The sequence below is a fragment of the Sus scrofa genome, chromosome 13, assembly GCF_054392235.1.
Source record: "Sus scrofa isolate SSC_HxYL_T2T_F1_AM1 chromosome 13, Sscrofa_HxYL_maternal_Yorkshire_Landrace_v2.0, whole genome shotgun sequence".
NCBI classification, from domain to species: Eukaryota; Metazoa; Chordata; class Mammalia; order Artiodactyla; family Suidae; genus Sus; species Sus scrofa.
In genome coordinates, this window is record NC_139395.1 from 146,146,618 (window position 1) to 146,290,796 (window position 144,179).

Sequence of the window (144,179 nt, forward strand, 5' to 3'; positions counted from 1 at the left end):
GAAAAGCCACTGAAATCCAGTCAGCCTTTGGTGTAACCAGATCCAGTCAAAACCCATTAAATGCTGAACTGACTCAAATTATTATTTTTTTTAGGGCCGCACCTGCCACATATGGAAGCTCCCAGGGCTAAGGTTCAAATCAGAGCTGTAGCCACTGGCTTACACCACAGCTCACAGCCATGCTGGATCTATAACCCACTGAGAGAGGCCAGGGTTCGAACCTGCATCCTCATGGATACTAGTCAGATTCACTTCCACTGAGCCACAACGGGAACTCCTGAAATGATCTTCTATGGCATGCAGTCCTAAACTACAGGGAAAGCTGCCACCTCCGTCAGGTATTGTGGGAGGTCTGTCTTTCCGCTCAGATCAAGGGAAGCAATTCCAGAGACTGGAACAGTTACCCTGCTGACCCGTTGGCTATGCACAGTCACAGCAAGTGAAAGGGCCTGCGCCCATCCAAGGCCAGGAGCCAGCGTGACAGAGGCCTGGAAAGAGGTACTGTGGGATAATCAGGGTAACACTTTGAGACAAATTCTGTTGAAGCTGCTTTAGCCTATTTCTCCAGAAGACCTCCAATGAGAATTACCTCCAAGTTTTATTCTTTGAAGAGAGGACATTCCGATGGCGCCAGAAGGGAACTCTGGGCCCGGAAGTTGGAGTAGAGGAACATTGAGTTCATCTGCTGAACAAATTGATGAGGTATTGAGAAGTACTTTGAGCACTTAAGTTGAAAACCCCACTATTAATAAGTCCCTAGTCTTGGAGTTTCCATAGTGACTCAGTGGAAACGAATCTGACTAGTAACCATGAAGTTGCAGGTTCAATCCCTGGCCTCACTCAGAGGGTTAAGGATCTGGCGTTCCCATGAGCTGTGGTGTAGGTCACAGATGAGGCTCGGATCCTGCCTTGCTGTGGCTGTGGTATAGGCCAGCAGGTGTAGCTCCAATCAATATGACCCCTCGCCTGGGAGTGGCCCTAAAAAGCAAAAAAAAAAAAAAAGGGGGGGGGGCCCTAGTCTTATATTTCACCATTTCCTTCAGACCACTTGATATTGAAAATTTGGCTCTACACTCTGACTGATGGGTTTCCATGTAATAGTCACCGATATGATGTGACATGTGGAAAGTTGTATGATTTTCTTGAAACTTCGAAGTTTAAAAAAAAAAAAGGAAATGGAGGTAGTATGAAGCAGGGAAATAAATCGAGAGGCAGTAATTTGTGCAACTAAAAAGCAAACAAACGTATGAAGACACACATGCAAATGTTATACCATTGATTTAAGTCTTTATTTTGAACAGCTTCCCTCAAAAAAATTTCATAAGGTATTTACAGTGCTGAATATACAATTCTGAGTTTATGCCTTTTTGACATCAGGGTACCATTCTTGAGCAGCAATACAGTTTTAAAAATATAAAGATGCAGTATCATTTCTGATATAAAGTTACTTTAAAAAAATCCAAAGTCTTAGGGAATTCACAAATCATAACAGGAAGTCACTATTTTATTAATTTAATGTGCACATAATTACCAAATCTTAATACATTAAAAATGTGTAAATGCCCACAGACTGTACAAAAAATTAATATTCTGTTAAAAGTTCCCAACCACCTCCCACCATAAATATACAAAAATCTATTTTCAGATATGTCAAAACTGCATGCATGAAATCTTAGAATGTTTTCTACAGCTTGAATTTTGCTCTTCTCTGGATACTGGCTCCATAGCCTTTGGGGGAACAGAGTACATTACATAAATGCCAATATAGGTGACCATGCCTTTGGAACTGTGCAGTATTTTCATAAACATGGGAGACAAAATAAATAGTAAAAACTGCAACAGTTTTGTTTAAATATAAGTACAATTTGGAAAGCTGTCGAATGTAAGGATTATAAAACTAATATAAAAAGTATTTATTTTGTTGTTGGCTTAGCCATTTTTATTCAAGCATTATTTGCAGCATTGCTTTACAGCAGTTGGTGCTAGAAGATACAAAACATATAGTTACCACTATTTATATTTTAGGGAGGAAAAAAAAACAACTTTAAACAACCCTGAGGGAGACACACATTAAAAATCTTGTTATTTCTTTAAAAAGTTAAAAAGTTACATATTATTTAACAATTAATTACTTTCCTGGACATTCCTGTCCTTTATAAGTATGTGCATAAATAAAATTTAAATAAGCAATATTTATTAATCTTAATACATCAAAATAATATATGTACAGATTTTAAAATTTAGGTCTGTATACACTCAAATAATTTAATGTGAAATTCAGGATCAAAATGACTACGTGATGGCGACCTACAGAGAGGACTCCGTCTCTCCATGGCACTGCGGAGACCCCCACCTGGATTCACAGACAGTCTTCAAACCACACTCTGGAAGCCATCTATTATCACTTGAACGACTCACTGTGTCTAAACCTACCTAAAAACCTCATTCCTTTGAAAATATGGACAGATGTGATATAAAACCCTTATAAAATCTAAATGTTAAAAAAGGGGGGAGGGTGTCAAAAATAGAGCTCTTTACGATCACGCTCCTAAAGATGTTAAATACAATCTGATACTTGGAGTTTTAAGCTGCTACTTAGCAATTGCTTTAATTATATGCTTCAGTATTTAAGTCAAAGAAGAAAGTTTACAGTTCTGGGAGATCACCGAAGACAAACACACTGGAAATTAATGGAAATTATAAAATTATAAAATGATTGTGAGAATAACTATAGAAAACAGTGCTAATTCACAGCTCAAGAGGTCTAAGATGCATAGCTTCATAGAATCATTCGTGGAACAACTGTTCTTATCATCTAGTGTGTATTAATACAGTATCATACTTTTTGATGGAAAACTTCAATTATATTTGTGTAAAAAATCATCAGTGGCCATAGCAATAACAGTGATCCTGAGTGTAACTTACATTTCTCTGCAGTTACCAAACATCATCAGGTCTCTGCAGCATAAAAAATGAGAACCACATGGTTCTACAGTTCTGGGTAACATTTGATCAATTTGGTAAATATACATCAGGAAAATAATGATCAGCTAGAAGTGGAAAGCACAAGCATGCTACTGATTAAGGAAGAACACAGGATAGTATCACAGAGTTTTAGTAGTTTAGTGCCCATTTTACAGCAATACCAGTTTTCTTGCTTATGAGAATTTTGGGCTTTGCCAAACGGCTGTATCTTACCTATAAAAGCATTTTTAAGTTATCTTAATTTTGTTTAGAATTTAAATGTTAACCAGGCAAAACTGAAAGGTAAAAAATATTTTTCACATTTCTTTTGATCAATGAATGTCTATTTTCTAACTTTATTTCAATTTTTTTCCTCCCAGAAATTTCCACAGCCAAATATGCTTATCTAATCCAAAACAGGTAAGCTCTGACCTCTGGCGCCACCTAATGGTATAAAACAAACTTCACCAAGTTCATTTTTGCTTTGAAAAAGAGCACTCATTTCAAAACCACTCATTTTTTTAAGCCTTATTGTTGATAGGACAGACATACATCAAACCTTTAAAATTTCAGGAGTAAAATTATAACTCAAATAAATTAAAAAAAAAAAACCAAGACAAAATCCTATAATCCTATGTCTTTACATAATTAAAGACACAGAAGAAAATAAAGACATTTAAAATAATATAAAACCTGAAAGTAACAGGTATGAAAAGATATTAGAAGGACAGATCCACATCTACTGCCAAAAGATATAAGCTTTTTTCCTACTGAAAAGGTCCTACAACATTTAACTAAAGCAAATTATACTAATGACACCAGACATAGCATTAGATCCATTTAATAGCTTTGAGGGACATCTCTTGAAGGCAGTGAAGCACCTTGCTGTTTAGAAAAATAAAACCCAGGCAGTTGTACAGAAAATATAAAATCATAAATGGAAATTACCTGAGTTGTATAAGCAACACCATAAAACTCACTCCTAACCCTAGGCTATCAAAGGGAACTGGTTTATGTATACAGTTTTCTTTGGGAGAAATACTGAAATCAAATGAATACAGGTTTTCTACCTATTTTCACTGGAGGCTAACTTACACCCATTTTATCTCTCAATCACAAATTTAGGGGCTGTATATAAGTGATGACCTTTTCTAATAAAGAGGCTGTGAAAATAAATTTAAAGGCATAAACTAAGTCTTTAGAAACTAATGTCTAAAAACCTTCCAAATACCAAATTTCTTCTGTACCCTGTAGAGTGTCACTGAGGGTGATGATGAAGAAAATTGTGGAAATATAAAGAATATTTAGTTACTGAATGAAGGTATAGGATCTTAGAGATTATTAATTTCACTGACAGGCCAATCTCTTTTTGTTTGTTTTGTTAAAACAAAAACAAAAACAAAAACAAAAACAAAAACCCCAAAACAAAAACCTCTCAAGTCAGCCCCTGTATCAGAAGGGACATAAATTTAAAGGGTGCCATTCCAACACACAGGATCAGATAAAGTCTTACATTTACACTTCCTTCAATACTGCTACTGGAATACCACTGAGACCAAATTCACTGCTACGTTATGGTGATGATCTGACATGATCCATTCCCCTTTACTAAAGCTTTAGCTTCTGTTGTTGTTTGAGGTTTTGGTGGCCATTCCGGATCAACCAAGAGCTCCTGAGCCAGATACATGTACTTGGCTTTTGGCATCCTCTTTCTACAGTTCAGGGCCCAAGACAAGCAGCATTTTCCCCACCAATCCACGGACTCCTAAGAAAATAAGGAAAAAGAACACCACATGTTAGATTAAGAGCTGCTGTTTATAACAGGTTTGTTAAAGCACAGTTCACTACCACAGAAAAATAAGAGGAAAGGACTTCTTGAGCATGGAAAACAAAACAAAACAAAACAAAACACATTTTGGAAGAAGTCAGCTTTCAATTATTTAGGAACATTTTTTAACAGATTATCAAATTATCCATGTACTTTACTTCATTTTACTTAGTTCTATGCACTGATCTCCTCTTGTATACAGATGCATTCTAAAAAATCACTTGTATATCTGCAGTCAGTGATTCTATAACAAACATAAAACATCTTAATGTATTAATAGTAACTTCAAACTATTCAGAAAGAGAAAACATTTTTAACATTTAATATGAAAACTTTCACATTCTATCCCAAGCTATGTTTTGGTACTATTGCTTCTAGTGACTTAACCACCTGATCTTTTTTGGAAGAAAATGGTATAAAAACACCACTGTTACTGTTTTTTGTTTTGTTTGTTTGTTGTCTTTTTAGGGCCACACCTGCAGCATATGGAGATTCCCAGGCTAGGGGTCAAATCAGAGCTACAGCCGCTGGCCTCTGCCACAGCCATAGCAATCCTAGACCCAAGCTTTGTCTGCGACCTACACCACAGCTCACGGCAACGCCAGATCCTTAACCCACTGAGCGAGGCCAGGGAGGGAACCCACCACCTCATGGTTCCTAGTCGGATTCATTTCTGCTGCACCATGATGGGAACTCCCCACTGTTACTGCTAATATCACCTTTCAAAACATTATGTAAATACTGTTAGGTCAAAATCAGAACTTAGATCATGTTTAATGTCAATCACTTCTTTTAAAACCATATTCTCATTAAATACAAAAAACAATTTTATTTTATAATGATGGTTTCCCCTTGGTGCTCCACAGCTGAGAGAGGTACACAGAAAGGTAAAATGCAAGTACTATTTCTTAGTATTATTTCATTATAAAAAGCTCTGTGTCACGGAAATCTTTCTGATCAATCCCGAAGTTTTTAATGAATCTGATCTTAGATACAGAGTACTTGGAGAATGAGAAAGCAGAGTTCCTGCTTATTGTACAAAAATGTAAATTCAGTAATAGGCTCTCAGAATTCGTCTTGACTGAAATTGGAAATAAATGAAATAAAACTAAATAACTATACTGAGCCTGGAATTATATTCACCTCTGAAGAATAGTCATTTCTTTATTTTGGCTGTTGCGTTTCCAAAGCAAAATTTAAATCCCAGGTTGTTTTGTTTTGCCATCAACAACATATAACCCAGGCTACAACCAGGTCCAATCTCAACCAAGGAAAAGCTGACCCTTGAACACAGGTAGAACTGTGCAGGTCCACTTACATGTGGATTTTTTTTTAAGTAGTAAATACTATAGTACTATATAGTCCATGACTGGTTGAATCTGCAGACATAGGGGAATCCTGGAGGGCCCATAAATTATACAAATTATAGCAGACTTTTGACTACGGGGAAAGGTCAGAGACCCTAACCCTGGCATTGTTCAAGGAAGCAAAATGGAAGCATAAAATAAGTGAGACAGGCCTTCTAGTGTTAATACTCAAAATATCTTCTTGATCAAGACAGGCAAACTTGCCGTAACATGGATCCTGAAACACAGGTTTCCAAATTGGCCAATTGAGAAGAGCAAAAATGCTTTAAAATGAAAACTCTCTATAAATTTTTCGTACCCTGACTTGGTAGGTCTCACATTGAGATGACCACCAGGAACCTAGTACTCTCTCCGTCAAACCTGGGGGTGGGAAGTGGCAGAGCCCTGAGCAGTGATGAATAATAAATAACGAGGTGCTTTTAAAGGCCCTCTAGTTTACTTTGTCAACAAAACACAGTAAGCTGCACCATTACCAAGAATTGGAAGGCAAAAACGGTGGTTGTCACAAGCAGGCTACGTGAGATTAGAAGTGGGCGAGTGGGTGGGTGGAGTAGAGATTCTAAAGATTATTAACCTAGTAGCCTCTTTTACGGTCATAGCTAAAAAGAGTTATTACCATCATCTTAAAGGAGGTCCACAAGAAAACATTTAGCATCAGGATACAGAAGAAGACTAGACACAGGGACTCTGGGTGATTCAAATAACAAATAATTCCTTTCTAGTAAAGGCACATACATGACCAACCTTAATATTTAATTTGAGGTGATGGTTTACTACTTGGATCTATCTTTTCCCCAAGGTGTTTACCTTCTTCAGTCTAAGAATTGCTGTTCCTAAATCAATCTGAAAGCTGTCACTTTGTATTTTACAGCAATTAGCATTAAAGGATTACAGAAAAGGGCTAATGGTGAATGCTGACTTAAAAAAAAAGGCAGAACCATATAGGCTTTGTCCAGATGATCCTGCTGAAGGCAATGCATGCAGTACACACACACACACACACACACACACACACACACACACACACACACACACACACACACACAGAGTTAAATCCATCATTTCGTACCTGTGGAAAGTGGAGGCAAGCAATAAAATTAAAACTAATTCCACTGCAAACAAAATCACAGTTGAATAGTATTCTTTTTACATTAATGTACATGTTTTAAAAAAAATCCTCACACCCATATTAAAAGCAATATACACCTGTTATAATTTTAAAAATAAATTAAGTCACAAGGAACACCAAGGATTCCCCCCCCACACTGTAATTAGACTTCTATTTTCTTCTTATCCCTTCCCTCCCCCCAAATAACATATACAAAAAAATACTATATGCAAGCACAGGTCTTTTAGTTTACAAATTCAAGCATCTCACACATATCCTCAAACGCAATATAATTCACTGGTAGAAAAAATAAAAGATGCTATAGGCATGCAAGAATGAGGACCAAATCAAGAGAAACAAGATGGTGGCTAGTGGAGAAAGGCATGCACTGTACAAGGAGCGGGAAGACATGGGCATCATGGGGCTGCGCATGACCACCCAGGCCTCCCCAGACACGTAGGCTATGTCCCCGAAGCAGGAGAACGCAGGAGCTATAGCAATCAGATCTTGGGATTTGCTCCTGAAAGGAAAAGTTAAACAATCAAGTCTCTCCCTCAGAGATGGGCTGAAAAAGGCTACCACAGTCCAGAAGAAAAACCACAAAGAACCTTCAAAAAGATCTACGGCTAAAATTCTCCTGCTGCTTAGACTGAGTCCAAGCTCTTCATCCCAGAACCCCAATGCCAGCTTACTCCTAGCAGTGTCCTTTAGGAAATGTTTTCATGGGTAATACGGAAGATATAAAGCCATGCTTATGGGAAAAATGTGATGATGCTACTATGGTTTTCATAAAAGTCTTCCATACCAATCCTGAATATAAAACAAAAACAATCAGAATTAGCATTCTATCTAAATAAGCTCGAATAATAGCTGAAGTGGCCTAAAGACTGCAGCCAACGTCTGGATTTTTCCCCCCATAGGAAAACATAACCAGGCCAAATTCTCAGGCATTATCAAAATTCATGATGGTATGACTCCAGTTCCGCATCTACCACTACGCACAGTTTACCAGACACAAGATAGGCACAGACACTTCTTCCCAAGAGATATGCAACACAGATCTTCCCAAACAGGTAAAGCTTTGTCGAAAACCACAGGTGATGGGGCCCTCCACTGAAGATTCTCACTCAGTAGGGCAAGGGTGGAGTTCCAGGCATTTCTGATATATATCCCTGATGAAGTTCCCTTGTGGTGCAGTGGGTTAAGGATCCAGTGCTGCCACCGCAGCTGTGGCACAGGCTGCAACTGTGGAACAGGTTTGAACCCTGGCTTGGGAATCTTCACCTGCTGCAGGTACAGCCGCCACCCCCCACCAAAAAAAAAAAAAAAAAAAAAAAAAAAAAAATTCACTGCTATCTCAAAAATCTTTTCTTTTTTAAATCAGAGAAGTTAGGGCTGCTAGAGATCATTATAGGAAAAAAACTACTTAGCTACATTAAAGTTTGGTGGGTTTTTTGTTTGTTTGTTTGTTTAGGACTGCACTCAGGGCATATGGAGGTTCCCAGGCTAGGGGTTGAATCAGAGCTACAGCTGCCAGCCTACACCGCAGCCAGAGCAATGCAGGATCCGAGCCACATCTTCAACCTACACCAAAGCTCATGGCAACACCGGATCCTTAACCCACTGAACGAGGCCTGGGAACAAACCCGAAACCTCATGGTTCCTAGTCGGATTCGTTTCCGCTGCGCCACAATGGGAACTCCATCAAAGTCTTAACTTGATTATTTACAAATGGTTTATTTAATGTTTTCAATGTGATTCAATGGACATTTACTGAGGCCACTGAGCATCAATAAGAAAAACAATCACTATGGGAAATAAATTATTATTATGTAAGAATCTTATACCTAAATTAGTTAGCTGCATGACTATTCAGTGTGCCAAATAAACGTAATATCTAAAATGTCTACTATTTGATAAAATGACACCTAAAAGTTTATTTGGTCTTTAAATAAAAGACGGAGGTTTTTTGTTAAAGGAATATTATGGTCCTGGTTCCAGATACAACTGAATTTGAATCCCACTTCTAATACTGTTTCCCCGTCTGTGAAGACAGGGATATATTTAGTCTCTCTCCTAATCATAATTAGAGAGAGTTTATACAAAATGGCTCAGTGTCTACCATAAAAATTAAGCACTGAAAACAGCAGCTATTGTTCGTTTCTATTTTGTCACTTGATTGTTACATTAGTTTGCATCTCCATGGTGCCACAGTGTAAAACAGTGTAGCACAATGGGAAAAAACACTCTTCCTGAAAACAGAAACCCTGGCCTCAGCTCCTAGTTCTGCCATTCATTAACTGCGTAACCATGGCAGAGCAACTAACTGAATGCTGTTTCTTTATGTATAAAATGAAGTTAGAAACACCTTAAGACTGGAAGGATCCTGGAGGTCTTGTGTAGGTACTTTACAGATGACCCGACAGTCTGGATGTGGTTACTAGAGATCTCTAGGTGAGGTTCTTGATGTCCCAATTGGACAGTGCAAGACCTAGAGCGTAGTCCAGAGTCTCTAGTTTTGAAGCTTCCAACCCCACTCGATGGTCTCCGGGTCTATACGGTAAGGAAGGAACAGAAGAAACATGGCTGTTCTTCCCCCGACATTAATAGAGAAGGTCAGGTGTTGCGGGCTGAGAAGGCCTCACAGGATTCTTGGCAGAAAAGAGTACAGAACGAGCAGGTATGAAATGAGAGTTTGTGCTGAGGGAAAACTGTGGCAGCCACAGAACTGTGCCAGGCCTAGGTTGTGGCAGGTCACTCTCATCTTTACTTTTTCACTTTATGGCAGGGTTTTTCAACCTCAGCACCTCTGACAGCTGGGTCTAGAAAAGTCTTTGTCCTGGGTACTGCTGTAGGGTGTCTATTTAGCAGCACCTCTGGGCTCCACCCATCACAGGCCAGTAGCAGCACCACCACCTCAACTGACAACTAAAAATGTCTCCAGGGAGTTCCTGTCGTGGCGCACCGGAAACAAATCCAACCAGGACCCATGAGGTTGTGCGTTCGATCCCTGGTCTTGTTCAGTGGGTTAAAGATCCAGCGTTGCCATGAGCTGTGGTGTAGGTCACAGCTGAGGCTTGGATCCTAAGTTGCTGTGGCTGCGGTGGAGGCCGGCAGCTATAGAGCTCCGACTGGACCCCTAGCCTGGGAACCTCCATGTGCTCTAAGTGTGGCCCTATTAAAAAAAAAAAAAAAAAAAAAAAAAGGGCTCCAAATGTCAGGGGCAAGATGATCCCTTGTTGAGAACTACAGCCTTCAGTAATATGAGTAAGTGATCGGCTCTTGAAGGGTCACAAATATGAACAGTGAGCACACAGTACACATGGAAGTGTCAGAAGATGAAAGCATAGCATTCGTTACTAAGAGATTATAAGATCACTCTCTCTCTAAAGCAAATTATTTTAAAAAAAAATGCTTTCTTAAATCATGACCATAGAAACTGAAGGCTAAAAGTCCTGTCCACTCAATGATGCTCAGGACCAGGAAGTGCACGGGGTCTGCTGCAGCCTCCCTGCTCTAGACCACTCTCACCTCCACCCTCTCCGCTGAACACTTCAGAAGTACAGCCTCACGTGAGAGCACGACCTCACATGAGAGACACAAACTCTAACACAATGAGGACAGATTTTTGTTCACACATTTTGAGAAAATGGACATAGCAAATGAGAGAATTTTCTGCCATTTAATTTTGGTTGAAAAAGGAGGAGGGCTTTTTCAAATTTTTTTTTTTTTTTTTTTGCAGCATATAGAGGTTAGGGGTCAAATTGGAGCTACAGCTGCTGACCTACACCACAGCCATAGCAATGCAGGATCTAAGTTGCATCTGTGACCTACACCACAGCTCATGGCATCACTGGATCCCTGATCCATTGAGTGAGGCCAGGGATCAAACCCACATCCTCATGGATACTAGTCGGATTTGTTTCTGTCGCACCAGAGCAGGAACCCCTCAAATGTTTTAAAAGAGCTTTGTAATACCCACTTCTGACTAAATCAGGGTATAACTCCTCTTCAGAACCTGCCCTTTCCTGTTTAGGTCAATAGTTGGAGATCTCACTGGAAAAGCTGAAAACTCAGCTTTTCTTTGGCCAAGGTCTTGCCAACACAAACATTCTCCATGAGGACTGATGATATGAGCCAAGGTTAACCCTCTGAAGTAACGCAGTGAGGCGACCAAGAGGGGAAAAAAAGACAGAGGAGATGAGCTCAAGGACTTGAACCCCTAACACAAGTCTGGTCACACTTACTCCTGGGGACAACTGGGCATTACACTGCAGATTCAAGACTCAACACATCATTACCCCACTGTCCCTGCTCATCATCAGGGATGAGAAAAAGAAAAGGGGCTCCACAGGACCTCTCAGAAAGTGATCCTGAGCTACTACACTGGGCATCCAGCCTAATGAATCACCAAAGTAAAGCTCAGGACACAGCTACTCGGGTAGAAGACTAAAAATTAGTGAGTGACCCACACACCAGGGAATCCTTTTGAATTCTGCGAGCTTCCTTGTGGCTCCAGATGAGTGAAAAGTTTAGAACACGTGCGTGTAAAGCGTGCTACCCACTTACAGATAGCGAAGGGCAAAATAATGAGGATTCTCCAGCCTCAAAAAGCTGGCTCAGAGCTGCGATTCAATAGTACTGGTTTTAAGAAATAAGACTAATCTATATTTTCTCTATCAAGTATTTCAATATCCTAAATTCATCTGTTTCTCTTTTCTTTTTACCACACAAAAAGTCAAAAGTCCTAAACCATGGATTTGTATAAAGATGAACACTATCTCTCTGAAACATTTTCTGAATGACCAGAGATGTATGCTGAGGGAAATCAAAGAACACCCCAAATTAAGGCACAGTAACATGACAAGAAATCAGAAATAATTCCTTAGAATTCTGACCTTTGCACTCTGACCCATAAAGAAACAATTCCCTATTCATAACTTTTATTTATGTGAATCTCATTTAGCTTCTAATAAGACACATTAAAACCAGAAACATAAAATTTAGGGCAAACGGAAATGGAAAAATTAACTCTTACCACTAAGGACAAGACCTTCACACACACAGAAGGTAAGGATTGGAATGGAAAAGAGACTTATGAAATTTCTGAAGTCCTGAAAAGCCTGTAACAAATGTTTGCCATGAATTTTCTAGGACTCCTTACAAAAAAAAAAAAAAAATGAAATGCCAGGCAAAGAGGAAAAGGTTAAGCAGCACACAACAGAATACCACCCTACACAATGCAGAGCACACAACTAACAGCCTAGATATATGTGAAAAAGTGAGAGGAAGGGCTGATTTCCAACCTGTGGCGGCTGTGTGGTGGTGAAGCGATATTCTCCTTGTTTGTCTCGATTGAACACAACTTTCCAAAGGACCATGTCAAGGAAGAAGTTCTGAGAGATATTCCAGTGAGTTAAGAATTAAAAATGACTATGTCATTCTTTATTAATGCACACATTTAAACAGGCTCACACAATACTCAATCATTAGAGAAAACATGACCTGGTTTCATACAGAGAATTTCAGTTTAATATCACAAAAAGGATAAAGAATAACAACAGGACTTTTGTAACAAATATAAATCATCATAAAGTTCTTGACAAAATAGGGCCTCTAAATTTTCTACAAAGAATAGCTTTTACATGAATCCTCGAGTCTTTCCCATATCTATATAAATATAATTTCATCAAAGCCCAATACAAGTAATTCTTATTTTATCTTAAATAACATTTGAGTGAAAAGATGAACATAAACTACTATAGAAAAAGGAAAGCTTTAAAAATACAATATCTTGGATACACTTTCGAGTGTCCATAAAACAGCACAAATACATTAAACTAGGTAACTGAAAAAAATCAATACCATCATAACCATGCTGCCTACTATAGCCCCAATTTAAATACCAAGTCAGTCTGTTAAAACGATAACAATTATGTTTATAATTTCCAAGTCTAGAACATTACCTCTAAAGTCCACATATTTCCCCACAAATTACCTAATGTTAATTCAAAAAAAGTCTACCCTAAGAAACCTTTAAACTTAAAACTCACAACTATATCTCCTTCTTCATTTGATATATTGCTACTGTGGGAGTAAATTCTAATAGTAGCTCTGAGAACAGACCAAATTTTATTAATAAGCAGCAAGTGAGAATTTACGGTCTCCTTTTAGAGAAGCTGACCTTAGGGCACCCCTAACAGAAGAACTATACAGTAGACAATGGGTCAAAAAGTATGGAAGGCCTGGTCCCTAGAGGTGAAACTTAAACACCAAAGACGCCCCAGCAATCAGTGCCGAGAGTACATTCACAATGGTCACTTTTTCTACTTTCAAGAAACTCTCTTATGAATATTTACATACTTCATGGAGAGAGACCTCTCCCTCTTGTCCCTTTAATGGGAGATTTTGCTGTATATCACAGGACTTGGGTGGTACTCTGACTTCAAGGCCACCGGTTTACCAGTTTGTGGGTCACCTGAGCATCCATCTTCTCTCCTTTCTATTAATTACTAATTTCTGATTTCTAACGGCTTATTTTCTCCCATCTCTATGAGTGCAGCTAGGTCCTATCTCTTAATATGACTATCATCAGTTCATGGAAAAGGTCAGAAAGAAGGCTAAATGACTTTAACTACAGTGAAACAAACTCTTTGTAGGCTTCCATAATGTTACCTATCCTCTTCCCCTACTACCATTAAATCACGAAGAACCACAAAGCAGGGCAGCCATTTGATTATGTGACGTACTTACCTCTACCACGATCGAAACAAAGGCATTGACAAGAACAATGACGAGCATAGTTAAACGCCACTCATACGGTATACACACTATCTGTAAGACAGAAATTAAATTAATGTAGTAGGTAGTTGATATTAGAGCATTATATCATAATTTCCAATGTAGGAGTCCCTATTATATACCAAACACTTTCACATATACTATCTACTTGATCCTCGACAATACCACGAAGTAGACATTATATTCACTTTGCAGATGATAAATGCAAAAATAAAGTAACTCAAGGTTTAAAAAACACATTAAAGTGGCTGAGCTTAGAGATAAATCCTATCCAGACTCAAAATCCCAGCTATCATGAATTTCTAACAAGTTCCTATTTTAAAAATAAAAGTTTAGAGTTCTTTGGTGATGCAGTGGGTTAAAGAGTCACAGGTTCAATTCCTGGCCAGGAACTTCCACATGTTGCAGATGTGGCCATTTAAAAAAAAAAAAAAGTACTGTTCTTGAGCAATGAGGTAGATACTGATCTAATAATGAAGCATTCATCCCTTTAGTCAACAAACATTTACTGACTACCTAAGATACTGTGCTAAGTGCTAAGGAGTGACAGGATACATTCTAACACATTTTAGAAAGATACTTCTGACTCAGCAAGAAGGATGTGAGGGGTGAGGACTGCTACAGCGATCCCGGCAGGAGACAGTAGGGCCATAATGAGGAATATATATTTCGTCTCTATCCCTGGTTCCCAACACAGAACTTTTTAATTTTATGAGTGGTGGGGATGATAGCTATCTTACATAGTGCTTCTAAATCCCCTGGAATTTTCTGGGTGTCAGAAGTGTCTTCATTCTTTTTCTTTTCTTTTTTTTTTTTTCGCTATTTCTTTGGGCCACTCCCGTGGCATATGGAGGTTCCCAGGCTAGGGGTCAAATTGGAGCTGTAGCCACCGGCCTACGCCAGAGCCACAGCAACGCGGGATCCGAGCCGCGTCTGCAACCTACACCACAGCTCACAGCAACGCCGGATCGTTAACCCACTGAGCAAGGGCAGGGACGGAACCCGCAACCTCATGGTTCCTAGTCGGATTCGTTAACCACTGCGCCACGACGGGAACTCCAGAAGTGTCTTCATTCTAATAAGGCTACTCTTGGTGGGTTCCTGGTGGGGGCTGGTCACCAGAAAGACTAAGCCTCCAGGGAGAACAGAGAGGCTAAAGATTGAATTAACAATTGATCAGGCCTAAATGATGAAACCTCCATTTAGAAAATCCCTAAACTACAGGGTTTGAGAGCTTCTGCATTGGTCAACACGTTCAGGGGCTGGGAGGCTGGGACATCCCAACTCCAAAGGACAGCAGCTCCTGTGCTTGGGACCCTTCCAGACCCGGGCTTATGCACCTCTTCACTCGGCTATATCCTGTACCATTACTATATTCTTTTTTTAAAAAAAAAAACATTATTTTCTCAGTTTAATTTAATTTTTATATTGAAGTATAGTTGACTTGCAATGTTGTATTAGTCTCAGGTGTTACAGCAAAGTGATTCAGTTACACATATACATATATCCATTCTTTTTCAGATTCTTTTCCCATATAGGTTATTACAGACTATTTAACTTACAAAGGTGCATGCACCCCTATGCTCAAAGCAGCACTACTTACAATAGCCAGGACATGGAAGCAACCTAAATGTCAACAGACAGATGAATGGATAAAGAAAATGTGGTGTATACAATGGAATATTACTGAGCCATTAAAAAGAATGAAATAGGAGTTCCCGCCATGGCTCAGTGGTTAACAAATTCGACTAGGAACCATAAGGTTGTGGGTTCAATCCCTGGCCTTGCTCAGTGGGTTAAGGATCCAGTGTTGCCGTGAGCTGTGGGGTAGGTCGCAGACTCGGCTCGGATCCCTCGTTGCTGTGGCTCTGGCATAGGCTGGTGGCTACAGCTCCAATTTGACCCCTAGCCTGGGAACCTCCATATGCCATGGGAGCAGCCCTAGAAAAGGCAAAAAGACATTTAAAAAAAAAAAGAATGAAATAAGGTCATTTGCAGCAACATGGATGGACCTAGAGATTATCATATTAAGTAAAGTAAGTTAGACAGAAAAATATAAATATCATATGATATTACTTATATGTGGAATCTAAAAACATGATACAAATGAACTTATTTAGAAATCAGAAAAAGACTCACAGACTTCAAAAACAAACTTATGGTTACCCAAAGGGAAAAGTGGGGGAGGGCAGGATAGATTAGGAGTGTGGGATTAACATATGCACATGACTATATACGAAATAGACCTACCAACAAGGACCTATTATATTCTTTATAATAAACCAATAAACAGAAGTGTTTCCCTGAGTTCTGTGAGCTGCGATAGCAAATTACCAAACCTGAGAAGAGGGTAATAGGAACCCTGATACACAGCTGGTTGGTCAGTCAGAAGTACAGGTAATAACCTGGGACTTGCAACTGATATCTGGAGTGGGGGCACTATTGTGGGATAGAGCCCTGAACTTGTACGGTCTGTGCTAGCTCCAGGTAACTCGTATTAAAACTGAACTGTAAGATACTCAGTTGGGGTCCAGAGGGTTGGAGAAGTGGTTGGTGTGGAATAACCACCATACATGCGGTGTCAGAAGTGTTTTGAATAAGAAATCATGGTTTCCTTGTAGACAGCAGATGAGATTATAGAGTAATGAGAGAAACAGGAATTCAGAATAAGAAAACTGAGACAATCAAGGAACACACTGGCCATGGAAGGAGAAGGAAGACAGCAAAGTAGACACATACACTTCTGCCTTGGATAAATGGTACTGCCAAGAAACAGAGCTGAAGCAGGGCTGAGGGAGAACTGGGCTTAGTCTTTAAAATGCTGAATGAGAGAACTGACAGATGAACCACACATATAATGTTTAGTATATCAGTGGATACTCAGGTTAAAGCTCAAGTGTGAGACTAGGGTCAGCAAATAAAGTCTGGAGTTTTCGACACACAGATGGCAATTACCAGTGAAGCCGTGATGAAGGATGAGGTCACCCCAATGTATAGAGTAAGATAACGGATGAAAGCACAAATGTGTGGGGAGTTCCCATTGTGGCTCAGTAGGTTAAGAACCTGACTAGTATCCATGAAGATGAGGATTCATCAGTGGGTTAAGGATCTGGGGTTGTCATGAGCTGTGGCGTAGGTCATGGATGCAGCTCATATCTCGCGCTGCCGTGGTTATAGTGAGGGCCTGCAACTGTAGTTCCCATTCGACCCCATATGCTGCAGGTGTGGCCTAAAAAGACAAAAGACGAAAACAAAAAAACACAAATATGTGCAACACTAGCATTTAAGAAACAGGCAGAGAGTTTGGAACCACAGTGGAAAAGGAGAAAGAAGAGTCACAGAAGTAGGAAAAGACCAGAAGAGAGTAACGCATCATTAAATTCCAGGGGCAAATGTCTCAAGAATGATGGCATGGCTAATTTGTCAAATACTGCTGAGGGGACAAGACTGAAAACAAACAAAGAAAAACATTAAGGATACAAGTCCACTGGACTTAACAAGCAGCCTGTTAACTGCCTTGGCAAGGACAGATTTTCAGGAGCCTGACATGGCTAGAAGCCAGACTAGTTGATGAATGTGTGGGATGTGAGCTGAATGTAGCATTCTTTCAAAAAAAAAAATAATCTGGCTGTGAAAGCAGAAGACGTGTGGTGAGAAAGAAATATAAACATGTTTTGTTCTGTTTGATTCTTTTGCTTAAAGTGCTTATCTAAATCCCTCCATGAAGCGTGTGGGAAAACAGATGCTTAGACACTGCTGGTAAGACTATAAAGTCAAAGTTCAACAACGAAGTATTTATAAAAATTCAAATTCTAAATATCCTTTGACCAAGCAATTCTACTTCTGCACATTAACCTCTTAAATATGCATCTGTCCTTCTAAATGAAGTGAGCAAGAATTTGCAATATAGCATTGTTTATAATAGCAAACCAGTGCAAACTACCTAAATATCTATTAAAAGAGATCAGTTAAAATTTGGAAAAAATTGATGAAATGGAATGCTCATTCCATAAAGCTCATATACGACTGATACCCAAACCTATCAATAACATACCGGAAAACTTAGTCTGAGCTCACTCATGCAACTGGAGGCAAAAATCCTAAACAAAATCATAGCAAACCAAATCCAGGAATTATAAAAAAGAAATCAAAGAAACACTGTAAATTAACTATATTTTAATTAAAAAAAATTTTTTTAAAAAGAACGCATCATGACCAGATTGGATTTATTGTAGGAGTGCAGTGTTAGTTCAACATTTGAATATCAGGTTAACTGTAATTTACCACATTCTCCAGGGAGAACTTCTATGTAATCATTTCGACAGCTGTAGAAAAAGCACTAGCTAAAATCAGGCATCTATTTATGTTAACAACATCATAGAAGTTAAGTGTCCTCAACTCCACAGAGCATGTACACCAGAAACCTACGGCCCACAACAGGTCCAGGGATGAACTACGAGGAGCGCTCCCTACAGAGTCAGGGACAAGACAAGCGCAGCACTACCACACAACCTGCATTCACGGGGTTAACAGACACGAAAAACACATAGAAGGCATGAGGACTGAAAGGTCAGAAACAAAAAAATCATCACTATTTACAGGTAATAACTGTCTGAAACAAAATCCTAGCAAATCTAAAAGTTATAAGAATAAAGTTTTGACAAGGTTGCTGGAAATAAGATGAATATCCAAAACAGCTGCTCTATTTACACCAGCATAAGAGAATTAGAAAATGTGATTTTAAACAGACGCTTATCAGAGGAACAAAACCCATAATCCTACAGTTATAAATCTAACAAAAACTTGTATAAAAACCTTTAGGAAAAAAAAAAAAAAAAAAAAAAAAAACCTTTAGGGAGAGAACTGTCAGACTTTACTGAAAGATATTTTGAAGAAATAGATCCCCTTCAATTTTTGATAAATCCAGTGTAATTCTAATAAAAACTCCAAGAGGGCTTTTCCTGGCACTTGACAAGCGAAACTTAAAAAGTATACAGAGGAGGATAAGCTTAGGGAACAGTCAAGAAGATCATGATGAATAACAGTATGGGGGGGATGGGGGCCTATCTAACCATATGTCAAAATTACTTATAAAATCACAGAAATTTGGACAATGTGGTACTGACACAGAGAATGAGAACTAGAGAAGAAAATGTAGACCCCTCACCAGATTGACATATACACACACACACACACACACACACACTTTATATATATATATATGTATGTATATATATATATATATATGTATATATATATAAAATGTGTGTGTGTACATGTGTGTGTGTGTGTATTCACACTGAAAACCGATAGAGGACAAAGGTATCACTGAAGATCAGTGGGAAAGGATGGCTATTCAATAAGTAATGCTCAAAAGGGTATTCGTAAGGAAAACAAATCTGATCACCATCTCAAAGGCTGTATATATAAAATTCTTCCAGGTGCATTAAAGACTATGAAAGAGAAATCGCTTTATAAATTTGAGATAGACAAGGCTGCCAAGCCAAGATATAAAAGTATAGGACATAAAGAAAAAAAATTAAGCTCAACTACTGTAAAATTGTAAATTTGATTTTTAAAAAGATATAAACAAAGCAAAATGACAAGCCACAAACTGGAAGATAGTTATCACATATATCACCAAATACATTAGAAACTCCTAAAAATAAATGACAATATCCTAATAGAAAAAACTGGGCAAAAGGCACAAATAGCCAATTCATGGAGGAAATAAAAATGGCTAATAAACATATGAAAAATGCTTCATCCCACTGGCAATTTAAAATTAATATAATTTGCAAATTAAAACCATCATGAAATGACATTTTACACCCACCAGACAAACTTTGGCAATGATGTGGGACAAAAGATCACGCACCACTGATGGAAGTACAAATTGGTACTATCACTTTGGAAAACAAGTAGAACCTAAGAAAGCTAAAGGGGACATGCTCAACATTATACTAGAATATACCAGAAGACCCCTTTGCCCAAGTGGTATACCAAGAGAGGGTAGGTGGTACTAGAAGGAGTATTTTACCAGTGATGCTGCCAGAATTCCCACGAACGTTATATTTAATAGTAAACGGATGTTCCACGGGCTTTACTGCTGTTTTTGAAGTCTCAGCACTGCACCACCCTCTCATTGCTTCTACCTGGGATGAACTCTTTGTTACTACTCACTCCCTTACATTAAGAGACATGTATAATAATGTCACATCAGCACCATTAATCCAGGAAAAAGACTATAAATAACACACAGTTATTTGCCAATGGAGAACAATGAATCGTGGTATATTCCTACCATGAAAATGAAATGCATGGATCAACACAGTAAAGCTGGTGGGAAAAAGCAAGTCACAGAAAAAATAGAGATCGCAAGATACCATTTTCATAAAGTGCAAAGGTAAGCAGAACTACCTTTTAAGACTTTATACGTATAAGCTAAGTGTATAGTGAAAAGCAAGACAATGAGGCAGTGTTTCCTTCAGGGAGTCTGAAGAAAGGTGCATGATAGTGTCCTGCTGGTATGAGTAATGCTACCTTTTTAAAAGTTGGATGACAGACTCGTGGGTGTAATTTTACTACTGTTATGTTCAACAACTTATATATGTGTGCATTTTTTTCTATAAAACAAGTATTTCATCTTTCATAAAGTTTTTAATGAAAACAAGAATAAAGAACTCGATGGACAGGAGTTCCCGTTGTGGCTCAGTGGTTAACAAATCCAACTAGGAACCATGAGGTTGCGGGTCTGATCCCTGGCCTTGCTCAGTGGGTTATGGATCCGGCATTGCCGTGAGCTGTGGTGTAGGTTGCAGACGCAGCTTGGATCCCGTGTTGCTGTGGCTCTGGTATAGGCCAGCAGCTACAGCTCTGATTCAACCCCTAGCCTGGGAACCTCCATATGCTGATGGAGCAGCCCAAGAAATGGCAAAAAGACACACACACACACAAAAGAGAGAACTCAATGGACAGCAAGGACGAGGCAGCAAGTGCAGACTACTCAAGAAGCGGGTTGATGTGGGACTGATCAAATAACAAAATCAAAACCTTTTATTTTTAAAGACCAAGGGACATTTAATTTGTTTGTAGACAAAGGGAAATGGAACTAGAAGCAAAGACTGAAGAAACAGGAAAGAAAAATACAGGTAAAGTCACTAAAAGCTGCTGTTTTAATTATGTTCCTTATTCTTTTGGGGATCTTTGGGTTAACAGAACTGCATCCTTAAAAATCAGGAAAGACACCCTGAAAAAAACAACCACAGTTTAGTCTCTTTCCTCAGTAATGTAAGGACAGTGGAGGGGGACAGATCTTAAGTCCTAGCAATCATCCAGAAGTCTCATCTGCCTGTGTGCACTTCATGGAATACTGATGTGTCATTTTTCATGACTGCTGTCTTTACCACCGCTATTCCAGAGCCTATCGCTCCTCAGACATCAGCAATAACTGACATGCTTTAAGCCTTACCTGAAGAACCCGGTCAATGGAGGCAACTGGATGCAACATGATGAATAATATGAAAACATACAAAATAATCACAGACACAACAAACAAATCTGAAAAAGAAAGGAAAACAATTAAATTAGGGAGTTCCTTCAAACCCAACGGCATATATAAAGATTATAATAACAATTGGTATCCTGTCAATCCTAAATTTGGTTTTGAACACTTCTATTTAGGTTCATCAAGTATATAAAATGTGTGGTCTATGATATTTCCTAGAGTATAGCGCATCATGCAGGACTCATTTATGTAATGTGAAAATAATCAGCATTTTAAAAAATGAGATAGACCTTTATGGACATTTACTTACACTTCTCACAGATAGCTACTTTATAAGACAAGCCAAAATATAATACACAAACAGGAGGCTAGATTGTGTACAGCCAAATGAGATTAGCTTTCAAAACAAGTATACAATGACAATTACTGCTGACTGTAAAAATGCTGAATAGTATGCATTCTCAGTATTAGATATGTTATAATCCTAAACAGAGACATTCTATGTTGAATATAAGTATATTTCTGAGTCCCACTTTTTCATTAATTTCCTCTGTGAAAACATTTCCACAGAAAATGCCAGCTAAATCCCAGAAACTGAGCTGATCTACTATTTTTAAACGTGGGCTAATCCTGTGGCTGGCTGTGGTAGTTAGGAACAGTAAATTCTATCCATTAGCACTTTGCATCAGTTTCCTAACGCAAAAATAAAACCCCCTGCTCATGGTCATTTTGTTACCTGTGTACATACATGCATTCACATCATGTATACAAACACATCCTTATATAATGAACCATGAGCAAGGCTCAGGAATAGTCTCAATTATATTGACACTGTCCCCCCCCCCCCAACTTCTCCCCCTTTTTTCTTTGGTCTGGATATTTATTTCTAAGTTCCTATTTGAGATCAGCTTCAAACCCAAACTTTACTATGACTACATATAACCAAAACTTCATCAAGAAGCCATCAGACTGAGTAAAGAAGTTTAATACAGGAGTTCCCGTCGTGGCGCAGTGGTTAACGAATCCGACTAGGAACCATGAGGTTGCGGGTTCGATCCCTGCCCTTGCTCAGTGGGTTAACGATCTGGCGTTGCTGTGAGCTGTGGTGTAGGTCGCAGACGCAGCTCGGATCCTGCGTTGCTGTGGCTCTGGCGTAGGCTGGCAGCTATAGCTCCGATTCGACCCCTAGCCTGGGAACCTCCATATGCTGTGAGAGAAGCCCAAGAAATAGCAAAAAGACAAAAAAAAAAAAAAGAAGTTTAATACATTATTTACAGACTATAAATGAGTGGTCTCAATATTTTTAAATGTGAAAGTCATTTGTAAATATGAAATTTGTTAACATGTCAGTTCAAAACTACAGGCCAAGAGTTATTATTCTATAGAAACAATACTGTGTTTTATATATATGTGTGTATTTATTGTTTATATATATTTGTTCTAGCAACTTAGACTGAAAGTTACGCTAACACTCTTGCAGAAAGTGGGGAAATATTTTTACTATGAGCCACTGACCAAAGGGATGAAAAATTTGGAAACCACTTAGATGAAAAAGGAATTTTTTCCTAAATTTTTATTTTTTTCAAACAGTCTACTAAATTGCAAATAGGAAATACAACATTCTATCCAATAAATGCAGCAACAAAAATAACACTTGTTATCCATCCATTCAAATATTTATATACTCAGTTAAAGAAAATGTGTTTGGAAAGTGCTAGTTGGAAGTAGAGAACACAACACATGTACACAAAGACAAAAACAGGAAAAAAGGGAAAAGAATAAACCTAAAAAGAAAAAAAAAGTCAGAATGAAAATGCCAAAGAGACATAGAGACAGAAAAGGTTTTGTTTCAATAAAGGAATAGCCCATGTTGAATGTTTTTTAAATGCTCCTAAATTTTTACAACAATAAGCAAAAATAGATCTACAATCTCGCCCTGACATACTGCCAGAAAAAAAAAAAAAAACACTTTCTCAATCTCAGAAACTTCTTAACTACCTCATCAGTATTTCTCAAATTTTTATCTTTCTTCTATAACCATCCTCTTTGATTACACCTTTAAAAATCTGCCAAGATTTCCATTTGAAGAAGAAAATAATTAAATCTTTCTTTTGTTTAGCCAGGGGAGAAAAAGAGGCACTAGTCAAAGGAATTTGATAGGGGAGTTGGATAGCTAACAGATTTATATAACCACCAAAATGGAAAGACCAAATAAGGATTTCAACCAAGAGTGGAAAAAAAATCAGGTATTTGTTGTGAGGGGTGAGTTTCCAGCAGCCTACACTCTCAGCTCCTGCATTCTCCTGGCATAGTCAGTGCTTCCTTAGCATCCTACTGAAATACAAGTAATACTCTTCACCAAAGACAGATATCAAAACAAATTCTGTATTGGTAGTGATTGCTGGTGGAGGGAGCTCAAGTTAAAAGATTTAGATTCTGTTTCAGATGCTGCCACAAAGATGTGGGAGCATCAGCAAGTCATTCAAATTATTTTAACTCTAAAATGGGGATAGGATGAGGATCCTGTAGGAAAGAGTAAACTTAAGTTATTAAGTATGTTCCAGCTATGGCATCACAGAATTGCTGTTAATGATACAAGTTCCTTTTGATGGAATAAGGCATTAAAGTAAGGTACCATAAAGCATTTCCTTCACAGTAAGAGACTCAAAAATAAAAACTAACACAGAGTGGAGTTCCCGTCATGGTACAGTGGTTAACGAATCTGACTAGGAACCATGAGGTTCGATCCCTGGCCTTGCTCAGTGGGTTAAGGATCTGGCATTGCTGTGAACTTTGGTGTCGGTCGCAGACACCACTAGGATCCCGAGTTGCTGTGGCTCTTGCATAGGCGGGTAGCTACAGCTCTGATAAGACCTCTAGCCTGGGAACCTCCATATGCAGCGGGAGTGGCCCTAGAAAAGGCAAAAAGGCAAAAAGGCAAAAAGGCAAAAAAAAAAAAAAAAATCATCTCAAGATAGAGTGACTACATTACACTGTCTAGATATCAAGAACAGCAACTGGCAGGTCCCTGCAAAAATCTATTATCTGTTTACAGTGCAGGAGAAAAGAGCTAATGTCAACCTTAACCTTTCCTCCACTCTTTTCCATCTGTATTCATATGCTACACTGTATATCACCTTATACAGCAATATTTTGTCATTTCTTACTTTCTTCTCCACTTTTCTTTCTTTACTCATCAGTACCAACTACATTCCAACTTCAGTGACAGACGGAGACAGACAAGATGTGAAAATTGGAAAAACATGTACATGTTGACTTTCTCGCTCCTACTGCATTTTCCAGGAGGCCTGTTTTATGATGGCATGCACTTAGGTATCCACTGACAGACACGCACAAGCTGCTTATAATAAGGACAAAGGCTTTGTGGCTATATTTCTGCTAAAATATAACTTTTAACACATGTTCTGAAATTAAATAAGAATATGAAATATTTTAAGCCTTTAATTTTTAAGAAGTTTTCCAAAATAACAAAAGATGCATTTAAAAAAGCAGGCAATTAATAATCTTTTTTTTTTTTTTTTTTCTTTTTGCCTTTTCTAAGGCCTCTCCTGTGGCACATGGAGGTTCCCAGGCTAGGGGTCTAATCAGAGCTGGTGCTGCCAGCCTACGCCAGAGCCACAGCAACACCAGATCTGAGCCGTGCCTGCAACCTACACCACAGCTCACGGCACTGCTGGATCCTTAACCCACTGAGTGAGGCCAGGGATCAAACCTGCAACCTCATGGTTCCCAGTCGGATTCATCAACCACTGAGCCACAAAGGGAACTCCCTCCTTGAAGTTTTAAAATACTAAGTTAAAAATAAAATGTGTATTAACCTGATAATAAGGTAACTTAAGTTATGAAGTCCTCTTAAAAGTAGAGTGATAAGCCTTCTATGCAAGGCTTTTTGCCCCACAACATGGTTTGAACATGATTCTCAGTAATATAGTTTCCATTTGTTAGATAAAAAAAGAAATATCAGTTCTAGGAGTCCCTTGGTAGCTCAGCAGGTTAAGGATCTGGGATTGTCGCCACTATAGCACAGGTTGGATCCCTGGCCCAGGAGCTTCCACATGCCATGGGCATGGCCAAAAAAAAAAAAAAGATAAAAAGAAAAAAAGAAATACATATCAGTTATTTTTAAAGTAAAAACAGGAGTTTCTGTTATGGCTCAGAGGTAACGGACCTGACTAGTATCCATGAGGATGCAAATTCGATCTCTGCCCTGCTCATTGGATTAAGGATCCAGCACTGCCGCAAGCTACAATGTAGGTGGCAGATGCAGCTCAGATCTGGAGTTGCTGTGCCTATGGCATAGGCCAGTTGGTAGCTGCAGTTCCAACTGACCCCTAGTCTGGGAACTTCCATATGTTACTTACGTGGCCCAGCCCTAAAACAAAAAAAAAAACAACCAACTAAAAACAGATTTCAATTATTATTGGTACTTACAGTATTTTTGTTTGTTTGTTTTCTTTTTTGGCCAAACCTGTAGCATATGGAAGTTCCTGGGCCACGGATCAAATCCAAGCCACAGCTGTGACCTACACTGCATCCTTAATCCACTGAGCCACAGCAGGAACTCCCTGGTACTTAGTTTTGAACCGTCTTACCTGTTCAAAGTATAAAGTAAAAATCCTGCCCTACAAACCAGAGGGTAAAAGTTAAGCTAAATAAGATACTGTATAAATATGCTTTTGCAAACTCTAGCATGAGATAGAGATACGAGCAGTTATCACTCCTATGCTACATCCAAATCTGTGACCTGACATTCCGCCAATTACCACACAGGAATTTCTTTACAACAAAAGAATAACAACTGGAGTTGCCATTGTGGCTCAGTGTAACAAATCTGACTAGGAACCATGAGTATGCAGGTTTGATCCCTGGCCTTGCTCAGTGGGTTAAGGATCCAATGTTTCCTAGAGCCATGGTGTAGGTCGCAGATGAGGCTCGGATCCTGTGTTGCTATTGCTGTGGCTGTGGCATAGGCCGGCAGCTTCAGCTCTGATTCCACCCCTAGCCTGGGAACTTCCACGTGCTGCAGGCACGGCCTAAAAAAACAAAAACAAAATAAAAAATAAAAAGAATAACTGCTATTCACCAGAATACTGCAACTCTCAGGATCCATATGAAAAAAAAGCAGTTAAGTTGTTCCCTATATTAATTAGCATAGTCTCAACTTTTAAAACCAGCATTTTACATATAGAATGATTTTTTTCCAAAAACTCTAATTGTGTCAGTCAGAATGCTATCTCCTCTCTGCCACAGGCAGACCAGCTCACATAGGCACAAGCCTCCATTCTATTGGTCCTTTCTACAGTGGATGCAAAGGTAATAGAAATGAAGAATTCCAAGTGAATGCTTGCTGGAACAGCGCCAAAAATGAGAAAAGACAAGCTGGTGCTGGTGCAGACCATCCAGAAGGTATGATACCCACTGTTCCCACTGAGAAACCTTGCTTCCTGCTTCTAATTCGAACTCTTTTTGCAATGGGCTGAAAAAAATACAAGCTGGAGCCAGAAGTAATAGGATGTAAAAACCAGGAATGTTCAGAACTGCTGGCTTTAATTTAAAACTTAGGGTGGCAGCTACCATGAGAATAAAACACAATATACATCTAAATCACTAGGTTCATTCTATTTGTAAAGATCTATTTTACTTTGAAAGGACAGTTTTAACTCTATTCTTACATTATGTTTATAGTACGGAAGCAGGATGGAGATCATAACAAATGCCAAACTTACAATTCTTGTAGCAAGGCTGCCTGAAGGGTTTTCCTTTTGAAAAGGCAATTGCCACTATGAGGTACTGAAAACTGGAGATAAAAAACACTGTGGTATTTTCATAATTTTGAATGTTATGTTTATCAAGGTCAGTTTCATTGTACAAAGATGAAGAATTCCAATATAGGCTTCTTGTTGTATCACAGACACTAAAATACACAGAAAAAATTTGTATTAGCGAACACACTATCCTCCAAAGGAAACCAATTTTACTTTCTGTCATATTCCAATCAGTTACAAAGTCAGAAGTAAGAAACTACACTAATTAATTAGCCCTCTCACTGTGAATAAACCCATCCCCCACTTTTTTAAACCTAGGGAGTAATTATTAGCATAATAAAGGTAAACAGACCTGCATTTACCTATATGTATAATTAATTGAAATAATGTTATCATAATTTGTGAACTGGAAAACACTCTGTTCATAAACATACAGAAGATGCACTTAATACTTTTTCTTAAACTTTTTTCTGGTTTTAAAATATTCCCCAAACTGGGGGAGGAAAAGTTAGAAACACAAATCTTCTGGATTTAGGAAAGACCCTCCCCCCCAGTGATTAATTTCAACTTTCTCATTTTACAGAGAAGGAAAACAAGGCCCAGGAAAGAAAAGCTTAGCAGCAAATGAAGAAAATGGGGGAGCTTCCATTGTGGTGCAACTACAAATCCAACTAGTATCCATGAGGATACAGGTTTGATCCTGGCCTTGTTCAGTGGGTTGGGGAGATGGGCATTGCTGTGAGCTATGGTGTAGGTCGCAGACATGGCTCAGATCCCACATTGCTGTGGCTATGGTGTAGGCTGGTGGCTGTAGCTCCAATTCCACCCCAGCCTGGGAATTTCGATATGCTATAGCCCTAAAAAGCAAAAAAAAAAAAAAAAAGGAAAGAAAGACATTGGTCCAATGTCCCCATCTTGGTTGTGATTACTGGGACCTTGCTAGACCACATTCCTACAGATAAAGACAAATATATAGACCAAATTTAAGGGCTTAATGAAGCTGCATGCAATTTTTACATAAATTTTAAACTTATTTTTATATGCATATATATTACACATTTTTAAAAATGGATTGACCAACTTACTCTGACTGTGGACGCCACTTTTTATACCAAATCTGCTGCCTGACCCAAAAAAACCCCAAAGATTGAAATCCAATGCAGATGATGATCTGAGACAAAACGGAGAAGAGAAGGGCCCCAGATATAAGACCTGAAGGTGGTCTTTGTGCCACAAGTTCCTTCCAGGCAGGATTTAAACTCACTACATTGAGAAGAAAGAGAGGAAAAGTTTGTATCTAAATTGTCAGTACAAAATACATAATCAGATTCATTTAGGAACTAAAAAAACCTGTTTTTGGTCTATCAAATCTTTAATATGAAAAATGTCCAAAAACCAAGCCAGATACCATACATATTTTAAGTAATCTGTAAAAAAGTAAACAAGTTAAGCTTTTTCAAAAATGTCTTGGGAGTACTTTTTATTTACATTAGTCCATTGACATTCAAAGGAAACACTAGTTCTAGTAAAAAGAATACTAAATACAAGCATATGTCATCATCACTCATATGTTTAAGAGTTTATTTATCTCTGAATCTGTAATTGCAAAGCTACTGTGAAAACCATATATTTCTTCCTCTTGAGAAGACAATAACAAAGGCTTGAAGCTATAGAAACATAATAGTAACATAAAAAAGGCCTCTGATGGCTCATTAAGATCATTTCCACCAAGTTTCTCCACTGTAAAGTTTCTATTTTTCTCCTAGTAAAAGCTACTGAGACTATAAAAATCCTGTTCCTTATCAACTTTCATTCACTAGTTTTAGCATTCACTAAGGGCTGTCAACCTCAGTGCTTTTCAATCAACATGATTTTTGCCCCCAGAGAACATCTGGCAAAGTCTGGAGATATCTTTGGTTGTCACAAATGGGGGAATGTTATTGGCATCTAGTGGGTAGTGGCCAGATACATGTAAGCAACCTATACCACACAGAGCAGCCCCCCACAATAGAGAACTAGCCGGGCTAAAATGGCCAAAATCTTTCCAGGCATGGTATAAGCCAATCATTCTTCTATATTCTTAGTTAGCTTAGTTTACTGTAAGGAAGAGCTCTCCTTTCTCTCCCAATCATTTACTTATTTCCAGTATGGACTTATAAAATTTTATTTAAATAGGTCCTATCTCATTACCACCATTATTTACTTTGATGTTACTATCACCAATACTGAAACAAACGAATGTTTTGTCTCCTTATATGCCATACTCAGGAGGACACAGCATCACTTCTTTGATATTCCTGCCAAGAGTGCATACCGAGTCTAATGAGAATATAGCAAACAAACCCGTAATATTGGACTATGTTCTCTCATAAATAGCAACGTCAAGAAGCCCCAAAAAAGGCTGACGTACTATTATTCTGGATTAAAGATGGCTGAAGAGATGTGATCACTAAATGAAATTTGTAAGCCTGTACTAGATCCTAGGCTAGAGGGCTGGGGGCATGGGGGCGGGGGAACAGGCATGAGGGACATTATTGGGACACATGACAAAATTTAAATATGAGTATGGATTAGGTAACATTGTGTCAATGTTAAACTTCTCAATCTTTATAACAGTGTTTAGCTGTGTAAGAGAATGACTTTATTTGGGGCAATATATATTCAAACATTCAGAGGCAAAGGGACATGAGAATTTGAATTTACCCTCAAATATTTCGTTAAAAAAATGGAGAAAGAATACAAAGGGGGAGGGCAAACTGTAAACAATGAGTAATAAAAGAACATTTAGGAATTCTCCTTGTGGCTCAGTGGAAATGAACCCAACTAGTATCCATGAGGATGTGGGTTCGATCCCTGGCTCTGTTCAGTGGGTTAAGGATCTGGTGTTGCTGCAGCTGTGGTGTACGCCGGCAGTTGCAGCTCCAATTCGAACCCTAGCCTGAGACCTTCCATATACTGCCCCTGCACCCTTAAAAAAAAAAAAAAAGAACATTTATAGAGAAAAGGGAGAGAGATGCCCTGTGTTACAATTGCTCTTGAAAATTTACCAAAGTTAAAAAGCCACACTAGAAAATTTCATATGCTTTAAGACCAACAACAAAGCAAAATACTCACTTGTAAATACCACTACCAAAATGATTGCCAGATCAATGAAGAGAAACTGGAAGTCTCCTAGGTTACTTAAGATCTACAGAAGGAATGTTTAAAAAATAGTTTTTAGGAACTATTTTTATAGCACCACTTTTATACCATTTCCCCTGGTTTTATTGGATTTTTCCTCTCTGGTTTTATCCCCCCTCTCCCCCAACAATGACAACTTCAAAATGACACTTGGACCTGCTTTAAAATGGAATATATTTGCCTTTAAATTAATGAAATATAACATGTTTTCAAGATTCAATTTAACATATTAGTATAAAAATTCAGTCAACAAAAACCTTTTAAAAGTTTTTTAGCAAAAAGAAAACACAAACTCACAATATTCAACATTATTGAAAATTAGTATCTTGAAGCTTCCTTAATATCTACCACTATCCCTCCTAAAACTTTCCACAAATGGTAAAAAAGGGGATAGTTGTACAAAGATTCCTTGTGATGTCACCAATTTTCATGTAGAGAAAAATCTAAAGTGAGATCACTTCAACTACAAAATCCATGGAGTACCTAGGGATACCCCCTATTGACACTTTTTCTCCAAATGCATAAAGTCCTAAAACTACAAATGAAGTATCTTTTCCTCATTCTGGCTTTTCCTTATAAATAGTATAGCAAAGTTAACTGTGATTCTAAAATATGCCACAGCTTGATATTTTGAAGAGTTCTAAAAAAGATGTCCAATTTATGCTAAAGGCAAAAAGACAAACAAACAAAAGCAATCATCTTTTATTCACAAGGCTGAAGTCACAGTTACCGGCCTTAAGGAAAAAACTATTCCAGATTAATAAGATTTTTAATTTGCTACCTGAAATGCAATTAAACTACAGGAAAATTTATAAAGGTTAGTTATTTAAGTTCCACAATTAATAGATGCATTAAAAATGAACTGTATATGCTCAATATCTTAATTCAAAGGTCAGCACTAAGTACCATCTCTGTAAGCAATGTTATACTCACAGAATACAGTAGAGTAACACTGAAGTACTGTATAATGCTGTACAAAGCCATAAATTTAAACACACAGAAGGAAGTCATTAAAGCAGCACGGCCTTCCCTGTGAAAACAAATGTTGGCATGTGAACAGAAGCATTCTAAATGCCTCCTCCAAACCACAATTACATCTTGACAGAGGAACATCAACATTCAACAGTTATAACAAAGCACTTTTCTACCAAAAGAACTAAAGTCAAGGCAGAACTGCAAGAAATGAGGAGCAGCAATCAATCTGTTGCTAAGGAGTTACACATCAAACATGCTAACATATCATTAAAACAAATTCATGTTACTTTCTAAAACCTGTGTTCTCTATTATTAGAGCAAGCCACAAAGAGATGGGAAATTTTTCAATGTATACTACCTGATGAGGTTTGGCACACAGGAAATACTAGGAGTTTTGGAGGTAAAGGGAGATGCCACCGAAGCCTCGAGCTCTGATAAGGAAATGCCTCCATGTGCCCTCTTCAGAGCCTAATGGTTTGAAGAAAAATGGCTTGAGTTTTGTGCATGTGACTTGGGCCAGAGAAAGAATTATAAATCACAAAATCTATACTTACACCACAATCATTTGCACCATCACCGCACATCCCAACAAAGTAACTACGAAACAAAAATTAAGATTATGATGTATTTCTTAAAATACACAACTAAAATTTAACTTAAGATTTCTCCAGTACAGTATTATGAAAAGCTAACAGACCAAGATTCCTCCACGAGAACTAATGAATCTTTTCATTACAATGACCACAGGCATGGTGCTTTGCAAACAGAACCAGCCCACAAGTCAAATGACCTGGGTCATTAATGCAAATCAGGTTACCATTCTGGCTTCTCAATTTCCTAATCTTTACAGCAAAGGACTTGGGCCTGCATAGTCTTTAGTAAACTTACTCTTAGGGCAATCTGCAAAGATTTCTCCCTTAAAAACTTGAAACAGAATTATTTACTAAAACTATATCATCACTTCTATCAAGCTGAGTAGTAAATGAACATGGATATCACTTAGAAAAGGAATGGTGGATGTTATACTTTAGCTAAATGAGCAGGTGAGCTTCTTTTAAAGAGGCACTTATCTGCCTTACAGATGACAAATTCATAGACATGAAATATTAGTTACGTTTCTGGTTTTGAAAACAAAACCACAATTCATAAAAATTAAAAAGCAAAACCCAAAACCTACATACTTACTCTACATTTTGCAAAGCTTCTATTAACTGCGTCTTCTGATCAGGAGCCATACGAGCAAACACAGTGCCATGCAGCATCAACTGGAAAAAAATACGAATTTCTTTAAAATACCATGCACGATTTATTCATGTGAACACATACATAAACCCAATCACTAACCTTAGGAACAAGATCTTGAAAATGCTCCAGTATCACTGAAAATGATTTTCCATTCATTGCAAAGTGATAACGAGTCACCTGAAGATCCTCTAAATTATCATGGACCAATTTAATTGGAATAGCCTATGTATAAGACATTCAGAACAATAACACTTAGGCAGCCCAAACAGGTAACACAATTCTATTTTAAATATATTTGATCCAAAACTAAATCCTTTCATTTGATATTTTACACAAGGCACTGAATATTTAACATTTAGTGAAAACAAAAGAAAATTCAACTTTAAGGTAACCTTTCCACGTTGTTTATTTAAAAAATAAAACTTAAGGAAGGCTAAATATCAGCTTCAATTTGAAATCAAATATTGAGCGGAATATTATGAACTACTGCATTATTTACCACTACTTTTAAAATTGGATAGATATTTTGAGATTCTTACACTTTAAAACTGTGCTTCTCAACTTTGGCTAAATATCAAAATGTAAACACTGAGATACCTGCCTCTGCCCCTAGTCCAAGTGAATCAGAATCTCTGAGGACACTTCTATGTGGAATCTAAAATATGGCACAAATGAACTTATGTACAAAATGAAGAGACTCACAGACAGAGAACAGACCTGTGGTTGCTGAGGGGGGAGGGGGGAGGGAGTGGAATGGACTGAGAGCTTGGGGTTAGTAAATGTAAACTATTTAGAAAGGAAAAGCAATGAGGCTCTACTGTATAGCACAGGGAACTAGATCCAGTCTCTTGAGATAGACCACAATGGAAGATAATAACATAAGAAAGGGACTGGGTCACTTTTCTATAGAGCAGTAATTGGCACAACACTATTTACCAACTAAATTAATTAAAACAAAATTAAAACTAAAAAAACAAAAAATCTCTGAGGAGATGGCCCAGGGTTCTGTTTTTGCTAACTTTTTTTGTTTTGTTTTACTGTGTTTTAATGCCACACTTTTTTTCAGAGTAAATGAAAACAAGCTTCAAAGAAGAAAATTCTTGACATTACCTCCGAGTCAATTGCTGATGAATCAGTACTTTGTGTTAGGGTATCTGCATAATGCCAATTTATCTTAGCAACTTTCCCATCCTTTGGAGGTAATGCTTCAGCAATAATAACTTTATCCTGAGGTAGTATCATTCCACAGTCTCTGGCCACAGAGATAGCAGTCAACATGTTGTCACCTAATTTTTAAAACATTAATACATTAAAATGGAAAAATGAATGTATTAAACAGTAAGTACTTACTGAGACTCTACTACAGTCCCCATGAATGGACTGGGCAAAACAAAGATATTATCCTTACTCTTGGAGTTTAAAAATAATGAACTCAGGACATACAAATCAAAGGAAGCCTCAAATAATTCAAGCACACAAATGCTAAATAGTCAGAACACTCTCACCAATAATTTTTTTTTGTCACCCACAATTTTTTTTTTTTTTTTTAAACCATTTCTTGGGCCGCTCCCATGGCATATGGAGGTTCCCAGGCTAGGGGTCTAATCGGAGTTGTAGCTGCCAGCCTACGCCAGAGCCACAGCAATGCGGGATTCGAGCCGCGTCTGCAACCTACACCACAGCTCATAGCAACGCCGGATCCTTAACCCACTGAGCAAGGCCAGGGATTGAACCTGCAACCTCATGGTTCCTAGTCAGATTCGTTAACTACTGAGCCACGACAGGAACTCCTGTAACCCACAATTTTTAAAGCCAAATACATTCTCAGTCTTTTTGAGTCAAGCACTCAACGCCTGGCATAGTGCTACATGAAGAGCAGGTGCTCCATAAACACTGCTGAAAAAACCTAGGGTTGATTGGTAATCTGTACAAGAATAGGAGAGTAAAATCACAGAGAAACATGAATTACAAAGCAAGGTTATACAAAACAAAAAGATAAGCAAAGTAATAAGAATACAGTCTTTACAAGATACAAAGAGAAGCAAGACAGACAACTCAGTCATGAGAGGAAAGACCTGAAGGCACATTGTAATGACAAAAACGAGAAAGAAAAATAATCAATGCACAGGAGAGGCAGGCAAAGGTCTGGGGAGCCCCCTGCTACCCAAACCGAAGGGCACTACTCTCTTCCCCCAATTCGCACACACTACTTCCAATCGTGTCTTTCTGTGACCTGACAGACCCTTCTGGGACACAGTGCCATACTGTGCCATGGCAGGAAAACAGGGACAAGAGATACAGATAGAAAGTGCTACGAAGCAAGATCATTAGAACCAAGAAGTGCTGGGATGCTATTAATTTGGTTACTTGAACTATCTGGTAATAAGTATGGTATTAAATGGATCTCAAAGTCTAAAACATAAAAATGTAGACAGACCTTTTCCATAAGTCTTACTGAACACACAGATGCTATAGTGAATATCTTAAATCTGACTGCTAAGAAAAAAAAACCCTAAGAGCTGCCACAATTTCATACAGTTAAGAAATGGAAATTATCTAATATTATCAACAGTATGATAACATTAGGAGAATCATTTAGATATAGTAAAGAGACAAAGCAGAAAAATGGATCTCTTCACTCTTACACATTCAAGCAAATGTATATTTAAAAATATAATTCTAACAAATATTAATCATTTTCCATGTATCTGGCATAGTTCTAGAAATTATAGATGATCCCCAAATAAGTAAAGCATATTCTTAACCCTCAAGAATCAAATTCTAGTAGAAAAAACAAGTATCTACAAATAACTAACACTAAGCCAAGTAAAATAACTGCTGTAAGAAATACATGATTGAGAGTTCCCATTGTGGCACAGTAGAAACAAGTCTGACTAGGAACCATGAGGTTGTGGGTTAGATCCCTGACCTCAATCAGTGGGATATGGATCCGGTCTTGCCGTTGTGAGCTGTGGTGTAGGTCACAGACGTGGTTCAGATCACGAGTTGCCATGGCTGTGGCGTAGGCTGGCGGCTATAGCTTCGATTCGGGCCCTGGCCTGGGAACCTCCATATGTTGCGGGTGTGGCCCTAAAAAGACAAAAGACAAAAAAAAAAAAAAGAAAAAAGAAATATATGATTTAAAAGAGATTTTCTTAAAGGAACAGTTAAATATTTGTAGTATGCCCTTCACTATTTTATTATACTTGTAAACAGATCTGCTAGGCCTCCAGCGTGCATTACAAAGCTGTTCTCTAACTTGGAAAAGTACTCTGAGCTGAAATAGGGCAATGGAGGATGGAGGATGGAAGTACTATGTAATAAATTTAGTTACTTGAGTTACAGGATAAGTATGGTATTAGATGGACTTATATAGAAATAAGTACGCTTTTATAATCAACTGATCATTCCTCATAACTTGAATTCTAAGAGTTACACTCAATTTCTTCTGTACCCTTTTTGAGGTCTAACCTGTGACCATTACAGTGCGAATGTTGGCTTTATGCAAATCTTCAAGTACTGCAGGGGTTTCTCGCTTTAATTTGTTCTGCATTATAATTAATCCCATAAAATCCATGTTGTTCTCAATGGCATCTCTGCAGAAACAGAAATTTTAATGTAATGGTTTAGTCAAGAGAACAGGTATTTGTTCATTTTATGTTGATTAGGCAATTTAAAATAGCCATAAATTACAAATTAAAACATTTTATATGCCAAATAAACCATAAACCTATGTATAAGTTCATGAGTTCAATCTCAAAAAATTTAAATCTGAAAAAATAATTCCCAGGAAATACATATTAAAATTAGCTTTTACTCTTTGAAATACAGGAATATAAGGATTGTTTGGAAATGTTTATCTTCGTAAGACACGAAGCACTCCTAGTACTAAGTAATATTCATCTTGTATCCTACCTACAAAATGAATGAGCGTATCTATTCTTTACTGTCCCCCATACAACATAATTTAAAAGAAAAAACTGTACCTCAGGCACATATGAAACAGTTATACTGGATTCATTAAGTCTTTGAGGACTTTTATAAAACTCTTGATCAAATTCTTGATCCTGGAAGTGTGATACAAAATCTACTAGCAGTCTGACAATGCAAGCTACTCAGGACCCAGAGGTGGATCTTTCAGACTACTGATATGCAATATTTAGCAAGATGCTGTTCCTTCAAATAGTTGAATATCTACCATGCACCAAGTGCTACACTAGTCACTGGGAGCACAACGAAGAAAAGGTATGATTTGTTTTCAAGACCCTTTTGTGGGGAAACAGACATGCAAGCAAAGAGATGACACAAAATATGATATGCTTCAACACTACATTGGAGTTCATATACACTACATTGGAGTTCAGACTGTTCATATAAAACAGTCTGTTCAGTGATAGTTGTGTTCTTAAGAAATCTAAAGCTATCAAAATTATATAACAGAAATATTTTTTCAATGGAAAAAGGAGGGGGCTTGAGGTTAAGGACCAAAATTTCTTTTTTTTTTTTTTTTTTGCTATTTCTTGGGCCGCTCCCGCGGCATATGGAGATTCCCAGGCTAGGGGTCGAATCAGAGCTGTAGCTGCCGGCCTACGCCAGAGCCACAGCAACGCAGGATCCGAGCCGCGTCTGCAACCTACACCACAGCTCAGGGCAACGCCGGATCATTAACCCACTGAGCAAGGGCAGGGACCGAACCCGCAACCTCATGGTTCCTAGTCGGATTCATTAACCACTGCGCCACCACGACGGGAACTCCCAAAATTTCTTATTTGCAAAATCCAAGTGGTTTTTCTCTACACAAAATTCAACAATAAAGGTGCCTGAAGTAAACAGCAATGAAACCCAAACGTCTTTGAAATTATATAATTTATATAATGGGTTGTGAAGATATAAAGAATAATTGGGAAACTTAATACAAATGACACTGCTGGGGTAACAGGAGAGAGAATCCCTGAAACCTGAAAATGCATTTCAAAGCATAAAGCTGTACCAATGTCAAACTACAGCGTCAAAGCTCTCTAAGGGTTTTCCTGTGAGGTCCTGGTTTCTGGCTGCAGCGGGTTTCCTAACTCTCCTCGCAATGATGCAGGTCATGGAAACCTGGCCTTCTGGTTAATGAATAGTACAATATTCAATTCAAGACATAAAGGTTCAAACTCTAAGAGAAATGCCAAAACCTGTTCCTACAGGGAGAACAGAAACACAGAGAAGGTCTTGGTTCAAAGAGGATGAAGAAGGGGAGCAGAAAGAGAGACAAGAGTTGATAGGGAGGGGTGGGTATTCTGGGCAAATGGAACAGCCTGTCCAAGGCATGGAAGGATGACTGAATGACAGGCTCAAGCACCGAAGGCAATTCAATTCTTAGCCTTTTTTTTTTTTTGAGGTGGAGGCAGAGCGGGGAGGATGATAAAAATTTGAAGCTGTAGAAAAAGAAGACCATAATGTACCCTCCACAGAAATTAGTATATAATGTTCTACTTGTGAGGCTCCCAATCACACACATGCACCAGATCATTTGGTTGCTGCTATTTTTTTTCCTCTAATATTCCTGCTTAGACCAAATACTCTTTTAAACAGGCAGAATTCCTAAAGCAGTTTTTCCTTTTAGTTATTGGCCATCCACTCCACTCCTTTAGTTCTCATCCAGAAAAATGGGATTGTACTATTAACACTGTCCTACCCTTTTCACTTAACGTCCCTGGAAAAATTAACACAAGTATTAATGGTTCATGATTTAACCACTATCAATTAATGTTATTTACATTATTTAAACATGAACCTTATGCACACAGAAATATTCCTTTAGGCTGGATTCCCAGAACTGCATTTGCTGGGTCAAAGTGTATAAGCAACTGAAAATTTTGATAGGTACTAAGCATTTTCTTTATGAATTTACAATAGTGAGTAGCAGTATGTTAAAATTTTCTTCACTAACCCTTGATATCAATATTTTCAATTCTGTAAACCTTAAGAAAGAAGTGAGTCTTGTCTGGTTTAATTCTGTAGTTACCTAAGAACTTAAGCGTCTTATCACTTTTATGTGTTCAGGGGCCATTCATGTCTTTTTCTGAAAATTGTGTCTGCATCATTTACCTTTTTTTTAGAAAAAAAAATTAAGTATGTATTTCATTGTTTTTCTCCTGGTTCATATCCTTGACTGTGACTCCTCCAGGAGGTGATGGGGAGCCATTTACAAGAATCCAGGGGGAAGGCTGAGATTAGATCTGAATGTTAAAGAGCTCTCTCTAGACTAGTGTGCTACATAGTTTAGATACAGGAAAGACTACAGAAGAACTAAGTTCCTGAATTACAGACAATGGCAGTGGAACTGTAAGAAAAAAAAGTCTATTTAATAGGCAAAACTAGCAGGGCAGCCAATGAATCTTTCTTGCTGCTTACAAAACACTAGGTACACCATGAAACATTCCTAAACAAAAATGTTATCTTCAAAGGGTTAGTCTATATCAGTCAAAGAGTAAAAGTGGCAATCCTTGAATGTGAAACCCATAGCTACACATGAAAATAAATGTGATGTTGAAAATGGCCATTTGAACTTTGAGGGTGGGAGTATATTTACTGTGACTCATGATACTCTGACCAAATTAGTACCTGGGTTTCAAACACTGAGCAAAACAAGATGGTTGACTCCTGAACAACACAAAAGTTTGAACTGTGTGGATCCAGTTATACATGGATTTTCTCCAGTAAATACTAGAGTACCCTATGCTCCATGACTGAATCCATGACAGATCCTGGAGCCAATCCCCTACAGATACTGAGGAATAACTGTACACTGGGTAAAATACATTTCTGTAGAACTATGTTTACCAAAAACAAAATTATGTTCCTAAAATATGCCTGACACATAGCAAGCACTCGATAAATATTTAACAAATAAATTAAAAGTTGTTCCAGAGAGTTGGACTTTTATCTCAATCACCTAAAGCAAACACTGTCTTATGGTATATATTTGCATACATTCAATAAATATTTAATAAGTAAAAATTATAAATTTTTATACATGACATATATAAACATATATGATGGCTTATTGGAAAAACTGTTCATCGACCTTACCTGCTAATATTCTGTACTTTATGCCATGTCAGTTTCGACTCCAATTTTCTGTGGGCAAGAGCAATCACACGGAAACCCTGTTTGGTGTAATCTTCTAAAACTTTTTCGAAATCAACAGGAACTTTTAAAAAGGAAAAAATAAAAGTCACTGTTAGAATTGTGACCACATGCTTACACAAGTGCCAGAATATCACTTAAAGCCTAGCTGCTTCCTTACCTGTTTCAGGTTTACAAAGACTGGCAACAGCCTCCGGTGCCCCTTTCATGTAAGCATCCATCTTCCTGTCCCCCAGCACCCTCGCAACCACGCTCATTCGTTGCAAAGCTGAAGAAAATGGGAACTGGCGAACAATGCCAATCTCATAAACAGCCTACATTGATTCCAAAAGAGGCACAAAGCATTTATTACTTTTAAAGAATTAAAACAGATATACTTTCATATCTACTATATCTCAATTAAAACAATTTAAAAAAAAGGATACACTTAAATAACAAGTAAACATTCTTCACTTACCGGAAGTTCAAACAGCTCCTAAAAATAAAAAAAAGAAAGAAAGAAAGAAATAGTAAGATTAAGTCCATTAACACACTCAGTCCAATTCAAAAAAAAATTTTCAACTATGGGGAGTTCCCGTCATGGCACAGTGGTTAACGAATCTGACTAGGAACCATGAGGTTGCGGGTTCGGTCCCTGTCCTTGCTCAGTGGGTTAATGATCCGGCGTTGCCGTGAGCTGTGGTGTAGGTTGCAGACGTGGCTCAGATCCCGAGTTGCTGTGGCTCTGGCGTAGGCCAGTGGCTACAGCTCCGATTCGACCCCTAGCCTGGGAACCTCCATATGCCATGGGTGCGGCCCTAGAAAAGACAAAAAAAAAAAAAGTCAAGACTGCTTCTCTACCACCTCTCATTTCTAAAAAATATATTCTTGAGTATTTGAAAACATTCTGCCATCCTGGAAATATTCACATAGTTAAGTTCTAAAATAAACTAAGTGGAACACATTTTAAAATAAATATAAAAATAAAATCTTTAACATATTTTTTAAATTAAATCCTAGGAATACAGATGTATTCCTTAAAAGGCTTAATCATCATGTATCTAAATCGCAAAGCACTAAGCTGCTCAATAAATAGGTGAAAGGTAACAGGATTGAGAATTAAATCTCAATGTTTTACAAAGAATGTCTGGTGCAGTTTCTGACAAATGTAATAAAAATATTCATGTCTACATTAGACTTAAATAAAGGATATGTGATTTCACCTTCTAGCCATATTTCAAAATGAGGACAAAATGTGAGCACAACAGTATTTTCTAGCTTAGAGCAATTCCTTACCATTTCTTGGTTTCCTGCAGGTGTAGATTCAGGAAGCAGCTGTTTTGGAGGACGAACCACAGTGGGCATAATTCGATTATGAAGTGCTGTTTCCTCTTCAGTTGCTTCCTCCAGAATCTGAAAGGAAAACATTGAACGCACTGATTCATAAAATTTCATTCACTGGTTCCATTTTAAAATGAAACATTATGGCTATCTTCAGGGAAGTTTAAAAAAAAAAAGTGTCCAAGGAATCAATGAGCATTACCAGATCACTAACTTAAGTGAAACAAAATATAAACGAAGCTAGTTAAAGTTTTAGCAACCCACAGAAGAGGGGAGGCAGAGGTCAGACGTTAAGAAATAGAGAAAAACTTCTCTAATTCTGCTCCTATACCCAGTTAGGTTCAGAAATTAGTTCTGTTAAAATACAGAAGGTTCTTACAGTTTCAAAAATTGTCAGTCTACCATCCAGGAATTTATTTTTGCTAACAGAAGAGGATTCAAAAATATATAGAGCTCAGATATGGTTAGCAGAACCACTGAGTCAAGAGCACACTGAGATATGAGTTTAGTCTTCAAGTTTGAACACTTCTAATCAAGTTACTACTACCCTAACCCCTTGAAATTTAATTAAAAAAATTTTGGGGTGAAAATACCCAGTCAAAAACTTGTATTAAATACACGAACACGAAAAACAATAAACTAATTTGACTCTATAAGGGAAGGAATCATCAATGCGAAAATGGTAAGGACGAGAGCTGTGTCCAAATAGTTTTACACAATTCTTAGGAAACATTTTAACATCTCTGAAAGTCAGGTACATCTTATGTCAAATGACATTAGTGCTCAGTTATGTGAAAACATTTCATGGATACTCTGTGGTAAGATCAAGCATCATAGCAGGTATCTCAGTCAAAAAAAGCATGCTATGGGAGTTCCCGTCGTGGCACAGTGGTTAACGAATCCGACTAGGAACCATGAGGTTGCGGGTTCTATCCCTGGCCTTGCTCAGTGGGTTAACAATCCGGCGTTGCCGTGAGCTGTGGTGTAGGTCGCAGACGCGGCTCGGATCCCGCGTTGCTGTGGCTCTGGCGTAGGCTGGCGGCTACAGCTCCAATTAGACCCCTAGACTGGGAACCTCCCATATGCCGCAAGAGCGGCCCAAGAAATGGCAAAAAGACAAAAAAAAAAAAAAAAAAAAAGAAAGAAAAGAAAAAAAGCATGCAATTATACAAACTTAATTACCTACTTTTTAAAAAATCCACATATAGATCAATAAATCTAGAATCTCTGATCAATTCAGTTGGAGAAAAGCTTTAGAGAATATCAGAGATGAATCAGCTTTACTTTTACTCTTTATAAATTAAGTGGGCTTCCTCTGGGGAATTAAATTTGATGAGTCTTTAGTGCAGGCTTTCAGAAGATGACAAAGTACTTCTTCACTTATCTCCCTCCCTTTCAAAATATTAACAAAACAGGAAAAAGAAATAACCCTGTAAAAGTAAACAGAAAGCAAAGCAGAGAGAGGAGACAAAGGCAAACATATTGATGGACTTAGCCATGAAGGAAACAGTATCCCAGAATAAACACAAAAGGACATACAGGAGAGGTGGGAACATTTCTTATCAGCCAGAATAGCTGAGCAAAGCAAAAAGACAAAACAGAAACACAGGAGTAATGCTCTAGAGATACAGACTACCTACCTGAGAGGAGGGAGGGCTGCTAATACGAGGGGCCGCACTCCATAGAACAGTCCTGCTATTGCAAGCACTGTGAGAACAGGCGGGAAAGCAACCTAAAGACTCCTTCTGCTCCCCTGAAACTGAAGAATGCCTGCTGCTGGGGCCCCTCTCTCCACACACAACAGGCTCCCCTAGTCAGCCCTCCCACTCAGGGAAGATACTTCTCAGGAAAACAGACCAACATACATATGGGCAAGGATAAAAACCTTGCTGCACCTACCCAGATTTATCAAATCAGACCTTCGTTCTTTAAAACAAAACACAAAACACCTGACCCAGAGAAGATATGTAATTCAGAAGCAAGAAGAGAATTTTAAAGACAAACTGTTATCACACCTATAAAAGAAATAGATGCTGGATGCTGTAAAATGACAACAACCAGAACATAAGCAAGCTCTCAGAAATTTAAATTATCAATGTTGTTAACAGAAACCCGTGTGTGTGTGTGTGTGTGTGTGTGTGTGTGTGTGTGTGTGTGTGTGTGTGTGTGTAAGAGACAGAGAGAGAGGACACAGGAAGCAAAAGACAGGGACAAAAAACCCTGAAGGCACATAACTATTTCTTACTTTTTACCTACGGCCAATGACTTGTGCCACTGAGATCATCTTACTGACTCAGGCCTACTGCACCAAGACAATGATGTCTGCTTCTCCGGTAAACACAAAGCAGGGGCCTGAGCAGGTCATCCTCTAGTAAAGGGCATTTGAATGAAGTCGATCTAACTAACAAAACAGACTTTTTGTACAGTTATAATGTATCTTTAGAAATCACACAGTTCTTTTCATGGTACAAGAAAGACTACCACCAAAACCACTTGAAGAAACAATGCTTCTGCAAGTTAATTTTCATTATTTTCCTAAAATTACTTATAGCTCAAAATACTGAACTTACCCATCCAATGGCTTCAAACATTTTCAAATCAAGTGGATCACCAGAGAGCACTCCTTCAATTTTTGTAAGTGAATGACAAGTAGCCATACAAGCAACAAACTGAGACTTTACCAACATCTCATTGCAAACCTTTTCTTCTGGCAAAAGAAAACTACAGAGAAAATGTACTGAATTAGATTCATAAATTCCAAGACTGAAGATAATATCATAACAGGACTCTTCAGGTTTTATTATTTTAAAAAGTAAAACTAAAAAATATATATATAGTGTGTATGTATATATATATATATATGCACGAATTCATTTTCACTATAGATTTTAACATTCAAAAACATTTTCTTCCACGAAAATTACATGTGACTAAAATACAGTATTATCTTAAGATTCTAAACAACCAGACAATACAGTACAGAAAATACTACACACTAAACAATAATTAAAACTCCTGCCTATGGACATATGGCAGATTAGAACACATAAAAACTCTCTGGAAAAACATCAAATGAATGTGTTTAATACATTACCTTTCAAATACAAACCTGGGCTCACAGGAAAGAAAGGGAAAATATCTAGTGCCAGAAACAGAGGAAAAGGGAAACTAGATGGATGTGACCTTAAGCAGATGCTGTGACCACCTGGGGGAGAAGGAAGGAGGGAAGGGAGCCATCTCGGTACCCTTAAGGACCTGGGTTTTAACAACCACACAGGAAGAAGAAACAAAGTCCTGGCCACATACAAAGTGGGGAGTTGGAACTGAGAGAATCTTTTCATTCAAGACGGTCAGTGCTCTTGAAGAACTACACCCTTAGAAAAGACTTAACCCACAGACCCAAAGGCATAACTAAGAATAAGTTGATCTCCTTTTCTTCCCCCCAAAGTTCAATAGTGAACAGCTTATATTTAGTATGCATTAGGCACTATTCTAAGAGCTTCATTTGATTCATTTCATCCCTATATCACAGGAAGATGTTTTATTATCCCATTTCGTAGATGAGGAAACTGAAGCAGAGTGGTTAAGTGACTTGTCCAGGTTACACAGCATTTAAGTGGTAGAACAAGGATTTAAACACAGGTCTAATTTTAGGGCCTAAACTCTAAACCATTACACTACTCAGGATGGGGTTTGAGCTTGAATACATACTACTGCCTAGTCCAGAAATCCCAAGTTATGAAAGTAACATTAAAGCTTGTCTGGCACCACTGAGAGTAAAGTCAAAACTTTTGGCCAAGTAAAGTCAACACTCTAGAGAGGAGCTCCCACAACAGAGCCGCAAATAGTTTCACAGAACAATCCTGCTAAGGATGAGTCCATCATTTAACTACAAACCAGGAAACAATTCTCATGAGTCAACAGACACAACAAAGACAGAATTAGAATCCCATAAAACTGAGATAATAGAATGACAATCTGAAAGAATGCAAAGATGGCATTTTTAAATTACAGACTTAGAAAAAGAACAAGACACCATGGCGGGGACAGGGGGAGAGGCAGATTTGGAAAGAACTAAACGAAATTTCTTGTCCAGGATGGTTAGGATTCCCAGATGGAGAGAAAACAAAGAATTGGGAAAAAGCCATAATGGAACAGAAAGAAGCTAAAAATTTTCCAGAATTTATGAAAAGCATGAATCCTTAGTAGCACAAAGCAAAATGTGCCCTGCACAAATAAACAAAAAGATCATGGTGAAATTGCAGAAATCAAGCACATACAAAGAAGTTGTTTTTGCTTTTGTTTGGCCACACCCACAGCACCTGGGCCAGGGATCAAACCTGGGCCACAGCAGTGACCCAAGCTGCTGCAATAACACCCACTGCACCACAAGAGAACTCCAATTAGTATTTTTTTAAATAATGAAGGAGAAGAGAAATTACCAAAGAAGATTAGGACTTCTTAACAGCAAAAAACAAAAGGAGTCAGGAGAAATGGAGTAACATCTTCACTGTGCTAAGAGAACACAGCTGTCAACCTAGGAATCTATACAGTTACACCGTGATTCAAAGGGGATAATGAAACAAAGAATACTAATGAATGTAGTTATAGAAGAAGGCAATTTAATCCAGAGGGATGGAACACAAGAAGCAATGATCAGCAAAGATATTCATAAACTTAGGTAAATCTTACCAAGTAGACTATATAAAACCAAAATCATAATCATGTTATGCAACAAATACACATAAAGATAGTAACACAACTTCAGAATGATATTATTGAGATAGGTTAAGACTAGCAATATCTGTCATGTTTTAATTCTTTTATAAGATATCTAAAGTAAATAAGGCAAAATGTCAATTGTTTAATCTCAGGGATGGGTACGCAGCTGTTTGTTATATTAATTTCTGCATGTTTGAATGTTTCACATAATAAATAGGAAGGGAGGGGAAAGTAAAAGTAGTCCAAAGTCCATGGGTTTTGGGAGGAGTTCTAAACCAATAAAGAAAACCATTAGACTCCAAATGTGAACATGGATAATTTAAGGCCAAGTAGTAAAATATTAGAATGTAGAAATTTGAGAAAATGAGAGAAATATGAGAAAATGTGTATGGAGATCGGGGTGAAGGATGGTGGAAATAATTTCCAAATATATCTGAAATCGCAATAAATGTGAATACAACAGCATAAAAGAGTGAAGAGTAAAAAGATGGAAAAAAGATATGAGGCACATATTAGGCAAGAGCAAACTGATGTATAACTATATAAATATTAAGTGAAACATAATTTAAGGCAAGATGTATGATTAGGGATAAATAAGGTCACAATGTGACATACTATTTATCAAGATGTGACAACTCTAACAGTACATGCACCAAACAACAGCCTCTCAAACTATATAAGCCAAAATTCCAGACTTTTTTCTCAAAAAATGACATTAACACAGCCACAGCATTAAAATTTCTCAGCATCAAAAGACAACAAAAACAAAGTAAATAGATGAGACAGAGACTGGTGAAATATTTTTGCAATACATACTACTACTGACAAAGATTACAATCTAGAAAACACAAAGGACTTCTAACAAATAAGATGAGAACTAACAACACAATAAAAAAAATGAGGATGTCAACTGACCAAACACAGGAGAATGCTACATGGCCCTCCTTCTAAAAATGTGAAAATACACTCAGCTTTATAAGTAATAAAGAAACTGGGAGGAAACCACAGTGAGGTACCATTTCAGATCTATCCATTTGTGAAAACTGGAAGTCTGACAATACCAAGTTTGGAAAGGATGTGCAGCCAGAGAATGTCTTAGCTACTAAGGAAGAGAGCAAGAAGTCAGCATCATCACCTAGACCCAGTAGGCAGTGCCTACCAGAGCAGTGGCCAAGCAAGTGCTGTAGGGCCAGCACTGACACTTTGAAGAAGCTAGTTTACCAAAACTCAACCACATGCTCACAGAACCCGTGCACCTCAGCAATGTAACTGTAGCACTCTTTGTGAAAAAAAGAAGAAAAAACGTACTGTCCCTTAGCTGAAGAACAAATATGATTTAACCACATAATGGCATACAATAGTTGACACTACTGAATTGGATCTATACATATCAACATGGATAAATCTTGAAAACATGTTAAGAGGCAAAAAGGCAGCAGAAACACATATAGTATATATCAGTTGTGTATATTTATTTATAGATGGATTCTGTTTATAGGTGGATATAAATGAAGTAAAAAATATAAAAACATGCAAAGATAGTAACACAGCTTCAGAATGATATTATTGAGATAGGTTAAGACTAGCAATATCTATCATGTTTTAATTCTTTTATAAGATATCTAAAGTAAATAAGGCAAAATGTCAATTGCTTAATCTCAGGGATGGGTACGCAGCTGTTTGTTATATTAATTTCTGCATGTTTGAATGTTTCACATAATGAAATATTTATTAGAGGAGTTCACACTGTGGCTCACTGGTAACAAAACCAGTGATGCAGGTTCAATCCCTGGCCTTACTCACTGGGTTAAGGATCCCACATGGCCATGCCAACTGTGGTGTAGGTTGAAGGGGCAACTTGGATCTGGCATTGCTGTGGTTGTGGCATAGGCCAGCAGCTGCAGCTCCAATTTGACCCTAGCCTGGGAACTTCCATATGCTGCAATGTGGCCCTAAAAAGCAAAAAATAAATGAAGAAATAAAATATTTATTAAAAAGTTAACTAAGAGGAGTTCCCGTCATGGCACAGTGGAAACGCAGCCGACTAGGAACCATGAGGTTGTGGGTTTGATCCTTGGCTTCGCTCAGTGGGTTAAGGATCCTGCATCGCTGTGAGCAGTGTCGTAGGTTGCAGACGTGGCTAGGGTCCTGCGCGTTGCTGTGGCTCTGGCGTAGGCTGGCAGCAACAGCTCCGATTGGACCCCTAGCCTGGGAACCTCCATATGTTGCGGGTGCAGCCTTAAAAAGACAAAAAAAAAAAAAAATTTTTTAATGTTAAAAAATTAATAAATGATCAAGTCTAGCTAATAATTACCGTGTATTTTCCACTCGTTGAATCCCCCAAAGATCTAAACCATCTTCAGTAAGAGTTCCAGTCTATAAGAAAAAAAAGGCACATATTTACAAAGCATGGCTAATGCTTCCAAAACCAAAAATCATAAAAAGCTATGCTACGTCTATACAGTGGAGTGCTGTACAGTTGTAAAAGGGGGTAAAGGGATGAGTAAGATCTCAGTGTACTGATAGAGAATAACTTCCAGGACAAAAAAGTAAGGAAAAGGGTGCAGAACACTCCTCACAGTATGGTTCCTCTACATGTATTTTTACTACTACTACACAAGGCATAATTGTGGATATAAATGGTCAGTTGACTGCAGAACTGGGCAAATAAGCAACATCTAAGATATTAAAAATAGAAAAAAAATGAACTTCCTGTCGTGGCTCAGCAGAAACAAATCTGAGTAGTATCCATGAGGACGCAGGTTCAATCCCTGGCCTCGTTCAGTGGTTTAAGGATCCAGTGTTACTGTGAGCTGTAGTGTAGGTCACAGATTCAGCTTGGATCTGGTGTTGCTGTGGCTGTGGTGCAGGCCTGTGGCTATAGCTCTGATTTTGACCCCTATCCTGGGACCCTCCATATGCTGCGGATGCGGCCCTAGAAAAGACAAAAGACAAAAAAAAAAAAAAAAAAAAAGAACGAGAAAAAATATATAAAAATGATGCAAGTGCCAAATAGGTTTAAAAGAGGAAAATTGGAGGAACATTTACAGATGTGTGCAGGAGTTCCCGTCGTGGCACATCAGAAACAAATCTGACTAGGAACCATGAGGTTGCATGTTCCATCCCTAGCCTCGTTCAGTGGGTTAAGAATTCGGCGTTGCTGTGACCTGTGGTGTAGGTCGCAGACGCAGCTCAGATCTGATGTTGCTGTGGCTGTGGTGTAGACCGGCAGCTGCAGCTCCTATTAGACCCCTAGCCTGGGAACCTCCATATACTGCAGGTATGGCCCTAAAAAGCAAAAAAAAAAAAAAAAAAAAAAAAAAAAAAAAAGATGTGTGCAAAGTAGTTGATAAAGAATACAGAAACCATTAATCTAAATACTTTAAAGCTACACCATGCCCTTTGAGAATGATAAAACTGAACCAACCTTGTCAAAGCAAACAAGATTCAGCTGTCCACAGATGTTTATCCTTTGGGGACTGATACAGAAAATACCAACTGCCTTCAGTCTTCTCTGGGCATACACAATGCCAGCAGTCATTGCAGCAGGAAGTGCAGGTGGCACAGTAATTGTGATGATATCAAGGGACTCGATAATGATCACCCCAACCTGTTCCTACAGTTGACAAAAAAAAAAAATGTCAGACCCCCAATATTAAATATTTACTAATCTAACATGGGTATTTCTTTACTGAAAAATCTATAAACCATTTTCAATTTTATATATAATAAGTGTGTGTGTGTGTGTGTGTGTGTGTGTGTGTGTGTGTATGTGGTTAATAAGCACACATCTTATAACCACTTATAATTTTTTTCCCTTTAGAGATTCTGCAAAGTAAAAAACTCAGTGAACTGTCAGTGGATTGTGGAATAAGCGCTATTTTTAAAGCAAATTCTTACTTCAATAGCCCCATATACTTCATACACCACACTTCAAAGCTCAACATTTGTCAGACTCTTATTAGTATTATTGACTCTTAGTATATGCTAATCTCTACAAGGGATAGAAAAAAGAAATTTGACAAGGTCCCTTAGAAATATCTTCAATTCAGTAATCACAAATAATTTCAATGCTGTATATACCAGAGGTGGAAAAAAGAAAAAATAAAGCCTCTGTCTGATGAGTAAGTGATCTCCCCTCCCTTTTTTTAAGCTGCAAGAAAGCAAGTAAAAGACCATCTAAACTGGAGCCAATTAACCTTCTGCTATGATGGTAATGTTCTCTAAATGTACTTTCTGATATAAAAGCTACAAGTCTCATATGGCTTTTTTTTTAAGTTAAATATAAATTAAATTAAAATTCTAAGTCTTGCCACATTTCAAATCCTCAGTAGCCACACGTGATAATTAAGAATCAAACTATTAAGGGTTCCACATACGTACTTGACTTAAAATGCTATTGACAATAGTGTAGATGAAGCCAATGCCAGCCACTGCCACAAGACACAGTAGAAATAAGTAGGCATCTCTGTAGAGTTTAAAATCAGTTGGTTTGGGATACAATATGGAGCGGACAAGCTGTCCTTTGGAAGTACTGAATCCTTTGGGGGAAAAAAAAAAAGGTTAAGAAGAAAATGACTAAACAATATTTTTGTAAGAAAATGAGAATCATCTCCCAAAAGAGAATCTCTTTTGAAACATTCAACAGGCGTCATATACGCTAAACTATGCAAGAAAAGATTAAATGTTTTTTACCTGTTCTAACTACTACAGCTTTGACGAGTTCTCCAGTATAGAAACGAGTTTGAATAACAGTTGTCCCACAAAACAAAGTGTGTCGTTTATGTGTTTCTGGACTATATAATTCACCTCCCATTCCTTTTATGCCCACTGAAGGATTTGGCAAATTAGTCTTTGTCACTGGAACACTTTCTCCTTTGGGAAAAAAAAATCATAAATTAAAGCACAGAAATCAGTATCAAATACACGAATCTTGAGTTGTCAAATATCCTAAATGTTCTACTGCTGACAAGTTATTAAGAGTTCTCACATGTGAATAATGTAGTTTAATCAACTAACTTTTTGTCTACCAATTTCCTTACCCAGAAATACCACATCTTGTCTTCCACAATAATTGATGAAAGTGAGTGACTCAAAGGTAGTCATTTGGAAATAACAGCATAAAGTTTCAAATAAGATGAGAGCTGCTGCCATCATCATAGTACCTATTCTGGTACCCCTAAGAACTAAGCGGGGAAGCACTCAGCAACCCCAAGTACACAAGACAGCTGAAGACCTACTCCTAACCCCACCAACGAGCAGGAAGAGAACAGGCATCTAAACAAGGAAAAGCAGTAAGGTCATTTTCCCCAACAGTAACAAACAGCCAAATTCCTTTTAACATCAAAATGTTATCACTTCTTGCATCAAAGGTGGTGGGTGTGTGGGGATGTGTATGTGTACGGGTATATTTTAAAACAGACTCTCAATAGTTCAAAAACATATTTTTAAAAAGCAAACAAAAAACAAACAAACCGGAGTTCCCTTGTGGATCCGGCATTGTCACTGCAATGTCTTGGGTTGCTGCTGTGGCTCAAGTTCAGTCCCTGGCCTGGGAATTTCTGCATGCCATAGGGCAGTGACAAAAAAAAAAAAAAAAAGAGAGAGAGAGAGAGAGAGAGAGAGTATTAGATAGGAATCACTTTCTTGCCAGACTGACTACAATTAAAAAAAAAAAAAAAGTCTATGATAAAAAGATATAAAGCTCTACCTCCAGATTGTGAATTTCCAAAGGGAAGTTATTTTAAAGTCTATTCCTCCCCAATCTAAGAAAAATATCAGAGTTCTGGTCATGGCTCAGTGGTTAACGAACATGACTAGGAACCATGAGGTTACGGGTTTGATCCCTGGCCTCGCTCAGTGGGTTAAGGATCCAGCATTGCTATGAGCTGTGGTGTAGGTTGCAGATGTGGCTTGGCCCCTGAGTTGCTGTGGCTGTGGTGTAGGCCAGCAGCTATAGCTCCAATTCGACTCCTAGCCTGGGAATCTCCATATGCTGCGAGTGCAGCCCCTCCAAAAAACAAAAGACAAAAAACAAAAAATAAATCTTTATTCCCACTTTCTGTCCATCAAAGTGAGAGGTAAATATGCTGAATTCCCTGTGGGCAAAGGAATTCTTCCCTCTTCCCTTACATAAAGCATTTCCTCATGTCAAAAGAATGGACAGGCGTTCCCACTGTGGCTCAGTGGGTTAAGAACCCAACACAGTGTCTGTGAGGATGCGGGTTTGATCTCTGGCCTCACTCTGTGGGTTAAGGATCCGATGTTGATATAAGCTGGAGCGCAGGTCACAGATGCAGCCTGGACCTGGTGTTGCCATGGCTGTGGTGAAGCCCGATTCGAACCCTAGCCCAGGAACTTTCATATGCCACAAGTGAGGCCCTAAAGAGAAGAGGAAAAAAAAGAGTGGACAGAAGCAGGCCAAGAGATGTAGTGAACACTAGCAATGTGCTTCAGTATCATAGTTGGGTATAATGCAGAATTTGGTTCCCTCAGAACAAAACAAAACAAAAAAAGACTTCAATATCTATCACATTCATGAGTAAAGAATACAAACGACATAGTTAATCTGGACACAGCTTAATCAGTAACTATTTAATCCTAATGTCATTATCAACAACCTATCTGGTTCTTATTCATTTAAGTTAGTTTACCTGTTAACATGCTTTCATTTACAATGCAAGTCCCACTAATAAGCACTGCATCACAAGGCATGACTATCCCATTTAATGGAATGACCATGACGTCTCCTGGCACAAGGTCTGTAGAAAAGATCTCTTCTATTTCTGGATTTAAAGAAAGAAAAAGAAAAGCCTGAGAAATATATCCTTTAACTTGGAATAAAAATATAGCAAACAAAAAAACCTATCCAAAGGTCACCTGATCTCCATAAGATGTTAAAAATATAATGGAGTTAAAGAGGAAAATCCTAATAGATGACGCATTTTGATAAATAGATTATTATTCCTTGAGCTAACAAAGCATGGTATTTAAATGTTTCAGCCAGTTTGTTCCTGAATAGGAAATCAACTGCTCACAGTTGATGCCAAGTCCCCCCCAACCTAACAGGTGGGTGGCCTTCAACATTCATTACAACGGTGGATGGTCAATCTTAGCTATCAGCCCTATGAGTAAACAGTGAGTCCATACAGGAGACCTCCTGCAACAGGTTAAAAAAACTCAGATTTCCATAATCCCTTGGAAACAGATAAAAACATTGAAATATTAGCATTTTTTCTTTTTTTTTTTTTTTTTGGTCTTTTTGCCTTTTCTAGGGCTGCTCCTGGGGCATATGGAGGTTCCCAGGCTAGGGGTCGAATTGGAGCTGTTGCTGCTGGCCACACCACAGCCACAACAACGTGGGATCCGAGCCTCGTCTGCAACCTACACCACAGCTCACGGCAACGTGGGATCCTTAACCCACTGAGCGAGGCCAGGGACTGAACCTGCAACCTCATGGTTCCTAGCTGGATTCGTTAACCACTGAACCACAATGGGAATGCCATCACTTTCTTAATAGTATTCTTTTTTCTCATTGCTACCATTTATAATCACAATGTCTCATTGTCTTCTCAATACTCCTAAAATAATCCCAGAATATTTTAAATTTTTTAAAATTTATAAATTAAACTTTGTACTGCTAGTTCATTATTTCCTTAGAAATTTACATATTATATTAAAGTTAGTTAAACACTTCTTTAAAGATCTTCCCAAGTAAAAGGTGGCCTTATATTAGTCTTTGTCTCTCTCATTCTGCCCCCGCCTAGCAAGTGACCAAAAAGCACAAGAAAGGAAGCAACCTGATGGACCAAACTGGGTTTACCCTTGGATGTAGTATATACTGAGCCAAGAGAGTGAAGACTGACTGACTTGCTTTGACCTAAATCAGAGTGGCTACTGTCTCCAAGGCCCATGCTGCTGGGCTGCCTCCCCTTTATTACCTTACCTCTTTACTATTTCTCCAAACTAACAGGTCCAAAACATTATTCTTCCCTAAAATCCTGCAGTGCTCCCTATTTAATTAATTGACATCAACATCCATCCCCACAACCTGAGCATTCTATCACTTTGCACCCAGTGAGTCATCAAATCTTGACCCACGCCTGAATTTAAGTGTCTTGTAAATCCATCTCACTACTCTCCAGCTCCACGACCCTCCCCCTGATCCATGTCATGCCTTCAACATTACTCCCTTCTACATCAGTTCAAACACAGCAACCAGAATCATTTTTTTCAAATAGGCAAATATGATCATATCACTCTCCTGCTTCAAACTCTTCAATGGCTTTCCACTGCCTTTGTGGGAGAGTCCAAATTCCTTAATAGACCATTAAAGGCTGCCTACCTTCTAGCTGCTGCATCTGCCACACTGAATTTCTTTCAGTTACTACAATGACCAAACTCTAATATCTGGGCCTTTGGGCACTTAAAACCTTCTTCTCTCCATCTCTCACCCCCGCTTCACACCTCCTCACCTGCCTTTTATCTGGCTAATTCAACCACTCAAAACTTCTTGTACAGGGCGTTCCCGTTGTGGCATAGCGGAAACGAATCCAACTAGGAACCATGAGGTTGCAGGTTCAATCCCTGGCCTCACTCAAGCGTTACTGTGAGCTGTGGTGTAGGTCGAAGATGAGGCTCGGATCTTGAGATGGTGTAGCTGTGCCATAGGCTGGCAGCTGTAGTTCCGATTCGACCCCTAGCCTGGAACCTCCATATGCCACAGGTGTGGCCCGAAAAAGCAAAAAAATAAAAAAATAAAATAAACTTCTTGTACAAAGACGCCATCTCTAACACCTACAGTAAATGAATTTTCTCTAAAATCTAAGTTCCCTGACCTCTTGCTATCATAGTATTTATCACACTTAATTATTTCTCTTTTATCACCTCTTTCCAACTAGACTGGAGTTCAGTGATGGCAAGGACTGCCCATCTTGGTTAACTCCTGCATCCCAAGAGCCTAGTATAGTATCTGTCACGTTATAGATAAATACAGATCCACATAAATGAATGTATTTGATAAGAAACATGCGTACAAATCCAAACACCTATTTTTATTTCTTATGGTAATGGGTGTGTATGTATAGTAACACTGGGCTTGCTTCACACGTTAGTGCTCAGTGGACATCTTTTTTAATTTATTTTTCCAAGAGTAATCTGAAGTACTTACCTTCATTTACTCTGCAAACTGAAACTCTCACAGTACTGTGAGCTGCCACCATGTCATGCAACATAATATATTGCTGAATCAGGGAAAAACAATGTTAACTCGTTAATATAAACTCACTCTTCAAGAAACAGAAAGCAAGGGTAATATGAACTAAGGTAAGCTAATATAATAAATGCATATTGCTCTGCCTTTAAAAATGTCAAGATCAAAAAGATTCAAAAATTATGCAATGTATTAGCTCAACACAAAATAAGAAGCGCTTTAATGATACAGCCCTGAAAAGAGCACAATCAGCCCTCTGGTACTCCAGTCTGAGGTAAGCAACTATAGATCCCCACGGCCTCAAAGCAGTCAAATCATACTCTGAAAAGCATCTGCCTTCCCCTACCTCAAAAAGGAGGGAAAGGGAGTACATGCTCACATAACTAAGAGTGACTACTGAGTACTTTATACCAAACATCATTCTACACACCTTACATATTATTACAAAACACAAGCACAGTTGTGAAACCCATGATAAATTGGACTTACCTTTCTAATAGCATACAGGGAGCTTATAATTGATACTACAGACATAATCACAATGGCTACAGCATAGTAGTAGTATTCATCTGTGCTCCAGAGTATAACACTGAACAGCTGGAAAATGTAAAATGGGTTGAGAACCTAAAAAACAAGATTTTTAAGTCACATTGAAGAAGATATTTATAACCATCCAGAGTTAAGAAATAACCAACAAGACACAGGATAAGCTCTATAGTACCCTTGGGCACTACTCAAAAGAGTAGAGTAAGCATTATTATTATTATTATTGTTATTATTTTAAACCATTAAACAACTAGAATTTGGGCGTCCCTTCGTGGTTCAGCAGGTTAAAGATCCAACATTGTGGCAATGTCACTGACATAGCTCTGGTTAAAGCTGTGATGTAGGTTGGATTCCTGGCCCAGGGAACTTCCACATGCCATGGGTGTGGCCAAAAGAAACCAAAACAACATCTACTACTAGAATTTGACTAAATAGGCTTAATTTGATTTTTTTATTTTTTTTTTTATTTTTGCTTTTTAGGGTCACACACTCGGCATATGGAGGTTTCCAGGCTAGGGATCAAACTGGAGCTACAGGTGCCTACGCCACAGCCACACCAGATCCGAGTCTCACCTGCGACCTACACCACAGCTCACGGCAACGCCAGATCCCCACTGAGCGAGCCCAGGGATCAAAACTGCAACCTCATGGTTCCTAGTCAGATTCATTTCTGCTGCGCCATAATGGGAACTACTAAATATGCTTAAATTATTTGCATCCATTTAGATAGATTCGGCTAGAAATAGCTCAGGTATATGAATTTAGTTCTGCTTTAGTAATAAAGTACATTTACTTCCAATAATGAGAATGCTGCTAATGGATACAAAGCTTTTAATCAAATAGAATGTTTTACTTATTATGAATTCCAATTTCATTAATAACGCCCCAATGTCTTAAAATTGATGCTTCTGTACTTTCACATATATAGTCCCATTTTACTTCAAAAGCAAATGAGATCAGTAGAAAAGACTTAACTACAATTTTATCCATAAAGAAGCAGCAGAGAGAAAGGCCTTCTAATGATCAAAGCTAGTTACTGATGGAGTCACATACAAACCAGTCTTCTTAATTCCTAATTATTACACTTTGCTATGCTCTAAAACAATCAGGGAGTTCCCGTCATGGCTCAGTGGTTAACGAATCCGACTAGGAACCATGAGGTTGCGGGTTTGGTCCCTGCCCTTGCTCAGTGGGTTAACGATCCGGCGTTGCCGTGAGCTGTGGTGTAGGTTGCAGACGCGGCTCGGATCCTGCGTTGCTGTGGCTCTGGCATAGGCTGGTGGCTGCATCTCTGATTCGACCCCTAGCCTGGGAATCTCCATATGCCGCGGGAGCGGCCCAAGAAATAGCCAAAAAATAAAAAAATAAAAAAAAATAAAACAATCAGGAACTGATGGAAAACAATCTGCAGCTCCTACTAAAAGTATTCACCCAATACAGCTACTTCTTAATCTTCAGCCCCAAATCAGAAGGAAGTCTACAGAGCCTAACTCTGCTAGGCAAAACCACTTACTCCCGTCCTTGATGTACCCACAACCCTTTATTTACACCTCTTCTACGGCTCTTACAACTCAACCGTCACTACAATAACTACTGACATGTATTTGTTCCGGGCTCAAGTGCAGGCTCCTCAATGTCATTCATTATGTCATGTTTTTAATTCCAAACTCCTGGCAGGATACCTACTTCCCAAGAGTGTACCATGTGAAAGAAACACAATAAATTATTTTTAAAATAAAAGGCAGGTGTGTACATCTGTAAAATAGGGTAAGATGTAGATGTGCGACTTCCTGAGAGTAAAACAAACAAACAAACAAGCAAAAATTCTACAGATAAGAAAGGTGAAAAAAGTAAACAAAATACAAAAGCAATCATGCCCCAAATTACTGATTACAGAGAAATGTCTTTCTTACCTTCCAAGTAAAAAAAATAAGCAAAAAGAAGTTAGGAATAACAATAACCCAAAAAAAGCAAGAATAACTTATTACTTAAATCCTGCTCTTTTCAATTGATGAGCCTATTATTGACCACAAATACTGAGACAAATGTGACTGTCTTACCTCCTTAATTAGAAGCTTAAAAACTGAAGGCACTTTCACAGCAATTTCATTTACTCCATAAAGCAATTTTCTATAACATGAAAACACAATAAAAGTATTACATTCTACCTTAATAGTACAATTTAGGGAAGGCATTGCATTAGATAAGGCTCAAACCGCCAAGTGCTTCTTAAATCTGGAACTTAAACATTGATGTTTCTAAACAGTTGTCTTCTACAACTTAAATCCTTTATTCATGGTATTCAGAGCTACAAAGTTAACACTGGATAACTGTACTGTTACCATTTTATCTTTTTATGTGACAATTATCTTTCCTACAAGTCTATAAAACCATGTCAGTAAGACTTTCTTTTCCATCCATGAACACATCTCAACAATTCTGAATTGCAATTAATTTTTGTAAGAGAAGGTAAATTTGAGGGGGCCCTGTACTGTTTTTCTAATAGGAATACTGTACTAAAAATGCTTATTTCAAAACATTACACATACAGCCTTTTTTCTTTAATGCTTTTAAAAGTTGCTTAAATCCTTCCAATTAAATTCCTTATGTTATAATAGTACTTTCTATATGATAAAGTAATTCTTGCCTTTTATGAAGTAGAAGCCTTGAATTAATGAATTTACATTCTAACGCTCTGAAAGAATATGCTGTAGGAGTACAAGAAAATTTCTAATTTAATTAAAAATAGCATTTATCTTCAGGATATGCAATATACTGGTATACTTTTATACTTTAGCAAAAAAAATAACACTATAAAAAGATCACAAATTTTCATTGTGGTAAATTTGAGCTCATGCTTACGAGTCCCAGTATTAAGTAAATCTAAGATGCTATCAATTGTAAGACATACCATGATTTTATGCACTATCAAGATAAAAATGCTAACAAGTAAAGAATGACACTCCACCCACAGTATGACACACGCTTCCTTTTAGAGATGTTAAAATGTAGGAGAGTGTGCACCTTAGAACTGATGAAATAACAGAGTATTTCAGGGATATCCACTTCAAAATCAGCCTCAATATTTTTATAATTCTTAAAATGACAGTCTTATCCAAATAAAATATCATTAAGTTGTCAAGTGCTTGCTGTTATAATATTTAAATACCTGTTAATATTACAACTCTATGGCAAAAGGGTAGACTACATATACTACTTTATTTAGGAATTTTGATAACAGATCTAACTTTAGTTGGATAAAAATTACCTGTAGGCATGCATCCCCTTTGTCAGTCCTGCACTATGCTTTTCATAAATTGACGTACAAGAAACACCTTCATCCAGTCCCCTAAATAAATCCAAAGTTTTTACTTTAAACAAAGTTTAAAATATCCAAACTTCTTAATGCCTTATTTTTCTATATTCCTGATTTTAAAGTGTGACTTCCTTACAAACAGAAACTCCCAAAAAAAGTGAGACAATGGATGAGAATTTTTAAATCTCAAATTCCTAAGATAAATAATAATGAAAGGTCTAAGTCTCAAATGCAGCAACTTCTAAGTTATCCAATGTATCTATGATAGGATGGCTCTCAATATTCAAGTTTATAGAGTAAAATTATTATCCTTTAAGTCTAAGAGCTAATCATTAAACTAATAAAATTAAAGACTAACTTGAGAATTCCAAATTAAAGATGAAAGTATTTTTACTTTTTATCTATACAGTTTCCCTCTTCAATCTTTGAAGCTTGACACTAAGAAATCCTATTCACTTATTTTTCTTTCAATGAGAGCATCGATCTAAATTCTTCCCTCATCTAATACATACTCAGAAGAAAAGTACAGAATCTGTATGAGTTCCAGGCAATGTCTAAAATCTATTAACAATTCAAACCAGGATTCAACTAACATATCTACTTTTCCCCAAAATGTCTTAATTATGTTTATGCTAAGATACTAGTCATAAAACTCTAAAGAGAATCGAACACATCATTTAACTCCAATCATTTTCTACTTTTTTCAGATAGAGAAACTAAGCTCCAGGGGTGTAGGTCACAGATGAGGCTCTGATCCCGCAATGCTGTGGCTGTGGTGCAGGCCAGCAGCTACAGCTCCGATTTGACCCCTAGACTGGAACCTCCATGTGCTTCGGGTGCAGCCCTAAAAAGACAAAAAGAAAAAGAAAACTAAGCTCCTTAATAAACTGCTGTTGTTGGGATGGGTTTAAATTCTATAAGTCGGTATGGTCAGCAAATATTTTGACCTACTTTTCCCACTGAGGTTGATTACTTCTCCAAAGGCAGCAGAAATCAGCTCCAAGTCAAATTTTTTAAAAAAACAAAATGTGAGGTCCTTGGCAGTGTTTTATAAAGCAAGCAACGGTTCTTAACTAGGAATGATTTTCAGAACTAAGCATGTGGACTTGTCTTGGTTCATTCCAGAATATTCCAGTTCTTAAATGTCTAAGAAAAAAACCCAGGCATGAATATTTTAAGTGTTCATAAGATAATTCTTTTACTGCTAGTATTAAGAATTCCTGGAGTTCCCGTCATGGCTCAGTGGTTAACAAATCCGACTAGGAACCATGAGGTTGCGGCTTCGATCCCTGGCCTTGCTCAGTGGGTTAAGGATCTGGCATTGCCATGAGCTGTGGTGTAGGTTGCAGACACGGCTTGGATCCTGTGTTGCTGTGGCTCTGGCGTAGGCTGGCGGCTATGGCTCCGATTTGACCCCTAGCCTGGGAACCTCCATATGCCACAAGAGAGGCCTAAGAAATGGCAAAAAAAAAAAATTTCTTTGTCACTCTCAATCAATGGTACTTAGTGACTGTTTATAATAATCACTTTAATAGCAGCAATAAAAATAAAATCCTAATAAACTTAATACTTATATAATTTGAAGCCCTCATAAAAAAATAAATTTTAAGGGATTACTCCAATTCATCCTACCGAAGGCTTATTAAAAAAAAAAAGTCCCATTTTATCCACCTATTGAAGTTAAATTTATGACTGTCTATCACTCCATATCTCAAGTACGAGTGGATGGAACTGTCAACAAATTGAGAGGTGGTAATTCAGATAGTGTGACAGGCTAAAAGGTATACTCAAAATTCACTTTGAGATGAATCCCCAAAAAGAAAAGAACTCAGACCCAAACTGGACTTTGGGAGCATACTGCTTCCAACTTTTATGTGAATTCTGCCAAGGTACAAGTTGCAGGTAGGACTTACTCTAAAATGGTTATTAAGCATTCAAATAACACCAGGGAGTTATTAACAAATAAGTTATGTAATAAAAACCTCTTCAGTTTTTATGTTAACACTAAAATGAATCCTTTTCTATCTAAAACACTTTCAAGATACTCATGATAGAATCCAAACAAAAGAAAAATACTTACTTTAAGAAATCAAAATTGTGAAGGGTATCATTCCAAAAGTATCTTACACTATGGTGTGTGAAGTATCGCATCTGTAGGACATAATAAACACTACATCAAAAGGAGTTACCATCACTTAACAATTAAGTTTACTAACACAGATTTAGCGTATAGTATATCTATTAAAATTAAAGCAATCACACGTGACATGTAATCTGTTTCTTCTAGTAAATAACTAAACTGTTATATATTCTGATAAATAGGTATTTTATATGCATATAACTTTATCTCAAACAAAAATACAATGAAAAACTGAAAGTACAAAATTATAGATTTCCATAAAGCATAGAACAATTCTGATTTTTAAAGAAACTTTGAGACCAAGACCACAATACCTGTTGTGATTGAATCTGTGAATATTTACTGATCTCAAACCTATTTTCTTCAGCCAGATTTTCAGTTAAGTGAACAGCATGGCCATTGGAAATCTTATTAGCCATAGATTTTGGAATTGAAAATGGGGGGGTTTCCAGAGAAAGAAAGCGAATTTTTGCACAAAACCACCTTCTGAATTCATCCTTAAAAGAGAAAGGAATAAGGGTAAAGAATCCATTAGGCATATTACGTAACTACATATATTTGATTTCCATTCTTCACATACTATTATTTACTTATCTCTAATTGAGAAAGCATCACTTCCTACTCACGAAATGCTAAACCATTTCACAAAGATGTGTAATTCTAACAGGAAGTGCTTTCAATTGCTCACCGTTTTATATGCCATACTTCAATGACAGGGTATCTCATAAAAGACTGTAATTTCCTCTTTGACCTATCTATATACTGAGACTAGATATTAAAGCCTCTTATAAAATGCTTCCAATTAGGATTTAAAACAAACAAACAAACAAACCGGGGGTGCAGCAGCATCACTCAGGATATAGTCCTGTTAGGTGATCTTGACAGAACAGCCATCTACCTAATCTCTCAGTGCACCAAGAGCTATGTAAGAGGGTAGAGCTGGTCCTCTTTAAGATTCCTTTGAACTCTAATCATTGGGATAATATTCAATTGAACACAGATACTTTAGAAATATTAGAACTAGCATTCCTCATTATATCCTAGCAGTGATGTTCTCCTCACTTAGCTACCAGTAAATACATGGACTTACAGTAGTCCTCAGCAGCACCACTTCACAGTCTTTAACTGCAGCTCTAACACAGGTCGCCTTCACCCGCCACTCGGGCATCCAATAGAGGAGGAGGAGAAGAAAGCCACCAGTACACACCACTCCTAGAGAAACTATGGCAAGCTTCCAGCGACACAAATTATAGCCATAAACCTCCTGCATGGACACAGTGATCACGTGATTAAATATCAAATGATAAGAGAGGCAAATTCCAAAGCCTTCCTATCCTCCCCCCACACACATACCACAAGAAAAGATGAATTTTATTAAGCTCATTTTAAATTTTTTGTAAGTCAAAATGAGAAATTCTGTTACTTCTTAAATTAACAAGTGAAAAAGCAAACCTCTTTCCTCTCAGTTTTAACAGCTCACAAGGGAAACAGGAACTAGACTTCAATAAGAGATGCCACATAATCCCAATCCAAAAACACAGAATGAAGAAAGGGCACTGATTTAGCTGTTTTTTTTTTTTTTTTTTGTCTTTTTGTTGTTGTTGTTGTTGTTGTTGTTGCTATTTCTTGGGCCGCTCCCGAGGCATATGGAGGTTCCCAGGCTAGGGGTTGAATCGGAGCTGTAGCCACCGGCCTACACCAGAGCCACAGCAACGCGGGATCCGAGCCGCGTCTGCTACCTACACCACAGCTCACGGCAACGCCGGATCGTTAACCCACTGAGCAAGGGCAGGGACCGAACCCGCAATCTCATGGTTCCTAGTCGGATTTGTTAACCACTGAGCCATGACGGGAACTCCCTGTATTTTATTTTATTCTGGCAGTTTTTTAAAGGTACTTTTCTACTTCCCTAGAAAAATAAATTCTTCACACTTTATAAGTAAACTATAAAAACCAGTTACCATTTCATCTTCTTGACCCTGGTTGATAGTCTTCCTTTCTTCTTTGTCCATATCTACAATGGTTGGGAAGGTCCTGTGCTTCAGAAGGATTGAAGATAACTGAGGGAAAAGAGAACAAATATTAAGACATTATTCTGTATCTTAGTAGACTATACATGCAACTATATACTACCAGATTTCTTGTTTTGGGGGGGGATTTTTTCATCTTTTTTTTTTTTTTTTTTTGTCTTTTGAGGGCCACACCTGCGGCATATGGAGGTTCCCAGTCTAGGGGTCTAATTAGACCTGTAGTTGCTGGCATACGCAGAGCCACAGCAACGCCAGATCTGAGCCGAGTCTGCGATCTACCCCACAGCTCACGGCAATGCCAGATCCTAAACCCACTGAGCAAGGCCAGGGATCAAATCCGAAACCTCATGGTTCCTAGTCGGATTCGTTTCCGCTGTGCCACAATGGGAATTTCAGATTTCTTGTTTTGGTAAAAGTTTAACTGATATGTAAGTAGTCGCTAAAGTGCTACTTCATGTAATTCTCTTGACATGTTCAGTGGTGTGCCAGTTCTTGTACCTGCATGATTTACTATCACAAAACTTGGCATATTTCATTAATTTATACTAGCAATTAGCCTGCTACAAAGCAATTTAAATCCTAAAAGAGGAGTTCCCGTCGTGACTCAGTGGTTAACAAACCCAACTAGCATCCATGAGGACCTGGGTTCAATCCCTGGCCTTGCTCAGTGGGTTAAGAATCCAGCATTGCTGTGAGCTGTGGTGTTGGTCACAGACGTGGCTTGGATCCAGCGTTGCTGTGGCTGTGGCATAGGCCAGTGGCTACATCTCCCAGTGGACCCCTAGCTTGGGAACCTCCATATGCCATGGGTGCAGCCCTAAAAAAGAGCAAAAAAAAAAAAAAAAAAAAAAAAAAAATCCTAGGAGAAACTACTAAGAATCCTCCTTTTTCATTTCCCAGTCTCATCTACTGAGAACCTATCACATGAATGGCAATCTCTGGCCAAGAGTCAATCTCTATGGCAGGTGTACCCCTGTCGGTGACCATTCAACTAAATATCCCATTCTGATTCCAAGTTCACTAAGCAATCTTCTGATTACTTCTGATTACCCATAATGCTTGTCAAGGAGAAAATTTACTGAGCCCACTGACAAAAATATTTTCCTGTATTAGAAAAGAGATTAAATTCAAATATTAGACATTCGGCTACATATTAAAGAGAGTTTCAAAATGTACAACAATGCCAGTGTTCTTCCAAATTTTGTTTCTGGAAAATAAATGTTTTTCAGAAAAAAAAGTTACTTGTGTAACAATTCCATTACTGTTCTGTTAAATTAATATTCCTTTTTTCCCCCCTCGGCCATGCTTGCAGCATGCAAAAGTTCCCTAGTCAGAACTTGAGCCACAGCAGTGAAGCCAGACTCTTAAACTGCTGAGCCACCAGGGAACTCATAAATTAATATTCTTAAATATCTATACCTAAAGTGGCAATAACAGATATAACCCATATAAACAAAGGCTACTTAGAGTTCACAATCATTTTCAAGACTATTAAAGGGTCTGGGCCGTAAGCCCAGTGAGAGCCATTGCTTTAGACTCGGTTGATCTCTGCAGAACACAGTGGGAACATTCCCTCCCTCATTCCAGATGCCATAAATCTATTCATCAATCCGGTGTATAGCACAGGCCTGACACATGGTAGGCACTCAAAAATTACTTGCTGAATGAATGACCTTATAAAGAACTTGTGCTAAGACAGCAATAGCTTTGTGACATTTATGTGATACGAACTAACAGCCAAGTATAATCAACCACAGGATGTCAAACTAATTAATCCCCCATACAGGACTACTGGAATCTCTTGATTTATGTCATCAACAAAATGACCAATAAAAAATATTGATGCCTCCTGCATGGGCACATAAAGTTTCTCTGCCTTCTGATAGCCCGGAGATAGGATCAAAGCTAGGTAGGGTCAGGGCTTTCTACAGAAATAAAACACAAGAGTTTGATTACAAACACACAGATGCACGGGCACACAATATATACTGGACTCAATGCCATCTTGGAAAAGAAGCCTCAGAGCTACCTTGTTTCTCAGAGGAAAACAAGCCACATTATCACACAAAACCTTTTAGGGAATTTAGTAACAATTTCTTCTTAGTCTAGGGTAGTGTTACAACTGCTGAAAAGCACAGTACTAGAGCCATTCCACCATTACAAGACTGATCCATCAAATCCGTAAGTCTTGAGGTGGCAGTTACCCTAAAGGGCTATGCAGCTGCTGCTATAGACCATGGGGAGAATGAGCAAGTCCAAACTGTTTCCCTGTAGAAAAGATCAGCTGTTGCTACCTGAACCTGTATAATCTAATCCTGCAAGGTTTCAAATGTGCACATGCTTACCTTCAAAGGGTAAAGCAAAGGAACTCTGCCCTGACACTGCCCCAATGAAAGATCCAGTCTGGGGTTCTTAACCTTTTATCTATCGTTCTTCCTTAAATTCTGGACTGAATCTCAGGATCATCTCAGGATTCACCAGAGTCATTTTCATAACCAAAACATAAAATTCTGATCATTTCCCATCACCACATAAAATACGTTTCTTGAGGGGAGGAACTAATTCAAATTCTTTTTTTTTTTTTTGTCTTTTTGTCATTTATGGGGCCGCTCCCACAGCATATGGAGGTTCCCAGGCTGGGGGTTAAATTGGAGCTGTAGCCGCCGGCTATGCCAGAGCCACAGCAACACAGGATCCGAGCCGCATCTGCAACCTACACCACAGCTCACAGAAATGCCGGATCCTTAAGCCACTGAGCAAGGCCAGGGATTGAACCCGCAACCTAATGGTTCCTAGTCGGATTCGTTAATCAGTGAGCCACGACGGGAACTCCAATTCAAATTCTTAAATGGAGAGACTCCTGCTTCCAACCAAGATGGAAAAACACAGACCAGATTGTGCCTCCTTCCTATGACAACGAAGTGTGTAAACTATATAAAACTATATATTCTTCAAGGAACTGGATATCAGACAATGATACAAACCGACACAGAAATGGTAAGCATGTAGGTGAGCTCCACAACTATTCCACTTTATAAACTGAGTAATTTACAGGAGGAAAAAAAAAAAAAAGGTAGGACAGGGAACCCATGGGGAGCCCAGCAGTCTCCTTGAGTTGAAGAGAAGAAGCTGAAGCTGGGGAGGCATCAAAATGCCTAGGTTTGCAGAACAGATTACCAGGGATGTGCACACCACAAATCTACAAGACAGTCCCTTCTCAAGTCTTCAGTTGTGTACTGATCAGCACTTGTGTGTGATGAAACTACCAAGAAGAGCCACCCAAAAGGCCAAAAGAATTAAGGAGGGGGGGAAAGCATCAGGGATTACAGGGTTGGGAAGAGTGCCTGTTCTCACCAGCCATAGAAGAAAACCTCCATTAACTGCATGGAATCACAGGGAGTATTCGGAGGATTTTGCTTCAGCATTAGGTTCGAATTACCCCTAAACTAAAAGCTACCATGGTTCTGCCTAACAAAGCTTTAAGACTTGAAAGAATAAAATTGTTTCCAAGTAACTTAACTGAGTTAAGTTACTTGGTGAAAACACCAAGGAGATTTATAGGAATACAAAATATCCAGTTATAATGTCTAACATCCACTTAAAACTTTTAACAGGCACACAAAGAAAATACAACCCATGAGATAAATAAATCAGCAGAAAAGGACCTAAAATTGACAGAGATAATAGATAATAATGATGAGAGACAATAATGGTAGACAAGGACATTAAAACAGCTGTTCTAACTATAGTCCACATATTCAAAAAAGCAAGACTACTGAACATGTTAAGCAGAGACACAAAAGATATAAACAGGAACCAAGTCAAAAATAAATAAAAAGTACGATGTCTGAGTTAAAAAATATACTAGATAGGATTAACAGTAGGTTAGACATTGCAGAAGAAAAAAAAAAATCAATGAACTTGAAGACATAGTAACAGAAGTATCCAAAATAAAAAACGGGGAGCTCCCATCATGGCTCAGTGGTTAGCAAATCCGACTAGGAACCATGAGGACGTGGGTTCGATACCTGGTCTTGCTCCGTGGGTTAAGGATCCGGCATTGCCATGAGCTGTGGTATAGGTCACAGACGCGGCTCTGATCTGGTGTTGCTGTGGCTCTGGCGTAGGCCAGTGGCTATAGCTCTGATTAGACCCCTAGCCTGGGAACCTTCATATGCCGTGGGAGCGGCCATAGAAAAGGCCAAAAAAAAAAAATTAAATTAAATTAAATTAAAACAAACAAACAAACAAAAAACAGAGAGAAAAAAGACTAGAGGGGAAAAAAGCAAATATAACAGCATCAGTAAGCTGTGAGACAACTTCAAGCACCTGATATACATGTAAGGCAGTTGGGAACAAAAAAGAATGTAATGAAATATAGTCCCCAAAACTTCCAGACCAGATGAAAAACAGTAAGCTCACAGATCCAAGAAGGCCAACTAACAATAAGCAAACAACAATAGCAACAAAAAATTCTGAAATCTGGAGTTCCTGTCATGGCTCAGCAGTTAGTGAGCCCAACTGGCATCCATAAGGACACAGGTTCGATCCCTGACCTCGCTAAGTGGGTAGGGGATCTGGCATTGCCGTGACCTGTGGTGTAGGTCACAGACGCAGCTCAGAACCTGTGGCTAGGCTAGTGGCTACAGTTTCAACTGGACCCCTAGCCTGGGAACCTCCATATGCTGTGGGTGTGGCCCTAAAAGACAAAAAGACCAAAAAAAAATTAAAAATTATGAAATTACAACAAGGCATATCATCATCAAACTGCTTAAAACCCTTAATGGGTGGGGGGGGACATATATGGAGCCAGAGAAAAAAGATACCTCTCATACAAAGAAAGATAAATAAAAATGACATTAAATTTCTTGCTAAAAACAAAAGTAGGGTAAAATAGAGCAGGGCAATATCTGTGAAGTACTGAGGAAAAGAAACCATTCTAAGAATTCTATACCCAGCAAAAATATCTCCCAAAATGACTCAACTTTAGCAGCTATCAACTCAAAGCCATCCCCTAATTGGTAAAGATATTTTTTTTCGTAAGTTTTTATTTGGAAGTCCAAACCTGGAGAAAAGTTGGTATTTTGCATAAAGTTGTTTGTTAAGCTGCTTGACTGTCCTGATAGCTTCATAATCTATAGCGATGTCTCCTCTATTATTCCTGATATTGGTAATTTGTGCCCCCCTTCTCTGAGTTTAACTAGGAATTTGTTAATTTTATTGATCTCACAGAACAGCATTTGGATTCATTATACTAACCTCTCTTTAATATGTATAAATTATCCAAGTTTTTAAAAATAAAATAAAAGCCATCCATTTGAAGGTTTTGTTTTTTTTTTTTTTTCCCTGATTTTTAGGGCCACACCCACGGCATATGGAAATTCCCAGGCTAGGGGTCTAACTGGAGCTACAGCTGTGGGCCTATGCCATAGCCACAGCAACACCAGATCCTTAACCCACTAAGTGAGGCCAGGGATCAAACCCTCAACCTCATGGTTCCTAGTCAGATTCATTTCCACTGCGCCACAATGGGAACTCCTGAAGTTCTTAGAAGAAAATTTTCAGAGATTAGGTATTTCTGGCTCAAAAGCCTATCCATCTTGAGGACTCTGCCTCTGAGTCCCAAATCCACTGACTCAACCTATTATGTATCAGGTATTATCCATAAACTCCTACTTCTGGGCTTTGAATCTAACTCTTCTTCAATCCTATCTTTTTTCCACTGCTTAGAAATATAGATATACTTCCCCACTTTTGTATATCTGAATTTTTCAATATAGAATATATTTATAGATAAATAAGCATACTTTATTTATAATTTTTGAACAAGAATCACCATTAAAAGTCAATATTTTCATTAATCTCTTTTACTTATAACTATTAAAAACCTTTCCCCAAGTATCTCTGGATAGTGTTCACACTAGTCCAAGGCAATTATATTTTCATCTCATCTTCTACAATCAACTGACCATAGCAAAAACTATGACAGTTGTACACTGCCTGTAACAATCTATTTTCACACTTTCCTAAATACAATTCTTGACCATATTTTCTCATTATGCTTTTTACAAGCGTTATTTCTCTGAAATTTAGCTTACTTTTTAAAGGCAAAATTCTTAAGTCTTATCAAATTTTACAAAAGTTGAAACATTAAAAATAATTTAAATAATTCAAATTAAAAGTTGCTCTAAAAGCCGCCAATTATTCTCTTTAAACATATTATACTTCATAGGAAATTACTGAGTTCATTTTTCCCATAAATTTTTAGTTGAAACCAATTAGACAACTGTAATAGCTTATATTTAAAATATATACATACTGTAGATGTATATTTACATTTAAAATACATGTACATAAATAGCCTTTAACATTTTTATGACATCATGAAGATAAAAACTATATATTTCAAAATACACTGCTTATCACAATGAAAATATATATACTACATACTATTCTACCATTTATCCAACTAAACATTTGAAGCATCTATATCAAAATTCAAAAATACACTTAACTCAAAAAGTATTAACTCTGGTGGTTTGTTTGTTTTTTAATCAAGTCAACCTCTAGAGCATAAAAAAAGGAAGTAAATTTTTCTTACCAATAGCACTATATCATCATTTCTTCTGAGTGCTGATATTAGAAGAGCTTTCAAAAGCAGAATCTTAATATTAAAAATAAAATAAAACTAAGCATAAAAATCCATTCAAATGAGAATCTTCTGCCACATATTTGTTTGGTTCTTTTAGAACTGCTCTCAAAATGATTAAAATTTAAGATTTCTTAATTCACAAATTATAAATGGCTTTTCAGAAGACAGACCTTCTGCCAGCTGACTGCCACTGCACACTGAAGTCTCAATTCCACGTGCATGCCTGAGCCTTGATATTATCTAAAAAGCAAGCAGCTTATAGGGTATTGTGCTTAACCAAACCCTTCCTTGCATTTACAATGAACTAGACTTTTTGTGTGAGTAAAAACAGAAGCACAGACCAAAGTGAAGGTATCAGAAATAAATCTCACTAAATCTAATGCTAATTTTTACAAAGTTTACTCATTTTTTTCACATTATATAATTTCTAAGAACCATTTAATCTAAGATGAGAGTAAATCAGATCTCACTTCCTAAAACAAGATGAGTAGGCCTCAACAAGCATAGAAATGCCGAAACCTAAGGCATCTTTCATCTTCCCTTCAAACCTGAGTTTCTCATGAGCTGTAACAATAGTATTATAATAGTATGTGTGGGGGGGGGGGGTGTTTGTTTTTTAGGGTATTCTATGTATGTGCCTAGAATTCCAAAGTAGGTAATTTCACAAGGTGATTTAGAGAATGATCTTCAAGTAAAACCTCAAGCAAAGTAATTCTGAATAATATTTTTTCATTTACTTTTTCCCTTCAGTTGCTCTTTGCCAACTTTAGGTTGACAAAAGTAAAAAGACAAAATTTTAAATGTTTTATTCAAAATTCACAAAACTAAATAAGTATAAAAATTCTCAAACGATATTTTTATAAGTTTGCAATATGTACTTCTAAAGTTTTAAAAATTAAAACTGCAGTAAGACTTTTGGGCCACCTTGTACTGTTGAAAAACAAAATAAATCATCCCACTTTGTTTTGCAGTTCTAGAGTTTTTTCCTGAGAATTAAACATATCTACCCATGTTAAATAAAGATTTGATAAATCCCATCTTCAGGACCTCAAAGCAAAGGGTGTTTTAAAGAGTCTACAGTATAAATACAAAGCCAGCATTATGAATATTATTTCCTTGTCAACTGTGCAGTATTCACAGCAATTAAAACGACCTTCTGCAATTCAGGAGTTTTACCTTTATATCTGAAATAAAATGTGCCCTAATAAATATAAAACCCTAACTTTACTCACTGTACAATGTTCATTTTAATATCTATACAATATTTGTGTAAAAAACTGAAAAAAAACTCCATCTCCCAACTTCAGTAACCAAACTGTGATAACTGTTGCAGGCAACAACTTAACACTTCAAGTCAGCTCCTAACAATAAGAATGACATAATATAATTTAATGAATACATGGAAATTTTACAAGGATACCAGCTAAATTTTAACAAAGCTCTACTCAATACCCATTTTATCACTTCCCATCTTGAACTTTCTCTTATAATACATGCTTTTGTTTCTGTGTTTAGGCTTAAGGAAGACCATTGTATCCAATATACACCAAACCAAAATTGTATTTACATTTGTGAAGTACAGTCTTTGTATAATTATACATTTTGGTATGTTACAAAACAATGAGATAGCTATAATAAAATAAGTTATAATTAGGAAAGATATTGCAATTATCTGCTTTAGCGTCAAATTAAGAACATTAGGAGTTATCACTCAGCCTGCACTATAGCATATGTGCATACATTTTTATCATTTTTATTATATATACTATTTAAAGAAATCAACCCTTTTATTCAGAGAAACTCCATGTGGTAAGACTATCATTCGACAAAATAATGGCTTTGAGTATTACAGTCAGTTATATAGTATTTAATCAGTAAAAACTGGGATGTTTTATTATCCTCATTAAAAAAACAGAAATGGATAAAGAAAATCATTTATATACAACATAATTAAGTTTGCATACTTAAGTTTGTCTACTTAATATGAATGAAAATTTTTTTACTTATGTTCAAGTTATCTTGACCTTAAAACTTTTACACTTCCCCTTAAATCTTCTTCATGTATGTGACTTTCTAAAACTCCATACTCAAGGACTGAGAGTTATGAAAGTGTTATAACTGCAAGACTGATTTCAAAATCTTACCATCTATTACGAAAAATGCTACAGCAGACAACCGAAACCAGTAGAAAGGATCACTGCGATAAGACCAGTCTTAAAGAGTGAATATTCCAAAGTGGAAAACTGGCACCCGCCCCTGGGATAACCAAAGGCTGAATATATCTGTTAACTAGTGATGTGGCCACCAGGGGTGACAGGTTATTGGCATGGGAATGAGGGAGACTTTAGTGCTTTTTGAATGCTTTTTACCATATATATACAAAAGAGAAGAAAAAGAAAGAAAGAAGACTGAGTGTATGAACAGACTTCTAGTTCTACCACACATGGCCAACTGTGGGCCAGAACTTGTAGGAACCTCCAAAGCACTCCACTGTGCTCTATCAGACCATTCAAGTCTCTCTGCCAGGATCTTGCTCTTATTGTTATTTTACTCCACGCAAGGGAGAGTAGCCATTTTGAAGGCTCCTTTAATGAGTACATCTCTAGTAAGCTAGAGTTGACTATTTTTATTTTTATCTCTTCCATATTCTGGCTCCACTGAGGGAAAGCTCTAGCCAGTGTTAAGAGCAATAAGCAGCAGCAAATTCCAAATAATTTTATCAAACCAATTCACCTGTAGGTATTAAATGAGCATATATGCCATTTCCATTCCATTTCATTTCCTATTCCTCCTATATTAGGAACAGGAGATGTATAACTTTACGCCAAAATACAAAATACAAAAACAAAAAAACAAAAACAAATGAAAAGAGTACAGGCGGAGTTCCCGTGGTGCAGTGATTAACGAATCTGACTGGGAGCCATGGGGTTGCAGGTTCGATCCCTGCCCTTGCTCAGTGGGTTAACGATCTGGCGTTGCCATGAGCTGTGGTGAAGGTCGCAGACGCGGCTTGGATCCTCCACTGCTGTGGCTCTGGTGTAGGCCAGCGGCTATAGCTGCGATTCGACCACCTAGCCTGGGAACCTCCATATGCCGCAGGAGCGGCCCAAGAAAAGGCAAAAAAGACAAAAAAAAAAAAAAAAAAAAAAAAAAAATAGTACAGGACTCGAAGTCAGCTTTAATCTGTTCTTAAATGTCAATTAATTTAACATGTACTATTTTGCAAGTTTCTTTACCCATCTTGGTTTCACCTTCTCCACTAAAATGAGACGGTTATAATTCATGATTCATTCCAACAGTGAAAGTTTCTGACCTATGCAAGTACTGCCTGCATACATGGCCCGCTGTTGCACTCTTTCACCACTAGATGACGTTCCAGTATTGGTAAGAAAAAGACTGACAGTTTTCACAAGGCTTAACAGGGCAATCACTGACCAATAATGATTAAAGATGAGAAATTACATACAGATTTTTTTTTTTAGTACCAGTGGAAACCCTAATAAGTAGGATTTGCTTATAAGAGAAATTCTGTTTCATATGTCTCAATGGAAAAATAAGACGTAATTAACACAAATGATAATGGGAAGGGGAAGGTATTATTCCCTTTATAAAAATTATTCCCAAATTCACAATCATCTGAAACTAGAATTTAGGGATCTTACAATGCTGCAGAACCAGGAAGCGGGAAACAGTTAACAATTTTAAGAGAACATGATCCTATTAGAGAGCAAGATGAGGTAAAGAGTGAAATTATCTGATAAAACATTACTTGCCCATTAAACTAGCAAAAAAAAAAAAGATAAGGTGCATCTTCACACTTCGCTGTTAAGAATGAATCTGCACTAGCTTTTTGAAAAACCAACTGACAGTATATGAAAATTTAAACCTCACACATACTTCACATACTTTGATCCAACAATCTCAATTAGAAATACGTGTCACATGTTCCCTGTGCATGGATGTTACCACTAAGTTTCTTCAAATTCCTCTGCATTGTTAGATTTATGAAATGAAGTATAAAAGTTCTGCACTTTTTTTCTTCTGGGAGTGAGAATGGATACTTACAAACAACAACAAAACAACAACAAAAACCTAGTTGAAATGAGTATTTTTAAACAAGCACAAAAGATTGTGTTATGGGCATTAATGCAATATGAATTGACAAATCAAGAGTTCTAGTAACACCTTGCATAAAGTAAACCAAATTGTGTAAGCCTAATTTCCCAAACTAAAAGTTACACTTTTAGGGGTAAAGGATTAAGAGGTATCAAACTATTATGTATAAAATGAGCTACAGGGATATATTGTGCAACACAGGGAATACTGCCAATGTTTTATAACACTGTAAACAATGTATAACCTTTAAAAATTATGAATCACTGTATTGCACACCTGTAACTTATAAAACACTGCATATTAACTATACTTCAATAAAAAATTATACTTCCAAGTTCTGAGGTAAGAGGTTTTTTAAGCAATATATGCATGAATGTTCTTCCATTTCAATGCAAATTAGTGACCATTTCTTCTAAACTGCGATGCTATTAATCCGAATCCCTAACAACTTGTTTGACATTTCAATCAGCGATTTAAAAGATGGTCTTTTGAAACCATTAACATTCATTAATTCTAAGACTCATATTTTCCACATTTTAGCATAGCTAAAATCAGGATGCAGCTTAGATGAAACCTTACTGTTGCAACTGGCAAGTGACCACGATGATGCAGTGGTCAATGCATGCATGTGCTCAAAGTAGGTGTCAACTGTTCATGGTCAATGCACGCACGTGCTCAAAACTATTCATAGCATTGTCATTTCAGCTGAGTAAAGTGCACTGCTGGCAAAGTACAATGCTGACTTTAAATTGACTTAAAGTATTAAAAAACATTACGCTGCGGTTGCATACTGAAAGAGTAATCATTTGCACAGAAAGATATCAAAATAGAGCAGCAGAGTGGAAAGGCAAGACTAGGATGAGAAGGAGTGGAGGGACAGGAAAGAGAAGGGAAAAAATGAAAAGAGGGGAGAACAGGAGAACTTTCCAGAGAATTATACTTCTAAATTTTCAGCATGTTAAGGAGTCATAGACTCCAGAGATGTTCATTTTTCTAATTGACAACAAACCCCCAAATTTTTCATTAACTCAGTATAGTTCAAGAATATTGTATTATGCTTGCAAGAAAACAAAATTAGTTTTACTCATCATGATCTTATACTACAGTATGGTTCACATTTCATTCTTCCAAACATTATGAAGACTCAACTACAAAGAAACACAAAGTCACCAGGAAACCTATTCTGTACAAAAAGGACAATCCTACAAATTCACAATTCTGATAGGGATAGGCACCTGAATCAGCTTTTTAAAATTATGCGCGTTTCTTTTTCCACTTTACTCCTTTTTCCCCAGTTTGAAACCTACTCATGTTACCTCAGCATACAAAGGAAGTATAAAGCCTTTGAAGTCTGCATTCAACAAATATTTCAGTAACACATCTCTTTAAATTGCTGTTGAAGAGGATAATAGCCTTACTCCTGGTATGACCATCATAGAAATCTGAACTTTCTCATTTCCTATGGTCACTCTGTAATCCATTATTCAGGATTTTTTTTTTTTAAATCCATGTATTGGACTTTTTTTTTTTTAAATCCATCTATTGGGGTACTATGCCAACCATGACAACTTACACAGGGATTTCTAGTTTACAAAATACTTTTTCTGGAATCATCTACTTTATTTTCCAGTTTTCAATCAACACTGTCTTTTAAAAACAGGGAAAAAATAATCTTCACTTAACCAAGATTATTTTTCACCTTCCCTAGAAAGTCAAGCATGCAGTGACTGTATACTGAGAAGCCTTACCAACAAATTAAGGAATGACATGCAGACAGCACCATCTTTCTATTTCTAAAAAATCCAACTGAAAGCAAAACATACTTGAAATACACACTTTCATAAAGAAAATAGTGACTAGGTTCCCAAGACAGCCCACAAATGACCTTTTTACTCCCACAATTCTGCTGAATTCTACTTCATGTTACACTAGCCTGGGCTGTGGGGCAGGTAGCCAGGTTACCAGGCCTCTACTTCCGCTACCCACTTCTTATTTATTAATATTCCCCAAGCCTCCACTTCCTTTGCCCTCTTCTGAACTATTAATATCCTCAGGGCTTCTCTCTTTGTAACAACATCATGGGCAAAGGGCGGCACTACTGGCCCATCGACAGCGGCAACCACCAACCAGTACTTTCAGACAGCTAAAATTCAACAGGCTCATTTCATCTTTCTTCCAAAAACCTGCCCTCCCTCCCGCCACCACTACCAATTCCCTCTGCTCCTTTAATGAGTAGGACTTGCCTAAAAAGCTGGGCCAGGCATTTGGAAGCCATCCTAGACTCCTTCCTATCCCACACCTTCTATATGCAACTGGGCACTTCGTCTTACCATTTCTACCTTCCCCAAACCCACCTCGCCATGCCCGTCTGCACTGGCATTGCCTCAACTCTGTCTGGATGCCCTCTCCAGTCTCCCTCATTCTAATCAATACACAAACCAGATCTGATGTCTCTGCTTAAAATTGCAATAGCTTCCTACTGTCTCCAACAGCATTTCACAATTGGTAAAAGTCTCTCCACGATAGTTTTTTTGTCAAGACATTGCCTGCTCATATTAATGGATGAAAAACACTGGATTAAATAAAGATAAGCAGCCCTCTTACTAGCAAGACTCTGAAAAGTTTTACAATGCATAAGGCTACTATATGTTTCCCTACCATGGAAAACCAGGCAGGAGAGAGGCCCAACTGGGCTCCAAGAACAAAGTCACAACCGATTGGACAACATATAAAATCCTTCAGAATCTGGCCCTGCCTAGCTGTTAACACCGTCTTCCATTCACCTCTTACAAATCTTACATCCCATCTATAAGAGAACCATTTGTAGTTCTTCGAAGAGCCCTACTGATTCCTGATTCCACTCCTGTCCATACATTGTTCCCGCTGCCAAGAATGCCCTTCCCCAACTTAGTCTGGCTGAAGAGCTCCTGTTGGTCCTTCCAGACCCTGGCCAACCACCTTCTTTACTAAGCTTTGACTGTCCCTTCCCCTCCCAGCAGAGGCCTTCTCCACCTCTGTCCCTCCTCTCTGTGTGTCAGAGCATTTGTCCCATGATCTTGGGCTTACAGACTAAAATCCTTAAAGGCTGGGAACCAGGCCAGCACTCAGCAGCACAGCTGAACGAATTAGGGCAAGAAAGGGGGTGTGAGGAATGGGTAAAGTCTGGGAGTCCTCCTGAGCGCCCCTGAAGTGCTTCCACTTCCTCACGCCATCCACGCCTGCATAGGAGCAGCACAGATGGAGCTGGTGCTATGGCAATCCTATGGATCGCCCACTCTTCCTGACTGAAAAGCCTTGTTTATTTGTTTTAGAGACCAATGAAAGTCAAGTTTTCATGACTATGGACAGAGTCTCACCAACATGTTCACCAATGAACTTAAAACAGTGCTTTTATCCTAACCAAGCAGTATCCTAAAATCTAACCCCAGACCACTTTTTGATTTAGAAAAAGGCAAATTAATTGAGAAAATAAAGATGTTGTCCAAGTACCCTAATATTTCAAAATAAACCTGTAAACATTAAATTAGCATCCTAGTAAGAATCATTATGATTTATCACTACTTCCCATTTCATAAAAAATCATTTGTTAGAATGTCACTGTCTACAGGTGCCAAATATGTGCTAAATGCTGGAGATTACAAAGATTAAATTTCTAACCTCAAGAAGCCAAATCTAGGCTAGACAACTAAGTAAGCCAACATCAAAGTGGTCGTGTGCTGCAGTAAAGCAGGCGCATGGGGGCCAGGAAGAGGCACAGGCAGGGACGAAGAGGAGGGCCAGGGACCGAAGAAAAGACTCAGAGAAGAACTCTCCCCTGCACTAAGACCTGCCAGGTGGGAAGCTCATCAGGCAAACGGGCAGTAAAAAGAGGGGAAATAGGGAGGAATCCAAGTAGAGGAATTACCATACGCAGAAGTGCTAAAGTGAGAAATGCTAGTAAATGTCAGGAAATACAAGTTACTCAAACTGGCTGGAAATGGTGCTAAAAAAGATGGAACAGAATCAGATTACGATGAAAGACTTTGTGTGACATGATAAAGACATGGATTAACTTGTTTGTGACAGAGAGTCTGAAGTTTTCTCATGCGAAAGAGACCCAAGGCCATGGCAAGGGGCCACACTCCCAAACAATATATGCTGACTGGTGTGCAGTGCAGCTGCTCTGTGCTCCCTTGCTGGACTGTTTACCTCTAAGAGGGCAGAATTCACTCAGCAATGCACACCCACCATCTAGCCCTGTGCCTGGTACAAAGAGGAAATCAAAAAGTATTGAACAGTTAGATGTGCCAACACAACCTTAGGGCTCATCCAAGAGGCCTTAACCCAGCCTCCTTCCTTACTGCCTATAAAATCACAACTCTTATTATGCACTACAATAACTGGTAACTGCCACAACTTTTAAAGGAACATGGAGAAAGGTCATTCACTATGGGCTACACCAGAGATGAGAAAGGATTTGGGAGAAAAAACACATTAAGATGCTTCTGAACCTGACAAAATTTAAGTTTTTCTTTTATTTATTTATTTATTTATTTTGGCCACCCCACAACATATGGAGTAACCCGGCCAGGAATCAATCAGATCAGAGCCTTAGCTGCAACCTACACCAGATCCTTTAACCCAATGTGCCGGACCAGGGATCAAACCCAGGTCTTGGCACTGCAGAGATGCCGTAGATCCCCTTATGCCACAGCAGGAACTCCAAGTTTTTCTATTCTTCTCACCATAAACTGAACAGAGGAGTTCCTGTTGTGGCGGAGCAGAAATGAATCCAATCGGTATCCACAAGGATGCAGGTTCGAACCCTGGCCTCTCTCAGTGGGTCGGGGATCTGGTGTTGCCGTGAGCTGTGGTGTAGGTCACAGAAGAGGCTTGGATCCCTGCTTTGCTGTGGCGTCGGGGATCTGGTGTTGCCGTGAGCTGTGGTGTAGGTCACAGAAGAGGCTTGGATCCCTGCATTGCTGTGGCTGTGGCGTAGGTCAGCATCTGTAGCTCCAATTCGACCCCTAATCGGGAAACTTCCATATGCTGCAAGTGTGGCCCTAAAAAGCAAAACAATAACAAAAACAAAAACAAGCAGAAAATCATGGATTAGCTCAAAATTATTCACCAACTCTAAGACAGTGCTGATCACTATAAAAAGTATATTTTCATATCAAAAGCTCCCATGAAATAAAAATCTATTTTAACTAACAATTTGCTAGATTAGCCTTTCAAATAATTAGGTGCTACTTAGGCTACCTGCCTATAGTACTTTACATTTTTTCTTAGTAAATGGATTTATATTATTATCATCAGCATGTAAGTAAGAACTCCAACTCTGGTGGTTGGGAAAATAATAAGGAAAAAAGGTTTTAAACGGAAACATTAGGCAACCATGGACAAAAAGAAATTATAAATGATCCAAGAAAACTGATGACTTAAGAAACTAAAGCATAATTTAGAGACTGATGAAAAATCTTTGGTCTCTGAGGAACCAGTGACTCACATTTAAAGAAATCAATCCAAAGGCCACAGAAGTAAAATGAAATTTTAAGTCTTCTTTTTAAAGAAAAGATGTAGGCACATTTCACTAATCAGAATTTCTAAGTGAAAATAGGGAATATAAAATCCTATTAAATAAACATAATGAAACATATTTTTAAATTCTGTAATGCAGCCAGAAAAAGCAACAACAGGTAACAGTAACATGGGGGGGGGGGGAACCACACTCAGAGACAAAAAGAGAAAGATAAAAATATACATCAACTGTACATGAGATACAGGAATTTAACATCTTGAGCTTTTTAGGATGTTGCTACCAAAGATGCTAAATCATGGTATTTTTGCTATGAAAAGCCTAAATTTAACAGTATGTCATTAATGCCTGCTGCTCCACTTAAAAAAAGCAATCCTTAACCACACCCCTCACGCTTTCTCATGACACACATATATACACACAAGTGCGACTTGTTTTGAACATGTTAAATGCTCAAAATGAACAAACAATGTTAAGTTAGCATTTACCCAGCCTCTTACCGTCACAGTTCTCTAAGGTAGGCTCTATTACCTCCACTCGGCAAATGAAGAAACTAAAAAAGCTTAAGTAACCTGACCCAGACCACAGAGCTATTAAATGACGAGGCTGGAATTCACAATCACTTGTATGTGGCTCTGAGGTCACATTTTAACCAATACACCATGCCTTCTCCCAGGGCATGACTGTTAAGTCAATTATGCAAGGCTCTCCGTGTGGTAAAAAAATATCAAGTATAACCCTAGGGATACTGCAGATTTTCATAAATAGCTAATTTCTTTCTCCATTATTCACACCATGGAATCACATCATATTTGGATTGAATGATGTCAATCCAACTATATGCGCTGGAAAAGAAAAACGAGGGGGAAAACATTCTACTTTTTTTAAAGAATAGTTACATGCACACATCTAATCTTCATCTAGACTGGACTGCAGCTTCTTGGGGGTTTTTTTTTTTGTTTTTTGGTTTTTTTTTCAGGGCCACACCTGCAGCATATGGAAGTTCCCAGGCTAGGGGTTGAATTGGAGCTGCAGCTGCCTACACCACTACGAGGGATTTGAGCCGGCATCCGAGACCCAGACCACAACTCACAGCAACACCAGATCCTTAACTCACTGAGCGAGGCCAGAGATCAAACCTGCATCCTCATGCATGGTAGTCAGATTAGTTTCCACTGAGCCACAACAGAACTCCAGGAAAATACTCTAAATCATGGTGGCAGGACACATGCCCTTACATCCTTGTCCCAGAGTGAGAAGGCAATGGAGACTAAATCTGCTGTTCCTCAGTCGACTTAAAGCCCCATTCACCCTTCAAATCTCACATAACCGATTATGATTCCCGCTCAGCAAAAAAGTAACCTGTTCTAGGGAGTTCTTGCTGTAGCGCAGTGGGTTAACAATCTGGCTTGTCTCTGTGAAGGCACTGGCTCGATCCCCAGCCTGGCAGAGTGGGTTAAGAATCCGGTTGCTGCAGCTGTGGCGTAGGCCACAAATGTGGCTCAGATTCGATCCCTGGCCTGGGGAACTTTCATATGCCGAGAGTGCAGTTGAAAAGGGGGAAAAAAATAACCTATGCTAACAGCTGAAGGAAAAACCAGCTCTGAGAATTGAAGAACAATATGTCAGCTAACCAGTTTTCGAACTAGTGCCTTCCTAAGCAACTTTTTCACACGTAATTTCAACTACACAGGATTTTCACCTTAAATGAGAATTTAGGCCCAAAGCCTCTACATAAAAGGGGATTTCGCTTTACTCAGCTCAGAAAGAATTAGGAACCAAAACACTTGTCTTTTATCAAAGTTAAGTTACTAACATATTTTTCATCTTACTTCATGAATAGGAAAAAGAGAGCAATAGGTATGCTGCTAGACACACATGGGAGCTATTCCATGACTAACTTTAAAAATAAACTAAAAATGTACTCAGTCAAGTGATCAAAAGCAATCCTTAAAAATTGGTTCTCAATAGAAAACACACACACACAAAACAGACTGAGGATTTATGATATGTCAGTACTAAAATACAAAGCAAGATAAGGGTGAAAAGAAGACCCAACTAAGGGAAGACTTCTTTGCCACCACACTGTCACTTACTTCTCAGACGGCAGTTTCTAGTCCAAACAACCTACAACCACTTGGAATTCCTATTTTCCAATCTCATACCTCTTTATTTCAATATTCAGTTCACAAATTCCTTTGTGAAAAAAACAAGATAAACTAAATAAAATAGGAGTCAATTAAACTAGCTTGCCATCACTGAAGTAGAACTTTCACCGCCACCACCCAACAACAGATATAAATATTTCTATTAAAAATTTCTGAGAGGGAGTTGCTGTTATGGTGCTGCAGAAACAAATCCGACTAGGAACCATGAGGTTGCGGGTCTGATCCCTGACCTCGCTCAGTGGGTTAAGGATCTGGCATTGCCGTGAGCTGTGGTGCACCTCGCAGATATGGAGTGGATCTGGCGTTACTGTGGCTGTGGCATATGCTGGTAGCTGTAGCTCTGACTGGACCCCTAGCCTGGGAACTTCCATATGCTTCAGGCGCAGCCCTAAAAAGCAAAAAAAAAAATTTTCTGATCAAGATTATACAGACATCAGCAAGTTCCACATCACATGATGAGGAAATTCTACTTTACAGTTAATTCACTTTTCTTGGAAATTTTATTTCTTACCTAACTAGCATCTGAGTGACAAGAGATTATACAGAAGCAAGATTCACAATGAATGAGAGAGTCAACAAGAGGGAAATTTTGATCCAGAGACTAATTACAATTCACTTCATTCATCCCATCTCACAAAAATCAGACTTCAAACACAGGGTCCTTCTTCCTGCAGTCTTAGCTCATCCTAGTATCAGTGGCCTTTCTCGATAGAAGAGGTAAAAGATGCATTTTCCCCTGTAACTTCAAAAGAATGCGCATCTGGGGAGGTCCATTTTCCTAAGTCTACATGGCTCTTCCCTTAGGGAGACACCTTGTGGTACATTAAGTCCTTTTTTAATTTAGGAAGGCTCAAAGTTTGCTCTTTGAGTTAATGTTTTACCATCTCAGACCTACCAAAGGCCTCAACAGGAGGCTTTGGGTTTAAGATGTTATGAGGTCTGGTGTTGGGATAGTTTTCTCTGGAGAGTTCTTCTACGGAAACTTCAGTGAGCTCCATTCTCAACTTTCCTCAGCCTTGGACATTTAATTATTTGAACAGCTCTCCCCTTTCCTCATCCCACTTTTCTCCCTTCTTACTGAGGACCAAAAACCCATTTTCAACTCACTATTAACACAGTGGCTATTTTTCCCAATTACCATTTATTCATGACATTTCACATTATCGCTACATTTAATCTTACTAATACAAAAATTTTTTTTGGTCTTTTTTTTAGGGCTGCTTCCCTCGGCATATGGATGTTCCCAGGCTAGGGGTCGAATCGGAGCTACAGCTACCGGCCTACACCACAGCCACAGCAACGCCAGATCTGAGCTGCGTCTGTGACCTACACCCCCCAGCTCATGACAACACCAGATCCTTAACCCACTGAGCAAGGCCAGGGAAGGAACCCGCAACCTCATGGTTCCTAGTCAGATTCGTTAACCACTGCCCCACGTCGGCAACTCCTAGGGCCCAATTCTGATCCTCTGTTATTTCTCTACTCTCAAAATATGAAGATCAACAAAATTCAAGTAAGACTCTAAGGATAACTTCCGTGCTTTTGCAGGTTACCTGGACTAAGGGGATTAATTAGAACACAGTTTTGATGACTACAGATTTACTCTCTCTACCCGGCCAAATGGCTTCATTTCACACAAACTACGTTCCAAAACCAAAGACTAAATCCCATCAGCTAACTCTTAGATCCAGATTTAACCAGATGGGCTATATAGCACATTCAGAATACATTCCATCTCTGGAACAAAGCCTCTGGTGGTAGATGTCAGACACTCGATTATCTTCTTTTAGCATACCACTGTGAATCGTTTTAAGAATGCTGTCTTTAGGAATTCCCATTGTGGCTCAGGGGTAAGGAACCCAACTAGTATCCGTGAGGATCCAGGTTTGATCCCTGGCCTCATTCAGTGGGTCCAGGATCCAGGATCTGGCATTGCTGTGAGCTGTGGGACAGGTCACAGAAAACTCATCAGAGAATAAGTAGCGTTTAGACATTCTCGTACTTGAGTTTTGCTTTTACTACGAAACCATTTTCCTATCTACACAGGAATTTATCCTATTTATCTCAAATCAGTTGTAAATTAGAATTTTAATAACCAGAGCTACCCCAAATAAAGCTTCCTTGTTGGCCTGGACAAAGAACCAGGCTCTCTTACTACATAATTTGAACCCAGAATCAAAGTGAAGCCTGTCAACTTTATTTTCAAAATAAAGTGCTACTTAATATTTGTATTTACTTATAATTGCACTTCTTATAAATTAAAGCAACCAATGTCATCATTATTCCTACCCAATTCCCTGACCTCAAACAGGCTTTGTTGTTCTGATAATGTTCAAAAATCTCACTTAGCTGTTTCAGCCTCACCTGATCTAATGGTGGGTAATACCAAAAACAAGGATAGTAGCTAAAGCAAACTTCCATAACAATTACTAATAGGCCTGCTATTTCAAGCAACTTCCAGGAACTGATTTGCCTTTAAAAAGGGTCACCAGAATGGGATGACCATATACCTTTATTTTGGCAACTATAACCTATTAGGCCAAGCAACAATCCTCCTAAGAGCAAAATACAACACATATTCCAGTGAAACAAAATTAACACATGTGACTTGGTAAAGAGGATGAATTCAAACCAAGGGCAGAGAGCACTTTTAACTAAGTAACTGCCCTTCAAAAGACAATCTCCAATCAGAATACCTTCAATTTAGCAACAAAGCCTTCAGAACAGTGTTCATTCTGCAATGATCTTTAACCTTCCAGCATTTGTTAGATTTCTTAAAAATTCTAACTTCCTGACTCATAGAGCTAAAATAGTCATTACATACACAAATGTTCTACTCATTTAGTTTGGGATCATGTGTAGGAAACACAGGTTTCTGTTTCTAGGTTTACCACTCCATACCCATTCGTTTTGTACTAATATAACCGCTAAATATAGCTCTAAAACACTGATGATTAAAAGTAGTTAATTATGTGAGTGATTCATACCTCCTATGTCCAGACACCAAGATCCAAGGATGTTTCTGTCAGATCTATGGGAAGAGGTAATGATAAACACCTGTCACAAAATCTTTCCAAATGGAGAAGCTCTGAATTACTGTCAACCCCCAATTAGATTCCCTCAGCACCACTCCCCCCACCCCAAAGAGATCACACATCCACCAGAACCGCACTGTGCACATGGTGTGGGGAGAAGGAAAGGGTATAAAGAGAGTGGCCATGAAGTAATGGAAGACAGGGCCTTGGGTTTTTCTAGTTCTATCACAGAGTCAAAGTGAGAGGCCTTAGATAAGTCATAAGTCACTTTTCCTCTCTGGGCCTCACTTAGCTTAATGCGGTAATTGGCAAGGAGCTCTACTACTCCGTGGCTAAGGACGAATTCAAGATTCCTCAGTCAGCACTCGTACAAACCCATCCAAGCTCCCTTCTAATACCTTACCTTCGACCTCACCATCTCCTGAACTTTCTAAAAGGGCTGGACGACCGTCCCACTCCCAAATCCCAACACACACTCGCCTTCTTCCCAAGTGGCGTGACCCAACCAGGCCTTCACACCCACAACGTGGAGCCCTCCTTCTCGCCTCACCTGTCCCAGACAGACATTCCGCAGTCTTAGCGCTCCCCTCCGCACACACGCCTTCCAGGAGAAGTGATGCCCAATTCCGGCCCGAGGAGGCCGACCGAGAGCTCACCTGGTACCCGCCACCCCCGACAATACCATTCACCTCCTCCAACCTCCCCCATCACCTCCACCCACCGGCTACACGCTCCGTTCACCCTGCCTTCCAGCGCCCCGGGGAAGCCGGGACCACTCACCGGGCGCCGCGGCGCTGTCTCCTCGGCGGCCTCCCGGCCGGAGCAGCCAAAGGGCCGCGGGGGGCCGGGGCCAGGGCCCGCCGCTGTCGCCGCCGCCGCCTCGCCTCAGCCCAGCCCCATCGCCCTCGGCCAGCGCCGGCGGCCGCGGGTCGCTCGAGCTCGAGGCGCCGCCGCCGCCGCGCGCTGCGGCTCGGGGTTAGGGGAGGGAGGCGCCGCGGCGGGGCCCGGGCCGAGCCGGGGCGCAGGGGCGTCCGCGCTCTCTTCCTCGGCGCGCGCGCGGCTGCGGCGTGCAGCCGGAGCAGGGCGAGAACAAGGGCGGGCGGCAAGGGAAGGCAGGCAGGGGAGGGGGGCGGTCTGCACTCCCAAACGGCCTCTCGCCGCCAGCGACGTAGCGAACCCCCCTCCCCTCCGCTGTGGCGCCTGGATCGCTCTGCCGGGAGAGCCCGCAGGCGGGCGGGGGAGCGCTCACGGGGAGCTCGGGACTCCCGCGCCGGATGTGAGGTCACGTGATTGCCTCATCCAACGCCGAGGGCGGAGGGGCGCAAAGGGGACGTCAGGAGGGGCGGGACCGGTGGGTGGGCGGGACCGGTGGGTGGGCGGGCCGAGATTCGGGCCACGCCCACCACCTCCCCTTTAGCTCCCTCACCCCCAGGCGGGAGGAGAAAAGAAAGGGGGAGGGAGGGCACTACAGGGGGGCTCGAGGTTGGGGTGCGGGGTGTTACTAAGCGAGAACGGCATTTTTTTTGGCGGTAGGAGGTGGAATTTACCAACCTGGCCGTGCAAATACCAGCTCACAGTCCAAGTCCGCATTTTATGAAGAGGGAAACTAAGTCCCTGCGAGGGGCCTAACCTAACTTGCCCAGAGTCAAGGTCACGGAGGAACCTTGTACGAAAATGCTAGAGAGGAAGCCAGATTGTGGCTCCCAATCCAGGTCCCTTTCATTCCTTAGTAGTCCCCTCCCCAATCCAAAAAAAAAAAAAAAAAAAAAAAAACAAGCAAAAAGCTGTAATTCTCTTTTAACCACCGGCTCCGCGCGCCAGGCCTCGGGCGGAGGACTAGTAAGTGTACCCAAGAGAAAGTTCCCACGCTTCCATTCCACCGCTTCTAGCGGTAAGGAGTTCCTTCCGACAGCGCTGGATGTAAATTAAATACTTCCCTCCGCAGAAGATTTATCTCTGAGCAGGGCCCCGGCCGGATGTACAAATCGCGAGTCTGGTTTTCGCGGAGACCCTTCGATGACGCGCCCGCCATCTTTTGGCGCTGAGACTCCCTTGCCCGTGACCTTGGAGCAGGGCCATTTTTTTGTCGTTCACCTTACGGCTAACAGAATTCCTAGCTGCTCAAGCGTAAGAAAGGAGGAGACCACGACCTCTGGTGCACTGCACTTGGGCACGCTTCGCCAGGGGCAGGGAGCATTCAGGCTCTGGTTCATAGCATTTAAAGACACTTCTTGGGGTGAATGGGGGGAGCTACCACCTTTGGTACGCGACACTTGGTGACACCTCATTTGGAGCAGCACACATCCCAAGTCAAGTCACCAATGTCACCTTATAGAGAGCCTGGAACACGCTGCTCCTGGCCCCCGAGGTTGTTTGGAGCTGGACGGTTTCCGAGCACTTCCTCGCACCCTTTGGCTTGGACCACGCACTGGACTGAGATGGATCTACAGCTCTCTCTTCCCCACCCCTGGGCTCAGTCTCACGGTTTGATTCCACCCTGACGGTGTTCAAATGATTAAATGAGATAAGGAGTGTGGAAGTGTTGGGCAAACTCTAAGAAGCTCCCTCGGAGGCCTTGGGCCCTTAAAGCCTCCTTTCCCACCTCTCCAGATTCTTTGGCTCCTGACTCTTTTCCCTCAGCCTTTCCCAAACATAAGTCCCCAAAACAAAACTATCCTGCCCACCCTCCGCTCTAAATGTCCTCTCCAGTTGGCTTCCAAGCCCGTCTCTCCCCCTCATACAGACCTCTTAAACAGTGGTCTCTCCAGCAGTCACCACTTCCTCATTTCTCAACACTAGGAGATTGAGCTTCCCCTTCCCCCACCCCCCAACACACACACACCCTTCCTCACCCTGCTCAGCCAGGCAGGAGTAACCCAAAACCTTCATCCTCCCAAATCCAGCAGGCATTCTACAGACTATATCTTTCTGGATCTCTCTGCTTCATTTCACACCTCAGATATCGCCCACCTTCTAGAATATCAATACTGCCTTGGTTTCCAGAAGAGTACACTTTTCCACTTCTCATGTCTCCGTAAATAAGGCCCCTGCCTCCTTGAGTGGCATCCTTAATTGTCACCAATTGTGAGTCTTGGCCTTACATGCAAGACTCCACTTGAAGCCCACAGCTCTTCTCCTTCCACTCTTAGGGATCACCTCCACCCTCACGGTTTCACTTCCCAAATCAGTACTCATCAGCCCAATCCTCTTCCACAAGTTAGACCCAAATAGCCAACTGCCTGCCAGGCAACTCTATCTAGATATCACAGGGGTACCCCAAACTCAGCTTGTCTAAAACTGAACTCATCCTCTACCTTCATAGCAGCCTCTCCCTCGGTTGTTGGCACCACAGTACCTACGGCTTATGGGATCAAATCAGAGCTGCAGCTGTGGCCTATGCCACAGCAACACTGGAACTGAGCCTCATCTGTGACCTACACTGCAGCTTGAGGCAACGCCAGCTCATTAACTTACTGAGCAAGGCCAAGGATTGAACCTGCATCCTCACAGAGACAACTTTGGGTCCTTAACCCACTAAGCCCCAAAGGGAACTTTGAGTGTGAGTCATTCTTGATTCAGCCCTTTGCTTTATCCGATCATTTAATCATCTGTATTTCACCTCCTTAAGTCTCAAATCTCTACCTCCATTCCCACTAGCAAAAGTTCTAGCCATCCTTTCCAGCCTGAACTATTACCGCAGCCTCCTAATAGTGTCTTTCAGACAAATCCATCCTCCACTCAGCCTCCAAAATGAACTATCTAGAACACATACCTATTTAAAATCCTGCAAGGGTTGGGGAAGGGGTCCCCTGGCTTCTGGCTGTTGCACGTACCACTGTGGCACTCAGCATGCATTTGTCAATGCCCTTAGAGTTTTAAAAGACCCTGAAGAGCTCCAGACTTCAAGAAGCAGCTCAAATCCCCAAGATAAAGCAACGTACAACCAAGCAAGGGAAAATTATAGGAAGAAAAAGAGCAGTAGAACACTTCCAAAAGTTTCCTGCTACGGAGGCATGGAAAGACGAGAATTTGGACACTGGTGGGAAGAGTTGCTGAGTCACTGGGAAAGACTTGAGCATGTTTATAGGCTGAGGAGAAAGATGGGCCAGAAAAGGAGAAGCCCAGGATGAAGAAAAAAAGGAGTGGAGCAAGTCTTGAGAAGAAGGCTTACTGGTTCCTGGCATACAATGATTCCAGGCCCAAACTGCGGTTCCTGCTGAGCCCAACTCTTCCCTCCTATTTACTCTTTAAAACCAACCCTGGAACATAACCCCAAATAAGTAACAGTCCTCTTAGTACGCTCTCACTTCAGTTTCTACGCTTACTCTCGAGTGCCTTCCCCCCCACCATTGCCTTTCCTCCTAGTTCACTGAAAAAATACAGACCATCAAGAAGGAACACCTGCGGAGTTTCCACTGTGGCTCAGCAGGTTAAAAGCCCCACCTTCGGAGTTTCCATTGTGGCTCAGCAGGACCCTCAGTGTCCCTGAGGATGCTGTTCGCTCCCTGACCTTGATCACTGGGTTAAAGATCCAGCATTGCTGCAGCCAGGGCATAGCTCTTAGACGTTGCTTGAATCTGGCATCTGGCATTGCTGTGGCTGTGGTGCAGGCTGGCAGCTGCAGCTGTGGATTTGATCTGTAGCCCGGGAACTTCCATAGCCGCAAGTGCAGCCCTTAAAAAAATAAATAAATAAAAGAACACCTGCAACAGCCGCAAGTCTGCACATCAGGCCACGTCTGCATCCAGGGTCTCTCCCTCACTCCAGTTTCTGCAGAAGGGCGGGGAGCACCTCTTCCCAAGTGCTCTAACCTTTCGCAAGTACCGTCCTAGACCTCCTAGAGGTCACTGGTGTTGCCGGCTCCAGTGGACAGGTTTCAGTCCTTATCTCCCTAGCCCTCTCAGCAACATTTATCTCCCATTCTTGAAACACTTTTCTCTTCGTTTTGATAACTCTCTTTTGGATTTCCTCTACTCCCTCTCAAAGGCTTATATACTCCCTCCTGTCCCACCTCTGCATGGTCCCACCTCTTACTCCCCAGGACTCAATCCAAGACCTGTTTTTCTCTCTGAACAAGTTGTATTATTTGTTTTTGTTTTTTTTATTCGTCATCTGTAGTCCTTCCAAAAGTTTTGGATGGGCTTCGGGGAGTCTATAAATTCCTTCAAAGTCAATGCAAATACTTTAATTTTTTGTTGTTTTATAAAATAAAACCTTAGTGTTGTATTTCTCTCATGTTAAAACAGTGCTTTCTTTTCTCTTTTTATGAAAGTATAGTTGATTTACAGTGTTGTGTCAGTCCCTGCTGTACACCATAGTGACCGAGTTATGCATATATATATGTACAATCTTTTTCTCATATTATTTTCCATCATGTTCTATCTCATGAGACTGGATATAGTTCTCTGTGCTCTATGATAGGATTTCATTGCTTATCCATTCTAAATGTAATGATTTGCATATACTTTAAAGGAAGACATATAGCTTCTATCAGTTTCTCAAAGGTATCAGGTACTCCCTAAAAGGATAAGGGCCCTGATCCACATGGTCTCCCCCACATGACCTCAACCACCAAGGCTGTCTATATGTTAATAACTCACAACCATATAGATGCCTGCAGCCCAGGTCTCACTTCAGAGTCTCTGAGCTATACCTCCAATATCATCTTCACATGGTGTCCCACTGGGCCCTCATAAACTCATTTATCCAAAACTCAAATCTTGCCCTTCTTCCCCAAACAAAAGCTCCTTTCCCTGGCTGTCTTGTCCTTAGCTGAAGACACTGTCACTTATCCAGTTGCTCAAGCCAGAAACCTGGGAGTCATTCTTTCCAATGCAATATAGAATCCACTTCAAAACCTTCCACATCTCTCCATCTCTACTTTTTTTTTTTTTTTTTTTTTTTTGACTTTTCTAGGGCCACACCCCCGGCATATGGAAGTTCCCAGACTAGGGGTCGAATTGGCGCTGTAGCTGCCAGCCTACGCCACAGCCACAGCAACTCGGAATCCGATCCGTGTCTGTGACCTACACCACGGCTCAGGCAATGCCGGATCCTTAACCCACTGGGCGAGGCCAGGGATCGAACCCGCAACCTCATGGTTCCTAGTCAGATTTGTTAACCACTGAGCCACAACGGGAACTCCTCTCCATCTCTCCTTTCACTAGAATAATTCAAGCCACCTTCATCTCCCACCTGGAACCACTGCCTTAACCCCCAAGTGATGTCCCCACTTTCACCCTTACCTCCTTTCAATCCATCCTCACACAGTGGCCAGAGTCTACCACTGTGTGTGACTCGGAGCATAGCTTCTAAAAAGATTTTAGGAGTTCCCGTCGTGGCGCAGTGGTTAACGAATCCGACTAGGAACCATGAGGTTGCGGGTTCGGTCCCTGCCCTTGCTCAGTGGGTTAACGATCCGGCGTTGCCGTGAGCTGTGGTGTAGGTCGCAGACGCGGCTCGGATCTTGCGTTGCTGTGGCTCTGGTGTAGGCTGGAGGCTACAGCTCTGATTGGACCCCTAGCCTGGGAACCTCCATATGCTGCAGGAGCGGCCCAAAGAAATAGCAAAAAGACAAAAAAAAAAAAAAAAAAAAAAAAGATTTTAAATGATTTCCCATTTCACTGAGAATAAAACATGAACTTTTCTGACCTACAAAGTCCAGCGTTGGTCTGCCCATCACTCCCCCTTTACAGGCATTCCTGTACCTTCCCCTTCCTCGCACCCTACTTCCTTCCCTCCCTCATCTTTCAGTTCCTCAAACGTGTGTGCTTCCTTCCTGCCCCAGGGCCTATGCACAACTTTTTCTTTCTCTTTCCTTTTTTCTTTCCTTGCCTGGATAACTCTTACAAGTTCAACTCTTGACTTAAACAAGTGTATATCAGTCCTTGAAACAGGCCTTGCCTGGATATTCATTCTTTCCTTTATTTTCTCTATTTTTTTAGCTTTTTAGCGCCACACCTGTGGCATATGGAGGTTCCCAGGCTAGGGGTCAAATTGGAGCTACAGCTGCACCAGCCTACACCACAGCCACAGCAGCACAGGATCTGAGCTGTGTCTGCCACCTATACCACAGCTCGTGGCAATGCAGGATCCTTAACCCACTGAGCAGGGCCAGGGATCGAACCAGCAACCTCATGGTTCCTAATCAGATTTGTTTCCACTGCACCACCACGGGAACGCCCCCTATCCTTTATTTTCTAATGAGCTCCATTATTGTCTTTATAACCATTATCACAATTTTAATTACCTGTGAGTGTGTTACATATTTAACACCTGTCTGTCCCACCAGACTTCAACTCTGTAGAGATGAGGACTGGTTTACAACTCCAGAATTTTCCGGAAAAGGGCTTAAAGGTGGTAGGCTTTTTGGAAGAGGAAATGAGAGTTTGTCTTGAGGCTATGTTTGCATGGCACTTTATGTGAGATTGAAAAAGTATCAGTTATCCATGTTTGTAAACGGGGAAAGGACTTTTGGAATTAAGGGAAAGGGGCACAGAAAGCATTTCCCCTGCCCTCCCCTGAAGCCATCTCTTGATGCTGCTACTGGTGGAGATTGAGTCAGTTTGATTTATCATTATATATCAAACACTAGATGTGGCCTGGCAAATAGTCAACCTCAAATGTTTGTTGTCCAGTCAGTGAATGAATGAATGAGTTTACAATCCCAAACATCGTCTCTGTTAAATGCCTTTCCCTGGAGATCCCCTCGGGGCGCCGCGGAAACGAATCTGAGTAGGAACCATGAGGTTTCAGGTTGGATCCCTGGCCTTGCTCAGTGGGTTCAGGATCTGGCATTGCCGTGAGCTGTGATGTAGGTCACAGATGCGGCTTGGATCTGGTGTTGCTGTGGCTGTGGTGTAAGGCCCTAAAAAGACCAAAAAAAAAAAAAAAAAAAAAAAAAAGCCTTTCCTAACTCTCAAGCTAAGAATCCCTATCCTGTGCCTCTTTTTCACTGCATTTACGACTTTGAATTAGTACCTGTTTAGTGTCTGTCTTCCATTAGTCTACGTTGAATTCATGTTTTTATGTCTAAAGTTCTCTCTACCTTCATGTGTTATTTGATCATTACAACAATGCCAGTACTAAATCAGCAGTTACTATTATGCGTATATTTTACAGGTGAAGAAAGTGAGAAAACTTTACATGTATTATCTCATTTAATCTTCGGAAGGACCCAGGAAGGAGGGACTATTATCATCTCTGTGTTTACAGATGAAGCTGAGGAAAGCTTAAAATTCCATTTTTACAGGAAAGGAAAAGATAGTGAATAACTCACCCAAAGTCACAGAGCTAATAAACAAGACATGGCCCGGATTCATCACAGGCAACTTGGCTCCAGGGTCAAATTCTTCATCGGTACAATCAAATGAAGCCATAGGGATTGAGCCTCTGGGATCCAAACTTTTTTGATTACCTGTTTAAGCACCCAGACTCTGACTTCCTCATGTGCAGGGACCCAACTAATCCATCTTTGGATCCTCAGCACCTAATGGAGAACCCAGCACGTGATGGTACTTAGTAATAAGTATGCCGAGGAAATGAATAACAGATTATCATGGACTTGCACAACCACAATGTCAAACTACCAATGGCATGATTAAGATTCCCATTTTATAGGAGTCCCCATCATGGCGCAGAGGAAACGAATCCAACTAGGAACCATGAGGTTGCCGGTTCAATCCCTGGCCTCACTCAGTGGGTTAAGGATCCAGCATTGCCGTGAGCTGTGGTGTAGGTCGCAGACGCAGCTCGGATCCCACATTGCTGTGGCTGCGGCATAGTCTGGCAGCTGCAACTCCGATTAGACCCCTAGCCTGGGAACCTCCATATGCCGCAGGTGCGGCCCTCAAAAAAAGACAACAAACAAACAAAATATTCCCATTGTATAGAGAAGAAAAATGAGGTTCACAACTTCCCAAGAGGAAGTGATTTGTCTGTCCTTCTGACTGATTCCAGCCCTCTTTTATATTTCTTCTGCTGCTTCCACAAAAGGTTAGAGGACACATATTCAGAAAGACTGTACCTTAAGAAAGAATAAAAAATTTCCACAGCCCTCGGTGTCTTTTCTATAAAAAAGTTACCATTAAATGTATTTAATAATCTTTGCCTAACAAGCTCTGTCTTTAGCACCTTCTATTTTGTCCCTATTTAGCTTGAACCACACAAGCCTGTGGCGGGGGTGGGGTGGGGGGTAACAGGAACAGGAGAAGATCTGTGAGTCAGAGGTTTAGAAAGTCCAGGGGCCACTACTGACTTGTTTCTGTGGTTAAGCAAAGCACATAATCTTTTCTGTTTCGGCCCTAAGACAGAAAGCCGGCAATCTGCATTCTTCTCAGGCCATGGTGCCCTAGGATATGGTGGGTCACATGCCACTGAATATTGTTTCCCAACTCGCTGTTTAGGTCATAGAATCCCTGCTTAGGGGAGTGCTCACTGCTGGCATATAACCAGTCATGTGCCAGTGAACCAGTCCTCTGAGAGGAAAAAAAAAGCACTGATTTGTAGCACCTGCCAATTTTGTGGTGTAAATATTCCCACCATGGCCATTTTCAAGCTATCAACAGTTGAGAAGCTCACAAAATTCCTGAAAATTTAGTAATCTGCTCTAATGAGCCAACACAGATCAGCTCTAGCATACTACAGCTCACAGTACCTCCTTGGGTGGACAAGGAGAGGAAGAATACAAGCAGCCCTTTAAAGGATGCTTTTAGGGGCAAGGCCTGTCCTCATAGGCTGTTCCAGGGAATTTCCCTGCGTTTGTTTATTTATTTTGTATTTTGAGTTTTTAGGGCCATACCTGCAGCTCATGGAGGTTCCCAGACTTAGGGGGCAAATCGGAGCTGTAGCTACCAGCCTACGCCACAGCCACAGCAACAGCAACACAGGATCTTTAACCCACTGAGCCAGACCAGGGATCAAACCCACATCCTCATGGATTCTGGTCAGGTTCATTAACCACTGAGCCATGATGGGAACTGCTTCCCTGAGTTTAAATATAATGATTTCAACTCTGATGAGAAAAGAGCAATTTGTGCTGGAGATGAGAAAACTAGTTTCCAGTCTTAGCCTTCTCAGAAGTAATGAATTTATTTCTCTAATTTTCAACTTTAATAGGAACAACATTATCCAATTTCACAGGATGGTTGATTATCTAACAAACACTTATATAGCACTTACTATCTGCCAGGCTCTGCTTAAGGACTTCACATATTTACTTATTTAATCTTTGTAACAACACTATGGGGTAAGTACTATTATCAGTTTAGAGATGTGAAAAGACGAAAGCACAGAGAAATTAACGAAATTCTCTAAGGTCACAGAGCTCACAAATAATAGCACCCAAATTTGAACCTGGCTCCAAAGTCTATGTTTTACCCTTTAGGGCCCCGAGTCAAAGGCAGCTGCCTGATTTGATAAACAGTTTTACTGGAACACAGCCATGCTCTTTCACTTACATATTGTCTATGGTGGCTTTTGTGTTACAACAGCAAAGTGGAATAGTTGTGACAGAGACAATATGATCCACAAAGTCCAAAACATTTATAACATCTGGTCCTTTACAGAAAAAGTTGGCTGACCCCCGCTCTATGGTATCCTGCCTCTTTGTACCGGGTGAGACAAAAGTTATTATTAAGAAACTCATGGACTTGGAGAACAGACTTGTGGTTGCCAAGGGGGAGGGAGAGGGTGTGGGGGTGGACTGGGAATCTGGGGTTAATAGATGCAAACTATTGCATTTGGAATGAATAAGCAATGAGATCCTGCTGTATATCACTGGGAACTATATCTAGTCACTTATGATGGAGCATGATGGAGGATCATGTGAGAAAGAGAATGTATACATCTATGTGTGACTGGGTCACTTTGCTGTACGGTAGAAAACTGACAGAACACTGCAAACCAACTATAATGGAAAAAAATAAAAATAATTAAAAAAAAAAAGAGGCTAGTAGTTCCCAGGGTCAAGCTGGTTCTGAAATTGTGTTCTGGGCCAATAAAACAAGTGAAAAATAATGTCAAGGTTGTAACTATACCCTGTCATTTGTACTATAACAATTGTCAGTGAAATAGCAGTAAAGTGCAAACTTCAGGGTCAAATGATCCGTGAAAACACGTGTTAATAGAAACCTGTCTGACGTCATGGGATCCCAACATCTCGCAGTTGGAACGAATTCAGGGATTGTTCATCCCAGCCTTAGCTCTCCACTTGGAGACACTGTATTGGTTTTCTGAGATTAATGCTGTAAAGCCTTCATGGATCACCCTCGAGTCCTGCAAGATGATCCCCCAATACTGTCCTGGGCTTTCTGCACAAGAGAGCAAAGTCACCTCCTTTATGGGACTCAGGCACCAGGCTCACATGTCCACACCTGTCACTTTGTCTCCGAGGCAGATCCTCCATGGAGCTGTCTCAGAGGCCAAGCAGAGAAACTCCCGAAAGCCTGTCATTCACTGGCCTCTTGGATGGTCATTACAAACTTCCCCCGACCTTTGCAGCCACTTCCTGTGAGCCACTCAGGGACTGTTAGTCACTCGTGACCTATTTTCAGAGCTGGCAGTTCTGGCTTCTGGAGCAAACGAGGAACGAGCCCAGCTACAGGTGATTGTTTCCTTTAGGCTCCTGGCCACAAAAAAGAATTGCTCAGTGAAGGTGAAAGAGGATGGTACAATTAGTTGGGCGGGTGGTGAATGCCCCATTCAGGCTGAAAGATTTTCATCCCACTATAAACTATGGGGTCAATACCTCAAGATCACCAGAAGGCTGTTTGTTATCGTCTGTTTGCTGAAGACAGTTGCTTCTTTATATAAAAAAGAAAAAGGACCCATTTGCTCTTCTTCTTTTTTTTTTTTCTTTCCTCACAGGAAGAAATACCTCCCCTAAATTGGTAAATTAAGGCAATACTGATTGAGCTACTGTATGGGAGTCTCATTGCCAAAGAATTTCTTTCAGAAATGTTTTGAAAATAAATTGATCCCTTTGTTGCACAGCAGAAATTATCAAAGCATTGTAAATCAACTATACATCAATAAAATTTTAAAAAATGAAAAAATAGAAGTACATATTTCCAGGATAAAAAATTAAGCAAATAAAAATGGAATTTCTTTTTTCAATTTTTTTTTTTTTTTGGTCTTTTTTGTCTTTTAGGGCCACACCTGCAGCATATGGAGGTTCCCAGGCTAGGGGTTGAATTGGAGCTGTAGCCACCAGCCTACGCCACAGCCACAGCAACTTGGGATCCGAGCCACATCTGTGACCTATACCACAGCTCATGGCAACACCAGATCCTTAACCCACTGAGCCAGGCAAGGGATGGAACCCTTATCCTCATGGATACTAGTCAGGTTTGTTAACCACTGAGCCATGATGGGAACTCCCTGGATTTTCTTTTTTTTTTTTTTTCCAAAGTGAGTTGATCCTAAATATGCCTCCACCGTGAGATTACCTGTAATCTAATCCAGTCTGGAAAGCAGCGTCTAAAGAGCTTGAGGTTCTGCAAATTCCACAACAGCTGCAGGCACAAAATGAAGAACAAGGGGTTAAGGTGGAAACCACTAGAAACATCTCACCACTTACACTTAGTTCTTTGTCACTAGAATCTTTAACTATACTTAAATGGCTCATACTGCCCCCAAAGAAAACCAAAGTGAGAACTTCTGGCGCATTATTAAAAATTCCACTTATAATTGTTTAAGTTTATATGATTTCTTTAGGGTCCCTTTAAATACGTTTATGAACTTTGTTTCATTTTTCAAATATAAACAAAGTTTAGGAAGTCTCAGGAATTTACAGATCTCAAGTCTTCTTGCGGGGGTAACCTAAGTTTAGCTCCTTTGGGTTTCTGAAATACCTGATTTTATCTCTTCATAGAAATTATGTGTTCCTACAGTTGAAAATCATGCTCAGCTTCACCCTCCATACCAATTCAAATATTCTCAGACCAATGACAAGCTCCAGGAGAGAAGGTACAGTCCTAGTCACCTTTTTATCCTCTACATGTGGCTGCAGTAGCATGTGGTCCAAATTGCTACTGTTGCTGTGCAACCACCATGAAGACAGGAACTTTCTCTAGTTTGTTTCTTCCTACAGCCTCAGTAACTAGGACAATAAACATTAGGTAGTAGCCACCCCATACATTTTGAATAAACCAGCCTATAGTCTTTAATAAATGTAGGAGAAGGAGGTTTAAAATGCTAACTTTTTTTTTTCATTAAATTAGGGCCTCCTGGTAAGAGCCAGTGATCAATCAGAGTAGTAGAAACAGTAGGAGATATTGATGAAAAGATTTAGTGCAAAGAATTGGCCTACACAATTGTGGTGGATGATCACTCAAGGCTGAGATCCACAGGGCAGACTCTCAGGAAAGATACTCTCAGGTGGATTTCTTCTTCTCTAGGAAAGAATCAACCTTGCTCATAAGACCTTTCAACTGATTGAACCAATTAATTATCTATCTAGGATAATCTCCCTTAATTCAAGTCAACTTATTGTTAAGGTCAAGACTTTAATCATACCTACAAAATACCTTCACAGAAACATCTAGATCATTTTTTTTTTTTTTTTTTGGCTGCACCCCCAGCATATGGGAGTTCCCAGGCCAGGGATTGAACCCGAGCCACAGCAGTGACAACACCAAATGCTTAATCACGATGCTACCAGGGAACTCCCCTAGATCAATGTTTTACTGAATAACTAGGGATTGTAGTCTAGCCAAATTGACACTTAAAAAAGACCATCGCATCCCTCAGATACCTATCTTGGAACTTTGGAAGGGACTCCTTCCACATATACATGTTTATTTCCTTTTCTTATTTCATATAAGAAGAGCTAGTTAAAAAAAAAATCCCTTTACATATCAAGTTGCTTTAGAAAAGTTCATATCCAGAGCTCCCGGTAAGGCACAAAGAGATCGGCAGCATCTTGGGAGCACTGGGACATGGGTTCAATCCCTGGCCTGATACAGTAGGTTAAGGATCCATCACTGCCATAGCTGCAGCTTAGGTGAGGACTGTGACTCAGATCTGACTGCTGGCCTGTGAACTCCATATGCCTCAGGGCAGCCAAGAATGAAGAAAAAAAAAAAAGAAATGTTCACATCCTCTGCCCTAGGCATTTCAACTATGGAAATCTAAATAACCTATCCCAGGTACCAAAAAAAGATTAACATCCCCACATTATAGATGAAGAAACCCAAACATAAGTAACTTGCCCATTGTCAAACAGCTGGGTAAACTGAAGGACCAATGCGTTCCTCCAAAGCCATTTCTCCTCTAATAATTACCCTATACAGGAATTTGAAACAGAGAGAATGCTTACACAGAGATGGCCACTCAGATGTCATTTATAATGGGGGAAAAACAGAAGAGGAGAAAACAAAAGCCCAAAGACAGCAAAATTTCGAATATAATTTATAGCACATCCACATGATAAAATACTATGCAAACATTTAACGGTATATTTACGAAGGAGAAAATAATAAAGGTTGGAGTGATAATAAATGGAATAGAGAATAAAAAAGCGTTACAGAAAGCTGACCAAATGTTGACTTTTAGAAAATATCAGCATTGACAACTCTTTAGCCAGATAACCAACTCTTTAGCCAGACAACTCTTTAGCCAGAATAGAAGAGGGGGAAGACTCAAATTACCAAAATCGGTAAAAAGAGAAGACATCACTACCTACATTACAGAAATAAAAAGCTTTGTTGGAGCTCCCATAGTTGTTCAGCAGTAACGAACCTGACTAGTATCCATGAGGACATGGGTTCGATCCCTGGCCCCACTCAGTGGGTTAAGGGTCTGGCATTGCTATTAGGTGCTGTGTAGGTTGAAGACATGGCTTGGATTCCTCATTCCTGTGGCTGTGTCATAGGCCAGCGGCTGCAGCTCTGATTCAACCCCAGTCCTGAGAACTTCCATATGCCACAGGCACCCCCCACCCCCACGCCCCCTGCAAAAAAAGCTTTGTAGAGGAATACTGTGAATAATGTATGCCAACAAATTAGATACCTAGACAAAATGGATACATTTCTAGAAAGAGTTTTTTGATGCAAACTATCAAAACTGAACTCAAGCAGGAATAGAAGTCTAAATAGACCTATAACAAGAGATTGAATTAGTAATTTTAATATGTTCCTGCAACAACAACAAAACAGAAACAAAAACAAAAACCAAACCTAGAACCAGATGACTTAACTGAGGAATTTCACAGTTAAAAAAGATACCAATTTTTTTTTTTTTTTTTGTCCTTAGGGCCACACCCATGGCATATGAAGGCTCCCAAGCTAGGGGTCCAATTGGGAGCTGTAGCCACCGGCTTATACTGCAGCCATAGCAACTCGGGATCCGAGCCATGCCTGCGACCTACACCTCGATCATGGCAACGCTGGATCCTTTAACCCACTCAACGAGGCTAGGGATCGAACCCGCGTCCCCTAGTCAGGATTCGTTAACCACTGAGCCACGAAGGAAACTCCAGAAGATATGAATTCCTTACAAACCCTTCCAAAAAAACAAAAAAACAAACAAACAAAAAATAGGAGGAAACATTTCCCATCTCATTCTATGAGGCCAGTATTAACCTGTTAAAAAAAAAAAAAACAGACATCGAGAGAGAACTACAGACCAATAACCTTTACAAATATTGACACAAGTATCCTTAACAAACTACTACCAAACCAAGTCCAGTAATATGTAAAAAGGACTTTATACCATGACCAAGTGGGATGTATCCCAGGAATGCAGAAGTTAATCTTACATATAAAAATCAATAAATGTAACATACCATGTGGGAAGAATAAATGACAAAAACCACACTAGCTTCTTCATAGATGCAGAAATATTTGACAAATTTCAATCCCTTTCATGATAAAAATGTTCATGCCAAGGTTCATAGCAGCATTATTCATAATAACCAAAAAGTAGAAACAATCCAAATATCCATCAACTGATGAATGAATACATCCATATAATGGTATATTATTTGGCAAGAAAAAGAGTGAAATACCAATACATGTGACAACACAGGTGAACCTTGGAAACATTACGCTAAAAAAAAAGAACTCAGTTACAAAAAGCCACGTCTTTTTCTTTTTTTTTAAATCTTTTTAGGGCTGCACCTTCAGCATACGGAAGTTCCCAAGCTAGGGTTCAAACTGGAGCTGCACCTGCTGGCCTATGCCACAGCCACAGTGATGCAAAATCAGAGTCACATCTGCAACCTACACCACAGCTCATGGCAACGCCAGATCCTTAACCCAGTGAGCGAGGGAAGTCAAGGATCAAACCCACATCCTCATGGCTACTAGTCAGGTCTGTTACTGCTGAGCCACAACAGGAACTCCAAAGGCCACATCTCATATGAGTCCATTTCTATTCAATGTCCAGAATGGACAAATACACAGAGACAGAAAGAAGACTAGTGTTCGCCAGGGATGGGGGAAGGGAGTTCGAGAGGATGAAAAAGGAATCACTGGTGATTCATACAGGGTTTCCTTTGGGTTGATGAAAATATTCTACAGTTAGATAGTGGTGATGGTGGTACAACTCTGAATATCCCATAAGCTACTGACTTGGACACTTTAACAAGGTTCTTTTTGCGGTATGCAAATAATATGTCAATAAGGTTAGTTTTAAAATAGTATATTTACAAAGGGTGTTCAGTTACATAATGAGAGCTCCAGGCCATGGTTCAGTTGTGCCTTTACTTAAATCCTATATTCCTCCTGGCACTCTAATTCAATTATTTAATCAAATTACACCATCAAGGCGCCAAATGGAATCATACTAATCTAGTGCCTCTCAGAATCACCCTAATGGAATTCATCTGAATATCCTGCCTATAGTTTTTAATCTAAGTGGCTATAATAAATAGCCATATGGAACTAATTTGGAATTTTTTGCACAAATACTGAGAATATTGCCCATCATCGGATCATTTCTTGATCCATATTATAAGATACTCTATTTATCTATTTATTTATTTTGCTTTTTAGGGCCACACCTGTGGCACATGGAGGTTCCCAGATTAGGGGCTGAATCAGAGCTGCAGCTGCCGGCCTACACCACAGCTACAGCAACACCAGATCCAAGCCGTGTCTGTGACTTACACCACAGCTCACAGCAACGCAGGATCCTTAACCCACTGAGCAAGGCCAGGGATCGAACCCTCAACCTCATAGTTTCTAGGTGGGTTCATTTCTGCTGCACCACGATGAGAACTCCTATAAGATACTTTATGAAAATTATATTTTATAATGTATCTTATGAAAAGAAATGTCCTTTAGAGATTACTCTTTTTAATAATCAAAATTATACACCTGATGGTGATTTCTTTTTAGCTTTAGAGGAAGTTCAGTTGAACTGAAGCAATTATGTTGACTGAAATGATTAACATATTTTGTATCTCCATTTTTTTCTATCTGTTTTTCTTCTTCTATTCACAATTTGTTATTTCATTGCATGGAATTTTGGTGTAAGTCAGTTCAAATCCTAATACTCACTGAAGAATTGGTCCAGGATTTTGGACTAAGGTTCAGTATTTAACTGTGTCTTACATTAAATCAAAGTTTCTCTGCATTGGCACTATTGATAGTTGGAGCATGATGATTCTTTGTTTGGGGGGTGGGGGCTGTCCTGTGCACTATAAAATATTTAGCAACATCTTGGTCTCCATCCTCTAGACACAAGTAACTGCTCCCCAGTTTAAAAACCAAAAATGGGAGTCCCTTGTGACTCAGCAGGTTAAGGATCTGGTGTTGTCACTGCTGTGGCTCGGGTCACTCCTGTGGCATGGATTCGATCCTTTCCACATGCCTTTTTTGGTTTGGCCAAAAAAGAAAAAAAAAAAAAGTGTATTCAGACATTACCAAACATCCCCTGGAGGGCAAAATTGCCCCTAAGAACTATTGCCTTAAATCATCATAGAACAAATGACCCCCCCCCCACCACTCTTTCCAGTAACTCTTGAGAACTATAAAAAATTCATCACTCTAGATGGATAGGTATATAGGTAGGTAGGTAGGTAGATAGGTAAGTAGCTAGGTAGGTACATACATAATTTTCTCACTTACTTGCGATGAATCAAGGATACTGGTTGTCAGTCCCTGAAGCAGAGCTGCTTCCATGTAGGTCTTCTCATTTCACAAAGAAAAAAGAACTTCCTGATTTTTCATTGGAACCCAACCATCCATTAAAAAGAAAATTATCCCAAATTTTAGATGAGGAAACTGAGAAAGGGAATATGATCAAGTTCAGGGCTAAAATCTAAATTCAAAGCTGCTCCTCTCTCCACCAAGAAATGCTTCCTCTCTCTCCCTCTTTGTCTATATAAAGGTGCATAAAGGTAGAGACGAGTCAGAAGGCTAAAGAGGATCTTCCAAAGTGTCAACAACTTAAAATGGTGTTTAATCCAGTCGACACCTCGAGAAAGGATTACGCCTTCCCAGATTACATTGTACTTTAATCTAATTAAAACTGACAAATTTCCATTAGATCTAACTTCCTGTTTACAGAGAATTAGTCTTTCTAGAAAGAGACCCTAGTAGGAAACAATCAATCAAATCCCAAAGTGGGGCATTCTATGAGACAACTGGTCTGAATTCTTCCAAAATGTCAATATCTTGGAGTTCTCGTGTGACTCAGTGGGTTAAGGATCCGGCATAGTCATCATTGTGGCTCTGGTCGCTGCTGCAGCTCAGGTTCAATCCCTGACCCAGGAACTTCCGCATGCTATGGGTGCCGCCAAAAAAAAAAGAAAAAGTAAAAAAGAAAAGAAAAGAAAAATCCAAAAATAAACAATCAGAAAGCAAAACCATGGAGAAACTATTTTAGGATTAAATAGACCAACAAATCATAACAATCAAACACAATTTATAAATCTTGCAGAATCCTGGTAGTATGTAAAAGGACTCTTAGAAGACAGGAAAATTTGAATTTAGATTCAATCAGTTTCAGTTTCTTTAGAAATGAAAATGGCATTGTGGTACAATAGGAGATTTTTTTTCTTCTTTTTATAGCCGCGCCTGCAACATACGGAAGTTCTGGGCCAGGGATCAAATTGGAACTACAGCTGCACGCTACACCACAGCCACTGCAACACTGGGTCCTTAACCCACTGAGTGAGGCCAGGGATCAAACCTGCATCCTCATGGATACCATGTGAGGTTCTTAACTCCCTGAGTCACAATGAGAACTCCAATTGGAGATTGTTCTTATTCTGAAGAGATACTTGTGGTAAATATTTTGGGATTAAAGTTCCACCATATCTGCAATGGCTTGACAACAAAAAAACAACAAAGATAGATATACATACATACATACACACATAGATGATAGATAGATGATAGATAAAATACGTGTAGAAATATTAACATTTTAAAAAGTTTAAATGAAAAATGTATAGAAATTTAACTAGTCTTTCAATTTTTCTGAATATATGGAATATTTTCACAGAAAGTTGAGGGGAAATCCACGTCACAGCAGCAACCCAAGCTGCTGTAGTGGCAAATCCGGATCCTTAACCCACTGTGCCACAAGAGAACGCCAACATACCGATTCTTTTTTTTTTTTTTTTTTTGTCTTTTTTTGCTATTTCTTCGGCCGCTCCCGCGGCGTATGGAGATTCCCAGGCTAGGGGTCGAATCGGAGCCGTAGCCACCAGCCTACACCAGAGCCACAGCAACGCGTGATCCAAGCCGCGTCTGCAACCTGCACCACAGCTCACGGCAACGCCAGATCGTCAACCCACTGAGCAAGGGCAGGGACCGAACCCGCAACCTCATGGTTCCTAGTCGGATTCGTTAACCACTGCGCCAGGACGGGAACTCCCAACATTCCGATTCTTAAAGAGAATACTCAGATCACACTGGGTGGCTGGGTGGGGTCCATGGTCATGTTCCAAGGACCCCCATGAACTCCTTACAGCTGTGGGCAACATTCTTTGTGCAGCTCTAACTCTACCTTTCTCCCATAGATCTTGTCCATCTTTTTTTTCAAAGGGGTCCCATGACTCCAGAAGGGCTGAGGTCCAGAGGCTTTTCTGAAGATTTTAGGTCTGATGGCTGCAGAGGTGAGAGATTTTTGAACTTCAAGACATTTCCCTGCTGCTCAAATCACATGTAGATCACAGGACCTTAGAACTGAAAGCAAGGAGCCTTAGGAATGATTTAATTCAACCCTGAAAACAGAAGATCTGAAATAGGCCTGGTCCAAGGTCAGGCAATTAACTTAGTGGTGGAAGGCGAAGCAAAGCCTAGGTCTGATTCTCAGCTTTCCACTCTGCTTGTTCAAAAAACCCTTGTCTGGGAGTTCCCGTCGTCGTGCAGCAAAAACAAATCTGACTAGGAACTGTGAGGTTGGTGGTTCAATCTCTGGCCTCGCTCAGTGGGATAAGGATCCAGCTTTGCTGTGAGCTGTGGTGTGGGTCGCAGACATGGTTCCGATCCCGAGGTACCGTGGCTGTGGCTGTGGCCGGCAGCTGTAGCTCCGATTAGACCCCTAGCCTGGGAACCTCCATATGCCATGGGTGTGGCCCTTAAAAAAAAGCAAAAAAAAAAAAGAACGCTTGTCTGTTCAGTCACTTTACCATTGCTGGTTTCTGTGTAGACTTGAAAAGCCAAAACCATCCTTACACAGGCTACAGAGCCTACTTGACATGCTTCACTGCCCCCTTCCTCCTCTGCTGTCCCCTCCTACTATCATTCCCAGGCTCACTGCCCATCTGCCACGTGGTCTCCTGGAGTTCTTGAGACTCAATCAACTAGCACACACGACCTTAGGGCGTCTGCCCTGCTGGTCCTTCGTGCAATGCTCTTCCTCCAAACATTCGCCTGATGAACTGCCCCACCTTCCTTGCACCTGCTCTGATCTCTCCATGAGGATGACCACCTGTTTAATATGCAGCTCCCTCCACCACCAGCCCCAGCAACATGTGACCCCAATGTCTGTTTTTTCCACATCCCCTGTGACCTTCAAACACCTTACACAATTTTCTTGTTTAATGTGCTTTTTGTTCACTGCTGTTTCTTCCTTGGAACATAAGCTCCACAAGGGCAGAGATCTTTGTTTTATTTGCTGACATATCACAAAAAAAAAAAAAAAAAAAAAAAAAAAAAAAACCACTAGAGCAGTGCCTGACTCAGGGAAGTTACTAAATTCTGGACATTTTTGTGGAATTAATGAACATTCTCCTTTTGCAAACTAGGACTGAAATTTTTTTTTCTTTTTTATGGCCACACCTGTGGCATATGGAAATGCCCAGGCCAGAGGTCGAATCAGAGCTGCAGCTGCAGCCTATGCCACAGCCACGGAAAGACCAGATCTGAGCCACATCAGCAAAGTGTGTTGCAGCTTAAGGCAACGCTTGATCCTTCATCTACTGAGTGAGGCCAGGGATCAAACTGAATCCTCATAAAGACTATGTCAGGTCCTTAACCCAATGAGCCGCAATGGGAACTGCAGGACCTAATTTCTTAATGGGGACCACAGTTAAGCAAAAATAACAATAATAATAATAATAAGTAGGAAAGGTGAGGGAGAGGATTTATACTCGATGTTTTATTTAAAAGGTGGGATTTGGGAGTCCCTTGGTGGCCTAGTGGTTAAGTAAGATGTAATCACTGCTGTGGTCCAGGAACTTCTGCATGCCTCAGGCATTACCTCCTCTCCAAAAAAGGTGGGATTTGGTGAAATACATAATGGACATATGACCAACAGCCCTGCCATGATTCACACAATGTCAGCTAGCACCATTCTATGCATGGAACACATTGGCAACCTCTCTTCCTGCCTGAGGGCTTACATGTTGCAATTCTCTTGTAATAAATTCCTAAATATTTAACACTTGAATGACTTCCTAATATGGTGTTGATTTACTGCATCACAGGCGTAATTAAGAGGCATCCATTCATGTCTGTTGGGATTAAGTTTAAAGCCCAAAAGTTTAGCCTCCAGAGCCAAGCAAATAAGAAAGCAGCACAGGCAGGATGCAGCAGACTTTCACACCCACCCTGACACTGGCAGCTGCGTTTTTCTGAGAGCCCACCTTTGCTGCAGACCCCCTGGACTTCCTCCTGTTTTGAGTGTGTGAGTGAAGCTAAGATGAACCTTGAGTGAGGAGCCCACTGTGGGGCTCTGTAGGGGTCCCTCAAATCATCACTCGGCCAATTTCAATCTTCAGAAGGAGACCTTGACCTCGTATTTATGGAGACAGGTCCATCCCCACCTACAAATATGGATGTCAGTATATTTCACCAGAAATTGAGGCTAAACTTCAGAGACCTAAAAATGTTAGTCGTGGCAGCTAGACACTCCATTGATTTTGCTGGTCACTTTTCATTGTAAACATGTGTATTATCTTACTATGTCCTTGAGTTTTGGAGGAACCAATAGACTGGCTGTAAGGATCCTGAAAACAACAACAACAACAAAAACAACAAAATGACAAGATATAGCCAGTTTTTTGTTTTTTTTTTTTTTGTTTTTTGTTTTTTTTTTTTTCAGGGCCACATTCGAGGCACATGGAGGTTCCCAGGCTAGGTGTCAAATCAGAGCTATAGCTGCTGGCCTACGCCACAGCCACAGCAATGCAGGATCCAAGCTGTGTCTTCAACCTACACCACAGATCATGCAATATCGGATCCTTAACCCACTGAGCAAGGCCAGGGATGGAACCCACATCCTCATGGATCCTAGGCGGGTTCGTTACCTGCTGAACCATGAAGGGAACTCCCTACCCAGGTTTTCTTTCTCCACCCACAGCATGTTGCACACCTGGGCCTTTCAGAAAATTTTCCCAAGTCACAAAGCCCTTCTCTTCTCTGTGGGCCCATCTCATTTCTTTTTTGATGCTATGTTACTAGAATTATTGCTGGTCTCCATTCATAGCAACAAACCATCGCTTCTGCTCATGTATTTCTGGACTGCCAGAAATAAGAAAAAGAAGTTGAATGAAAGTTTCCTTTAAAAAATAATTAAAAAGCCATTTGTAGCAACATGGATGGAGCTAGAGATTATCATGCTAAGTGAAGTAAGTCAAAGATAAATATCATATGAAACTTATACATGGAATCCCAAAAAAGTGATACAAATGAACTGATTTACAAAACAGAAATAGACTCACAGACACAGAAAACAAACTCATGGTTACCAAAAGGAAAAGGGGGGAGGGATAAATTTGGAGTTTTGAATTAACATATATACTATACATAAAATAGATAATCAACAAGGACCTGCTATATAGCACAGGGAGTTCTACTCAATATTCTGTAATAACTTCCATGCCAAAAGAATTGAAAATGAATGGATAGGAGTTCCCGTCGTGGCGCAGTGGTTAACGAATCCGACTAGGAACCATGAGGTTGCGGGTTCGGTCCCTGCCCTTGCTCAGTGGGTTGACGATCTGGCGTTGCCGTGAGCTGTGGTGCAGGTTGCAGACGCGGCTTGGATCACGCGTTGCTGTGGCTCTGGTGTAGGCTGGTGGCTACAGCTCCGATTCAACCCCTAGCCTGGGAACCTCCATATGCCGAGGGAGCGGCCCAAGAAATAGCAACAACAACAACAACAACAACAAAAGACAAAAAGACAACAGACAAAAAAAAAAAAAAAAATGAATGGATATATGCATATGCATCACTCAATCACTGCTGTACACCTCAAACTAATACAACATTGTAAATCAACTATACTTCAATTAAAAAAAAAAAGTTTAGGAGTTCCTGTCATGGCGCAGTGGAAATGAATCTGACTAGGAACCATGAGGTTGCAGGTTCGATCCCTGACCTCTCTCAGTGAGTTAAGGATCTAGCATTGCCGTGAGCTGTGGTGTAGGTTGCAGACTTGGCTCAGATCCCGAGTTGCTGCAGCTGTGTTGTAGGCTGGCAGCTGCAGCTCTGATTCGACCCCTAGCCTGGGAACTTCCATATTCCGCAGGTGCGGCCCTAAAAAGCAAGCAAACAAACAAGCACATAGACAAACAAAAACTTTCTTTTTTGTGTGGTTGTTGTTGTTGCCATCATTCATTGAAGAATTATTTAGTGAATAACTACTGTGTGCTTGAGAATGTGCCAAGCACTGGAGAAATAGTACAAAAACACGGTTCCTGTTCCAAGGGGTTTATAGGCTAGTCTAGTAAAACAGAATAAGAAACAAGAAAACTGAAATGTAGAAAGACAACAAAGGAGGTAAGTACAGATTGACTTTCAATTGGAAACAAGACAGCTACGAATATCCAAACTAAGACAAACACACATAATGCTGTTACTCAGATGGGGCACTAGGAATATTTTGCATATTTCCTTTCAGTTTTGTTTTCATTTTTGTTTTTGTCTTTCTGTCTTTTCTAGAGCCGCACCCTCAGCATGTGGAAGTTCTCAGGCTAGGGGTCTAATGGAAGCTGTAGCCACCGGCCTACACCAGAGCCATAGCATCACCAGATCCGAGCCTCGTCTGTGACCTACACCACATCTCACAGCAGCACTTGGTCCTTAACCCATGGAGCAAGGCCAGGGATTGAACCCACAACCTCATGGTTCCCAATCGGATTCATTAACTACTGAGCCATGATAGGAATTCCCACTTTCAGTTTTTTTTTTTATTCGTTTTAATACAGTTGTGCTCATCCTGAAGATAGAATCTGTTATCCTACCTTTTTTCACTTAATACAAGAACATAAGTATTTCTCCCACATTTGTAAAAATTGATTGTAAGTATTGTTCTAGTCATAGGAATAAGTTATAACTTGCTTATCCTGTTCCTCAGTATTCATCATTTGCACTGAATGTTGTTTTCATTCAGATGAATTAATTTGCTCTGCATTTATTATACTCTTGCTTTTCAGGAGTCATCAGGCACTGGGCTGCGTTTGAGGATATAAAAATGAGTAAGTCTAGACTTCCAGGAACTCAAAAGTTGGAAGAAAAGTGCCTGGGAAGCAGACATCCACAATTAAAATGAGGTAACAAAAGAAGTTGTACAAGGGGGAGTTCTTATCGTGGCTCAGTGGTTAATGAACTCGACTAGTATCCATGAGGTTGCAGGTTCAATCCCTGGCCTTGCTGAGTGGGTTAAGGATCTGGCGTTGCCATGAGCTGTGGCATAGGTCACAGACACGGTTCAGATCTTGCATTTCTGTGGCTGTGGGTAGGCCAGCAGCTACAGGTCCAATTTGACCCCTAGCCTGGGACCCTCCATACAACAAAAAACCAAAAAAAAAAAAAAAAAAAAAGAAGGTACTAGGGGTTACAATGACTCAAAGAGGAAGGACTACACATACCACAGACTCAGTGACTCAAACACTAGAAATGTATTCTCTCATAGACTAGAGGCTGAAAATTCAAGATGAAACTGTCAGCAGTTTTTATTTCTTCTGAGTTCTCTCTTCTTGCCTGGTATTTGGTGGCCCCCTGCCATGTCCTCATGTGACATTTGCTCTGTCTACACCCTTGGTGTCAGTGTGTCCACATTTCCTCTTCCTTTAAAGTGAACCTTATCCAATTACCCTTAATAGTTTTCGCAGAACTAGAATAAATAATCCAAAAATTTGTATGAGTCATAGAAGGCCCAGAATTGCCAAAGCAATGCTGAGGGGTTGGGGGGAAAGTAGGAAGCATAACTCTCCAGGCTTTAGACAATACTGCAAAGCTACACCACTCAAAACAGTGTGGTACTAGTACATATGGATCAGTGCAGTACTAGACATATGGATCAATGGAACAGAATAGAGAGCCCACACACCTATGGTCAATTAATCTTCAAAAAGGAGACAGGAATATAAAATGAGAACAAGACAGTCTCTTCAGCAAGTGGTGCTGAGAAAGTTGGACAGTCTCACGTAAATCAATGAAGTTAGAACACACCTCATACCATATACAAAAATAAACTCAAAATGGCTTAAGACTTAAACATAAGACATGCCAGGATAAACCACCCAGAAGAGAATATAGGCAAAACATTCTCATACATAAATTGTACAAATTTCTAATTAGGTCAGAAATTTAAAAATATATAAACAAATGGGACCTAATCAAACTTACAAGTTTTTGCACAGTAAAGGAAACCTTAAAAAAATTAAAATTAAAATTAAAAAACCTACTTCTGGGAGAAAATATTAGCAAACAATGCAACCAACAAGGGCTTCATTTCCAAAATATACAAATAACTCACACTATTCAACAGCCAAAAAAGCAAACAAACTCAGTCAAAACATGGGCAGAACACCTAAATAGACATTTCTCCAAAGAAGACATGTGGATGGCCAGTAAGCACATGAAAAGATGGTCAACATTGCTAACTATTAGAGAAATGCAGATCACCTCACACCAGTCAGAATGACCAACATTAATAAGTCTACAAGTAACAAATGCTAGAGAGGATGTGGAGAAAAAGGAACCCTCCTACATGGTTGATGGGAATGTGAATTGGTAAAACCGCCATGGAAAACAGCATGGAAGTTACCCAGAAAACTAAATATGAAACTACTATACAATCCAGCAATCCCACTCCTGGGCATATATCAGGACAAAACTATACCTTTTTTTTTTTTTTTTTTTTGGCCTTTTTTCCATTTATTCCGCCGCTCCTGCGGCCTATGGAGGTTCCCAGGCTAGGGGTCACATCGGAGCTGTAGCTGCCAGCCTACGCCAGAGCCATAGCAACACAAAACTATAATTTAAAAAGATACATGCACCTGTATGCTCATAGCAGCACTACCCACAATAGCTGAAATATGGAAACAAACTAAATATCCATTAACAGAGGAATGGATTAAGAAGATGTGGTAAGGATATACAATGATACTGGAGTTCCTGTTGTGGCTCAGCTCATTAAGAACCCAACATAGTGTCCATGAAGATGCAGGTTCAATCCTTGGCCTCGCTCAGTGGGTTAAGGATCCAGTGGTGCCACCAACTGCAGTGTAGGTCCCAGATACAGCTTGTATCTGGCATTGCTATGGCTGTGGCAAAGGCCTGCAGCTGCAGCTCCGATTTGACCCCTAGCACAGGAATTTCCATATGCTGTAGGTGCGGCCATAAAAAGAAAAAAAGGGAAAATAGAATAGGGAAAGATCAATTGTGAGTCTTTTTGCTTCCCAGGGCCTCAGCTTCCTTATCCATAAGATATGGGGCATGATACCCTATGATTCTGCCAAGCCTACCAACATCTTTGCACAGTGCTTTAAAGTGTTTAAAATATTTTTGACAAATAGGATCTTATTTAATACAAAAATTCCCAATAAATATTTGCTGACATGAATGACAGTGATGATTCTGTGTGAACTGAAAAGAGCCTACTTAATGTCTAAATTCCCTCTAATCATTACATCTGAGAGCCAGTTGAAGACCTTTAATTTTTCTTTTCTTTTCTTTTTTTTTTTTTTTTTTGGCCATGCCCGAGGCATGTGGAAGTTCCCAGGCCAGGGATTGAACCCACACCACAGCAGCGACCCAAGCTGCTGCAGTGACAATGTCAGATCCTTAACCCATTGAGCCGCAAGAGAACTCCTAATGGCTTTTGAAATGACTACCAATCACTGAATGTTATAATTAATTTTAATTCCTAAGTTTAATTCCTAAATATTGTCCAGTATGAGGAAAATGGCCTAAGCATAGTTGCCAGCATCAGAAAAGGAAGAGGGGGCACCTCTTTGTGCAGTATGATTTACTTGGGAAAGAGTACTTTACTTGGGAAAAATGTTTCTCCAGGTTTTTGTTTCTAAGTTGATTGCCATGTATTCAATATATTCAACATTCAGTGCTTTATTGTTCTATTTTACTTGACGTAAAAATCTATTTCAAAATGCAGCTCTTGGAGTTCCCATTGTGGCTCAGTAGATTAAGAACCCTACTGGTATCCATGAGGATACAGGTTCGATCCCTGGCCTCCCTCAGTGAGTTAAGGATCCGACATTGTCACGGCAGCAACATTGTCACTGTTGCCGCAAGCTGCAGTGAAGGTCACAGACACAGCTAGGATCCTTCATTGCTGTGGCTGTGGCATAGGCCCCCAGCTGCAGCTTTGATTCCACCCCTAGCCTGGGACCTTTCATATGCCTTGAGGGCGGCTGTAAAATGAAAAAAAAAAAAAAAATGCAGCTCTTCTTAGAAGAGCGCCTACCCACAGCCCTTCTGAATGGAAGGTGTCCTGCCTGCACCTGCCTGGGGCCAGCTCCAGGTGTGCCCCGACAAGTGATGTTCCGCCCCCTCAGGTGTGCCCTCGGGGTAAACACAAGCTCTCCTGGGCTACTGCCACCACCAAGGATTCTGGTTTCACTGTCGCTGTGTCTCTGATGCCAGTGCTAAGGACAGTGAACTTTTAAAAACAACCTTCCCTTTCTTCTCTAATCTGATAGAGAAATAAAGCCTGAGTCAGGAACCAATCAAGTGGAAAGGAGCGCACTAAATCAAATAAACACTGAACTTGACTCCCTCTGACACTGCTCTCCAGAATCCCTTGAGAGATACAAGGATCTATGGAACAGGCTGTTTTGGAGACCCTGGAGGAGGGGGCTATTACAGGACCTGAGGGACAACATTTAAGGGGCCTGAAGAAAAATAAGGGGGAGACAACTTTATACCTGTCAGAATAGATGGCTATTATCCGCGAGACAACAAATCACAAGTGTTGGCAAAAATGTGGAGAAAAAGGAACACTCATACACTCACTGCTGGTGAGATTGTAAATTGGTACAGCCACTATGGAAAACAATGTAGAGCTTCCTCAAAAAATTAAAAATAGAACTACCATATATATGATCCAGGAATTCCACTTCTGGGTATTTTTTCCAAAGAAAACAAAAGCACCAATTTGAAAAGATATATGCACCCCTATAATCATTGCAACATTTTTTACAATTGCCAGAATAGGGAAGCAACCTAAGTGTCCATTGATAGATGGATGGATAAAGATGTGATATGTACATGCATATACACACACACTATGAAATATTACTCAGCCATAAAAAAAAAATCGAAATCTTGCCATTTGCAATAACATGGATGGATGTAGAGTTTATTATGTTCAGTGAAATGTCAGATGTGGGAAGACAAATACCATATGATTTCATTTATATATGAAATTTTAAGAAAAACAAAACAAAATAGAAACAGATCCATAGATACAGAGAGCAAACAAACAGGGGAGGGGGTGGTAGGATGAGGAAAACAGGTGACAGGGATTAAGAGGTACAAATTTCAGTTATAAAATAAATGAGTCCCAGGGATGAAAGGTACAGCCTAGGGAATATAAATAATATTGTCATAACTTTGTATGGCAACTTCATATGAAAACTAGACTTATCATGGTGATCATTTCATAACATTATAGAAGCACTGTATCTTACACCTGAAACAAACATAGTTTTGTATGTCAATTATAATTCAATTTTAAAAAAGAGGAATTCCCGTTGTGGCCCGACATAGAGTCCATGAAGGCTCAGGTTCAGTCCCAGGCATCAGCATCATTCAGCATCATTCTCCCTTTAGGGCCCTCCTGGCTCCTGGGTGAGACTGGAACATATCTGAGTTGAGAGAGAATTTTCAGGTCTCAAGTATTAAAGCTTCATTTACTGATAGGAAAACTGAGGCCTGGGGGAGAAAGGAGGCTTTTGCCAAAGTCACATGCCAGCTGGTGGCAGAGCTAGCAGCAGAACCCGGGGTCCGGGTCCTCTGCACATCCCATGTGCCTTCCCAAAGTTGAGTCTTGGCCCCCCCAAAACTGGCTCCTCTCCTAGTGTTCCTGTTGCTGTCAGAAGCCCTCTTCCTCCAAGTTAACAAGCCTGGGAATCTGAGAGTCATTATTAACTATTCTTCTTTATCTCACACTTCCAGTTAATGAATCTTACTTAAAATATCTTATTCTTTGTCCCAGTTGCCATCACTCCAGGAGGTGCTGCTTCAGTCCTTGTCTGCTGCTAACCACAGCCCTGCCCCCAACTCCACCCCCCCACCCCCCCATCCCGCCCCGGGGCTCTGACCTCTCTCCAGTCCATCCAGCAGAAGCTAACTTTTTTTTTTTTTTTGCATTTTAGGAGGCATATGGAGGTTCTCAGGCTAGAGGTCCAATCCGAGCTACAGCTGCCAGCCTATGGCCACAGCCACAGCAACACCAGATCTGAGCCGTGTCTGCAACCTACACCACAGCTCACAGCAATGCCGGATCCTTAACCCACTAAGCAAGGCCAGGGAACCTCAGGGTTCCTATCGGATAGGATAGGAACCTCAGGGTTCCCATTGGATTCGTTTCCGCCACACCATGATGGGAACTTCCCAGAAGCTAACATATTGATAATAGCTGACAGTGGGCATACCCAATATGTGCCATCATTTTTTCTAAGTGATCTACATTTATCTCATTTGCTTCTCATAAAATCCTAAAAGCTGGATGTTTTCATTACTTGCATTTTATAGATGAGAAAACTGAGGCACAGAGCAGTTAAATACGTCTAAGATGGCACAGCTAGCAAGTGGAAGAACTGGGATTTTTAAAAAAGGGGGTCGTTTGCAATCAAGTTTGAGAATCATTGGTCTGAGTGTCAGGTCCTCTTGGCTTTGCTTTACCCACTTGATCCCAGAAATGTTTCCACCACATTCTCATGACAATCTATTATTTCACGTGACCTACCAAGACCTCTCATTCTGTCAAATCCCAATCATCCACTCAGCCATTGCAGCCTTCATTTGTTCCAAAGCTGCTTTAGAGTAGTCTACACTGCCTGTAGACTTCAAACTTCTTAGCTCTCTGCAATTTTGCTTTTGAAATCATTTCCCTAAAGCCCTCCACTACCACGTATTCATTCAGCTTTCACCTGAACCAGACTATGTGAAATGGAACTCAACAACTTCCTCCTCAGATCCTTCCCTGTTTTCATCTTCCCAGTGAATGATGCCACTAAGCTAAAGCCTGGAGTTTTAGGGGCTATGAAATATGAACTAGAGTGGAATTTTCATGAGACTGGTGACTTTGTCTGGTACATGACACCGAACCCCCACCGCCCCCCCCCCGCCTCCGCAGGTGGAAGAATTTAACTGGATGCTGCCCACGAGCACCTAGACCCCAGACTGTTCGGAATCAGAAGGTTGATGATGTTGACTCCCAATTACATCACCACCAACCACGCAGAAGGATGCCCATGAGCTTATCACACACCTTACAACCCTACTCCCTCACCCTTTTTTTTTTTTTTGTACTTTAGGGCCGCACCTGTGGCATATGGGCATTCCTAGTCTAGGGGTCGAATTGGAACTATAGCTGCTGGCCTACACCAGCCACAGCAACTCAGAATCTGAGCTGTGTCTGCAATCTACACCACAGCTCACAGCAATGCCAGATCCTTAACCCACTGATCAAGGCCAGGGATCAAACCTGCAACCTTGTGGATACTAGTCAGGTTCGTAGCCCACTGAGCCACAATGGAAACTCCTCCCACACTGTATCTTTAAAAACATTTCCCTGAAATCCCTTGGGAAGTTCAGGCCTTTTAAGTTCTATCTACCTGGACTCCTTGCTTGGCGTCCTGCAATAGACACCACTGCACTTTCCTTCACCACAAAACAAAACAAAACAAAACAAAACAAAAAAAACAGAAATAAACAAACAAAAAAACCCCCAGGTAGCTTGGTGCCAAAATCCAAACTCCTAACCACCACATTGCTTTTTTTCCTGAAACACTTCTATTACCATGTCACTCCTCCATCCAAGAGCCTTCAACAGCCCCCTTCTTCCAGTCACTGTGGAAGTTCAAAGTCCTAGTTTGGTATTCAAATCACTGCATGGTTTGGCTTTCACTAGACTTCAGATAAGTTAATTAACTTCTCTGAGTCTCAATTTCCCGATCTATTAGTTGGGGATAATCATAGCAGCAACCACCTCATGGGACTGTTGTGAGGATTAAAAGAGGTCACTCACATAAAGCTCTCAGCTCAGTGTCCAGCACAAAGTGACTCTTGATTAGTGTTAGTTATTGTTAAGTTAACACAACTTCCTTATAAGACTCCTCTGACCAGGATGTTGGAAATAAGTAGTGCTGTTTGCTGAACTGAATACTGGTGCAGTTTTTCCCTTCTGGAAATTTTCCCCACTGCCACTCCTGTTCTCATGTGCCAGTGTAGCCAAACCCTCCCAACCCTCCAGTCTCTCTTCCTCAGGGGCTCCTCCCCCTACACTAATCTGAATTCCTGGAACACTTATTCCCATTATACTTTTTTTCACACCACCATTTGTTTAATCATTTGCTAAACATTTATCAAGTGCTTGCTCTAACAGTAACAATAATTGTATTTGAAATTATACTTTAAAGTGCTTCAAGTCACAACTATGTCTCTGTCAATCCTTACAAAAGTGATGGACCATGGGTCCTACTTTAGAGCAACTCTAGCAGCTTTTTTTTTTTTTTTTTTTTTTTTTTTTTTTTGTAGGCTTAGGTACATTTCACTGGTTTTCTTCCAAAATCATTGGGAGCAAAGTGGTGATAAAACCAAGCCCCCCTAAAACTGAGTTCCCCTACTGAATTAAGAATTAACCTCTTTATCCAAAACTGTATTCCCTTTCTTGTTCCACCCTTGTTCCCCTGATGATTGAACAGTAGCAAAGACAATGGGGGACTGAAACCAAGCAGGACCTCTGGTGTACAAAAGCCCCTCCTTGTCCCCTACTTCTTGTTTGGCCTTCCAAATTCTCCAAAGAACAGATTCAAGCAGTTAATGATTGGAACACCAGAATCACAGAACTCCTAGTTCCTCCTGAAGATTACAATCTGATGCATAACTTTGCTTTGTTCTGCAGAAACTAAGGACGCCCCCACCGCACACACACACACACAACCTGGTGGAGAATGGTGACCATGTGTTGACCACAAGCACATAGATTTCAGACTGGCTGAACCCAAAAGGTTGATGATTAAGAACCTGAAATACCACCATGTTACCACATCTGCAACCAATCAGAATATCTCCATGCTGGTTCCTTACCCTGTGACCCTCACCCTTAATGCTTACTCCTAAATAGTTAACCTTTAAGGGTTAAAGACCCTTCCCTGAAAGCCATCAGGGAGTTTGGGTGTTTTGAGCACAAGCTGCCCATTCTCTTTGCTGGGTGTCTTGCAATAAAAGCTGTGCTTTCCTTCACCACCACCCCATGTCAGGAGAATGGCTTACTGCACATCAGGCAAGCAGACCCAAGTTCAGTTTGGTAACAGTGATGCAGGTGGGATTACCATCTTCAAGAAGTTCACAGCCTTGAAGGTAGAGTCTCTCCAAATGTGGTGACAATCCAGGGCAGATGGTGGCAAAGTGTGGCAAAGCAGGGAGAAGTGGTGCCACAGCTTTTCAGGCACAAGCCTGGCTTCTGTTTGGGCAGATCTACAATTCACCAGACAGTGCCTGCAGCAGAGGCCATTGTATCCTGCTCAGGAGAGTTCCTCTGGCCCTTGGGGTCTGACTGCTGTTGCAGTGGCAATAGCAAGGAAGATAAATTCATTCTGCAGGATAGAGAGACAGGCTCACCGGGAGCTGCCCCTCCTGGGAAGTTTAGTCTTTTGTTCTTTTCTTCATGTATCTATTTACTCACTACACAATTATAAAATGTCTGCTACATGTGAGTGCTTGAGCCAATTAAAGGCCAAGGTCATAAGGTCTTATAAGACTGGCCCAAAGCAGGCATGTGGTGTAGAGGAAAGACAGTGGATTTTGAAGTCAGAGTCAGCTCCAGTCCTGGCTCAGCCACTTACTAGCTGTATGATTGCAACAAGTCCTAGCTCGTAAACCCATTTGCTCAGGAAAATGGGGCTAACACTCAGCACCATTTTGTTGTTATCAGAATTCAAGATAACAGCTGGAAAATGCCTGGTGGCATTCCTGGCACACATCAGCTACTTCATTCACTACTGAAGAGAGGGTTGAAAGCACTGGCCTTTTCTCTTTTTGGAATAGCTGGTACAGAATCCAGGTGATAAGTCCAGAGTCAAGGGGCACTGGAATTCTCTCTTGCAGTGGCTAAAAGGGGGGAAAAAACTTTCTCTTCTGCAGGGTGCCTTTCAAGTTCGCCTATAGGCAAAATTAGTACACCTCCTTTCTCCAAAGCTTTTCCACAAGGCTATTTTAACACATCATTGATTCCTCTTAATTAGTATTTTTTTCATTTTTTAAAGTTTTATTGAAGTAGAGTTGATTCATAAGTGTGATTTAAAAAAAAAAAAAATACATCTGTTCCTCTCCCCCAGGCTATAAACTTCCCTACAAGGCAAAAATCTTCACAATCTTTCTTTTCCCAGCACAGCCTCTGGCACCTTGCAGGCCCTGGAAAACTGATTACTGCCTTGAAAACCTGTGTATCAAAGGCCACTTGTATGGGTGGAGGGGGAATAAAGAGCTGACATTTCTTTTCCACTTTACTTTTTTTAATTTTTTTGTCTTTTTTTGTCTTTTCTAGGGCCACACCCACGGCATATGGAGGTTCCCAGGCTAGGGGTCGAGCTGGAGCCATAGCCACCGGCCTACACCACAGCTCACGGCAACGCTGAATCCTTTACCCACTGAGCAAGGCCAGGAATCCAACCGGCAACCTCATGGTTTCTAGTCATGTTCGTTAACCACTGAGCCACGATGGGAACTCCTTCTCTTCCACTTTAAGTTCTACACTGTGTTGTGTACACAAATGGTGACTGAATCCCTTAAATGTATATAGCATTTTATGGTGTACATATACAAGGCTCTTTTGTTGTTATTATTAATCTTACCATTTAACCTTTTCAAAAATCCAGGAAGACTCCTCATTGGAATATATTTCATACCTTCTCTTCCTCTTCCTCAATACCACAGAGGTGACAGAATTTTGTCTCAATTCTCTATGGCCTTCAGACAACACTTGTCTCCTAGGGGGTATTCTGTCTTTTTAATTGGGTTCTCATATGGACCCAGACCTTACAGAGGAGAGCAAAACAATGAGAAATGCTAGGTGTTCACTGGGGAACTCTGTCCATTTAAAAGATGGCACAGGCAGTACGCACTTATGTTCAGCAAACAAATGGAAAGTGTGATATTGTGGCTATAATAAGAAATCCATTTATATTTGATCTTCATCTCTGGTTTCTAGATTCCAGAACTTCTAAAACCTTTGTAATTCCTTGAGTGATGGGTGAGAGGAGCATCTTTTGTTATTCTTAATAAGTCCCTTTCAGCCTTACCTGAGTTTATGCTAATGAGCTGACTGGTTGGGGTGGGGGAGGCTAGATAAATTCTGCATGGGGGCTGGGTGCCACAGGAACCAACCCTGTGATTGGAGGGCTGGGACTTTCAGACCCCCACCCCCACCCCACTTCTGCGAGTGGTGCTGGAAATTGTGTTAATCACCAGTAGCCAATGATGTACACAATCACACCTGTATCATGAAGCCTCCAGAAAACCCTAGGAGAGAAAAGCTTCCATGTTGGCAAACACATCTCTGTTCTGGGAAGATGGTACACCTTGCCTTCACAGGGACAGAAGGTCCTGTGCTCAGGACCCTTCTGGGTCTCACCCTATGTATCTCTTCATCTGGCTGTTCTTTTATATCCTTTATAATAAACCAGGTGTAGGAAGTAAAGTGTTTTCCTGAATTCTGTGAGCCATTCTAGCAAATTTTTGAACCTGAATTTGAGGAAGGTGGAGATTGGGAACCCTGACTTTGCAGCCAAGTTGGACTGAAGTGTGGATACCTGGGGGACCCAATACTTTCAATGGGCATCTAAAGTGGGATGGTCTTGTGGAACTGAACCCTTAAACCTGTGGAGTCTGTGCTAACTCTGGGTAGTTAGTGTCAGAATAGAATTGAATTGTAGGATACCCAGTCCAGGAGTGTTGGAGAACCGGTTGTTGGCATGGAAAAATCCACACGTTTGCTGTCAGCAGTGTTGTGAGTAAAAATACCCCAAGAGTAGGAAACATTCTTTTAAATGATTCTAATGTATTTTATTATTGTATCAATAATGAACATCCTGTGGAAAAAGGAAACCCACCCAGCAGATGTGAGAGTGGGCATGAACTATACTGATAGACACCAAAGGAGAAACTTAAGTATGTATTTGTAAAAGATATCCTGCAGAGTTCCCATCATGGCTCAGTGGTTAACGAATTCGACTAGGAACCATGAGGTTGCAGGTTTGATCCCTGGCCTTGCTCAGTGGGTTAAGGATCTGGCATTGCTGTGAGATGTGGTGTAGGTCGCAGACGCAGCTCAGATCTGGTGTTGCTGTGGCTCTGGCATAGGCCGGAGGCTACAGCTCCGATTAGACCCCTAGCCTGGGAACCTTCATATGCCGTGGGTGCGGACCTAGAAAAGACAAAAAAAAAAAAAAAAAAAGGAAAGATATCCTGCTATGCCATTGACTCAGCTTCTAGAACTTTAAATATGTCGATCTTCAAAGTTTTGAAGGCAGATTACCATGAGAAGAGAATGTATGTCATGATAAGGAAGACAGTAACTTGCCTGCAAAGAGGCATAAATAACATGGCACATTCTTCCCTGGTCCTTCCTTTCTTCTTCATTTTGGCCAACCTTGTACAGAACTTTGAAATAAGTACTGCCCTCCTAAATTGTTTCCCTGACTTGGTTATCTCTTTTGGTCCAGATTTATCATCATAAGATTACCTTATTCAAGTTGCTCGACACTGAAAAAAGTCAGAATGGCCCTTCTTTGCCCACAAAGTTGCTTTGTTTGGGGTTTTTTTGGTTTTGTTTTTGGTTTTTTTTGCTTTTTTTTTTTCTTTTACTTTTTAGAGCTGCACCTGCAGTATATGGAGATTCCCAGGCTAGGGGTTGAATTGGAGCTACAGCTGCCAGCCTACACCACAACCACAACAAGGCCGGATCTGAGCCACATCTGTGACCTATACCACAGCTCATGGCAATGCCGCCAGATCCTTAACCCATTGATCGAGGTCAGGGATGGAACCCCCATCCTCATGGATCCTAGTCGGGATTGCTAACTGCTGAGCCATGAAGGGAACTCCCCACAAAGATTTAAACTCAAGTTCCTTAGCCTTGAATGTAGGAAGCTTCCTGATATGACTGTACGCACCTTTTTTTAAAGGTTATCTCATATTCCCTGCACATACACACCCTTTGGCCATGAGGACTTACTCTGTCTCTTCCAAATATGTTGGACAGATCTCATTTGTTTATTCTTGGAATGTCCTGTACGGAAGGCTGTCTCCCTAGCTGCTTCCACATGACAACCACCCTTCAGGGTTCCATTCTTTTCCCCTACTCCTGCTATCCCAGCTCCCCAGCCAATGGTGTTTCCCTCCCCAAAACTCTGACGTTTCACATTTATCCTTGTTATACGTGGCCCTTTATCATTGATAAGCTTCCTTACCTTTGCTCATATCTCACTTTTTTAGCTAGTCTCTGAGTTTCTTAAAGACAGTGAACATCATTGCATCTCCCTTGGCTTCCAGGACAGGGTTTACCTAGAGTAGATTTTGGGTTATTTCTTTTTCATTGATGGATTTTGTAATAAAAATTTTGAACACCTTACTGTAGCCTCCAACTCTACATGAGTTGGCCTCTGCCATCTTCTTTGGCCTCGTTGATGGCTCCCTGCTGCTTAGCACTCTAAACCTTGCCATCTCCAGCACCGGTCAGTTTCTTAAGCACTCCAGCCAGTGCATCTTATGCCGCCTCCTCTGCCTGAACACTCAGTTCCTCTTCTTTGTCTGGTTGACTCTTACTCAACTTTTGGGTCTGAATCCAAGCATTGTTTCCTAATGAGAAGTCTTCCTCCAGACTCCACGAGAAACCACAGGTTAGTAAAATGAGGGACAGCCAAATGCAGTGTGTGTATGTGTGTTTAGCAAGAGGAAATGAGAAACATCTACATCCACCCACTCATGAACTCTCTCCAGCTTCTCCTTTTCCTGTCCCCTTTGGGTGTCAGCCATCTGGTATTACTCATAGGATCCCTGGATTGACTTTCGTTCTTCAGCCTTAGTACCTTTGTACACACTTTTCATTCTGCCCTATTTCATTTCACATCTAGTTAACTCTATTCATCCTTCAACCCACAGCCATGGAGTCTATAAAATGCGAACAGTAGAAATAGCTTCTACTTCAGGGCATTGTTGTAAGGAGTAAATAAGTATATATGTAGTTCCTAGACTACTTTCTGGTATATACTAAGTGCTCAATGATTTTTAGCTATTATTATTACCATTATCATCATCTTCTCTCTCTTCATTATTATCAGTGTATATGGTACTTATAAAAGTACCATGCCATTTATCATGCTATGTAGTATTGTTTTCATATCTGTCTCTCCCTGTCATATGCGTGCCTTGTTGATTGAATTGTCATCAGATAACTACGTCATTCTACAAACCCTAGCAAGCCCTCAACGGTCAAATCTAAGAGCTGTAGAAATCCCGTGGGGGTTGTGATAGGAAAACATCGACTGCATGACAAGGCTCTGGGAAACTGAACAAGTGAATAAGCTTAAAAAGAATCCCTTAGAAACAACCACAGGACTCTTACTCACCATTGGTGAGAGTGCAAGTTGACACCACCTTATTTTTTAGGGCAATTTGATACGCACTTCTAAAATTTTAGTTGTATACACCCTTTGACAAAACAATACCCCTTTTAGGAATCCCTTCAATAAAAATGCTCAAGTATGCAAAGGTATATGATAAGGTTGACTATTAACATTACTTGTAAAATAAAATATTGGAAATAGCCCAAATGCTCATCTAAATGGGACTAAATAAATTCATTGTGGGATTATAGGGCATCCACACAATGAAATTCTATGTAACTGTTCATGAAAAGAAGAAAGAGCTATATGTCCTGAAGCTAGAGGTCCATAAAACTGATAATGAAAAAATTGCAAATTATCCTAAATGTGTTAGCCCCTTTGGGGGGGCGGAATCAATTTTATTAAGGTATTATTTATTTATTTATTTATTTATTTATTTATTTTTGTCTTTTTGCCATTTCTTGGGCCACTCCAGCGGCATATGGAGGTTCCCAGGCTAGGGGTCAAATTGGAGCCGAAGCCACCAGCCTACGCCAGAGCCACAGCAACACGGGATCCGCGCCGCGTCTGCAACCTACACCACAGCTCACGGCAACGCCGGATCGTTAACCCACTGAGCAAGGGCAGGGACCGAACCCGCAACCTCATGGTTCCTAGTCGGATTCGTTAACCACTGTGCCACAACAGGAACTCCAAGGTATAATTTAAATACAATAAAATTTACCAGCATTAAGTGCACAATCAGATGAATCAACAAATATATAAGGTCACATAACCACCACTGCAATCATGATATTAATAGAACATTTTCATCACTTGGAAAAGTTATTTGAAAACCATTTGCAGTCATTCTATATCTTCACCCTCTGGGCCCTGGCAACCACTGATCTGTTTTGTATAACTTTTTTTTTTTTTTTTTTTTTTTTGCTTTTCTAGAATTTCATATAAATGGAATCATACAGTAGATACTCTTAAGTCTGGCCCCGTTCACTTAGCATAATGCTTTTGAGATTCATTCATGCTGTTACCTAGCAAGAGTTCACGCTTACTGCTGACTCGTATTCCATTGTAAGGATGTACTACAACTTATTACTTCACTTCATGGTTGTTTTTTTTTGGTTTTTTTTTTTGTTTGTTTTTTTACTTTTATTAGCGCTGAACCTGCAGCATATGAAAATTCCCATGCTAGGGGTCAAATCAAAGCTGCAGCTATTACTTCATTTCATAATTGATGAATATTTGGGCTGTTTTTAGTCTTTTGGGGTTTTTTTGCCTTTTTTTTTTTAGGGCCACTGGTGCAGCATATGGAAGTTCCCAGGCTAGGGGTCAAATCTGAACTGTAGCCACCGGCCTGCACCACAGCCACAACAATGCAGGATACAAGCTGTACCTGTAACCTACACTACAGCTCATGACAACGGTGGATCCTTAACCCACTGACACTGATCGAGGCCAGGGATCAAACCCGTGTCCTTATGGATACTAGTTGGGTTTATTTCCACTTCACTGCAATGGGAACTCCCTGTTTCTAGTTTTTGATGATTATGAATATATCCACTAGAGACATTCGTGTACAGTTTCATTTAATTAAACTTTTTTTTTTTTGAGGTAATTGTAGATTCACATGCAGTTGTGCGAAACAGGACAGGGAGATCCTATTATCCAATCTCTACCAATGGTAACATTTTATAAAAACATTATACAATATCATAACCAGGATATTGACAATGATACAGTCAAGATACAGAACATTCCCATCATCACAGGGGCCTCTGTGTTGCCCTTTTTTGTAATTGTAGTTCTTTTTTTTTTTTTTTTTTTTGTCTTTTTGCCATTTCTTGGGCTGCTCCTGCGGCATATGGAGGTTCCCAGGCTAGGGGTCCAATCGGAGCTGTAGCTGCCAGCTTACGCCAGAGCCACAGCAACGTGGGAACCGAGTCGTGTCTGCGACCTACACCACAGCTCACGGCAACGCCGGATTCTTAACCCACTGAGTAAGGCCAGGGGTTGAACCTGCAACCTCATGGTTCCTAATCAGATCCATTAACCACTGCACCACGACAGGAACTCCGTAGTTCTTTTTTTTTTTTTCTGGCGGTGCCTAAGACATCTGGAAGTTCCCAGGCTAAGGACTGAACCCATCACAGAAGCAGCCCCGAGCTACTGCAGAGACAATGCAGGATCCTTTAACCCACTGTGCACAAGGGGACTTCATGTTGCTCTTTTAAAGACACTCTCACCTCTCTTTTCCCCTCACCAGCCCGAATGACAACACCAATCTCCTCTTTATTTCCATATTTTGGTTATTTCAAGAATATAATATAATGGAATCATACAATATATAATTGGGGGGGATTGACATTTTCATGCAACATAACTCCCTGGAGATTCATCTAAATCGTCACATGTATCAATAGTTTGTTCCCTTTTATTGCTGAATGGTGTTCCATGGTGTGGATATATACAGTTTGTTTAAACATTCACCTGTGGAAAGATACCTGAAAAGACAGTTTTCGGCTATTTTGTTTATTTGTTTGTTTAGCTTTTTAGGGCCACACCTGAGGCACATGGAGGTTCCAAGGCTAGGGTCTAATCGGAGCTACAACTGCCAGCCAGATCCTTAACCCACTGAGCTAGGCGAGGGATTGAACCCGCAACCTCATGGCTACTAGTCAGATTCATTTCCACTGTGCCACAACAGGAAGTCCAGTTTTTGGCTGTTTTGAGTAAAGTTTCTTCAAAAATTTGTGTACAGGTTTTAGCATGAACATGAGTTTTCTCTGGGATAAATGCCCAGCAGAGCAATTGTTGGATTGTATGGTAGTTGCACATTTAGTTTTATAGGAAACAGTCATGTTGGTTTCCATAGTGGCTGTTCCATTTTACATTTTCACCAGCGATTTGTGAGTGACCCAGTTTTTCTGCACCCTCACCAACATTGGTGAGGTCATTATTTTTTATTCTAGTCATTCTGGTTGGTGTGTAGTGATAACTCATTGTGCTTCAACTTGTATTTATATGGCCACTGATGATGAGTTTCTTTTCATGGGCTTATTTACCATCTATATAGCATCTTCAGGATGTCTGCTCATGTCCTTTGCTCATTTACTAATTGGATATTTTTTATTTTTTTATTTTTATTTTTTATTTATTTATTTTTTTTGTCTTTTTGCCATTTCTGGGGCTGCTCCTGCGGCATATGGAGGATCCCAGGTTAGGGTTGAATTGGAGCTGTAGCCGCCGGCCTACGGCCTACGTCAGAGCCACAGCAACTCGGGATCCGAGCTGCCTCTGTGACCTACACCCCAGCTCATGGCAACACCGGATCCTTAACCCACTGAGCAAGGCCAGGGATCGATTTGTCCTTTTATAGATTATGTAAAGATTTGTTTATATGGACATATATTTGTATTTATCTTGCATGAAAACCTAGGAATGAGATTACTGGAGGGACTGAATCAGATTCCTTTGTCCGACACACAGCAAATTAGACACCAAGATGCCAAGATTTGTGGCAGAGAAAGTGTTTATTTGGGAGGAAATCAAGTGAGGAGATAGGAGAATGAGTCTTCTTTTTTTTTTTTTTTTTTTTTTTTTTGGTCTTTTTGCCGTTTCTAGGGCCGCTCCCACGGCATATGGAGGTTCCCAGGCTAGGGGTCTAATTGGAGCTGTAGCCACCGACCTACACGAGAGCCACAGCAACGCCAGATCTGAGCCGCCTCTGCAAACTACACCACAGCTACCGGCAACACCGGATCCTTAACCCACGGAGCAAGGCCAGGGATCGAACCCACAACCTCATGGTTCCTAGTCGGATTCGTTAACCACTGAGCCACGACGTGAACTCCAGGAAAGCAAGTCTTAAGTTGGAGGGTGAGGGGCTCAGGGTATTCATGGGTTAAAGCTGAGGCGTGAGTAGTGTGGGGAAAGGTAATTAGAGATCTGGAAAATGTGAGGTAATCGTTGCTTGATGCAGTTGTATCTGAGTTACAATCTTCTTCGTAGGGTACATGTTCCAGAAATGGTGGCATTGGCATGACCTGAGGGTGGAGTCGTTTGGCCCTCTGACATCAAAAGTTCATCTGACACTCTCAGGGACAATTGATTGCTTCGGTTTGAATAGGGCAAGACTAGCTCCCTGTTCTTCAAAACAAAACAAGAACTTAAGCAACTGTTACTACAGCACCCCATACGGTTAGAGGTGTAATCTATACAGGGCAGTTAAAGGAATGCTGTGATACATTGTCTAAGCTACATGAAGCTTGAACAATTAAAGCAAGCTTGGTGAGGGAAGGCAGATTACAGGACATTACTTACTAGGCAAGTGTTAGTTTAAGGGATCTAACTGAAAAATGCCCTTGGTTTCATTGGGTCATAAGGTAACTGTATATTTAACATTACTTTTAAAACTTCTGCACTGCTTTCCAAAGTGACTGTATTATTTTGCATTCCTACCAGCAATGTATGAAAGTTCCAGTTGCTCCGCATCCTCCTTGTCAACATCTGCCTTGGTTTGTCTTTTAAAACTCAGCTATTCTAGTGGATGCATGGTGGTAGCTCGGTGTGTTTTTAATTTGCATTTCCCTAATGATGTTGAATATTTTTTCATGTGGTTATTTGTCATCCACATGTTTTCTTTGGTCAATTGTCTATCCAAATCTTTAGCCCATTTAAAAAATTGGTTGGGACTTCCCGTCATGGCTCATTGGTAACAAACCCAGCTAGTATCCTTGAGGATGTAGTTTCGATAGTTAGCCTCGCTCAGTGGGTTAAGAATCTGGCGTTGCTGTGAGCTGTGGTTTAGGTCACAGACATGGCTGGAATATGGCGTTGCTATGGCTGTGGCTTAGGCAGGCAGCTGCAGCTCCACTTTGACCCCTAGCCTAAGAACTTCCATTTGCTGCAGGTGTGGCCGTAAAAAGGGAAAAAAATAAAGATTAAAATTTTTAAAAATTAAAAATTGATTGGAGAGTTCTAGTCATGGCGCAGCAGAAATGAGTCCAACTAGGAACCATGAGGTTTTGGGTTCGATCCCTGACCTCGCTCAGTGGGTTAAGGATCCGGTGTTGCCATGAGCTGTGGTGTAGTTTGCAGACATGGCTAAGATCCCTCATTGCTATGGCTGTGGTGTAGGCCGGCAGCAACAGCTCGGATTGGACCCCTAGCCTGGGAACCTCCATATGCCGCAGGTGCAGCCCTAAAAAAGACAAAAGACAAAAAAAAAAAGGTTGTATTTTAAGTGGTTGCTGTAATTGTCCCATGTAGGTCGCAGACACGGCTCGGATCCCACGTTGCAGTGGCTGTGGTGTAGGCTGGCAGCTACAGCTCCAATTGGACCCCTAGCCTGGGAACCTCCAAATGCCATGGGAGCAGCCCTAGAAAAGACAAAAAAAAAAAAAAAAAAAAAAAAAAAAAAAGGGAAAGAAGTTTGGCTTCAAAAATGTCCAGATAACAGGAGAAGCAGCCTCTGCCGATCAATAGGGTGCAGATGAGTTCCCAGATACCATTAAGAAAATCATTGTGGGGAGTTCCCGTCGTGGCGCAGTGGTTAACGAATCCGACTAGGAACCATGAGGTTGCGGGTTCGGTCCCTGCCCTTGCTCAGTGGGTTAAGGATTCAGTGTTGCCATGAGCTGTGGTATAGGTCCCAGATGCGGCTGGGATCCCGCGTTGCTGTGGCTCTGGCGTAGGCCGGTGGCTACAGCTCCGATTCAACTCCTAGCCTGGGAACCTCCATATGCCACGGGAGCAGCCCAAGAAATAGCAACAACAACAACAACAAAAGACAAAAAGACAAAAAGACAAAAAAAAAAAAAAAAAAGAAAATCATTGTGAAGGAGTTCCCCGTTGTGGCGCAGCAGAAATGAATCGACTAGGAACCATTTAGCTCTGGTTTAACCCCTAGCCTGGGAACCTCTGTATGCCATGAGCGCTACCCTAAAAAAAATACACACAGAGAAAAAAAAAAAGAAAGAAAGAAAATCATAGAGGAGGAGTTCCCCTTATGGCTCAGTGGGTTAAGAAGCTCACTAGTATCCATGAGGATGTGGGTTTGATCCCTGGCCTTGCTCAGTGGGTTAAGGATCCGGCATTGCCATGAGATGTGGGTATAGGTTGCAGACAAGGCTCAGATCCCGAGTTGCTGTGACTGTGGATTATGTTGGCAGCTACACGGCTCTGATTGGATCCCTAGCCTAGGAACTTCCATATGCCTAGGGTGTGCCCCCCCCCCGCGCAAAAAAAAAAAAACAAAAAACTTCATTTTCAATATAAAATTAAAAGGTATTTCACAAAAAGCACAAGGTTCTCTCATCTGTTGGTGTAGCTTCAGTGATGGCATCCCGAATTTCCTTTTTCTTAAGGCTATCTTAAGGCTTAAGGATCTGGCGTTGCCACAAGCTGCAGCTTAGGTCACAGATGTGGCTTGCATCCGGCATTGCTGTGGCTGTGGCATAGGCCAGCAGCTGCAGATCCAATTTGACCTGGGTCCTTAACCTGCCGTGCCACAAGGGAACTCCCTGAACAGGTTTTTAATGTGGACAAAGTGCCCCATTCTGGGGGGACAAAATGCCACAAAGGGCATTTTAGGTAAGGAAGAGAAGCAAGTACCAGGATTTAAAGCAAGAAGGGAAGGGCCAACCTCACTGTTTTGTGCAAATGCAGTTAGTCAGGTTTATGATCAGGACAGCCTTACTTACAAAGCTGCTAACCCCTGAGCTTTGAAGGGAAAAGATAAACACCAGCTGCCAGTCTTTTTGTTGTACAATGAGAAGGTCTGAACAACAAGAACCGTCCCCCCTCTTTTTTTTTGGATTGGTTCCAGTAATGCTTTTTTCCTGAAGTCAGGAGTTACCTTGCCAGGAAGGGACTCACTTTTAAAATTCTTTCGATATTGGGCAATGTCCCTAGCCCCCCAGAACCCAGAAAGTTCAACACTGAAGCCATCAAATTGGTCTACTTGCTCTCAAACACATCTCTAGATCAGTCTCTAGAGCAGAGGGTCATAAGGACCTTTAAGTCTCATTATACACGGTACTCTATGAAAAGGATTGGCAACGCTACCGCTACCGAAGAGAACCCTGACAGAGAGAACATCAAGCAAGTCTGAAAGGATTATGCCTTTGAAGATGCCGCCATTGTTATTTAAATTAAAAAAAAAAAAAAGAAGTTCCCCTCTGGGCGCAGTGGTTAACGAACCTGACTAGGAACCATGAGGTTTCGGGTTTGATACCTGGCCTTGCTCAGTGGGTTAAGGATCCGCGTTGCAGTGAGCTGTGGCTGTCTACAGCTCCAATTAGACCCCTAGCCTGGGAACCTCCATATGCCACAGGAAGCGGCCCTAGAAAAGGCAAAAAAAAAAAGAAAACAACAACAACAAAAAAAAAAAACTGTGAAAGCCATCAAGTCTCAAACAATAAATTCAGCTGGGGAAAACTGTCCAGATAGGGTGCATGAATTCACAGGATTTATGACATCCAATCAAGGAAATTATGAGCAAGATTGTGGATGTGACAAAAGGTTGGGGGTGAAGGGTTTCAAGATATGTATCTTGGAGTTCTCCTATGGCACAGTGGGTTAAGGATTCAGCATTGTCACAGCAGCCGCTTGGGTCACTGCTATGGCGTGGGTTCAGTCCCTGGCCCAGGAACTTCCACATAATGCAGGCATGGCCAAAAACAGAAAAAAGAAAAAAGGGTATGTATCTTGGAGAAACTCAAGAGCTAACAGATACCACCCCAGACGAGTTAACAGAAGAGGACTTGATGAGGATGAAGTGCTTCGGAAACAGGTGCCAGAGGATGCAGAAGAAGACATAGAAGAATCAGAGCCAGAAAACAATCAATAGTGGACAATCTGGCAGAAGGGTTCTGCTCATTCAAGACTGCTTTTGCCTTTTATGACATGGACCCTGCTCTCATTCAGGCATGGAAACTAAAGCAAACAGTAGAAGAAGGATCAGGACCACAGAGAAACATTTTTAGAGAAATGAAAAAGCAAAAACAGTCGAAAAATACCATCTATTTCTGAAAAATTCCACTGAGTGGGCCTGCCTCTCCTGCCTCCCCTTCTACCTCCTCTGCCTCTTCCTTCTCTGCCACTCTTGAGGCAGCAAGACAACCTCTCCTCTTCCTCCTCCTCTGCCTGCTCAATGTGAAGGCGACAAAGATGAAGACTTTTATGATGATCCACTGCTCCCTCATGAATAGTAAATAACCTTATGCTGTTCAGTTAATAAATTTTTGTTGTGTGTGTGAGCGTCTTCGTGTGAAAATATTAAGAAGAAAATAATAATAAATGCATAGCAAAAACTGTAAGAGATATTTTTGTGTCTCATCATCATCATCATGGCTTAAGTATTCATTGTGTAGCACCTCGCGTGCAACAAGACTTGTATTGATGTGGTTAGCCTGTCCTTACATAGGCAGGAGTTGAGAGATTTTTCTTTTTTTTTTTCTTTTTGGGGCTACTCCATAGGGAAGTTATGGGCTAGGGGTCAAATCAGAACTGCAGCTGTCAGCCTACCCTACAGCCCCAGCAATGCCAGATCTGACTCACATATGCAACCTACACCCCAGCTTGTGGCTGGATCCTTAACCCACTGTGTGAGGCCAGGGATTGAACCCTCGTCCTCATGGACACTATATCAGGTTCTTAACCCACTGAGCCACAATGGGAACTCCTGATTTTCTTAACATTTTCCTTTCTATAACTTACTTTAATGTAAGAATACAACACACAATACATATAACACACAAAATAAGTGTTAATCAACAATGAATGTATGTGATTAGTAAGGCTTCCAGTCAACGGTAAGCTATTAGTAGTTAGGTTTGGATAGAAACACAAATTACATATGGATTTTCACCTATGCAGTGTTGGTGCCCCTAACTTCTGCGTTGTTCAAGGCTCAAATTATATTTTATCTTAATCTGTGACTTGCCCTTTCATTTTCTTAACAGCGTCTTTTGAGGAGCAAAAGTTTTTTATTTTGATGAAGTCCAATTCATCTTCTTTCCTGCTTTTTGTAGTTTATTTACTGTATTAATATATGCCTAACCCAAGGTCACAAAGATGTTTCACTGATTTTTTTATTCTAGCAATGTTATATTTCTAGCTCTTACATTTACATCTGTGGTCCATTCCAAGCTAATTTTTTTTTAATTTTTCCCGTTTATTTACTTATTTATTTATTTATGTGTGTGTGTGTGTGTGTGTGTTTGACATTTCCAGGGCCGCTCCCACGGCATATGGAGGTTCCCAGGCTAGGGGTCGAATCGGAGCTGTAGCTGCCGACCTATACCACAGCCACAGCAACGTGGGATCCGAGCCATGTCTGCAACCTACACCACAGCTCATGGCGACGCCGGATCCTTAACCCACTGAGCAAGGCCAGGGATCAGACCCGCAACCTCATGGTTCCTAGTCGGATTCGTTAACCACTGAGCCACAACGGGAACTCCCAAGTTAATTTTTGTATATAGTATGAAGTAAGTATTGAGGTTCACCTTTTTATAAATGGATATTAATGATTACAGTACTGCTTGTGGGAAAAAGTGCCATTTTTTCATTAACTTGTCTTGGCATCTCTAAGGGATTTCCCAAACTACATGGTTAGAGAGACCAATCCCTAAAAGACTGCACTCACTTCAGAAAACAACTCCAAGTTTGGGGTTTTCCCAAAACCACTTTCAGATTCCATACTTTGATAGAATGACTCAGAGAACTCAGGAAAGTCTTGTGCTTACGTTAGAGTTTTATCATAACAAGAGCATTTAAATTAAAACCAGCCAAAGGAAGAGATGCATGAGCAAAGTCTGAGAATGTTTAAATGTGATGCTCTATCATCATCAGGGTTGTATTGCCCTACTGGCATTGATGTGTGGTAATATGCAGAGTATTGCCAACCAAGGAAACTCACCTGTTCTTTAGTGTCTAGAGATTTTATTGAGGTTTCATTACATAAACCTGATTGATTGAAACATTGCCTCCATCGTTGAATTCAATTTCTAGCCTTCTCCAGGATGCAGGTTCAATCCCCAGGCTGGCACATTGGGTTAAAGATGTGGTGTGCCGAAGCTGTGGCAAAGGTCAAAAAAAAAAAACTGCAGCTTGGATTTGATCCCTGGCCTGAGAACTCCATATGTTACAGGGTGGCCAAAAAATAAAAATAAGTAAATAAATAAAACTGTAGAAACCTTTTATTTCCTTTGGAAAATACTTTTATAATATTTAATTTTTAATATAATATGTATATAATCATTTTGTAGTTAGGAAAAATGATAAGATATATGAAGGAGGAGTTCCCTTTATGGCACATCAGAAACGAATATGACTAGGAACCATGAGGTTGTGGGTTAAATCTCTGGCCTCGCTCAGTGGGTTAAGGATTCAGCATTGCCGTGAGCTGTGATGTAGGTCATGTAGGTCACAGACACGGATCGGATTCCGAGTTGCTGTGGCTCTGGCATAGGCTGGCAGCTGCAGCTCCAATTCCACCCCTAGCCTGGGACCTCCATATGCCGAGGATGTGGCCCTAATAAGACAAAAAAATTAAAAAAAAAAGATATATGAAAGAAAATTTGTTTATGTAAAAAAAAAAATACTCAACATAATAGTTGGGATATAACTGAGGAATTTTCCCAATGAACAGAGCAGAAAGACAGATAGAAAACAAGAGAGGGAGTTCCTGTCATGGCTCAGAGTAAACGAATCTGACTAGGAACCATGAAGTTGCAGGTTCAATCCCTGGCCTTGCTCAGTGAGTTAAGGATCTGGTGTTGCCATGCGCTGTGGTGTAGGTCACAGATGCAGCTTGGATCTGACTTTGCTGTGGCTACAGCTCTGATTTGACCCCTAGCCTGGGAATAATTTCCATATGCTGCAGGTGTGGCCCTAAAAATCAACAAAAGAAAAAGAAAAAGAAAAAAAAGAAGAAAGAAAGAAAGAGAAGGAAAAGGGGAAAAAAAAGAAAAGAAAAAAAATAGAGTTCCTGTCTTGGCTCAGCAGAAACCAATCTGACTAATACTCATGAGGATGCAGGTTCCATCCCTGGCCTCTCTCAATAGATTAAGGATCCAGTGTTGCCATGCACTGTGGTGTAGGTTAGAGACGTAGCTTGGGTCTGACTTTGCTGTGGCTGTGGCTGGCAGCTACAGCTCTGATTCGACCCCTAGCCTGGGAATAATTTTCATATGCCATGGGTGCAGCCCTAAAGAGACCAAAAAAAAAAAAAAAAAAAAAAAAAAAAAAAAAAGAAAAGAAAAGAAAAGAAAAGAAAAAAAGGAAAGAAAGAAAGAAAAAAGGAAATTAGAGTACAATTTCAGGAGGCCTTATATCTGAATGGCAGTGTTTCCATAAAGAGAAAGAGAAAAAAAGGGAGAGAAATGATCAATGCTAAAATTCAAAAACAGAATGAACTGCAAGACTAAATAACACATAAATATTTGGTACCATTTCAGTGACCATGAGATTTTACTGTTTCCAGAGAGGAAAAAAAAGTGAGTCATGTACAAGTTTAAAAAAATCAGAGTGGCTTCTGACTTCTCATTGGCATCAATAGCAGCCAAAATACTATGAAGCCTTTAAAATTAAGAAGGATGTCCTTTCCACTCTAGATTTTTTTTTCTTTTGGCTTTTTAGGGCCACACCCTTGGCATATGGAAGTTCCCAGGCTAGGGGTCGAATCAGAGCTGTAGCCACTGACTGATGCCACAGTAATGCAAGATCCGGGCTGCTTCTGCAAACTGTACCACAGCTCATGGCAACACTGGATCCTTAACCTGCTAAGCAAGGCCAGGGATTGAACCTGTGTCTTCATGGATACTAGTCAGATTCGTTTCTGCTGAGCCACAACAGGAACTCCCCAATCTAGAATTTTATACCCAGCCATTGTACCAACTGAGTAAGCAAGTAGAAAAACGTATTTTTCAAGTAGGTAAAATCTCAAAAATTTTACTTATTGTGTACCCTTTCTCAGAAAGCTACTGAAGAATGTAATCCACTCAAAGATAGAATAAATCAAGGAGGAGGACCTAAAACATAAAAGAAAAATATTCCCCAGAGGATGATGAAAGGAGAGTCCATACTATTAGTTGTGTGCCAGATGTAGAGACTAACTGGTTCCGTTTGGTGAAGTGTGACTCCAGAAACATATAAGGTGAGAACAGTCATCACTAAAATCCCCACTGACATCATACCCTAGTTTCAACTTGAAGACAGGTTTATCTGTGTTTGTCATGGCTCCATCATATATTAAGGAAATTCCTGGTCATCTCTCTATGCTCTGCTTCTAGAATCAGCTGAGACTCCTCATGTCACAACGCTGTCCCATTTCTGGTGTTTTTCTTTGACCTATTCTTGAGAGATGGTTATAGGCTATAATGTGCTTAGAAGTAGAAAAGACAAAGAAGTCCTCTCCCTCTGACCCTATTTCTACAAGGTGTTCAGTGCCTCAGATCTGCCAGATGCCCAGACCCAGATGAGCCCTCATGGGCTAAGGACTTATTTACATGAAGCTAATGAAACTTAATGAAACATAAGCCCCATACTCATATGTGTCCCTCCCAAAGCCCTGTACCTAACTTGACATTTGTTTGTTTTTAAACTTATATATAAATATATATATATATGTATGTGTATATATATATACATTCTTTTTCATTATAGGTTATTACAAGATACTGATCTAACCCAATATTTTTAAATTTTGAACTCATTCTCTTTTTTTTTTTCCTTCCTTTTTTGGCCTCACCCATAGCACATGGAAGTTCCCAGGCCAGGGATCGAATCCAAGGTGCATCTGCCTCCTATATCACAACTGCAGCAATGCCAGATCCTTAACTCACTGCATTGGGTCAGGGTTTGAAGCAACAATGCCACAGAGACAAGCCAGATCATTAACCCACTGCGCCATAGCAGGAATTCCAATACTCTTTTTTTTTTTTTTTTTTTCCTGTTTTAGGACCACACCCTAGACATATGGCGGTTCCCAGGCTAGGGGTTGAATCAGAGCTGTAGCCGCCAGCCTACACCACAGTCACAGCAACCCAGTATCCGAGCCCCATCTGCTACCTATACCGCAGCTCATGGCAATGGCAGATCCTTAACCCACTGAGGGAGGCCAGAGATCGAACCCACATACTCGTGGATACTAGTCAGGTTCATTAACCACTGACCACGAGGGGAACTCCACATTTCATAGTTTAAAAGGAGGTTGGGTGCGGGGGCGGGGTTGCTAAAGGGCATTGTTTCCTTCCTTCATTGGGAACTAGAAACAATGAGTGAATATGTACAGAGTCATTGTCAATAGCAAGTTAAATACAAAAGGAAACAATAAAATTTGAACATTCTAATAAATTTGTGCCTGGTTAGAGAGGAAAGTGGTTACTGCAGTCAAGTCCACCAACCGTGCAGAGAAGGAGCAAAATCCAGCTGGCTTTCCAGTCTTCCTGGCACAACAGCATCTTGTTGGGGCCAAGTGTGTTAAGGATCTGGTCCTCAGTTTTGCATGTCTAGGAACTTGATTTTGGATGCTCCCTTGGGGCTTAAGGACCAGTCACTTGTGAACTCCTTGAGGACATGGATCAAGTTTTGTCCATCTCGAAATTCCCAGTGCTTGGCAAAGTCCTACCAACAGAATTAATACATTTAACAGAATCAATAGACTTTTCTGGCAGTCTGGATACTCATGTGTTCCAGGCAGAATATTTATTCCTGCTCTGGAGGAATAGCTCCCTTCCCAGGATCTGGTGGCCTGACCCTGTGGGTTAGCTCAGAGGTGGAGGGCTCCTCACCTGAGGATAGAAATCACCTACCTTTCTGCAAGTTCCTTGTGCTCTCATCCACCCTGGCCTGGGCCTGCATACTGAGCCCTGGGGCAGTCCCTTGCTCATAGCAGAGGCCCAGGAGCTCCAGAATGGAAATGAAACAGAAATACCAGGCAGATTTTTTTCTCCCAGTCATGTTTTTTTTTTTTTTTTTGTCTTTTTGCCATTTCTAGGGCTGCTCCCACGGCATATGGAGGTTCCCAGGCTAGGGGTTAAATTGGAGCTGTAGCCTCCAGCCTACGCCAGAGCCACAGCAAGGCAGGATCCGAGCCGCGTCTGCAACCTACACCACAGCTCACGGCAACGCCGGATTGTTAACCCACTGAGCAAGGGCAGGGACCGATCCCGCAACCTCAGGGTTCCCAGTCGGATCCGTCAACCACTGCGCCACGACAGGAACTCCCCATTCATGTTATTTTTTGATCTTCACCTTATTTCGCATATATTATCCCCTGACCAAACCTATAAAGAAGTTCCAACATAGAGTTCCTAGAAAGTTCTTTCAGAGTCAGTCCTGCATTGCTGCTAAAAAGTGATGGGGAAGGGGATAGTTCCTATTGTGGGCAGTGAAAATGAACCCAACTAGTATCCATGAGGACACGTGTTTGATCCCTGGCCTGGATTAGTGGGTTAAGGATCCAGCATTGCTGTGAGCTGTGGTGTAGGTCACAGATGCAGCTCAGATCCCACATTGATGTGGCTGTGGCGTAGGCCAGCAGCTGCAGCTCTGATTGGACCCCTAGCCCAGGAACCTCCATATGCCTAGGGTACAACCCTAAAAAACAAAACAAAAAGAATCCTACTGCAGTGGCTCAGGTTGCCATGGAGGTGAGGGTTCAATCTCTGGCCTGGAGCAGTGGGTTAAAACACTCAGCGTTGCCACAGCTCCATAGATTGCAGCTGAGGCTCCGATTCAGCTCCTGGCCCTCGAATTTCATGGGTACAGCCATAAAATTAAAAAAAAAAAGTGATGTGGAACATTTATCACTGAGCTAAATACACTTGTCAGTTTACCCTGAATTTCATCGTTCCAGTCAGAGTTTCAGACCCCAGAACACTCAGCCAGGACCAGACTCAGAGCCCCTACAGGTCACAGTGGAGCGATTTGAGCAGGAGAACCAATCTCCTCCTATTCACTGATACATGCTGACTTTTCTGGGGACAAGAAGCTGGTTGCTGTACCTGAGGGTCCATCAGAGCCCTGTGAGGCCTGGTCCACAGTCTGAAATAGTTTACATTCCAAAAGTTCTTACTGTATCAGAGCAGCAAGAATGCTTCACTTCAGGGTTCCTGTTGTGGCTCAGTGGTTAACGAACTCAACTAGTATCCATGAGGATGCGGGTTCGATCCCTCGCCCTCAGGGGACAGCAGGCAGCTGCAGATCCAATTTGACCCCTAGGCTGGGAAATTCTATACGCCACACCTTAAAAAAAAAAAAAAAAAAAGAAGAATGTTTCATTTTTATCTGGTCCATCCAGAAACTGTGGCCCTGAAGAGATGCCGTGGCAGAATCAGTCCTGGAACTGCAGGCTTGCTCTCTGCACCTCTGATCCCATCATCAAGGTACAACCCACCAGAGCACAGTGATATGTCTTCTATTGGCACTTCTACCTCTATGTAACTGCAAAAAAAGAAAAGAAAATAAAAATTAGCTCAGCTAGCCTGTTGAGTGAATAAACAGTGATTACTCCTTTCTGATTCCATTTTTATAATGTGACAAGTTTGGGGGGGTGGGAATTCTAATGAACCATCTATTTTGCATTCATTTGCATAAGTGAGTTCCCAAGCCCCTCAAGAAATACCATGAATTAATTAGTAGAATCTGTAATAGCCAAATCCAGTTATGGGGAGCATTGGGACATCCACAATAAACAGAAAGACTTATTTTTGTTTAGCTACTGATACAGCCTAGGAGCATTAAATCTTTTCTAAAGCAAGGTGAAGTGTACATAAGTAAATATATTATCCATGCCCCAGTGTAAGAAAGCAGATATTGTAGGAATTGGTGTCTGTTACCCTGAATGACAAAGTGACTAGCTGCTCATTCTGCCCTCCCCTTGGCTTATTCTGAAACAGGGCTGAGGGAGAAAGAAGGGAATTACATAAGAGAGGGCTTCCCTTTAAGAAGAGTGAGACAAGGAGTTCCTGCTGTGGCTCAGTAGATTAAGGATACCGGCTGTCTCTGTGGCAGCTAGGGATCAATCCCCAGCCTGATACAGTGGGTTAAGGATCCTGCATTACTGTAACTGTGGCATAGGTCAAAGCTGCAGCTCAAGAGTCCATCCCTGTCCCGGGGAACTTCTATATGCTGTAAGCACAGCCGAAAAAAAGAATTTTTAACAAAGAAGATTGAGACAGAAAAGGTAGCCTGATTTCTAATCATTCATTAGCTGAGAAAATATTGCTCAAGTTCCCTTTATGCGCAAGAATTTGTGTGTATTTTGGGCGGGGGGTGGCTGGAGACAGGGGTGAGACACAACATCTAGTAAGACCCCGGAGCCCATCCTTTGCAAAGAGCCTGACATAACAGCACGCCGTGACGAGCAGACACATGAGAAGGTGACTGATGCCATGGCATGGACGTGCCCGCAACTGGAGACCCAAACAGCTGACTCCAGTCAAAGCTTTGCCCTTAATGGGCTATGCGACTTTGGGCAAATGGCTTCCTCTTTCTGGGTCTCAGTATCCTTGGCTGTGGAATTAGAGCTGGGAAGAACTCACGGAAGGAAAGCAGCATGGATAAGAACCCCGCAATCCCTTTAGAGATCCCTGCCTCCCTCTATGACTGCCCAGATCCCCCCACAGAGACCCTGTCAGACCCTCCTCTCTCTCTGTTCAGATCTGCCCTTCTCTTTCCATGCTTCTAACTCTTTGTAAATGACTCAACTCCCCACTGCACAAAGAAAAGAGACATCTCTGATGGGGATTGTGTCACACTCCCACTGCTGTATCTGCATCATACTCTTCCCATTATCCCTCGTGGACATGCTGGAAGCATCTTTTCTTTCTTTCTTTTTTTTTTCTTTTTTTTTTTTTCTTTTTTTGTCGTCTTTTTGCCATTTCTTGGGCCACTCCTGCGGCATATGGAGTTTCCCAGGCTAGGGGTTTAACTGGAGCTGGAGCTGCCAGTCTACGCCAGAGCCACAGCAACGTGGGATCCGAGCCGCGTCTGCAACCTACACCACAGCTCACGGCAACGCCTGATCGTTAACCTACTGAGCAAGGGCAGGGATCGAACCCACAACCTCATGGTTCCTAGTCGGATTCGTTAACCACTGCGCCACGACGGGAACTCCGGAAGCATCTTTTCTTATCTGTGGTTTTTTGTGTGTGTGGTTTTTTTTTTTTTTTTTTTTTTTTTTTTTTTTTTTTAGGGCTGCACCCACAGCATATGGAGGTTCCCAGGCTAGAGCTCAAATCAGAGTTACAGTTGCCAGCTTATGCCACAGCTCATGGCAACGTCGAATCCTTAACCCACTGAGCGAGGCCAGGGATCACATCCACGTCCTCATGGGTACTAATCAGGTTTGTTACCACTGGGCCACAATGGGAACTCTGTACATAGTATTTTTATGCACATTTTAGAGAAGAAGAAAAGTGAAGGAACTGTCTTCAGGATCCTGCAGCAAGTTCTTGTCAGATAAAATCCAACTCAAGTTGTCTGCCAATGACCTCATAAGATATATATATATATATATATATATTGTCTTTTTAGGACCGCACCTGTGGCATATGGAGGTTCCCAGGCTAGGGGTCTAATCGGACCTGTAGCCGCTGGCCTAAGCCACAGCCACAGCAATGCCGGATCCTTAACCCATGGAGCAAGGCCTGGGATCGAACCCACAATCTCATGGTTCCTAGTAGGATTCATTTCCACTGCACCACGATGGGAACTCCTGACCTTATAATCTTACCCACGTCTCTCTCTGTGGCTTATCTACTTTAAAAATAAATAAAAGTGGAATTTTATTTATTTATTTATTTACTTTGTTTGTTTTGGCCCCACCTGCGGCATGTGGAAATTCCCTGGGCCAGGGATGAACCTGCACTACAGCAGTGACCTCAAGCCACTGCAGTGACAATGCCAGATCTTTAACCCACCATACCAGAAGGGAACTCCTGTTGCTTTTCCATTTTCCATTAATACCCTCTATATGTTGATGAAGAAACACATTTGTTGCTGAAATAAACAAATAGACTAAAATAAGCAAGCAAACATTAGCCATAGTCTCGCTGCTGTCAACCTTTTGACATATATCCTTCCATAAAACTATGGTAGATTTTTGGTCTTTGTTGGTTATTGTTTGTTTGTTTTGCCATGGTATGCCGCAGCTTGATATGGGATCTCAGACAAGAGATTGAGCCCTGACTGCCTGCAACAGTGGAAATGTTTAATCCTAACCACTAGACCGCCAGGGAATTCCCTATAGTAAGTTTTTATTATAAAAATTGCATGATATATACTATTTTGTAACTTGCATTTTTTCTCACCAACGATAAATCATGGACATTTTTCCATGTCAATAAATCTATCTTTAGAACATAATTTTATTGGCTGTATGGTACACTCACGCACAAATTTACCTCAATTTTTCAGCCTATCCATTCTGGTAGGCATGTTGTGATTTTTTCTTATGGTTAAATCTTTGTCAACAAAATTATTCTTTAGGATAAACTCTTAGCAAGAAAACTGCTGGGTCAGAGAGGGAAGGAGGGGTCACTGATCTAAGCCTGGGCTCAGGTGGCTACCTTGATCGATTGTCTGGCCATTTGGAACCATAATTGGAGGACGTTTGAAATGCCCAAGTCCCAGGCCATATGCCAGGTTTTCTTTGTTTTCGAAGATGTCAAGTTTCATCTTTGGGGGAATCTTTATACAGGAGATTAGCAGAAACTAAAATGGGAGCTGCTAGCTTGGTACCATTTTGAATTAGCACAGCATCCTTTAATTTGATTCTGTGAAAGTGCCTGAGCCCCTGCATATCACTGTTGCCAGTGCTAATTTGCCCTCAAAGAGCTCAATCTCCTGTGTGTCTGGGCATTGGGGAGGGGATGCTGGGGAGACAGGAACCCACACAGCCAACTTGAATGCCATGCAGACTGCGGGAAGACACATTATATTGCGCCCTGATGGCCCAGAGAATGGAATAATCTAGGGTTTGGGAAGGTGGATTTGAGAACCAAGGGGAAAGGCAAAGACTTGAATAAAGGCCCAGAGATGTGGCAAGATTTGGGAGGTAAAGACCTTGTAGCCGTCACAAATAGAGTGTGTGTGTGTGTGTGTGTGTGTGTGCAAAAGATTGCACCAGGGAATATTTTAGAGGTTATGATTTACTATTATGGAAAGTCTAAATGGTGTGAAATTTTGATGAGACATAATAAAGATTAACCCCTATACTACAGGCTACAGGGAACTAGGGAAGAATTTTTTTTTCTTTTTATAGCCTCATCCAAGGCATATGCAAGTTCCTGAGATAGGGGTCCAATTAGAGCTGCAGCTGAGGGCTACACCACAGCCATGGCAACACCAGATCTGAGCTTTATCTGTGACCGAAGCTGTGGCTTGTGGCAACCGTGGATCCTTAACCCACTGAGTGATGCCAGGGATCAAGACTGCATCCTCACAGAGACTACACTGGTCATAACCTGCCAAGCCACAATGCGAACTCTAGGAAGAACATTTTAAAATGATGCATATAGGAGTTCCCTGGTGGCTCAATGGGTTAAGGATCCAGCATTGTCACTGTTGGGGCGCATGTCGCTATTGCGGCATGGGTTCAATCCCTGGTCCTGAAACTTCTGCATGCCATGGGTGTAGCCAAAAATAAAATAAAATAAAATAAAATTTGAGGAGTTCCCCTTGTGGCTCAGCAGAAATTAATCTGACCAGCATCCATGAGGACACAGGTTTGATCCCTGGCCTCATTCAGTGGGTTAAGGATCCAGCATTGCAGTGAGCTGTGGTGGAGGTCACAGACACAGCTCGGATCTCACATTGCTGTGCTCTGGTGTAAGCCAGCAGCTACAGCTCCAATCCAGTGCCTAGCCTGGGAACTTCCACATGCCACAGGTGTAGCCCTAAAAAGCAAAATAGCAATAATTTTAAAAATTAAAAAAAAATAAAATTTGAGATTTTTTTTTAAAAAAATAATGCATATAAAAAAATAAAAACAAAAAAAATAATAATGCATAGCCTGGGCGTGGTAGTACAGCCAGGAACAAAAACAGATGCTACTGGGCCTTAGATCGGTCCCAACTTTGTTCTCTGTCCACCCCGCTGATCAGGGGAGCAGAGCAGCCAGCCCATTCCCTCAGCCTGACAAGCACACTCCCAGAAGGCTGGAGAACATTTATCAGGCTTTGCTTTTGATTCAGGCAATATTTAACCATTGTGTCTATGGGGGGAGGGCAGGGGGCGGTGAGCCTCCAAATCTAGTCAACCTGCCTTGCAGGGCAGTTGTAGTTATTTCAGGAGTTCGGTGCTCTAACAGCAAAGGAGTTCTTCTAACAGTGAAGAGAGGGAGGGTGAAGGCCCAGGGTACAGTTTCTGGGCTGCATGGGGTACTGGCTTGGGTGTCGAGAGAAGTCATGACAAAATTAGATGGGGGGATTGTTTGTTTTTTGGATTGGGGGGGGGGGTTGTCTGCATCCACAGTGTGCAAATGTTCCTGGGCCAGGGATTGAACACAAGCCTCAGCAAAACACCTTGAATACTTAACCAGGCCACCAGGGAGCTCCTAAATTTTGTTGCTGGGGGAAGGAAAAAGACCTAACATGCAGTTTAGGAGGTTTCCTGGGGTGCAAAAATTGCTAGTTCCTTTTGTGGCTGCTCCTAATATAGCAGTCCGCTGCTCTCCCCTCTAATCTCAGAGTGGCCACCATGACCTGCCAGCTGCTGCTGCATCCAACTGGCCCATAGAAATTGCAACTGCAATCCAGCACTAACGGACACACCCTGCAGCCCCACACGTTTTGAAGATGCTGTTTGGAATCCCTTTTCAAGAAAACACATTTTAAGGAGTTGAGGCTTGCACTGAATTCTCTTCAGCTTCAAAGTTTTTCTGCTGCTGAAGCCTGAGGAAGCATGAGGAAAGGCACATACTGAGGCCTTCATCCCAAGGCTGGTCACTCTTGTGTTCAAGGAAAGAGAGAAATTCCCCAGAGAGCTCAGGACTTGGCACTGCAAT

At 40.4% G+C, this 144,179-nt stretch overlaps 1 protein-coding gene across 15 annotated transcripts; it reads right to left on the minus strand.

The window, feature by feature from the left end:
- Positions 1 to 1,270: 1,270 nt before the first annotated feature.
- On the minus strand, positions 1,271 to 89,436 carry ATP13A3 (ATPase 13A3). 15 transcript variants are annotated; one of them, XM_084987532.1, is made up of 35 exons: positions 85,870 to 85,941; positions 85,450 to 85,532; positions 84,622 to 84,665; positions 63,112 to 63,210; positions 62,241 to 62,414; positions 61,465 to 61,647; positions 61,091 to 61,161; positions 58,963 to 59,043; positions 57,755 to 57,824; positions 55,638 to 55,772; positions 55,107 to 55,179; positions 52,591 to 52,722; positions 50,633 to 50,812; positions 50,321 to 50,478; positions 49,365 to 49,553; positions 48,252 to 48,313; positions 43,786 to 43,936; positions 41,171 to 41,287; positions 40,353 to 40,370; positions 40,056 to 40,209; positions 39,839 to 39,959; positions 36,233 to 36,357; positions 33,872 to 34,047; positions 32,861 to 32,983; positions 32,702 to 32,781; positions 32,071 to 32,113; positions 31,875 to 31,984; positions 31,475 to 31,571; positions 30,476 to 30,548; positions 28,447 to 28,624; positions 27,323 to 27,510; positions 21,540 to 21,628; positions 14,021 to 14,101; positions 12,574 to 12,663; positions 1,271 to 4,729 (listed from the first exon to the last, which is right to left on the minus strand). In XM_084987532.1, the coding sequence occupies exons 4-35, from the start codon at positions 63,160 to 63,162 to the stop codon at positions 4,532 to 4,534; spliced, it is 3,771 nt and encodes a 1,256-aa protein (XP_084843658.1). In that variant the 5' UTR covers positions 63,163 to 63,210; positions 84,622 to 84,665; positions 85,450 to 85,532; positions 85,870 to 85,941; the 3' UTR covers positions 1,271 to 4,531. The 15 variants fall into 15 exon arrangements, 14 of the variants coding, with proteins under 14 accessions (XP_084843658.1, XP_084843657.1, XP_020925728.1 ...); XM_084987531.1 differs by lacking the exon at positions 85,870 to 85,941 and adding an exon at positions 85,680 to 85,766; XM_021070069.2 differs by lacking the exon at positions 85,870 to 85,941 and adding an exon at positions 85,674 to 85,766.
- Between the last annotated feature and the right edge of the window lie 54,743 nt (positions 89,437 to 144,179).

Excerpts from the sequence above, each read along its gene's own strand:
- ATP13A3 (XM_084987533.1), bottom strand. The coding sequence starts at position 63,162 with ATGGACAAAGAAGAAAGGAAGACTATCAACCAGGGTCAAGAAGATGAA. Across the intron at positions 62,415-63,111 it reads AGGGTCAAGAAGATGAAATG|GAGGTTTATGGCTATAATTT; the intron begins GTAACTGGTTTT and ends GTGTCCATGCAG. Across the intron at positions 59,044-61,090 it reads CACAATTTTGATTTCTTAAA|GGGACTGGATGAAGGTGTTT; the intron begins GTAAGTATTTTT and ends GGATTTATTTAG.